Raw genomic sequence first — 129,330 nt, 5'->3', positions numbered from 1 at the left:
GTGTAGATCCTCAGGAGCCCCGTGGTGTCACAGTCGTACTTTGCGAATTAACCTGAATAAACTTCTAAACCACTTCTTTAGATTCTGCTTTGCATTTCCTTTCTCTAGTACTTGTAACAGCAGTGACTGGGGGGTGTGGGATGTGTAAGTAGTGAGGGCACTTGCTGGGGATAACCACACAGTTGATAGGGAAGAAGAGACTTTTCAGATAACTTCAAGGTTAATTTAAGACTTAGCTGCAAAATCTAGACTTTGAATAATACATGAATTGCAACGATTCCACCAGGATATGGTGCCCGGGAAGTGATTTCCCCCCCCCCGCTCTGGTCCTATAATCTTATTTTCATCTCCAGAATAGAAGCCCCAGATTTGCTGGTAACCCCAACAAAGAAAGGTGTCATCACATGATGTGACACAGTCACTTGAAACAGCACGATCTGTACATACACACCGCTGCACGTGTTGGTCTCTGGTAACAGACCTGAGAGATAAGAAATTGAAACTCAGTCTATATGTCACAAACTCAGTGGTAGAAAACTCTCTTTGTTTTTGAAGGTGGTCAGTTCTTCTGGTAACTGCATGACAGTTCCCCCCTTGCAGAAATACGTTGGACTGATGGCAGCTGTCAGCTCCTCCTCTGTTGTTGAATAAAGGCTTCGTGCTTTGTCCATCTGTCAGTTCTGGGGTGACTGGGGCCATTGACAGAGTGCCAGCACAGCTTGCTGTCTTGGAGGCCAGGGACTGAGCTTGTCTCTTGTCTCTACAAAGGTAGCAATGAGGGAAAAATGTATCCAGTTCTTCTTGAGGAGAAGCAGCAACAATCCTTATGCACTCATGACATCAGTGACAGTGACATGGCACTGGAGATTGCTGAAGGCCATCACTTTGCATTTCAACAGGAGAAAAGTGAAGATATGATGCCAATTAAGATGGTCTTGAGAAGAGCTTTACTTTGGACAGCAAAGGTTCACCTGATAGACTTCTCAGAAACAGGTCTGCCAAGTATCAGGTATGTAGTAGTCAAAACCAGCTACTTGTAAGAAGCAGCAGGATGAGACCAAGATCTACAGTGAGCAACTAAGTCTCATGTGCTGTGTAACTCTTGAATTAGTTTGAGTGGAACAGAAGCAGGGTGTCCCTGCAGCAGCAGCAACACGCTTACCTCTCTGCAACAAGCGTCGTGTGAGGGACATCTGGGCAGTGACCCCTCTTCAGACAGGGCCAGTTTGCCGAAGCTCCACAGGCTCAATAGTCAAACAAAATCCTACAATCCATCAGTTCCACACCATTGTTTCAAAAGGCATTGATAAATTTCTAACAATTTCCCAGCATATTCTGCTTGTCATGTGTCAGGACTTCGGGTCTGTACTGTCATTACTACACCAAGATTAATGTTCTCAAAATCTTAACCCCCACTAAAACCAACTGGAAGAGCTACAGTTTGTCAGGGCAGGGATGGCACTAAGTAAGGCTTCTGTCATTTGAAGCTGCTATTATCTTGATTGAACTCACCACCACACAAGCTGGCTTTGTGCTGGACGAACAGACACAGATCCTGGCTCTTTGCACTGAAGGGACAGCTGCAAACATGCATGCGGAGAAACCTTTAAGAACCAAAGCGGCTCTATGGGAAAGGACAGATGAGTGACCAGATCATGGTACTGAACATACATTTACAAAACTGTTGCATTTAGCAGAGACCTGAAAGCCACAAATACAGCCCCAAGCATTCCAAGGGGATGCATCAGAGACAGATGTTTTCTCTTTCCCTATCACTTTGCTAAGGAAAACAAGGTGAAGGAAATAACAGATGACACTGATGATTCTCAGTTTGAGACACAGTCCTAGCCCATCCCTCACCATGTGGAGGATCAATGCTACCTTACTCCAGGGAGTTTGTCACCACTTGCTTGATCTTCTAGGAGACAGCAGTGGCTCCCTCCCCTTGGCATGAAGGCTGGAGATGAGCAGCTTCCAGGGACGCGCTGGAGACATGACTGCATGGGAATCAAGGGTAATGAGGAAGGCACAGAGATGATCAAATATCCACAGCTCTAGATGATGAAATATTTTACAAGTATCTGTTGATATCGCTCACCTTTATATCATGCACAATATAGATTCCACATAAATCGTATCCTTTCCCCCAATTCCTCCTAACTTCCTGGCCAGGCACTACCTCCAAGTAATTTTATTTCCTTTCTGTGAAAAAGGAGCAATGCAGCCCTGTCACTGTGAACTTCTCATGTTATACGCACCCAACTCATTACCCTGCATTGCTTCAATACAGTATGATCTGAATGTATACATTAAAATCCCTGATCTGGCTGGATCTTGTGTAGCTAGTGTAGGCTGTCACAGGAATACACGTTGGAGCTCTGGGTAGCATTGCCATACGCAGTGTAGGGAACCTTCCATATGTTTTCTGAAAAGTGGTTGCAGCACACGTGCACCAGGCGCTTTTCAAAGTAAACCAGATCTGTTCATTTTTATTTTCAAAATACCAAAGTAGTAAAATCATGTAATTGAGTAATCACTTGCCAAATTTCCTTTTTTTAATCTAATCTATTTTGAGTTACATCAGAGCCAAAATGCAAATTAAACTGGTAAGGTTCCAAGATTTTTTTCCCTTTCAGAAAACACAATTTAAGGTACTAATAGTAAGGAAATTTTAAAAACCATTTGTTTTGTATGCTGTAAACTTTAGAAAACAAGTTCCAGCCTGAAGTAAATTTTCATAGGTAATAGGTTAAAGAGAAGTCTTATGTAAATTTTGATCTCTTCTTAACAACTCCAATGTTCAGTTTATAACATTTGATTTGAAAATAATGCCCTTGTTTTAAGAGGCTCACAGGTCAGAAACTAGGCAAAAAACGTATCCACTCTAACAAGGCACTTGTACAGTCTTTTAGCTTTAACTACTGTATTGAAACAGGAGAGACTGCTGAGATTGCTCATTTGCAGTCTCCCTCAATAGATTTTTGGGGGTTGCAGCAGTATTAAAAGCCAAACTTACTTGCCAGCCTGGGCAATCTTGTCAGTGCTTGACCATGAGGCGAGACAGATCCTCACCATCCTACTACAACCTCACAAAGTCATGCATCTCAGCAAATTAAAAAACCCATAGATAAAAGTACTCTTCCAGGGTACCTGCTGCTGGAAACGTTTCCTTTTGGGTTGCAGTTGTTGCAATTAAGTCTCTCCCGACCCACAGGCAGACCTTGTGAAAAGCTGTGTGATCTTTTTGGTTGTCTTCTACCATGGTGCTGCCCATCTGTTGAAAAAACCTGGCACCCACACAAGTCACGGCTGTTTTCATGGTGCTTGGCTTTTCTCCCTTCGGAACTCCTTCCTCAAACTGGGGGCTGCTCATAAGGCCTCCCAGCCCCTTTTGTAAGGCTGCAAAGGCACAACTGACCCTGTTGATTTTAAAATACTTTAAAGCAGCTCAACAGTTTTCCTTTCACTGGAAAAACCTCCCTGACACTACTATTGAAAGAGAGCTATTAAGGGAAGGGACAAGCCAATACTTAGCATGCAAAATGCAGCCGAAGACATACAGGAGAGAGAGATGGAGGAGTTACACAGCTGATCATTTGCAAAAGACCGATTGACCTTGCAGCTGCTCTTTTAAAGGAGATCTTGTCCAGCATGTCTTTTCTATCCCATCCCCAGCAGTGCTGCTGCTACTCATCAAATCCTGACGACCTGGTTTGGTGAGATAAAAACACTGAGAACTATTTTTTTTTTGTTCTTCTGCTGCTAAAGGCTGAGTTTTCTACCAGTTTAACTCCTTAATTCTGCTAGGTGACAGCCAGCGTCAGTTCAAGGGAAGCCACAGCAGTGTGCAGCCAGGGGAACAGGGACACTCAGTTTTGGCAGCTAACAGCCCAAATTAGCTGCTATGTCAAACCACACCCTCAGGTCTCTAATGGCTAGGGAGACTAAAGACATGGCAGAGAGGGCAAAGGAAAGACAGGAAAAGCGTGAAATCAAAACAGACCGAGGATAAAGAGAATACGCATACTAGATGCAAAGTAGGGGCTGGACTGTGAGTGTTGATTGTGGGAACAGATGGAGAGATAGAGAAATGACACCCATTACATTTGGAATCATGTGTGAGCGAGGAGGAGGCGGGAGGGCAGAGACAGAAAGCAGCGGGAGAGCTGGAATTTGCAAGACAGGAAAAAAAAATTGCAGAAAATAATGGTTTAAGAAAAACTGGAATCAGAACTTACTGCTCGTTGGAAAAAATCAGTCTAGTCTTATCAGTGTGGTTAGAAAACAACAGTCCATAGAAAAAGAGCTTAATACTTTCTCTTTTCATGTTTGACATTTACAAGGACCGCCTGCCCTTTGTATATTGCATGGTCACAGAAAGATAGTTAAAAGGTAGAGCATAACATCAGCTTTGGCCAGCCCAATAAACATTTACTGTTATTCCCTAAAAAGTACCAAATAGAGGCTTAAATCACACAGAATTAACTAGAGCCAAATCAAATATTCTTTCAGTTTTGTAGAGGATTGAGATGCAAACAAAAAGATTTTGATACTTCCATGAATCTCCATTTGGCACAGGAACCAGAAAGGAATATTCATTAGATCTGACTATAAATGTTTGTCTTGTGTGGGAGGTCTTAGTATAGTAATATGTATTAGAAACTTGATGTTTTTCCAATCAAGCCTTTCCACTTCCATTTACATACATTTAATTGTAAATACTCTTTTTCCTACCTGAAGCACTTTAAATGAATGTACAATAAACACACCCTACACAGAAGGGGAGCGAATAGTTTAGGGGACTTGTGATGAGCCCTATAACTGCTCCAGCCTCCACATTGCTGGTCAGGGGCAAAACAAGATAATCTCTCCTCACAGTTTGGGGGGGTGTGGGGGGGCAGTTCTCGTAGACTGTTGCTGATCTCACCTTCATTTCTCCTGAACTGGGATCATTCCTGCCAACTGATAAATCATAACTGATGCAAACTGGTATCTGTGCCAGTAGGAAAGGCAATGGCAGGCAAGGAGATGCCCTCTCACACACAGAAGTGGATTTCTTCAGAGTACAACCAACTTCAGTTTGCAGTTGTGTCAATATACACTTACCTTAGCCGAGCACCAAAACATGCAGGCAAGAGAATTAGTATATTCTGTAACCGCAACTTTACTAAAACCATAAAAGCACAATGCACAGAAAGTCTCGAGTGAGATGTCATCATTGGACCTTGACTAAGCAGTGCTGCCCACAGGGGTCAGCAGCAGCAGTGCTGCCTTGGGCAGATGCGCTGCAGCGCCTGGCAGCAGGGAGTGGGGAGTCCAGGGCTGCCAGAGCCTCCCTGGGTACACGGTAGCTTTCAGCAGGCCCAAACCCACACCATTCACACACCGGGGCTACCAAAGGAGTGCTTCTGTCCACTGCTGTCACCTAATGCATTGCTGATGTAGGGTGAGATGCTCAGATATATGCAAGAGTCCTACATTGTGATAGATTTTTTTTTTTGGTGACGGAAAGCATGTTTTAGAAAAAGAGAAAGTTTTCCAGCCAGGGAGCACTGATCAAAGACAACTGAAAGAAGGCTGGAAGCTATTCTTTCAAAATGAGGTTATGAAACCAAATTGATAAAATGGGTAACTGTGAGTTAGCATGAAAGAAGCAAGGTCTTATCAGCTGGTCTCACAGAAGATATAAGTTGGGAAGAAGAGATAGGTTTTCACGTACACAAACTGCTCTCCAGGCATGATGCAGAGGCAGGAAGCCTCAAGCTAGAGGACAGGTAGGTTTGAAGCTTTGTAAATTAGTCATACTTGAAGACTCCCCCCAGAGATATCCTGTACTGCATTAACTGACATCTTGAATATTACTGCGATCATACTGACCTACTGCTATGCTATGCATTAATGATTTAATAACATAAAATTGGTGAATATTGGTTATGAAAGAATACTAACAGAGCCAGGCAGAAATGCATGTCCTTTGTATTGCTTACCATGAGAAAGTGACAATTGCTACAGTTACACTAATAGCAAAAATGAAGTTTTATTTTCAAATTGTTGTATTCAATGCCAAACTAAGAGAGGATAACGTTACCTGTTGATTTATGGGGCAATCTGGAAAAGATGACGAGCCAACACCTTATGCTTCCTATTTACACTCAGATTAACTATGAATTCATTTTATGAATTGTTGTAGGGCATATTCATAAAGTGAAATTAAGATACCATTTACCTTAATACTGACCGATTGAAGTCAGAGGGACTATAGGAAGTAAGAAAGTACTTCCGGAAAATAAAACAAATGGAGTGCCTCTTCTGAAAGCCACATACAGTTTTTTCTGCATAGATTAAAACTTTTATCATGATGGATCATAAACTGTAAAGTAGTTCTTGTGTCTATCAGAAAATTCTACTTTACGCCTGAATTTCATGTCTTATACATGAAGACAATAGGACTCTTCTACTGCATTATTGGAGACTTCTCAAAAACAGGATGCCTTTTTTTTTCTCCTCGAGAAGATGAAAAGCACAGAGATAAGCAGGGAAATAAAGACCAAAGTTTTAACCAATAATATTTTTGTGTGGTTATCAGAGGAATGTAATAATTAATCTTTTAATCATTCTGAAGATTGTGTGAAATCATAATATCTCATCTTTTCCAGCCTCAACCTGCCATTCTTGATCTGAATTACAAACAATAAGAAAGGAGATGATTTAATGAGCAACTTTGTCATGTTGCCATTTTGCCTTAGTCAAAGGCAAATGTCTCATTTTGCCTCTAAAGTGGAATGGAATAACTTATGCTTCAACTGTGCTCACAACTGAGGCAAACGTGAATGGAAAAGCTAGGACTATTTTAAAGCTAGAACCCCGGTGCCTTTACATTTTCATAGAGTCGTAATTTACACACTGTTAAGAAGAAACAACCATTTGTTTACTAGAAAATAAAATCTATGTTGTGAAGAAACACACATTTATGAAAAGAAGTCTAAAATTTGACAAATACTAAACTAAACCCAAAAAGAAAGATTTCACAATGGCAATAGGTATGTTCGTATTCTGATGGAAAAAAAATGTCAGCATGATTTAATAATACTCAATAAACAGGCACTTCAATAAAGTATATATTTACACTGGCTTTCTGAATGCTGGGGCATCACAAAGTAGTATGGCTTTATTACAATGGATGGAAGATGGCAACTACTTAGAACCCAGTGCCAACATGGATTATAACAAATCCAGTGAGTATTTTGTTTTTCAATTATTCATAGAAAATTTAATCCTGATTAAGTATCCTTGGGCAGGAATTCATGGGTAGTTGATGACTGAAACCAACATTTATTTGAAATGCTTCTGTTAATTTAATCTGTGTATATGGCTTAATTATGATTGAATCCTCAATGTAACAGAAATGAATTATATCAGGATTAAAATTCTAGTACCACATCACCCATTCCATTTTCTTTGCCTTGTTTTTTTTTTTTTTTTTCCTTTAAAAGATGTGAGCCTGCTGTTTTAATTACCTTTATGTTGCTATGTCTTCTAAACCTCAAAAACTGTTCAGACCTTCATTACCCGATGAAATTTTTAGTTATTATTTTTTTTTAAAGCAGATATGAACCCCATTTTCATTCCTATTAAAATTTGAACGAGTATGAACATTAGTTGCAAAAAAGGCTTTTATTTTACACTAATAACAGATGAGAGTTTCTTGAAGTCAGTTGTGTTTTCTAGAGGACTGTCCCTCTTTTGTCTCCCCTTCTTTTATACTTACACATAAAATGCATTTTCTTTAAAGCATGAAAATAAAAGGACTTGTACGCGTTGTTATGCATCGCACCAATTCCACAACTGGCCTATTTCAGACTTGTTTGAACTTGTAGATGTTTTAAGAACTGCATTTTATAAGACCTTCGAACCTAGTATTGATATAAAGTAAGGACATTTTTTGTGGCTGTGAATGGGAGAGAAAAGATTCATCATACTTTTCTGTGATACAGCTCAGCACCACATGCTACACATAAACAGTACTTACAAAATTATTCAGATTATGGATTTTTCCACTCCACAGTACTTTTAACATATTAATCTAGGTAGCTTGTCAGACCAAAGGTCTGTGAAGTGCTCTGATATTATCACTCAGTTTTCCAGTGAAACCAATATATCACACATCTGTGACAAAAATACCTATATATTTAGGTCATTATTGCACATTTATTACATAATGAGTTCTTCCTAAACATCTCAGAAGTGATGTCGATTTTTATGTCCAGAGGACACTGTTAGTGGCAATGTCACTGATGACAGTGAAGATACTTCCCAATATAAGCTATGAGATAGAAAAAGTCTGTAGAGGATAACCATAGAGATGCACTGACACAGGATAACACCTATGGTAATAATCTAGAGAGAAAGAAGAGAGAAAAAGAAAAATAAGTGAAAAAAATCCACACCACCAAACAATCCATAATAAATTTCTATCAGCATACTGTGTGCTTGAGGTTTAACTTTAAACCTTTGAATATTGCTGCAGTTACCAAAGATTTTAACATAAATCTCAAGTCCAGGATTCAGATTCTCACACCTGGGTGTTTTTAAATCAGTAGATAGCCCTGGGCAAGTCACATAACCCTTCTGGCGGTCTCTGTTCTGGGGAATTTCAGACTTGCAATTCACCACCCATGCAGTTTCACAAGCAGAGGTGATGTTTAGATATTCTATTCTTACAACAAACAGAGTGGGGGAAAAAAAAAAGTCTGGAAACACTTTGCAATAGCACAATCATGGAGTTGTGTGGATAGTGATCTATCAGTCTCACTTAGCCAGACCTCTTTGCAGTGCAAGTCTCTTCATCTGTAAAAGATCTGTAAGGCAGTATTTATTACACACGTAAAGGTAACTACTGTTTCTGAGAAAGCAGAAGTCTAAGCTTATGTACCAAGAATGTTTTTAAACACCTGCTTTTTCTTAAGCAAACAGGTATTTATTGATCGTGCATTTCAAAAAGGAAACATAGATACATTTTTATAATGTAGAAACTGCAGCTGCACACAATTGTTAAATTTCCTCAAATGCAAGAGCAAAGCAACTGTAATCTCCCTTCTGTAAAATAAAGATCTCAAAATATTGCAAAAGTTTCCTTTACTGATCCTACATCTAGAGATGCTATCCTGTCCTGACACAGTCACTTCATTAGTAGGTCTAGAGAAGCCTTTTTTTCCTCCCTAGATTTTTTTTTGTAATGAAACGTGGCATTTCATTTACTGTATACTTTTAGTGGAACCTTTTTCTTTCCCTTACATAATCTCTACACAAATAAAAGCTCAATTTCTGAAAATATTTGCACATAAGTACACAGATGGTTATAACCGTAAAGAAGCAAACTCTGCCCTGGAATGAGGTAGTCAATCACCTGAGAATAGCAGTGCACTTCATCCAAACACTACATTTTTGGATGGATTTCCTAATCTAAGTAATACAGTTTAGCTACAGGTTCCCTGACCTATTTAGCTGCATAAAGCTTTTAAAGTATGAGGTTTAAAAAGCAAACAACAACAACAAAATCCACTGATTTATCTTTCTACTAGCTTTGTTAAAAGAATCCCCATGGTGTTTTTAATTAAAAAAAACCAAGCAAACAATAAAACAAAACACCCCCTCCACATTTTCCTTTGACTTAACAATCCCACTCCCCTGGCCCAAAAGTAGAGATGATTACCCTCAGATGATTCAAACCTTCTATGCCTTTGTAAAATATGACTCACATTAGCATCAATGAGAGCTGTGTGACTAAGACTTTTCAAGTTGCTTTGGGGTCATAAGATTAACAGCCTAAGAGCATGAGTTTGCTAACAAACACTGAACATGAAGAACAACTACTATTCAAATTCCATCTCTTTTATCTTGCCTGTACATACCTTTTCTCTTTGATATTCTCTGAATATTACAGAAATGGTTGCAAGACATGGGTGGCACAAAAACCAGAGAATGCAGGCCTGAAAGAAAAGATGAGTATAAGTTACAAAATGATTACATGCCAGCTCAGAAGAAAGAAATGACAGTTAGAGGAACTGCATTTACATTTCTGTCTATTTTATGAACCCATTGTTTAATTTTCGATCAACAGAATGAAAACCACACAATGAAAGGTGGGATTTCGGTTTAAAAAAAGGTCTATACGCCTTGTCAAATTAAAACAACTACTTAAAAATATGATGACAGGGTGCAATTTAATGAAATCAGACACTTAAACATTAACTTTCTTATGGAGGAAGAGAGTTTAATGCTTCAGTCAACTGCGTGCCACAATTACATATACAGCAGAAGGGGTCAGTTTCCCTGATGAAACCCGTACTTTGGCAAACGTGATATAGAACTCCCTTTTCAGCGTGCTTCTCTCCACTGTGATGATCTGGTAAAGACCAGCAGCCAGTGACAAAGCGAGGCAAACTCTGAGGCCGATAAGCAGTCCGCTTGCTAAGCCATGGTGGGAATGGTAGCTGTGGTGACTCCTGTCTTCAAACTGCTCCCAAATTAATAAAAAGCTCTGGAAAAGAACAACAGTAGCAAAGTACATTTAGAGTTAACAAGGTTACATTAAACTTTGCTTAATCTTACCATTGTAGATTAAATTATCTGCACAAGTAGTCATACTCTGCTCTGCTTGTTGGAGAGCACCATGTTACACAAAAAAACACCCTAGACTGAACTGCTTTTTGGCACTATTTATCAGGTCAAATGCAACTGGCAAGGAAGAAAGTCTCGCTTCTTGCGCTTCGTAACTTCTAGAAAGTTTGACAAGTTAAAGTTTCCTCTGATTTGGACAGAAGGAATGTGGCACCTTAGCATAAGATCCAAAATAATCACCTAGTTAAACAGTTGGTCTACTCAGCAGGAAGCCCACTGAAATGATTCCACAGAGTTACAGGGAGGTGTCTCCTTCCACTCAGGATCCACAACCTGTAAAGCTTGTTTCAAAGGCAGGCGACTACGCCTTTTCTTTCAAAATCCTAACAGGATTCACTTTTCTTTTTAAAGATGGGGAAGTAAGAGGGTGGTGCTGCTGCCCCTTTTATGCAATAGCCTAAAGGCTCAAGCGTTCACCCAGGTTGAACTTGGATCTCCCACAATTCCCTTCTTTGCCTAAAGGATATCCAACTCGCATCTCCCACCTCCTTGGAGAGTGCCCCAACTGCCAGGCTACAAGCTGTTCTTGGGTGGGCCACTCTCCACCCCTTCTATTGAAGCTGTGCCATTGTGGGGAAAAGAATTCAACATCAGCTAGGTCAGAAACTGCGAGTGAGCCTGACTCTGCAAACAACCAGCTTGGAAATCTCCTAGGGTCTAGGGAAGGGAGTGTCACGGGTTCCAAACGCCGTTTCAACATCTGGACAAATGTTCTAGCCAACAGATAACTACATGAAAGACAGTAATCTTCCTGAACTCGGAGCAGTGTATCCATTTGCTGCAGAATCCAATTTTGTAGGAGTATTATGAGATTATTGATAGGTTCTCTAAGGAAAAACAGACTAAGAAGTGCCTCGTTTCTGAATCTTAGTTGGGTAGAAGCCAGGTGCCTACTTGTTGCATTAAAATTGGGTCTTGCTGAAGAATATCTTTTTAAGACTTTGGGAATGTTAACGTTATAAATCAGAATACTCATAAAGTTTAGACTCTCCCAGCATCATGTAGCAGCTGAATGGCATTTTAAGATTTGAATATGCACTGGAATCTAGTCCACCTACTGCATACATCTAAGTTGCACTTAGGTTTCAGGTGTCTAATGAAGCAGGTTTTCTAAAGAAAGGTAGGCAAATTTGATTTATATGAGTGAGGTAGGTGTGAAGGCCTTCAGAAGCAGACAATGTACGCCTCAATTTAGAAATATAAATTAGTCAGATTCCTTTCTGAACACATTCAAAGGCTCTCTCACTACATTAACTACATAAAGACAATAGCGTTACTGACAGTAAACTTCATTTTTTTAAAATGTGTAATTCACATGTGCCTTCCAAAGGTGTTGTTGAGTCTCATCAGTTGAGAGACAAGTATTTTTGCTTAGAATATCCTTAGACAGTCCTCTCTCACTTTTCCCCTCCCTCACTGAAGCCATGACACAGCAAGCATGACTGCTGTAATTTCAGTCACTCCTCAGCTACCTGGATGGAAAATGGAAGGATGGGAGAGGGACAGACATGAAGCATGCACATCTTGGACATCACTGATTACTAGTAAACAATCTGACCAACATGCTTCAAATATTCCCACCATAACGCTCAATTTCTGGGCAACTCCAAGCAAACATCTTCAAACGACCAAATTATTCAACTGAGAATTCTGTCAGGGAGTAAGATTAAAATATGACAGTGTTTGGTAAAGTTGTGTCTACAGCACTAGTTTTGTCACAAAATTGATGAATTCCTATCACAGAAGTTATTTTAGTCCAGACAGAACATGCCCAGGCAACAAATAAGGGTTCTACCTGTTACAAAATCACTGCAGTCTTGTACAGAGCACTTTCCTTTTCGACATTTACACTTGCAAACAGCCAAAGTGTTAACTACCCTGGACTGGACATACACTGTTTGAGAAAATTTAAAAAAGCCTCCACCTCTGTATAGAATCTTCCTTAGAAAAGCATGCATCTGGGGGGAAGAAATATAGGCTTATGGAGATAGAACTGTGATACTGCTTTAAGAAGAAACTTCAGGTAGATCCCAGGGATAGCTAACCTCAAAGAACAGAGCTCATGAGGGTCTCAGTTTTTGTTAACTTACACCAATAGTAACAGTAATGAAGGAAGCCACTTTCATGAGAAGATGACAAAGAGCTGCAGTAAAGGAATCATGAGAACAAAGTTCCAATCCACATGAGAAAATAGTGTCTAACAGCAGCATATGCTCTGGACCAGCCCTTTATAGAGTGTAAACAACACAGGAATTGGTTGATCAAAGACCGTGTGTAGCGACAGCAATGTGTAAGATCACAGAAGTCCAGCTTCCTTCGGTTTCACTAGATTATTCCAAAACAAACAGAAGGCATAGGCATTAGAGGCACAGATGGAACCATCAGTGCAACACACTGGAAGCTCAGACAAGGTGAAGATGTGTCATTACTCTTACTATGAGCTGGGACTGTTCTCACTCACCAGAAAAAAAGCAGGATCCTACAAAGGAGAAACCTATGCTATGGAGTGTGTCTAGGTTACAATGGATTAGGCAGTCTGTTCTCAATGAAGGAAGAGCTTTCATACACAAGCATGATCTTGAAGTTGAAAACTCTTTGGGGGGCTATACCAGAGAAATTAAGATAAATAAGCCCTGAAGTCCTTTACCTTGACCACAGAAAGACATATATCAGCTCACTTAGCTGCAATATCAGGAACAAGCTGAAAAAACACCTAGACACCAAGCTGCTGAAGTGGATATCAGCGACATTATTTTGTTGGCAGTGAGTAGAACTATGAGCTCTGAGAAGAAATTAGGGGGGAAATCCTAATTTTTATCCAAAAAACCAACTCTGCTTAGGCTATAGACAGAAGAACTGGATGAGCTAGGCAGCTGAAGAGCTGACGCACACTAGTTATATCCACCCTTTAAGTCACAACTTCTTCATAAAGGAGAATGACCATCTCCTTGTTTACATAATACACTGTTCAAAATGCCTGACTTCATCTGCACAAACTTCTGACCTGTCTTGGTTCACAGTGGGCACCAAATGGTCTTCTCCTTCAAATGCTACAAGAATGTTTGCCATGGACATCATCCTGATGTTCTAGACATACAAGTTGAACCTCTACATCCATACAATGAAGAACCAGACATTCTCTTGTCATGAGGAAACAATTACAGCAAAACCCCTCCTCCCCTTCACTGTACCAACACTGACTTTATGGCAAGCCAAGATAACATATCAATCTCCAGTAAAGGCAGTTTCTCATGGGACAGATCATCCCTGAGAGGCAGGGGAAGTGGGAAGCAAAAGGGAAATTAAGGGTAGCAGCAAGGCAAAGTGGATTAACTAGCTGCCTCTAATCATATCTAGTTCTTGGTATCTGATGTCATGCAATGCCAGTACAGTAAAAAATGGTTTAGATCTAATGTCAGAGGCAGAGCTCATTCTGAGCACACCTTTGGGGTCTACCTAAGAACCCCTGAAAAGTGTGATGTCTAATGCAGTAAGATTCAACGACATTTTGGTTAGGTTTAAAGGGATCAGCTGTCTTTCTAGAATCACTGCGCGCACTCCAATTAGCCCTGAAAGCTGAAACTGCTCAGGTCTACGTGATGGGAAAGGCCTGCCACCAATAAAGTTTTGAATAAGGTTTGTGTTTCAGCAGCAGAAAGAGGAATCTTTAATGAATACAGAGCTGCCTGGGAATCGTTTGTTCTGAAATAAAGAACAAGTTAAGGCAAATGGAGATGCTGAATGGCAGACTTGTCACTCCTTTGAGATGCTACCTCTTTGCAGCCGCAAAGACCACAAGACATTTGCTGACTAGGAGCCTGTGTCCATCCTAAACTGATGGTAACGTGTAAATACAGCCTGGAAAATTGCTGGTGTTTCTGAAAGAACAAAAAGAAAAATATCCATAACATTCGTACAAAGAGGAAAAAAAATGCTGAAAATTTGCTGAGTAATTTGAACTAGAAGCAGGCAAACAGGGTCAGATAGTTTGCCAGTCAAAACTCCAGTTAGGTTGAAGAATAACATGTTTTCCCAGGCTGTCCACTTGCTTGACTTCCCTGAAGATGAGATGAGGACAGGTAGTGTAGAATGTCAATAAAACTAACATGGTTGAATCTCTGTCTACTGTGTTAGGGTAACACATGTGGTTTCCAGCACCTTCCGCAGCAAGTCCTCAGAACATCTCTGATTATCCATGCAAGTTGGTCCAATGTCTGGCATAGGAGGAAGATGGCCCTCCCATAAGAATCTCTGGGAAAGAGCAGGACAGAAAGGAAGTTATTCTACAATCATTAAAAGTGCTCATTGATTGCCCTGTTACGGCAGGTCCAAAACACATGTCAATCTAGACAGACTGTGTAACAACAGACTAATCCAGAGCATGAAGTCTTGAGCTCACCATCTTTGATAGAGGAGATATGGTCTGGATCCTGCTGCTCTGAGCTCAACAGCTACACTCTGTATTAAGGAGAAGAAATCTGGCAGAAGGTAAATTTTATATGTACTGAACCATGAGATGGAAAACATCCTTGCCAAAGGGGCAAGGATACTCTTGGTGTCAGGGAACTTCTGCTGGAGACAGTAGACACTGAAATGGGGGTGCAACACCACTCAGGCAATAACATACTCTGATATCCATATACTGTTTGTCCAAGACTCCTGCTAAACCTGACATTCACACTGGTACCAGAAGGAGAGATGTAGCAGAGCTGTGCCTTTGTGGTGAAAAGTGAGATAGTCAACTTTGTGCCAGTTCTCCAGTGGTGCTCAAAGAGCCAACACAAATGTCCAGTGGACCAGTATTGGAGGAAGCAGCACATATGTATGACACCTGCCCCTATTTTTACCACCACCAAAAAAAAAAAAAAAAAAAAAAAAAAAATCAAGCTGATGATACTGAGAGTACTTTCCATGTATAATAAATAGGAAACAACAACAAAAAACTTTCCATTCTCAAGTGACAGAGTACTAACACACTCATATGTATGTACAAGTGGGAAGGCATGAATAAAATTAAACATGTTAGAAGCCTTATTTACTACCAGCATGTAAAATTTCTGATGCTAGATAGGTGCCAAAGTAAGGTGGAATTAACCTATCTTTGAATTTCAACAGTCCCATTGACCTTAATAGTCCTTGGTTTATATTCTTAATTAGCAAGAAATGTCATCTCCCAGCTACTCTTAATGTTTTAGCAGTCTACTTATTTAGTTTGGAAGCAGCACTAATTGCAGATGCTACTCAAATGACACAAAATCTTCAGTATAATCTCTTCCTCATTACTGTCTCCAGTTTCTCCCTGCTCTTCTCTTTCTCAATGGCTTTAATATTCTCTTGTCTTTATGCTGTGATTTAAAAAAATTTGTTTACAAAAGGCATCACCAGGGTTGGATGATCTCCATTACAATTTACTTTTAAGTTACTGGTTTACTCAACTTTCTAATTTACTTTAATGGAAAATATTTGAAGGAAATTATGTGTCAGACCATTTTTATATTTGCAACACCAATCCTGCACATGAACCTTTCAAGAATTCACTTATATTGATTGAAAAGACCATCAGACATCCTACTTGAGTGGGTCTAGGAGGAGGACACTGAGGATTTCAATTTTTTTTTGTGACAGAAAGAATTTCTTAGAGCAGCTTTTCTCATCTTTCCTCTAATGCTGCTTGTTGTCACTCCACACAATATAGTTCACAACCCCTCAGTTGTACTGATTACAACTATTTATAGGACCACATTGTAAATCAGATTAGTAAAATGACTGTGCTGAAATCTCTCTTTTTAAATTTATTTCCAATCTAGATAATTCTACTGATCTGGTTTATAGTATAACGCTACAAACAATTGGCACAAACAGAAGTTTGGAAAACTGTGGGAACTTCTTAAGTGGTTTTACAGCTGAACAAAAACATACTGTGGAGCTACACCTTAAATTGTCAAAGTAAAGAGAAGGTGTTGTTACCTATTAGACATATTGGGTGAACATTATGCTGTGGGTTCTTCTTCTAGTCTTGATACTCCCTCCCTCATAAAATATTGAAATTAGTTGGTTCATGGTTCTGTCATACTTAATAGCAGTTGTATATTTCAGTATAAGAATGAATATAAAATACAAACCTGTGTAACAACAACTACTACAGCAATGCCAGTAGATGTTGGAGTGGAATCCCACTGAAGAGGTCTGCCATGAGATTTCTTCATTCTGCCTATTGTCCAGCCCATACACAGACTCAACAATAAATACAGCATTTGTATCTGTGAGACTATGTCACACACTATTGAAAACAAAAGAAAAATAAAGGAAGTCACAATATTTTTTTTTTTTTTCTGAAATGTTCTAAATGCCCACAAATGAAAGATGGACATTTATGCCTCTGTCTCATCTTTAGCCATAATTTTGATTACAGCTCAACTAGCTGAGGTTGCTTTGCCACAAAATGTGGATATTTTGAGTAGTTTCCCATGACCAAACAGACCACTATCAGCTTTCCTCTAGTTATGCTGCAGTTCTGCAAGAACACAGGCACAGCGCCTTCCTTCCAAATGTCACCCTTGTGCCAAAAAACTCTGGGCTCAGGAGTCCATCTGCATGAATAGACATATAAAAGCTAAAGATCTAAAATCATATATATGTTAATCACACTGCAAATATGAAACATGAAGAAATGAACTCTTTTCTTTGCTCTGGAATACTTTTGTTCAGAAATCAAATAGTTGCATTGTACTTTAAATTAATTGCACTTTGTCTTAAGGATGCAGTACCTTGCAATAGAAAGCACATATATTTAGGACAAATTCCACTCTCAGATACTTAAAGGGGAAAACATAATGAATAATCCTAACACAAACTTCATTTGAAGCATCAACTTACCTGTATTTCATTTCATTAAATGCAAACTACCTTTGCCTCATTTTACTGTCTATTTTTTTGTTCTGTTTAGGAACAAGTAACACATACTCCATAAAGTTACATTCTTAATCAGCGTCTCAAACCTTTGTTTGAAGCTGTATCTGAATAAAGAAAACTTCAAGCTAGAATATATTAAAGCCTTTACTTCTTAGCCTTGCTGAAGTACTACTGATAGTAAAAAGAACTGAGGATTTCTTTCTGGGTGACTGCTAGCTTTAGATTCAACAAGGTTTTGACTGAAACTTTTCTAACAATTTCTAAGTTGGTGTTTGGAATTGAGAGCAAACTGTCTCATTGTACTGGCATTGCAGAGATGTACAAGGAAAATTGATTCTTATATTATGTAAATTTCAAATTTGGTTCAGAAACTAGAGACTGGACACTACACACAACAACAGTTTCTTTTTCACTTGACTTATATTTTAGTTCAATTAAATTTGTTCCTTATTTGTAATTTCCACTCACACTATCAGGTACAAGAAAAATATTTCTATGTCACAAAAGGAAACTTCTATTTTTATACAGCTGGACAGTATTATAAAAGATAAATGTACTTCCACATTTAGTAAAAATATTGGCACAGAAAATATTGCCACTGTACAGAGATTAACGAGTACACAAAAGAAGTGTGTCAAATGAAGATCAGCTACAGTATTTCCCTAACACTCAGCAATACCAGCAAAATATGGATATAAACCAGACTTCAACATGTTATTCCTGGGACATATTTTGTATTCTCACAGTTTATAAGATTAAACACTTCTTAATGTATTCTGACACCTTTAAAAAATGTCAAGAACTTTTACTAAATACAAACTTGCCCATTTGTTAATAGAATGAGCTGGCACTGATATGGGACAAAATGACCTTGGAATTATTTTAGAACGCTAGCACTTGCTAGAAAAAATTGTTTTGTGAACTCAAGGCATGCCAAACCAGTGTCACAAATCCAAACTAGAGGAATGACTGAAAAAAACTGGATGTTCTAGAGAGTATTTTATTTTCTGTCACTCCTTAAGATAACTTGCCCTATATAGCCAGACATCATCTCTCAATCACATCCTGGATACAGGATGCTTCAGTGTGGCAACAATTCAAATGGGTTCCCAGACAAAATGGTATAAGACAAAAATTCAGCACCAGCTTTAATGCGTAATATCTCATATACCTTGCCAGAAAGTAAGAAGGTTGAGAGAAATTCCTAAAATTACAATAATCCCACAATATCCAGGGTCAGTGTAAAGTCACATGCTACTGAGCTGATAACACATTTGTCTGATTTCATCATTACTAATCTTTTTCAGCTGTTCAGACATAATATTCTTTCACTTTTTGCATTTCAATCTTATCAAAAGTTAAAAGATCGCTATTTGCAATGGTTTGGAGGGCCAGCATTATTTGTGTAATTTGTCCAACCAACCTAGGTTATAACTTAGACCAAGGGTCAGGTCTTCACACAGGGTAAAGACTGAGTGATGGCAGTAAAAGAATAATTGCTTGGGATAGTATCTGAATAGGTTTCTAAAAAGAAATTCTGGCCCCATTGAAGTCAAAAGAAATTCTACAATTAACTTTTAACTCGGATTTCTGTTCTGATATAGGAAAAATGGCAGCACCTTCCTTTTTCAAACTATATTATTTGCTGTCAGCCATTCTTCAGCACTGTAACTGACATTGAAGCTTTCCACATTTCTGTTACTTCTGCTCTTTTACTGCTTCAGGAACCATCAATCTTAAAACCAGTAGGAAAACTCCCTTAGCTGAATTTATTAAGTTCAGTTATTGATTTTAAAAAAAATAATTCTTAATAACCTTTGCTCTAAGCAAATAAAAGCAGGCTCTTCACTATAATGCATACACACACATAAAATCTAACATGCAGCTCTGAAGTTCTGGCTGTGTAGTTAATGCTAGGTTTCTCGCTGTGGAGGAGCAATGACTACCTCCAGATTTTCTGTTTCATTTCATTTCAGGAGATGAGAGAGTTTAATAACACAGTTGCTGGAGATGCTGCAAGGAGCTGCTAACTCAAATGGTTAAAACAAGAAAGAGGCAACTACTGTGGTGCCAAGTGCCATCAAGAGGCTGTTAATTCCAACTGCAGGCTCCTAAATGAAATCTAGGAAGGGAAATACCTTTCTACATAGGCTGTTACTCTCCAATGCTATCTCACTGCTACAGTACTACTTTCTTGGGGTGTTCCAAGCCAATCAAAGGCAATGTATTTACTTAGAAAAGAACACTGCAATGCTTCAAATGTTAACTACAGAAAGAAAACCCATCAACAACAATGTTTAGCACTGAAGAAGCCAGCAGTAGTAAATGTAGTGCATTTTGGGAAGGGATGTTATAGGAATTTAGTTCCAGTGAGAACTCAGAATATCTATACAGAGTGGAGAAAAGTGCCTCATTAATATCAGTTCCTTACATAAGCATTTTTGCATCGCTCATAGCACTCGTGCTGTAAAACACGTACTTTTTCACTATAATCAATGTTAAATTTGCTAGTGAAATGACACACTTGGTTGAATGTGACTGAGTTTCCTAAAAAGCTTTGCTACTCTAGATCATGTGAACTTTGCAAAACCCTTCAATGTATTGAAACATTTAGTCACGTGATAGGCACATATCACCTTAAAAAATCCTGAACAATATCACAACTGTATAACTTTAAATACAGTTATTATAAACATAAGGAATAAAACCTGTTTTTCAGAAAAGCAACTTTAGGTAATTTATATTAAAAAAACAGTGATACGGTCCAAGATCATAATACAGTCTAACAACAGATTTGCTAACGTATTATACATATTGATGTGTAGGAATATGTAAGAAAGTAGACAGGCATACTCACGTTCTGCCAGAGCTCCCATAAAAGGTGCTCCTATTCCATCTTTAGAATAACTGAAAAAAGAATAAAAAGTTGTTATTTTAAAGTAATTGAGCCTTACATTTGTGTTCTCTCTTAAAAGCACATTTAGGCAATGATGTAGTTCTAAAAAGTCAGTCCTATGTTTTGTCACAATCGTCACAGGAAATATCATGTACTGATCTTTACAATACACTGTTCTTCAAGTCTTCAGACTCAAAGCAAAAATAAGCAAAGATACCTTGAGAAATGCAGGTAGTTGGCAAAAGCTGAACCAGCCTGCAAGAGTAACGCAATTGTCAACACCTTTAACACAGTATGCATAGGTCCACGCTTCTTGATTGTTTGCCATAGGGACTGTGCATATATGCAAGCAGTTACGAAGTATGCTAGGACAAGCAGGAAAAAGAATTCATGTAATCCTGTGAAAAAAAGAAATACAGCTTAGTTTTTATAAAGAAACATTGCTACTAGCAGTAAATAACCAAAACAAAATATGTTTTTTCTATAATCATTGGAAATTACGTAGCAACTCTTACCCAAAAGTGGTAGTACAGATAAAATGAGTAAACCCTAGCCTATTTTGCCCAAGAAAGTCAGTGTTTTTTTTCAGAGAGGTGATTCTTACTTGATCTCACAAAGTATTTTTCATTCAACAGTACCTCTTCTGAGTGTAGGAGAGATTCTATTCAAACGCAAATAGCTTTGTAGCAATTACCGAAACAGTATAAAGTGGCATACAGTTTCTTGATATACAGAAAATAATTGTAGCCTATTTGATGAGTCAGAAACATATTTATTAAAGGATTCGTTTTTATATATTTCTTTTCCTTCAGTTTTTAAAGGCACAATCTGAGATGAGAGAAAGCCAGAACAGACATCTGTTGTACGTACTTAACCACTGGGTGTCACTCTTCCTCCACATAAAGTAGCCAAAGCAAGGCAATTGACCAAGACAAAACTTTCAGAAAAATAGAAAGGAAAATAGCAGAGAGAACAATAACAAGTTCACAGAGTGGATTCTTTCTTCACCAATCTGAAAAAATGCCCCAATTTTTTGATATTATTTACAAAAGAGAAGTCCTCTATTTTTCCGTCTGGCACTAGTCTGGAAAACGCCTCACGGAATCACGATCCTAGAAATTTTTTCTATTGTCTGGAAGCCTTGGAAAACGAGCTCCCAAAAGGTCAAAGCCAGTGACATATAAGCAAAAATGGGTAAACAGAAATTTCTCACAGAAAACTTAGGTTTTTCTTCTCCAGCCTTCCTTGAAACTAAGTAGTGCCCAAAGAATCAGATTCTAAACAATCTTTTTTCTTCTAGCAACAAACCAAGTCTGCTAAAAAACTCAGTCAGCTTGACCCAGAGATTAGAAACAGAGCAATTATACACATTTCAATATCTAAGTTAAAAACATTAGAACTTCATGAATTCCAAAGATTTGCTAGTACTATAACTTCTATGACTAAAACTGGACATACAATGAAATGAGAGGACAAGAGCATAACGTAATAAAGACTCATAAAACAAAAATTTCAGGGCCGCTCTGCTTCTCTCGTATACCTATAAAAAAGCATGATTCGTGACTTACAAAAATATGCATTTTAGATCAAATCTCTTCTTCTTTCTTTCACTCTTCATTTTTCTGCTTCAAAAGAAACCCACTGAAGTTGGCAAGGATTCTGTAGATAAATTATTTCTCACTGTGACGAGTGGGTACACATGGAAAACTCTTTAGGAAAATTAACTAGCTTTAATAAACACTAACCATTTAGGGTAGAAAGCTGCTTCCAACCAAAGACAGACTGTGGATGATTGTCATGAGACCAAATGGATTTAAGAGAAAGTTGCATTGAAATACAACTATAAAAAACCAGAAGGGTAATTTTCAACCTGCCTTTTTTAAGTTTCCTGACCTTCAAGTAACCTAGAGTTAACAGAGGAGATAAAATATATGTACCTAGGTTGAAATACCTAACTTCAAAGATCTTCAAAATGCTGTCTACCTGGTCAGCTGCCCTTAGAAATCCTACCTTTTACTGGTACCATGTCTTCAATTAAAAAAAACCCCTACCATATAAAATGACAAAAGATTACTTGCTAAGGATCAGAAAAAAGGTCTCCTCCTCTCTCAAGGCAAACACCTTAATTATAAGGTTACACCCTCAAGTTCTCTCCTATACTTTCCTTATAATCCATTTCGAGATCCTGTGTCAGGCCACAACTTCAGCAACTAACGTGAAGGGTGATCTAACTAGAAGCATCTGGAACTACGTAGTTTTTAGTTGCCCTAGTGAGAGAACCAAGAAATGAAGTTGGATCTTTTACTTGACACCCTAATGTTCCATGCTGCACATCTTCATGGAAAACGACCAAAATTATTCCCCAAAGATGTATTTAAAAAAATAATAGAGACAGAAAAGAAATCCTCATCAGTTCTTTGAAAGCAGACATAGGCATGTAACTTCAGGATTTATGGCAGTATTTCAGGTTTTAATTCTGAATAAACAGAGGTGTTCCTCTGCAACCATGGAAGACATGGCATGTAAAGCTCATCCAATTTCATACTTGTTAGCTTTAAATATGTGCATCCAATACATTTATACACCCCCTTGCTCAGCACAGAAGTTGTGCAGGGTTCTGCTTCCAAGTGCTCAGAGTCTTCCTACAAAATTAATACAGAGCTGAGATGCCTCTCTAGGAAGTCTGTACACAACTTTTAAGGGCCACATGATTTGGGTTGCTTTCCCTCATAATTTAGCAAAAGAATGCTACTACTTCTTTTTGAAAATAAGTAAATTAACCTAGCTTTCACTTCTGGATACAAAATTCACCAAATAAAAACTGCCAACTAAGTTTGGAGCATAATTAAGAAGTTAAAGAGACAGGCAGGTGAACTTACAAGCCTTGAGAAACAGATGATTAACAGCGCTACTTTGTTACAGATTCTGCTAAATGTTTCAGGGAGTATTCCCTTCCCTTCAAAAAGGGACCTGCTTTTGTCCCCTCTTTATCTCCTTGAGACCAAGAATGACAGCAGGGCACACGATTCCGAGCATAGCAATTAGGCTTATTCTGGGTATATGTAGGTTAAACCTGTAGATGAGGGCAGACTAAACCTGTTAGGCTCTTTCCTTACAACAGATCAAAGTTAGTGACATGTTGATGAGGCCTCCCAGAGCTGTGAAGCTAAGCACTGCAAGGTTGGTTTGGATTGCCCAAAGCATACAATTTTATGTAGATATTTATTCAGCTGCTGTCTTGAGTCACTTCTGAAAGTTTTTCTTTGCAGGTTTAAAGACTTAAAATTGCATTTCTTAAATAAAATCAGGACTGACAAATATCTCATCTAATCTGTGGTCTATGTCTAAAATACTTAGAAACACCTAAACATTGAACCAAATTTGTATTGGTGAAATGTTATATACTGCATGTACTCGTGTTGCAAGAAATCAAATTTTATACAGCTTAGGAATTTCATGAATTAAATAAGCAAATTCATTAAAATCAGGGATTAAATTCACATTCAAGCAGAAGCTTATAATTTCAACAGGGAAAAAACACCTATTAACAAAGATATCAACACTTTTTTTTCCTTGTGCATCTATGCTTCCAGTTAGGCAAGTTTTGGAAAGTCAGTCTAGAGAAAGGGTTTTCTTGTAATGCCAGAAAATGAATTACAATTTACTCTCTATGAGAAAGTAGAATCTGATATATAAGAGACTCTGATATCTATTTCCCAGTGCCACACTTTTCCAAGCATAGTAAGTACTGATTTGTTTGGGTGATCAGATCCTTAACTTACAAATCTAATTTAAAAAAAAAAAATCTTACCAGATTCCCCTGCGCTAAAGTGATCTAATGGATTCCCTTCTGCATCTGGGTTTAGTAAGACCATTTCAAACTGAATATCCTCGGATTCAGAATAATTCTCCTCGCAGGTAAACTTGTCTACATAAAACACATACCATGTTTCCGGATAAGGAATCTGGGACACTGTCAGATTTTGTTCTGTGTGGTTCACAGTCACTTTGGAAGAAAAACAAACAAACGAGTAAATACTCAATTAGTTTGTTATCAGAAAATTCATCTCTGGCTGAAGATAAAACTTAAATCCACAACACAATATACAGGTTATAAGCTACATACAGTACAAAACAGCCTTTGTTTTGAAAGCTGCCCATAACCCCAGAGGCCAGACACTTCCCATCCTTGCCTTCTGTTTCAAATAGGTGAAGGCAAGGGAAGGTGAAGAGATGTGCCGCATTCCCGCTCTCAGCTTTTGAGTTTGCTGGGAGGGCTACCTTCTGCCAGAAGCCAGTACCTTTAAACTGTCTTCTATGCTTAGTACATTGCCATCCTTTAGTACTGTATTGACAATAATAGATGTTTTGTATTAGCCAACAGATACTTCTGCAGTATGAAAATACCTTTTGAAATTTATTCTGCTCTGTTTTCAAAGACATTTAGAGCCCTGAACAGGAACAGCCACATGCAAGATGGATAAAAAAATAGAGTGCATGCTTTCAAAGTGCAACTTAGCATATTTTACAGCATCTTCCTCAGACTGTAATAGACTGAATTTCATTGATAGCTAAGGGCGGAGACCATTGTCTAATAAAATTGCAAATTTCAAATCAGTTTACCTTTAAAACTGACTGTGTAAGAGACTGAAGGTTCATTTACTCACTGATCTTACCACTATTTTTCCTAAAAGCAACTGCTAACCAAGCACAACCTCTCCAAAATAAACATTTGCTGCAAATGCAATCTGTGGCTCTGTATGTTTGGGTGAAGCTGCAAGAACAGTAAATACTGTTACACTGATCACTGAAGTTGAGTGCTAATTAGCTCAACTATAAATGAAAGCCACATCTGCAGAAGAAATAACAATATAATGACTGGACTGTAGATTAATTTACCCTGATAGTTTAAGACGACAATGTCTAAGAATGAGGAAAGAGAAAAAAATATTTAAAATTCTACATAACAAACTATTTCTGTTTTTTTAATGCAAAGACATTTCTAAATTAAAAAGCTGCAAACATACATACAAAACAAACTTTTAAAATGTCTTTATCCTTAGATATTTTGTAAACAAAATTTGGAACCAACTTCTAACTTGAAGCCTACCTGTGAAAAACATTTATGTAATTTAAATAAACTTGTTTCAATTTCAATAAGTTATTTTCTCTGTTCTGAAGGCATGAACACCAGGATCCAGGAAGAAACATATGGTACATTTCTCTGCAGCATTTGTCATGAAGTACAAATTCAGGCAACGCACAAATCAGAAAAAGCAAGTGTTCTAACACAGGCAATGTGTCTGGTATAGCTAATGGTAAGTGTGCATTCCACTCTGGAGCTACATATCTTATCAAATAAACACAAAGTGAAACAGCTCCTTTCAAAAAAAAAACCCTGTGATCTTTTAAAAACATAGTTTTAGGATTTCATATGATGCTTCATCCAAACAAAAGGCAAACTCCAGCTGATAGAGGTGGAGTTACTCTCCATCTGTACTTTCAGCTGAGTTCTGGCACAGCGTTATTTGCATCAAGACTATGGATCACACAAGCGCATTTAATCAGTTTTCCATCAAATCTGCAAGTTAACTCACAGGAAATGAAGAAAGATAAATAAAAAGGTAATTGATTTTGCCCAAGATCAGCAAACAGATCCAACTCACCCTAAACACCATAGAAAACACCAAGTACACTGCTGGGGCACACAGGACTGACAGACCAACTGCTAGACATGTCATGTTCAGCCCAGATCAAACGTAAGGGAACTACATCCTTACAAGTGACATCTGTATAAGATTTCAGTATGACAATGTTCTAGGAGATCAATTTGTTACTCTAGGGATTCTGACTGCATATAGGAAGTGATTTAAAAAAAGCTGTGTTCTCTTGAGATATATTTCAATGAAGTTTTTAATATAAATCTAAATTCTTAAAAGAAAATCTATGCTTTATGTAGGTTCTGTAATATTATGATCAATAAATGGTGCAAAAAAGATTATTTCAGTATGTTTGCCTTCCAATTACATGATTGAATGCTTTAATGTTTTACTGTTCTTTCAAATTTAGATGGATACTCATGCTTTATCCTGTTGATACTGTATTAAAATTTTTCTAGCACATTTTGTACATCAAAGTGTGACAGGTTTGTGCTATCATGAAAATTACAATATCCTTTTAATTTTGATTTTTTTTAATCTTTAAAAAATGCCATTTTCCTGGAATTGGAGAACAAGAGCCTCCTGACAAATAAGAAGTGTTCCTCCATAAACAAAAGACAAAAAGATAACCTGTATATTCTGTACTAATATAGTTATAAGCTCAAATATTAAAAACATTTGACTTGGAGATTCAGTGATAAATATCAAATTACAAAATTAAAAGGTGAAAGAACATTAAAGGATAATGCAAACAAGTTATAAAGTAAGGCACCATAATTAAGATTAATTTTTGCAGATGACCTTACAGACATGAGGGAAAAAACAAACCAACAGAAAAACAAACCAAAACTCCCCACAACAAAACAAAATGAACAAAAAACAATCCCAAAAGAAGCTAATGATTATGAGGTGATGAAAGAAAAATAAAACCACCACAGCAGAGGAAAAAGGTTTTCAGATACAAAATTACCCTTTTACTGTGTACTTGGGCTACACACTCTCACCTTACAAGCATTCACTTCAGAAGTTTAGAGGTAACTGCAGCAGACTGCATGAGTTTGCATCTAATTTTTTTCATTGCACTGCAATAAAAGTCACAATTCAAACTGTATATTTGACTGTTTCAAAGGTTTACATTCTATAAGTTCTTCAGTTTCATCTTACAATGGTATTATTTGTAAATTCTTTCATATACTCAGCATAAGCTTTTTAATGGAAAAGTTTAGATTAAAACAAAAAAAAAAAAGAAAAAGTAGACTTTTACTCGAAGCTTACTTCAAGAAAATCTCTGTACTGAATGAGTAAATGAATACTTCACCCAAAAGTGTATCATTTCTGAGTTGTGCACAAGTGAGTGCATGAGACTAGAACTGGTCACAAAGTTTGGCTGTTTGCATTAAAATCATCATTTGTCAAGGATTGTTTGTTTTCCAGCAGTGTACTGAACCATAACTTGCAAACAAAGTCTTGTAAAGTGATGCAAACAAAGCAATTACACTTCCTTGTAATAATTTTTAATTACAAAAGGCCAAAGTTCTGCTTTTACTTAAGTTGATGCAAAGTCCAAATTCACTGAAATAAATATTCTAACCACACAGATAACAGAGGTCTAAATACACAGCTAACAATTTGTAAAGGAAAAAAAGTAGTAACTCACTTGTCAGCTGAGCTTTAGAGAACTTCTCTGTACAGCTGTGATCTTGGATACTGTATTGCAGCTTCTGCCATTCCTGTGCTTGAAACAGGTGAAGTCTAGCTTCTTTTGCCAGAGCCACAGCTGTGTTCTTGATTCTGACACACAGAACAGCATGGTCACCTTGATATTTAAAAAATAAAATCAACTATTCTGCCTTGATGTCAGTTACAAACAAAAAGCTAGCATGGCATAGACTTTTTAATAAATAGCAGTGCTACAGCTTCGCTTTATTTCTTCAACTTTTACCACTACTTTACATAGAAGTCTTTACGCTCTTTCAGAAACAATTTTCTATGCAACTAATTAACACAATACTGCATGATAGCACCTAAACAAACCTCCATCCTAACCCAAATGTCATTAACCTTCTTTACTACAAACAGCCTTGCCTTGCCTCCCCCCTCCTTTTTTTTTTTTTTTTTTTAAATAGACTTCCAGATAGTCTTTTTTTCCTTCCTCCCACACAAAATTTTATTTTTTCAACTTCAGGTAAAGACAGTGCCTCAATCAGTCACGATAGCTAGTTAAAAGTCTAGTATTTTGTGACCTTTGTAGCATGATTATGAGCATCATAGCGTAGCTCTTGAGTCTAATAACAGAAAAACTTATGTAAATGGACATTCATGTTATGGACTGATTAGAGCCAAAATACTTAATTATAGAAGACACAATTCAAATTGATACAATGAAAATCCAACTTCAAAAGTGTTCTCCAATGTGTCAGTCTACCTATAGGCTGCATCTTGACATAGAGAAATATTTTAGCCATTCTATAACCAGTTCATTTGACACAATTTATCTTGTGTGAGTAATTCTACAGCCCTCAAACTTATTTTGATAAATTATTTCATTACATATTGCCATAGACTTCTTTAATGTAACAGTATCCTATACTAAAAGGCAGGATTTAATGGAGAAGAAAAATCAATCAGTACTGCAAGAGTACAAATTCATTCAAATTTAAGCAAGCTTTGTACGTTTTTTAAACTGTCAGAGTAATCTTCTTTCCCACCTAACCTGGGCACCAGCTGGATGTGAGTCAATAGACTACTACCAGCTTTGAATAAGGCTTTGCCAGGAAGGTTTTCCTGTTCAGCGCCAGCTGCAAGAGAGCGTTCCCGCAACAAAACCTCAAAAAAGGTGATCTCCTGGGATCTGTAAAATGTTATATGGACTACCATTTACCTAAGCTGCTAACAAAAGATTTTGAAAAATTAACTGAAGGTTCTAAAAAAAAAGACTACATGGCTTCACTAAGACCCAAAATACATATAGCTGTGGGTATTAATGCAGAAAGAGGAATATTTTTAAAGAAATATGCAACATCAACTTGCAGAATAAATTATATCTGAACACCTAAACCACTAATCTTAAATCTTAACAGTCTTTCCTCAGATTTAACTAGTTCGTTTTTTTTCCTTTACATCTATTTAAAGCACTTCTACAATTATTTTCTAGGACAGCGATAATTAACTGCTATCAAGTCACTCCACAAGCTATCTTCACTCTGTCAATCACTGAAAGGTCACATTCCAGCTCTTCTTGGCTTACACCACATTGTCCTTCATCCCATAAGTTGTTCTTTTTTTTCTTGCAAACATTTTTGTTTTCTTCTCACACTACTCCTCCAGCCTGTGTGTTATCTTCATGGTTGTTTATTGAAGCATTACGCAGAACTCTTCTGCTATTAAACTAACTAAGAAAAAATAACAGTCTCAGCTACCAAAACGCTGAACACATAGGGAAAGCATGCTGACCAGCACAGCCTAGTTGTATAATAGCGCTCACTACGCCTGCATATATACCTTTTTGAAAAGTAAAACTTCTGTAGCAAGGAAAGTAATTTCCAACGTGTATTTCTGCAGAGGCCATTCTAACAGGATTCTTGGCACTGCAAGGCCTCTTAGTTAACAGTTATTAATAAGGAATTAGTAAGACAGAAAAGAAAAGCCGTTGGGAATAATCAGGTGAAAAATTGCATTTTGATGCCCGGTGACACTAACAATACCCGTATGAAGCGCCGTTCTCATCCCGAGGAGTTCCAGGAGGGAGGAAGAGGCGCAAGTGAAAGTTAAAACGGCCCGGCTCGCCTAGATCCTCCCGCCACGCCAGGCCGCGGGACGCGGAGGACAGCAGAACTCTGAGCACCCACAAGAGCGCTGTGGCATTCTGCGGCGAATACTGTTTATGTAGCACGACAGTCTGCTGCCAACACCTCTCCCCACTGCCTTGCCGCAGCCCCGCTTCTGGCCGAGTTTCTCACCGCACCGCCCAGCGCTGTTCCAGGCTACCCGCCGCCCGCCAGAGCGGACCAGCCCTGTCGCAAGTCCCGGTGGAGGGCGGGCAGCCGGGCTGACCCCGCCGTCAACGCCGCCGCTCCCCTCAGGCCGCCGCCCTAACGGCTCCCCGCCGCGCGCCGCCCTGAGGTGCCCCAACGGCTCGTCGCTCCCCCGCCCCGTTTCAGGACGGCGGACAGGGACGACGCGGCCGCTCGCTCCCCACCACTTCCCTTCTCCTCCCCTCCCTCGGGCACTCACCGTGGAACTGGAACCGCGCCACGGGCCGCCACGGCTCCAGCCGGGCGGCGGCGCTGGCGAAGCCGCCCCGCAGCGTCTTGCCCCCGGCGCCCCACCAGCCGGCGGCGCACAGCAGCCACAGCAGCCGCCACCACATTCCCAGGCACCGCCGGCGGCAGCGGCCGCCGTTACCCGACCCACCCCCCCGCCTCCGCCGGCTCGCGCCGCCGCGTCACGTGATCCCCCCCGCCACCCCTCCGGGTTACAACCGGGCGCGGGACAGGGGGGAAGGAGAACCAATGGGAGCCGCGCGCGAAGGAGCGTGCCCCACCCTGGGGGCGGTGCCGACGCGGCTGGCCCCTCCCCTGCCATCGTGAGCCGCCGGTCTGCGCCTCCACAGCTACGACGTGTCCGTTGCTGGGTTCGGCCGTAAATTGAGACACACCCCCTCCCCCAGCGTCGTAAAAGGCGACGAGTCACCATTGTAGGCGGAAACTTGGCTCGTCCGCACGACGTAGCTGGAGTTGCTGCTGCTCGCCTCGGGGGCGGCGAGCTCTATTGTTCGGGAACGCGGAGAAGGCTTTTTATTTATTATTTTTTTTTCCCCTCTTCTCTTCTTGTTCCACACCAGCTCTTGCAGTGGCTGCCGCCCTGCCTGAGAAGACTGCCGGGGAACTACAGCTTCCGCGCCCTGTTGCGCATGCGGTTTCGTGAGGTCGCGGCGCACGGCAGCTGAGGCGTGAGGGCCGTCGCCGTAAAGTGCGGGCGATGTCGGAGGCGGCGGGTGCGGCGGGGTTGCCCGTGTTCGAGAAGCGGCTGCTGGTGACGGGCGGCGCGGGGTTTATGTGAGTGGCGGCCGCTGGGTCAGGTTGTAGGCCTCCTCCCTAGGGACGCGGGGGGCGTCAGGCCGGGGCGGGAGGGGTGCCGCAAATCTGGGTCCTGTCCCGGGGCGGTTCAGGGGCGCCGCTGGCTCGGGACGCCTTCGTGGAGGCCGCGGTGGGCACAGCCGTTTTTAGGCTCGTGTTCTCTTTGGAGGCTGCTTGAGGCTCTTCCGTGTGTTGGAGTTTGCGGCGGTAAGCGCTGGGGAGCGAGCTGGGCCGCTGGCTGGCTGCCCTTTGCTCGCGGCTGGCGAGATGGTGTTGGGTGTGGGGACCTCCCAGCGCTGATGGCGGGAGTCGGTGCTGGGCCTCAACCGGGGTGGAGGGGTGGGGGTGGCTGTGCTTTGAGCCGACAACTATTTGTTACCTCTACTCCCCACAGCTGTGGGCTCTTAAAAAAGTTCAGGTCTATCTTAAGCTTGTCAGTGTGCTTGGGGGTTGAAGCTGTGAGAGGACTGGATTTCTGTGTGTACCCTCAGCTTGGAGAGCTGGAGACGTGAATAAGCCCTGCAAAACCTGAACTCTCAGAGTGAGCTTCTTTTACTCAAAACTGTAGCAAAGAGAAATGCCACCTGGCACTCGGACTGTCAGTCTCTTTTTACACCTAGCAGCAGTGTTGGAGAGTTGAATGTTTGAGAGCCAGTATTGTGAGTTAGGAGAGTAGACTGTTTATTTCTCCCTAATACCTAATGTATAAACTTAAAAATATAAAAGTAATTTAGAATAGCAACTGGATGTATCATATGACAGTTTGGGATGTGTTTAGAGTTTTGGTGTGTGGTGGTGTTTGTTTTTTTTTTTTTTTTTTGGAGTGGCTGTGAACAGTGCTGCTTTCTTTTATTATGGCATGAACTTTTAATCTGATTTTTGAGGTTTTTAACAGTATGCAGTTATGGGCATTATCAACAGAGTAATGGTGATGTGTTTTAAAATATATCTGTGAATTTTTCTTCTGTCTTGAGTACAGTCTCCTCTTCCTACAAAGCCTTTTGATATTGCTCAACTTAGTTGTAATTTGTCATCTCTTTGCTACCTTAAAGCTAACTATGTGATTGTAAAGTATGTTTTTCTTTTGTCCTGTAGTGCTTCACATGTAGTTGTCTCTCTTGTGAAAAAATACCCAAACTATTTGATTATAAACCTGGATAAGGTAAGTAGCTTGCTTTCTTTCTTCATATGGAAAACTATTTTAAATGATTTTTAATGCATTTTGTAGCATGTTGAAATTTATATGGATTATTGTTGTCTATTAAATTTTTGCTTGACTATCCATTTGTTCCTATGCAAAAAAAAAGTCAACTACTGTTAATGCTTATAGTCTTGTGCACACCACAAATAACTTTTCTTTTTTAAAAAAAAAAAAAGGAAGCTTTCGAAGTTCTAAACTTCCATTTAAGATTTTTTGCAGTTAGGATATATTAGTTTTGTGTTTTTAAAGCTTTATCATGTATTCTTGCAAAATAGTTTTTATTTTGAAATAAGTTATTACTTTGTTCTCAAACTTTCCAGTTCTTAGATTGGATCTGAGTTAGCTTATTTATGTACTGTCTCGGTGTTTCTCTTTAGCTCGACTACTGTGCAAGCTTGAAGAATCTTGAAATTGTCTCTGAGAAGGAAAACTACAAGTTTATCCAGGTGATAAAGCTTTCTCTTTTAAGAAACTTGAGTTTTTACTGATTTCTATGCCTTCATATCGAGGTAATGTGGTCTTCAGAGTTCCCCAAACTAGAAGCCACTGCTTTCATTTACCATAAAGTTGAAATTACTTCTATTAATTCATTGTCAAGAATGAGTCACTGTATGTAATATGCGTGTGACAATCAGATGGATATAACAACATTTATTTTGTCTGCTTACCTTATTAGTAGTTTTCATAGTTCACTCATAGAAGACTGTGACAGTAGGCAGTATATTTTGTCACTTATATGAAGTAGTCTTTTGAAAGTTGATATATTTTATTGTATAATAAAGGTAGGTAATTGTTAAAAACCTAGTTATAGAGATGAGTGGTCTTAGGGATGATTGATTCACTTTTTGATAGGTGGTATGGGCAAGACAGGCTCAGATTTGGCTCCTCTGTGCTTCTCTGATGCTATCTTAGATTTTGCACTTTCAAACACTTTCACTTGTCATATTCTGTGGTGCACAACACACTTTCCTGTTCTGTTAGCACTAGATATCAGGCTACATTTTTGCTGTTCGTGCTGTGTAATTCATAGTTGTTTTGGAACAGGGTCTTGTTGGAACATTCAATATATAACTTTTCTTTTTTAAAATTTTGCCAATTAAATCAGTTTACTGTTTCCACAGTTTTATCTTAAGACAGGAGGTGGATTTAGATTTATTGTTCAGATAAACATTCCGACTGCAGGATTTGTATGCTGAGGTTCCTTCCCTCAATGAAAGTCAGTACTGATGCTGGACTTTGTGTAGCTGGGCTGCTTGAGGTTGCAGGACATCAGAGAAATGCATATAGTTTAATTTTCTGAAATAGGAACTTTGGGGCAACTTAGTCACATGGATGTAAGTTAAACATATCTCATGGATTCAGGCAAGGTTGGAATTGGACTGGTCCTCACCTGTTTGATGACCCCCATGGCTGTTCACATTTTTGTGAACCTGGCTCTTTATTTCAGTAAGTGATTGTCTCTGAGCTGTTGGGCTGAAAGTTGCATGAGGGGAAACGGGATGTCTACTAAGCACATGTGTGCAACTTCAGCATGCCCAAACTGTCTTTTTAATTGTTTTTCCTAATGTTTTTGATGGTTTCCAGTATGTGATATGAAGTGTATGAATGCTGTAGAAAAGCCTCATTATCTGGTTACGTATTAACACTTAATTACTGGGGATAACACAGAGTTCTAAAAGGCACCCTGTAAATAGCTAGATTCCTATCTGAAGCAGGGGATAGTGACAAGCAATGTAGCTATACTGCATCTGGAATAAAGCTGGCGTATGTTCCCCACAAAATTTATACCCGTGTAATGCATTCCAACTGTTCAGGGTTTGTGTGTATTTTAAGAGATGTTTATCAGAGCCTATATGTAGCTTGTATGCAGCCAAGCAGTTGACACTGATAGGAAAAAATACACTGGGAAAAATGATCAAGCCCAGTAATTAGAATTGTAACACTATTACTGGCATTAGGAGAGAGCAGGAGGGGTAAACACTGTAGTGATGCTGTAGAAAAGAAGCAGTTTTGGAAGGTAGAGAAGTAAAGGTTTAGAAAATTTGTGTAAGGGACTGGAGGAAAGATACAGTTTTATCACAGTTTCTCTTGTTGTTCAGCATAGATGTATAGAGTTTGAGTTTCAGTTAAAAAAAGTCAATAATTGTAACCAATTAGTTCAAAATAATGTATGAGTGAAGTATTTACTGGAGTGTTTCAGTTCTGTTCAGGAATGAGAAACAGGAAAATCGGTCCATCTTCCATTTCTGACATACAGTACTACTTCGAGGCTGTTGTCAAGAATTGTTGAGAACTTCTTAAAGCGTAGGTGCATTTGAACTATTTTTAGTTAGTTGCCTTGTTATTGAAAATACAGCAGTCTTCTTCCCCAAGGCACCGCTTCTTCTCTGGTACTATCTTAAGTTGAGCCAACAGATAAATATGAAAAGCTGCTTCTCAGCTTGCATTTACCTTTAAAAGCTGCAGTTGCTTCTGGAAGAATGTGTTGTGTGTCGATGCCTGTCTCTTTTCTAAATATATCAATTTAAAAAAAGAAAACTATCAGAACAAACAACAAAACCCCAAATCCCTGCAAGACATCCAACAGTCCGTTTTGACGGAAGTGGAAAATCCACCGTTTGTGATGCCACTAGGTGTCACTGTCTGTTTGCCAGACTCCAGCAACTTTCTTAGTTGCTGTGGGAACTCCTTATTTCAACCTCAGCATTTAAGCTACACACTCTACTTCTGCTGTGTATATTTTGAGGGCGATGCTGTTTCTAATGCTAAATAGTCATAATAAATCCTGAAATAAGTTTTGTTGAGGCTGTTGCTCAAAATATGTGAACTATATCTGGTGTTGTTTTAGACATGGCATTAATAAATTGCCCAAAACTCAGTTGGTAGTGCTTTTTCTATCCTGTGTTTCCTTTGTAATGGTTTGTTCTGTGATGCTTTGTACAAATGAAAGCTTATGATTTTCTGTAAAAAAAAATAATTTGTTAATGATTTTTCTTTTCCTGTGTAGGGAGATATTTGTGACCCTGATTTTATAAAACAGCTCTTCGAAACTGAGAAAATAGATATAGTCCTTCATTTTGCAGCCCAAACACATGTAGGTGAGCACTGCTACATGTTTTGATATTATTTGCCATTACTATATTTGTTGAAAATATAGTCTTTTTCCCTTCATATAAAACAAGGAGACAGTTTGTCTCTACAAACTACATGATTGAAGATCTGGTGGCCTTTTTAACTTAAAAGGGTTCACAGCCTTAGTTTAAAAAGTGCTTTGTCTGACTGTTGTCTGCTTTGATTGTACATAAATAGTAATGCCCCCCCCCCTTTTTTTCTGTACGTTACATTTTTAAATTCCATCTAGACACACGTATAACTGACAGTGTACTGGTGAAGTAGTGAAGACAATGGAAAGAGGATTGGCACATAGTCTTAAGTTTTTACTTTGTTGGCACAAACCTTGCAGGAAAAAACATAGTGTGGAAGTTGAAGGATTCGGCATATCTCCTTTCAGAATCCTGCCTGGATTCTAGGAAGAGACAGTTACACTTAAGTGCTGATTTCAGGCTACTGCTCTTCACTGTTAGTGAAAACTATCCCTACTGTACTCCTTTCATCGTGAGAAGAAATCCTCAAAGAATTCTCCAGGAAAAAACTTCCCAAAACTGTCAGATTTGATATGTACAAAGTCCTTAGGCTAGTGGGACAATTCTAAGAATTAAAGCAGGTGCTAGTTAATGAACAGTAATAGGCATATATTTCTGCATCTTAAAACTGTCTTCAAATGATACTTTTCTTACTGAGCATGGCCCTTCCTAGTGGAGAGGGGAAGTGGTTATGCTGCCACTTAGTTAGGTAATGCCATTTCAAATGGGACTATTCATAGCCAACGAACTTTTACTCTTATTTCACCCTCTTGTTGGGTGCAAGGATTTTTATTTTCAAGTGTAGAAAGTATCCTCATTTATAGTGACTTTGATATCTGACAATTAAAGAACTAGCCATGAAGTCCCAGCCTGTATTGCAGCCTCTGGTATTATAGTTGAATAGGAAGCCACATCTTGCATAAATTTAATCAGAATTGTTTGGATTTTTTAATGTAGATCTCTCATTTTGGCGTGCCCTGGAATTTACCTATGTGAATGTTTATGGCACTAATGTACTAGTTGCTGCTGCACATGAAGCCAACGTGGAGAAGTTTGTCTATGTCAGTACAGATGAAGTATATGGAGGCAGCACTGATGGGGTGAGTTTGAAAGTCCACGAGGGTTTTTCTAGCTTTACGTGCTTTCAGTAATGAGAAGAAAATGAACCTAATTTTCCTTGGCCTTCGTAAATATATGACTTTGAGCTATTTCTGACAATACTGGAACTTGTAAACAAGCACTGGTTGTTTCTGGAGAGATAAATATCAAAATTGTCCTGAACTTTTTAGCATGTTTTATATGGAATGTATGTTGCCTCCAGCAGTGAGATTTGGGTCATTCATGACATGTGGATATTCCTCAGAGATAATATCAAAGAATATATTATACAAATTTTGACTTATAGCATTCATGAGACTCCAGTAATGCACGCAGTATGTTGTGGTTTTTTTTTTTCTTTGTGTGTTTTATTTTTTCCTGCTCTGCCTTGGCTCTGAAGTTGGCCAACAGGGAACTGGTTTTATACTTTAGCGAAAATACTAACAGAACTGTAGGTACTGAGAATTCCAACAGGAAATAGTTTCTGTATTACTGGAAGAAACATGCAGATGTTTCTTGTTCTATGGAAATCTTTTTGGTTCTTGCCGATTTATGTCTGACCTGAATTGAGGAAGTGTAATTTAGCTCAGTGCCATAATCCATGAAAATATTATCGTATTTTAGAAAAGTTGTGTATTTTCTTATTGTTGCAATGTCTTGCATGAGGCAAATTCAAGTGAACTTTTTCTGTCTCTGGCCTTGAAAAGAGCACTTGCATTTTATCTGTATTTTCTTCTCTTTGTGAAGCATAGTAAAAGTTCTTGAACAGAGTTTTTTGGGGGGAGAGGAAGGTCAGAAAGTAAGTCTGTGTCAATTAATTTCAGAAGCAAAGGTCAGACAAGAACAATGAGTCTTCTAATCATGTGTTAAGGCGATTGTTATGAAGTGCAACTCAGGCAGTACAGAATCCCTTCTTTCTTTGACACATTATTTTGTTGTGTGTGTGATGTTTTTTTGTTGTTGTTTTTGTTTTTTTTTTTTCAAGCAAGCAGTAGATAAAAGTGGCAGGATAGCCATGGAGCTGCCTGTTCTAGAGTAGGTCAGAAGTGCTGAAGCCTTGCTTTGGAGGACTTTGGGTTGAAATTCTAATTTTCTTGTAGAAATAACATTTATGGAAAAGGGAGAAAGGACTCCTTTTATTTAGGACTGAAAGGTCATTTTGCTAGCTGTGGTGCAATGGCAATATGAACCTGAACAGAATTAAAACTCCCTGTGGCAACACTGATTATTTTACAAGATAAAAATCTAAGTACCTGGTACTGTTAGGTACTTTGCTAGAAGTATTAAAAATATTACTGCTGGTATTCTGTCTCCTGTGTTTGATAAACAGACTTTTGCAGACTGGTGTGCTTGAATATTTAGGGATTTTTGTTTTGGTTGCAACTGCAGCTTTTGTAACTCTTACGACTTATCTGGGCAATAGAAATTGAGTCATGCAATTTTTTTTTTTCATTTTAGGAATTTGATGAATCCTCACCAAAACGTCCAACAAATCCCTATGCCTCCTCTAAAGCAGCTGCAGAATGCTTTGTTCAGTCTTACTGGGAAAGGTACCAAGTAAGTTGATGCAAGCTTCAAAAACCTTTGAAGCCCCTACTTAAATATCTGTATTAAGAGTATTAAAAAAAAAAAAGAAATCAGCACTAGTCCACACGGTGCCACTTCTTTTGTGATTGCTAGTCTTGTAGTTTGGTTGTGTCAGAGATGTCCACGACTTATTGGTGAAGATATACTGCAAGATAGTGAGGAGGAGTCAAATGTTTTGGGTTTTTTTTGAAAATCTGAACCATAATGTCTGAAAGTGTTCTTTTTGGTATAATAGTCAAAAGCTACATTAGCAAATTAAAAAAAAAAAACCAAAAAACAAAACACTTAAGCTTGAAGGAAGTCTAACATGCAAAATTCAAATTGTATTAAGACTAGATTTATAGTAAAATCAAAAGAAAAAAAACTATTCTGATTTGTTTAAGCAAAATATATAAAATTTTGAATACTTTAGTCCTTGTTTTTGGCATGTCCTTTTGCGAAGTTCTTTTTGACAGAAAGTTGATTTGACTAAGATGTTAATTACTGTGAAACATCTTGGAATAAAGAATAGTAAGGCAGCCTTCAGTCAACCAGATAGGTGTATGTAATGTCCTGTGGTGGTTCCATAGCAATACTGAGAGATGACAAATATTTGTCACTTGTGCTACTATCAGACTGAGAAGGCTGGAGGCCCTTGCCTATTTTACAGAAGTATGGCTAGCTTAATTAATGTTTCTAAGATTTTTGCATAAGCACTGTGTGTGTCAGTTTATTACTTACTGATCAGCAGGAAGCCTACACATTTTTACTGGTATATATTTTCTTCTGTAATCACATGCTTGTTTAATGTTCTTAAGTTCCCAGTTGTTATCACACGGAGCAGTAATGTTTACGGGCCACACCAGTATCCAGAAAAAGTAAGTAAAACCTATGCTTTACTCTGACCTTTAGCATACCATAATTCAGGGTTGCAGTGATGTTACTTTCTTTTAAGAATGGACTGACTTTTGAAAAAAGCACTGTCTTGCAAGTATATTTTGTACCTGCTTACCTGTTGTTATATATTTTGATTTCATGCTAACATGGCTTACCATCAATACAAGAAACACAGGTTTTTCGATTATTAGTGAAGCATCAATTAGAGCTTATTTATGGGAATTTTACTACAACAACTTCAGTTTGTAATTTTTCTATTTTTCAAAGGATATTTAACTGCCTTATGTATGGCAGGGTTCACCTATGTTAACTCGCATGTCTTCTGCTGTAATTAGGAATGTTTAATAACTATGGTAAACATTTCAAAAAAGTAAATTGCGGGAGAGCAGTGTGTCTGATATAGAAATAGATGTTCCAACCTAGTAGTAAGTTAACAAAATTAAAATAATTGGAATAGCCTTCTAGAGGTTTCAGCTTAAAAACTTGGGGCCAACTAGGACATTATGGGTGGATCTAAGCTTGTAACTGAAGATAATATTGTAAACCTTTATGCTGCAAGCTAGTGGCTGTCACTTGATCCTTGTTTACTTATCTTGAAATTATCTTTTGGTTCTCTTCCAAATTTAACTATTCCAATGACTCCTTAGCTATAGATTTACTGCAGCTTGCTGGATGTTTAAACCATGTTCTAAACTGTTTGCAATAGGCATCCATAATTAGACTCCAGTGTACCTCTGTGTGTGAAAAGTAACAGAACCATTTTCTTTTATTGAAAAAAAAAAAAAATTACCTTTGTAACCACTGATTTGTAATGATTGACAAGAAAGATAAACTTCACAACACAAGAGGCATCTACTTTAAAAAAAAATCCCACCCAGATCCTTGCAGCTTCTAGGTTTGATGCATTCTTTGATTAAACTGAAGAAAACTTAGAAGTATTTAAAGGGTCTTATTAAAATACTTTAATACTTACTGGTGAATCCCCATGTTCTTTGCAGAACAACAGCTTCTAAAATAATGGAGTAATCTCTCTTTTTTTTTTTTTTTGGTTCATTTATTTAGGTTATTCCAAAGTTTATATCTTTGTTGCAACAGAACAGAAAATGGTATGTCATTTGAATTTTTTCTGTGGTATTTGTGCTATAAAACTGCAATTACAGTTATAAATACATGTTATGACTTGTAAAATGATAATTTCATAACTAAGTTATGAGTTGCTTATTTTAACAATAGTATTTCCTTAAAAAAGGTGAAAGATTGTTTGCTTGTCAGCTACTCAAGATACCTTCAGGTAATGGCTAACAGCAAAACTACTTAAAACACAGTCTAATAAATTGAATGCTTCTATTTAAGGTTTAATAAAAATTTGTCTTTTCCTGTTTTTAAGCTGCATTCATGGTTCTGGACTTCAAAGAAGGAATTTCCTTTATGCAACCGATGTGGTAGAAGCATTCCTTACTGTCCTGAAGGAGGGGAAGCCAGGTGAAATTTATAACATTGGAACTAACTTTGAGATGTCCATTGTCCAGCTTGCTAAGGAGTTAATCCATTTAGTGAGTAGACAGTTACAATGCTTTTCTTTACCAGTCATTGCATGTATGAACAATTCTACTATAAATCTTTTGTAGCTTTGAGAGAGCCAATCTTAGCAGGTAGTTGGAGCAGAAGGATGTGCTGCCCTTTCTGTGGCAGCTGTAGTGTGTCAGTGTGCATTACAGGCTGTCTTGTGTTGCACTGTTGCATCAGTTATCCTGACTGGGATGTAACTGGCATAATGATTAAATGCCATTTGGTAGGTTTTTTGTTTCTTTTTCATGCTGACTGCTTCAGTTTTGGTCTGAGTATGTGGTACTATTAATATCTAACAATTATGACTGGTTAGGCAATGAACAGATGAAAGAGACGTATTGAAATTGTTCTAGATAGTTTTGATAATTTCAGTAGTTTGAAAACTCAGTTTAGATGAAAGACCATTTCTATTTGTGGTTTGTGTGTTGTTTTTGTGTGTTGTTTTTTTAACTGACTTAAATATTGTTAAAAATTCTATTTTATAAATGTATGTAAAGACAGTGCAAGATGTGTGGGTGTGAATTTTGTTTTGTCTTGACAGATAAAGAAGACCAGTTCGGAATCTGAAATGGAACATTGGATGGATTATGTCAAAGACAGGTAGGAGAATAGCCAAACACATGCCGGACAGCTTTATTCTGAAGGTTTATGCGTCTCTTGCCAAATATTTTTTGTTAAAGTGTTTCTGCTCTGCAGGAGGAAAAACTTTTGATGGAGGAAAAGCTGTTCTGCTGTCTTAAGTTTTTCATTTGTTTGTTTCACTAGTGGGTTTGATATCTATGATTCCTATAGAATTTCCATTTATTACTTGGATCATTAGGTCAGAGTATGTCTTGAAGGGGAATGTGTAATGCTAATCTGGCTGTCTCCAAACTTTGTTCAAACTTCTCACTGCTGTAGTCTGCTCTGGGAATAGGGCAGGTTTTACACAGTGGCTGAATATTTTCTTAAGGTTAGTTTGGATATTCAGCACCACTTAGGTGAGATGAACCCTGTTGTCTCTCATTTAGTTGGAGTATTTTGACATTAATATGACTAGTTCAGACTTAGACATGCTTTATTCCACAGGCAGAAATACACATCTGAGGAGTGTAGTTAATTTTAGGTTCCTATCTTAAGCTGAAACTGCTTTGCCAAAAGGAAATGTAAAACTCCGAGTTGCCGGAGTTAGGGAAGTGGCAAAAATGGGTAGATTTTATAAATATGCCTTTCCTGTGTGTTTCTGTCCTTAATTTCAGGCTTGGTTTGGCTCTGTTCTTTTATCTCCATTTATTTCCTGCAGCAACAGTCTCTGCTTACTTTAGATATCACTCTTTCTCTAGAGTGATTAGAAATGACGTATCTGCTGATAGCAGTTAAGTATTATTATGGCCTTTAGAATCTCACTTTCTTTTCGCATTTGGATTGTTATCATGGCAACTGAAGTGTCTTTATACTAATTTTTGTTTTTAAAAGGAAGTGTTCTTCATAGTCCTATCTGAGTGTATTACAGGACTTTGAACAAATTGCCTTTGGCTCACATAATGTGAAGTGTTCAGTATGTCTCAGTGTAATTCAGAGATGTTTCTTCTTGTGTTTTGGGCCCTCTCTGCTTATGTTTAAACATAAATGAGCTTGGGAAAACTAATCACTTACGAATACATGTTTCAAAGAATGTTGAAGACTTATAAAAGATTCTTAAGATACATAACTAATGAATATTTAATTCTGTAATGAGTGATTTAAAGGTCATGGGGGTTACTTACCGTGGAAAAATTAGTTCTGCTTCTGCTTGACATTAGCATGTTTTAATAATGGTGGAGAGTAGCTGGTTTGTGTCTGCACATGTAGCTTAACTACAGAGTGTGCTAGTGCCGGTAATGCAGGAAGGCTAGACTCTGCTACCTAACTGCCAGATTGTGGAACTGAATATTTGTGCCATCCTTCAATGTAGGAAATCTCTTTCTCTGTTGAAACTTGCAGCCTTGGATTCTACATTCTCAGCATTACTAAGTTTGTGTAGCTAATGAAACAGTGTAATGACAGTGCTTTGGAAGTCTGTATTTCAGATTTGAAGTATATTAAAGTTTGTGGGCTTTCAGGATGAAAAATATGAATGCTGATATTGAAAAACACTGGCTTGCATAGGGATTGTCTAAAGAGTTGCAAATCCACTGATTTGAACAATTGCTTTGGCAGTGATTTGAGTTTTGCATTCGTTTTTGTGCCAATAACAGATTAATTCGTATTTATTCTAGTCACTTCCATGTAGCTAACTGTACAAACTGAATTCTATTGTTGTAGCTGCGCTCAACTGCTGTGTATTTTTTGAAGGCAATAGAATCTGTTTGACAGGAGTTTTCAAAATCTAAAGCATACCTGATGTTGTTTTGAAGGCAATATGAGGTACTGCATCTCTAATTCATGAAAAGGTCTAATAAAACTGTTTTCCCATGTACATTTTATATTTCATCAGACCTACAAATGACCTGAGATACCCAATGAGTTCAGAAAAAATGCACAACTTAGGATGGAGACCTAAAGTGCCTTGGAAAGAAGGAATAAAGAAAACAAGTAGGATTGATGCCTTTTACACTAATTTAGAAGTGATGGGGGGAGGGAAAAGAGGGAAAATGGGTATATAAGTTAGTTAATGAGAAGCTCAAGAGAATTAATTTAACACTTCAATTTTACTTAAAATTGTATGCTACTGAAGTAGTGAATTTACATGATAAAAGAAAACGGTTCATTATGATAAAGTGGCGTTAGGTACTAGAATCAGTTACTTTTTAATGCTAGAAATTCTTCATGCAAGACTTATTCTAAAATCTAAACTAGGTTTTTCTTAATATTATACATTAAAATTTTGCGTAATGATCTATCAGCATGTTGTTAGTCTTCTTATATCTATGGAATGTTTGAATTACCCTGTTATCTCTGGTCGACTTGACTCATCAATGTTCTCTTCATATTAGTTGAATGGTACAAAGAAAACTTTCACAACTGGAAAAACTCGGAGAAAGCTTTGGAGCCCTTCCCTGTGATGGAGCCATGCACACAGCTCAGCAGCCCATAGCGTGGTGGAGAACTTGAAGGAATTTATTCTACCTCATACGGTCTTTTTCTTCAAAGCCTTCAAGTGGCCACATGGAACTCTTGATGTGTTCAAGATACATGAGCTATGATGAATATGGAACTACAGCATGGCACAACTTTGGAGGGGTTTCAGCACTTTATAAGTTCAACCTGCTAATTTCAGCTTTTGGTGCAATACTATATTCTCACTACGTATTGATTTTTAAAGAGCTGTACAGGATGAAGAATATTTATAATGCCATGAATTAGTGTAACTGTCAAATCTGCCTTAGTAATTTAGAATAATTAATTGCAATTACAGCCTTTTGGACTTTCAGTTACATTTGTTTTAGTTCTGATCACGTTTATCTGTATTAATCTGTTTTTACAGTCTAATACATTATTTTTGTCACTATAAAGAGTTGCATTTTATTTTTAATCAAGTGGAAAACTGCTATATTTTCTGGAGAGTATAAATCAGTTGATAAAAGCTAGGTACAGCACCCATATGGCTCATTCCTTTTCTCCATTGGTGCACTATTACCTTCTGTAGATGACTGATTAAACTGTTATCTGTTCTGTAATTTTAAATACCATCTTTTAAAGGTGGTAGGGGAGAAAAGTGCCAAGAAGTAGCAGTTGAGATTTCAAGAAGTATTTTCTTAAACTTTGCTCTGTTTTAGATGTCATCTTTTTACTGTATTACTGTTTCTTACATATTAACTTCCTTTTCTTAACTAATAGTAGCAAACTTGAAATACTGTAACACATTCCACTGATGTTATTTCCTGTGGTATAAAGGAAATTTCTGGACAAAAAGTTTTAACACTTCTGTGAATTGTGGGTTAGCACACCATATTCAGTGCAGTGTTTCACAGTTTTGTTGTTATTTTTTGTGATAAACATTTTAAAGATGAAACAGTATTTGAATTTTAATGTGAAGTTTGGAAGGAAACTTCAAGTTGCTAAGCGTCAATGAACCTTTTTGGAAGTGGATTTAATAATAAAGTTACAGTGTAACTGGTTTCTGTTGGGTAAACATGTTAAAGTAGATGGTGTGGTGTGTTTTTTTTTTTTATTGTTAATTTTTTGGGGATACAGGAAGGACTGTCTTCACTTTTTTGACTTTGAGATGGCAGACGTAGAAGGGAAAGCTCTTCTGGGTTTTATCACTTGAGCTTCTGTACCTGGTGCAGTCCCAGACCCTTCTGTTTCCCCTGGGTAGAGCTGCAACAGCACAGGGCTTGGATGCTACAGTGGACTCATATTGCTGCAGCTTCTCAAGTCTCTCAGAAGTGGGGGGTTAACTCTTGAAAACACAAGTAGGTGCAGAAGTCCTTTCCTCCTCACCCAAAGTGCAGGAAGGATGAAGCTTGGGGTGTTCACCTTAGCTTTGGCCCTGCTAGAGTTTTGGTAGTAACACAGACAGCCTATAGATAGTGGTGCCTTTGGGCACATGATGCTCACAGCTTCATTACACCTCTTGTGTCTGCCACAATGCCATTGGTAAGATGCCACTCTTTGTTGGAAATGGTCTTCTTGAAGGCTGAAAAGTGAGCTTCTAGACTTACCTTAGTAAAAAGTGTGTGCTCTAATGTTCAGGAATGTGTTGTTGAAGGTGAGCTTTCTATGACAAAGTGGGATAATGCTACTATAGTAGAGTTGCATTGCACTTGCATTTTTTTGGGTTTCTGATACTTGGTTTGGTAGCCAAAACCTCCATTTGGGAAGGTCAGGAGTGATAGCTGAACTACTGCAAAGATGTGTTTGAGCTTTATTTATGCTTACTGTGGCAGCTGCTCCATGTGAGCTGCATGACAGTGTGTCTTTTTCACATCTGTTTATGCTGGAGTACTGGTAATGTGATGTGCCTTTAATTTTAGGAATAGAGATTATAGAATATTACTTACTAAATTATTTTTAATCTTACAAAATAGGTACAGTGTTTTTGAAACATTAGAAATTAATTGCGATAGTGTTATCAGATCGGAAACAGAACAAAGCGGTAGTGTGTGATTGGTTTATTGAATAGCTCTTTTGAAATTGATTTTGAATGTTTAGCTGCTCAAGATGCAAGCTCTGACATTTATGTGACTGTCCAAATGATATTACTTGGAGTGGATTTTTCAAAAGGATCCAATTTTAGTGGAAGCTGTTCTAGTTTAAATGATTTTTTAAAATTTAATCCTTCAAAACATTTGAGGTTTTTGGCTCAGTGCTCCTGCTTTTATTTATATATATGAATACATATATTCATTTAAAAAAATGTATATTTTTAATTTAATCTAGGAGGCTTCTGCTTTGAGCTACTTTGATGCTCTAGATCAGGTTGCCTTAGCAGGTGAGTACTCTGGTAGGAGCATTCCTTTTGCAGGGAAAAGTCTTTTTACTGTTAAAGGAAACAACTCATTTTGCCACTAACCTTCTGGCTTCTGTAGGAAGAAAAGGACAAAGGATCAACTAGTGAACTGTTAGTGTGGAGAAGTGTAATGCTTCTAGGTTTTATATCTCACTGTTTTCATGTGGAAGGCATGAAGACATTTCTGCAGAAGGCAAAGGTAGTGATGTAAAATACTGTGAACACAGTGATCTTTCAGTCCTATGTTCTCAAGGTTTGTGTCACAGAACAAATTGAGGTTGGACCAATAAGAAAATAAATGGAGTAAATGTGGAGATCACTTAAATAAGCCAGGTTCCATCACTGATGAGAAGCTCCTACTTGGGAAATGGTTTGGGGACAGCTGTCTGTTTTGGGGGGTTACTGTTGTGGGTTGAATCAGATCTTCAGGAAGCAGCTCCTGAAATCCCTTGTGCATTGGGGAAAACCAACAATGCTGCCCTGTTACCTTGGCGTGCCAAGCTCACAGCCCTTGCCGGGAGCACGTGAATGAATTTGGGAGATGGTGAAGTGGGCAGCTGAGGCCAGGCTGCCCGCAGTCTACCTGCCCTGCGAGTTGTGGCCAGTGGAACCTTTGTCTGCACTGATTCCAGTTGGTGTGGTGGTGATCGTTCTCGCTTTCTCTGGCCTGACCTGGGCAACTTCTTGCTTAGATTAGCATGCTGCTTGGTGATAAGGGGTGGCAGCTGTTGTTGAGGCTGGTTTACATTATTGTAAAATAAAACATATGCCTAGAACATATGCCTATAAACCAGCTTTTCTTTTTCCATCCTGTCCTTTGCTAGATACAGGAGGCGGTTATGGGACAAAAAGAGAGTGTGTTTTGTGGTGTTTTGTTTTTTGTTTTTGTTTTTTTTTTTTTTCTGTATGTGGGGGTTTGTTTGTTTGCTTGTTTTGTTTTGATTCCCCCCCTGCTGCTCTGTCCAATCCCTATTCTGAAGGGGTAGAAAATAGCACAAATTTGGTTTCCAATTTGGAGACAGTTGTGGATAGCTTTGGTTGGACTTGAAATGCTCCCTTTCGCTAAAACTGTATTTTCACATTTTTTAAACAGCCACGACATGCTAATGTGTTTCTATTTTTCGTAAGAGGATCTTTCATACAAAAAAAATTATTAGAGAGAAGAAAAAGGGTGTTTTATTAAATATACTGTATCTGAGACTGAATTGTCCTTTTGTTTTTGTTTAATTTTCCTTTGCACTACCTTTAGTTTTTATTTCTGTCACCATTTCCATTTCACCTGGCAAAACAAAGATTTCTAAAAGTAATAAAAATTAGAATAACCTGTCAGTGGCTCTAATTTTTGTGGTAATGTAAGAAAACTCTAAAGTCATTAGTGTTTTGACTTCTATGCATGTCATTGCACATTTGGAGTTTATCAGCACCAAAGATCATGAGATGATGTTAGCTGCTTCAGTAGGAGACATACTCATTAAGTGATTACATTCATCATTTCTCAGCAAAACAGTCATTGGCAGTGGAAAGTCACGAGAATGTGAGGTTTTGTACCAGTATGTTTACAGCACGCTTCTTTAGTATGATGGAGTTTTTTGTTAATGAGTTTTTGGTTTCAGTCACTAAGTAACTGCTGGCCTGGTCCTCAGCATTTCAGCTTCTGGAAATATATCTCATGCCTGGTCAGCAATTTGCAGCTCCTTAAGAAGTGGTTCCTCACAGAAGTGGGACAACTTGAGGAAAAATATACTCTGTTTGAAAATAAAAGGAAATACAGGATCTGTGTCACCAGATATTCATAGGGCTAGTTTGGTAAAAGGCTGCTTCTTCCACACTCAAAAAAGGAGGGATTTGTTACATTTCTCTATTACTGTGAAAGACAGGTTGGTTTGACTTTTTTTGGCTAACAGGAGGGAACAGCTGGGGACAATTGTGTAAAGCACTATTTCTCCCTACACAGTGTGCAGGGAGCATGAATAGGGGATGCTCTCAGAGGTGGCTTTTTTTAGAGCCATGGGATGTGCAAATAAACACAATCTTGAGACATCAGTGTCTGGCAGCAGTGCCACATGTGCTAGTGTGTGCACTTGTGTGCATCCTCTACCTGTGACCTGTAGCCACAGGAGTGTGGTAATAGTTGACTGTTGAAATAAATGTCTAGCCAACAATGTGAAAATAAAATATTCTTTCTTATAATGGTGCTTAGCCAGGCTATGTGATTTATATAGACACAACATTGCCCTGCGAAATGTGCATCTCTGAGCAAGTCCGTAGGAAAATGAGGATGTAGGTGCCCATTCTCTTGACGTTTGTGGTACGTCAGCCCCGTATGGAATTTGTCAGACTTCAAAATAAACTGGAACAAAAATATTGCCAATTTAATGGTCTTCAATCCCATAGAATATTGTGGTTCCTGTTACCCCTCCCCAAATAATCCAGGGAGCCACAACCAAAACGCTTTCATTCTGACACTAAATGCATGTAGGTTATGTGTTGTTCATGCATGTGTATGTATGGTTTGTGTTATTACTGTATTTGTCTTTACCTTGAGGCATAATTTTATTTGTAAAGGTCCGTCATGAATTCGTTTGTGGTCATAGTATCTGGCAATGTTAACAACATCTATGTAAAATACCACAAAAAGAGCGGCCAGTTAACGGGTGGGAAGGAGGCAGTAGTACTATCACTCGAACGGCTGAAACGCAGCCGCCGAAATAGCTCAGTTGGGAGAGCGTTAGACTGAAGATCTAAAGGTCCCTGGTTCGATCCCGGGTTTCGGCAGGGCGCTTTCCTTTTTTTCTTACCACAGGTGGCGCAGGGGCTGGAGCCGCTACCGTCCCGGGGCCTCCGGCCGGAGCCAAACCCCCGTCCCGGCGCCGCTGCAGAGGCCGCTGCCGGGGAGCTGCTGGGTGGAGCTGACAGGGACCGTGGCGCTCACGTGGCGCTCACGACACGTCATTTCTCAGCGCTCGTGGCACGTCGTACGTGTCAGTCATGACCGTTACTGCCGTGCTGGTGGCAGCAGTGGCGGCCCAACCCGAATCGTTGGGCGGTTGGGCGTGAAATTTCCTGTTCTCTTCCTCACCCTGTATTTTGTGTGCGTGGCGTGCACATGAAGAAAACATGCAGAGGTGGTTGTGAAGGAGGTGAAGGTGAATGAGCTCTCGAGCCTCCCTCTACTCTTGTCCAGTGCTTCGTGCTGCGGAAGAGAGGAGGACACGCTGAAAAGGCAACCACAAAATCATGGAAATGCTGTGCAGCTCACAGCGCCCCAACGCTGCGTGTGCCCACCGTCCTCCCCGGCAGCTGGAAGTGCAGCATCTGGGAAGGTTCGCCTTCCAGTCTCACTTTTTAGCTTTTCTAAGCTCAAACTTTATAATGGAAGAACTGAAAGCAAAAAGCTTCATTCCCAGTCCCTTCTCTGCCCTTCACCTGCCACTGGCTGTAGATGGAAGGACGCTAGAAAAGAAAGGGAAACTGCGGAGAGGGGTGGGATGGCATGGGAGGGTAGGAGAGAGGCTCTCAGGAGCATGGGACAGAGGCGGAGACAAAAGAATTAGAGATTGCTTCTTGCCAAATCTGGAGCAGACATCAAAATTGCTGGACCTCATTATTCCTCTGCTGTCAACAGCTGAAACTACTTCTGGTTCACAGAAAGGCTAAAGAAATAGCTTAAAGGCCAGAAACTGTGCTAATTAGTGTAATCTAGTCTTTACCATTTATATCTTTCCCCCTGATCCTTTCTTTACTTTTAAGTTGGGAAAAATCACTTGGATTTTTCCAAAGCACAATTTTAGGGAGGGCTCCTGCTTTCAGTTACTTTTTTGTAACCTTTTTCATATACTCACACCAGAACAACACACAGAAAAGGTCTTTCAGTGTTGGTGTCACCAGTGCAAAGCCCAGCAGTAAATCAGCTCCTTACCTCTCTTCAGCATCTTTCATCTATTCATGAAAAGATATTACTGGTTCTTTTTCTTAATCACACCAGGGATTGCTGTTGAAATGCTTGTCCGATACAAGGAGCACTCAATACTGATGCATATCCTATTAGTACAAACAGAACTTAGACCCCTACTAAGAGAGCAGGTGAGGGAGTAGTATAACTGCTTACATTACTATTTTTCCCAAAGAATTTTTAAGCTTTTGAAAAAATGTTGCAACGGCATACTTGAGTACTCAGGGACAGAAGGAAATGTTAAAGTAGAGAATTCTTGTCTGTACTTTTGTGCATGTGATATTAGAAATACTTTCATTGCCAAAAAACTTTTAATTCTTCATCAAAGACTTTAATGGTGCTTTGGGAATGAATTAGGTGCAGTGGTTTGCATGATGTCAGGATGGACTGTACCCTGCAGATCAGACGGTGTTGGGCATGAGAAAATTAGCTACTGTGGGGTCCACTTGTTCTGGGGTGTCTCCAAGCTGTGCATGGGGCTGCCTACCTGGAGCCACGGCAGCAGTTGCCCTTCTGAAGAGAGGAGGCAGCCAGGAAGCTCTGAACAGCAAAGCTGGCGTGGGCCTGGAAGGCTGCAGTGGGCTGGGAAACACAGCGTACCTTCCCTGTCACCTACATCAGGACGTCCAGGGCCAGCGTGTCCTCCTTGGGTGGGCTGAGGAGGTTTGGCCCCACACAGATGGCCAGACTGCTGGCTGTCATCTTGCTGATGGTGGCATTCCTGCTGATGTTCTGGAGCAGGCTGAGCAAGGTCTTGAGGAGGAGGAGGTTGGGCTCGGGTAACTTGCTGGCCACTCTGCGGGAACAGGAACTCAACATTAATAGATGAAGTAGGTGTTGTCAAGACAGGGGTCCCATGCTGATGTAAGCCAAGCCCATCCCAGGGAAGGCTCCTTGGCCAAGCCGGCTCTAGAGCACAGGGACTACCTTGGCTGAGATATGGCCACCTCCCTCCCTGCCTGACCTTCTGGCCAGAGTCCCTTTGTGGAGCCACCCCCAATGCCTGCAGGCAGTGCTCCAAGGAGAGAAGTGCTTTTCTGTGCCATTTTTACCCCCAAAATGCTGAGCCCACAGCAGCAGCAAGAGCTGGGTGGCCGAAAACACAGCGTGTTCAGGAAGGCTGTGGCTTTGCAGGCAAACGGCGGGCTGTGGCCAGTCCTTGCGCAGCAGCCACGCTGCTGGCCACACTTACTCTTTAAGCTCTGCCAGCCTCTCCTGCCTGCTGATCTTTTGCAGGGCATACATCCACTGCTGGTAGAGCTCTGCATGGAGGAACTTGGAGGGGATCTTGCAGAGGAAATCCTGCAGTGGCAAGGGCTGCATGTGAGGCTGTGAGCAGTGCCACCAGGAGCAGAGGCAGAATCCCCAGTATGCTGGGTGCCGAGCAGCTCCAGGAGCCCATCAGCAGTGCCAGAGCCGAGAGCTGCCGGACTCCAGGTCAGCAGGGCTCACCTTCAGGATGATGGCCAGGAGGTGCACTGGCTGGCTGGTGAGGTGGACCTGTGCTCCACTGTCCAGGGCCTCCCTGATCTCATGGGAGGTGTGCTTGCTGGCCACCAGCCAGAAGATCCCCTCTGTGAATGGGCCCTGCTCATGCAGCAGAGCCAGCAGGTCCTGCAGGGGAGAGAGGAGGACATAGCTGGGCTGGAAACAGACCCTGGGACAGGCCAACCTTCCTCAGGGGCAGGAGTGAGCATGGATGGGTCTGCAGGTCTCCCTGGGGCAGGACAGAGGGGTGGCTGGAGCTGGGTGATGTGGAGAGGAGCGCGCTTTGTTCTCAAGACTCATCTGGGATGTCTCTGATGGGGACACAGAGGAGCCAGTAGGAAAGGGGACCCCGTGGCCAGGCTTGCTTACCTGGACGGGCTAGGTCAGAGCACTGTCCTGGCTGCAGAGAACTGCCAGGGGCCGGCCAAAGAGAAGCCCCGTGTGGGCAGAGCCCGACAGCCCCGGTGCCTTTGCAGCAGTTGAGGTCCCTGGCCGCACAAAGTGCCAGGGCAGCCACTTGCCCCTCCTGCGGGTTCCACCTTCTGCCAAGGAGAAGAGAGCGAAGACACATGGAGCAGAAGCACTAGGCCAGTGCTCCTGGAGCCTCTCATCACTGTCCCCCACCCTTGGGTACACGCGACAAGCGTTATTTGGGAACAAGGGACCCTGGGGGCTCAGGTCTCTCCTACTGCAGAATAATGGGGACAGACGTGCCCCGCAGGAAGGGCAGCAGCAGCCCCAGTGCGGCATGAGTGCCTGTCTGCAAGAGGAGTTGGGAAGGGCTATCCTGTGCCCGTCTACTCCAAACTCACCAGCCAACCGGCCACTTCCAGTTTTGCTGCCAGAGGGGCTGATAGGTGAGGGCTGCTGCTCTGCATCAGCCCATAAGAAATGTGCTGCACTCCCCCAAGAGCCCTGCAGCAGAAAGGGCCCCTGGCAAGCTGCATCATGCCCTGGCCATGTGTGAGAGGTGGAGATGGCTGAGATTTCTCTCTGAGTTATCCTGATCTTTGCCTGGCCCTCAAGCAGCCTCTCCAGGCTTCCAGCATGCAGTGTCATCACCTGGGCAAGGGGAGAAGAGAAGAAGTTGAGAAGTGATGTACCTGCTGCTGGGCTGGAACAGCCTCTGGGGACAGAGCAGAAACAGGAGGGACACTCACAGCATTGCGGGCCTTCCGCTCCTTCAGCAGCGCCTTGAAGGAGGGCAGCTAGGTGACCTGGGCTCCCTCCACTACTTCTGGTGGTCTGTGCATGGGGAAGGTGCAAAGAGTGAGCTGTGTAGTACCAAGCAGCCTTTTCCCTCCCCTGCCAGCCCGGGGAGCACTTCCAAGCTTCCCTAAAGCAGCCGGGTACTACTCAGAATCCGAATGAAGAGCTGCAGCAGTGGTGAGGGCAGGGCTGGGCAGGTGAAGATGCTGGGCACTGAAGGTGCTCCAGCAGCTTTGCCCACTCAAGAGCAGCCAACAGCCATCGGGGCAGCTCTCTTCAGCTGGGCAGTGGTGTTTCCCCATGGTAGGGCTACAATGCCTTAGAGCATCACAGCACCTGTGCTGTGAGCATGAGTCACCCAGGCTGTGCTGCCAGGCAGGGCTCACCCAAGGAGAACACTGAGCCAGAGCTCCTTCACTGTCTGGCAGCTGCAGAAAGAGAGGAGAAACAGCTTGAGTGCTGCTGCTCCCCTGCCTGTGAGCAGAGCTGGGTGCCAGCACAGCCCTGCTGTCCCCATGGGGATGGCCACAGGGGCAGGACAAAGCCCCGTGGGCAGGACAGAGGCGCTGCCCAGCCCTGCTGTGGGATGTGGCTGCGAGACTCACCGGGAAGTGATGACACATGAGCCGTATGGCCAGATAGGGACGAGTGAGGTGATGTGTTTTCCTTCCTCCTCCTCAGCAGCATCGCCACCTGCACCCTTGGCGCTGCCCAGCCACTTGTGTCTGGCCCAGGGCCAGGCAGAGCTGTGGGCATGGGGCACTGCCACATCTACAGAGAGGAGCGGCAGGGAGGTGGCTGAGCCCTCTGGCTCACGTCCCGAATTCCCCTGCCACGGGCATGGCCATGGGTGTATCCAGCAGCAGGTTGCGAACAGCCTGGGGCTGCTCCTGGGGTGTCCCTGCCCTCAGGGCCTGAGAGGAAAGGCAGCTGGGCTCTGCAAATCTTACTGGTGCTTGGTGATGACCAAGGTGTCCCTGAAGAGGAGGAGGTCCCTCTTCCTCATTGCACAACCCAGGATCACCCGCACGCGCTGCCGGAGCGGTGTCTCGCGTGATTCCGGGATGGACATGCACTGGTGCATGGGCTTAGGCTCGTCCCTGCAGATCAGACAGTGTCGGGCATGGGAAAATTGGCTGCTGTGGGGTCCGTTTGGTCTGGTGTGTCTCCGAGCTGTGCATGGGGATGCCTACTCGTAGCCACAGCAGCAGTTCACCTGGCCCATCCCGATGAGGCCAGGAGAATCCTCCCATAGGACACGCTTGTCAGATGCAAGGTTGTGGCCAGACAGCTGGAGAAAGTCTGCCAAAGGATGTCCCAGTGCCAAGTTCTGCTGCTGGTCAAGAGCTTGGCTCTCACCCGTGAGACTTGGTATTGGCACAGAACTGTTGCCAGGAGAGTGCCAGGTGAACACAGCACCCTACTGAAACTGCAGTGGTCTCTGTTGATCTGGAAGCCCAGACCTGGGCACAGCACTTCAGGCCTGGCCTCAGCAGCGCTGAGCAGAGGGGAGGGGTCACCTCCCTCCAGCTGCTGGCAATGCTTTGCCTTGTGCAGCCTAGAGTACCACTCGCTGCCGCCTTGGGCCAAGGCCAACTTGCTGGCTCCTCATCATCTTGGTGTCCACCAGGAGCCCAGGACCTTTTGTGCCATGCTCGTTTCCAGCAGCTTTGCCAAGCTGCTTTGGGTCAGAAGTCTGTGTGGATGTGTCCCGGAATGTTTCATGCACATAGCATTGCCAGAGATTTCTTCTGATTTCCTATGGAATAACTCACTAGTGCTCTTTTCCATGGCACATGCCAGCTGACTCATGGAAATCTAGTCTGGGAACTCTCCTAGTCACCTTTGACATATAACAGAGTAGTAAATGCTTGTCTTCAAGAGCTAGCCAGAGATACTGAGGCCACCCACTCAAACAAACATGAGACACCATATTTGGTATTCAGCTCCTCCAAATTTACATAGCTCTATTGCAGCTTTTCATGTTAAAAAATTGCTGTGATCCCATTATGGTTCGTGTAAGAGTAAGAAGCTATTCCTGCTGTTGTGAAGCAGACATCTTTAGCACACCTTTACACTTAATGGAGTGTATTGATTAGGGCCTCAGTTTGATTTCCTACGCACAACTTGCTGGATCACCAGCCACTTGATCTGCAGCTCAAAAGTGAGACGTGGCTCCAAAGTATTTGTCATGTCAAATGAGCAAGAACTCTTCAAAGACAGTCAGAATGTAAACCGACTTGTTTTGAAAGGATGTTAGGAAAAGGTTCTTCACCCAGAGGGTGGTAGAGCACTGTAACAGGCTCCCCAGGGAGGTGTCACGGCCCCAAGCCTGACAGTGTTCAAGAAGAGACTGGGCAATGCCCTCAGACACATGGTGTGAACTGTGGGGCTGTCACATGCTGGGTCAGGAGTTGTACTCGATGATTCTAGTGGGTCCCTTTCAATGCAGGACATTCTATGATTTTATGAATTAATTCAAGGAGATCACGGCTGCAAAGTCCCAGTGATGTCATGAACATTTAGATTATCCTTCAACCAGTTGATGTGTGACAGCACAATATGACATCCTGTTGACCTCCTCTATGAAGTACACAGCTACCTACAGTAGAAACTAACTAACTAACTAACCCTCTCCTGTTAGAATCAGAGCCAAATTGAGTGGGGCTTTACAGTGAATGCTGAGCAGCTCCCTAGGTCTTCTGTATGGAAAGACACCTGGTCAGCTGAAGATTACACCAGCGCAGATGCTGGGTGGCGGCAGGTACACTGGCCAAGGAGCAAGTATGACATGGTCATGGTAGGTGACTTCTGCAGGCAGCAGCAGTGAGGGACAGACACAGCTTGGCAATATGCTGGCATGAATGCACGTTGTTGTGCAGCATTAACATGGTTCCCTGCCTCTCCAAGTTTGGGAATCTGTTTGTGCCAGGTCTTCTTGAAACAAGGGTGAGAATCACTTTCCCATCTCCTGAACAGATCTTGTGCATCAGAGACAACAGAAGTTCTAGCTTTAGATGTATGGAGATAGTTCAGATGGATGTTCTGTCTACTAAGAGATTAATGCTTTTTCTTGATTAAGAAGGCTTAACCAACATGCATATCTTGTAGTGCTTTTAAGTTCTAATAAACACAATGTCATTAATGCCATTTTGATGGCCAGTCATCTCTGAGATAACTCTCAGAGAAAGCTCTGTCCCTGCTCACCCTTTTGGCGAGAATCCCTTTGTGGAGCCACCCCAAATGCCTGCAGGCAGTGCTTCATTATGATTTCCTATGTTCAGGCGGACCTCTGTGCAGGTACCCAGCTTGAGCCAGCCCTCATGCTATTCCACTTCATTAATTTATTTCTTTTTTCCTGAGTATTTTGTCTCCTGAAAGTCTGCTTTGCATATGGTTATCAGGCCTTGCCTGAAAGTTTGCCTCTGGAGTTTTAAACTACAGACTCCAGAGCGAAGGGTTATCAGGGAGGGAATGCCTGAAAGTTTGCTTTCACAAATGGATACAGGCCTACCCTGAAAGTTTGCCTTCGGAACTCTAAAATAAAACTTCTGGAGTGAACAGTTATCAGGGAAGGAAGAATCCTGAAAGTTTACAGTGCGACGGATACAGGCCTTGCCTGAGAGTTTGCCTCTGGAGCTGCAGAACACAGACTCTGGAACAACTGGTTATCAGGGAGAGAAGACACCTGAAAGTTTGCTTCGTGAATGGGTACAGGCACCAGCACTGTGCCCTTGTGGCCAGGAAGGCCAATGGCATCCTGGGGTGTATTAGAAGGGGGCTGGTTAGTAGGTCGAGAGAGGTTCTCCTTCCCCTCTACTCTGCCCTAGTGAGACCACACCTGGAATATTGTGTCCAGTTCTGGGCCCCTCAGTTCAAGAAGGACAGGGAACTACTGGAGAGAGTCCAGTGCAGGGCAACAAAGATGATTAAGGGAGTGGAGCATCTCCCTTATGAGGAAAGGCTGAGGGAGCTGGGTCTCTTTAGCTTGGAGGAGGCTGAGGGGTGACCTTATTAATGTTTATAAATACGTAAAAGGTGAGTCTCATGAGGATGGAACCAGGCTCTTCTCGGTGACAACCAATGATAGGACAAGGGACAATAGGTACAAACTGGAACATAGGAGGTTCCATTTAAATTTGAGAAGAAACTTCTTCTCAGTGAGGGTACCAGAGCACTGGAACAGGCTGCCCAGAGGGGTTGTGGAGTCTCCTTCTCTGGAGACATTCAAAACCCGCCTGGACACCTTCCTGTGTAACCTCATCTAAGTGCTCCTGCTCCAGCAGGGGGATTGGACTGGATGATCTTTTGAGGTCCTTTCCAATCCCTAACATTCTGTGATTCTGTGATTCTGTGACCTGGAAAGACGGTAAGCAGCATTCGGCTTGGCATATTTCCCCCATGCAGAAAATAATAGAGTGAACCTGCCACCAAACTCTTTTAAGTCGCACTTCTCTTTAAGACATCTAAACATTGTTCTGCTGTAAGCAAAATCCTAAATTACACCCCTGTGACATATGTCCATTTCCACATAAATTTATATGTAGAATGCTGTGTTTGACCAGAATTCTTTCAAAAATTCCAAAGGCTAAATACTTTTCTGGCTTGATGCTAATCTGTGCTAGAGTACAGTAGAAGGAGCCTGAGAAACAATACTGTCATTGAGAAAAAAAAGTGAATCCACTGCTTACTTACTGTTCAGGAATTCTGTATTACTCATGTGTGTTGTGTTTAATGATTTCTTTGCCTGTACCTTAGAGTGTTCTCTTCCTTTATTTCCTTTATTTCCTTTCTTGCGTTGGCATCCGTATTGGTATATTTGTTTGCTGCCCTTTAATGACAGGCTGGGAAATATGCTATTAGGGGCGAACCTAGGCACAAATCCAGACGACAAGGTAGCTGAAATACTGTTTTTCTCTACTTCCACCATAAAACCTGAATATTATAACTAATAAATTTAACACAGTTTCAGGTGTGGTAGCCTGACCCAGTAGCTCAGAAGTGTGGACAAGGCAACGCAGTGAAAGTTTGGATCAAGGGAGCTTTGGCCGCTGCTCACATGCTCAAATTTACTCCCTGAAAATTCCTTAGATAGCTGCAGATGAGCAGTTCTGGGCAGGGGTGCCAGCACATAGCGCTACTAATTTTCCAGAGACAGTAATATCACATGGTAAATAATAAATGATTCTAAATGCTGTTTTGTAAATCAGTATAATGCTGATATTGTGTGGCCCTGACAAGAGCTCCTTTAAGCACAATAGCTGAGGGGAAGCTGCAGGAACTTCTGAACAGGGAGGCACTAAGGAACAGATAGTGTCTGCCATTTTCCTGATGACTAATTGGAAGACAACCGTATTTTTTTAAGTTTGCTCGATGGCTTCCACATGGGGTATCACGCAGACCTACAATGAGCACCAACATGGTGATGCCAGGATGCGGGATCTGTCTGTCCTTTTTTCTGTCCATCCAGGTTCTCCTCCCCTGGCCAGAAAAGGCACTTGTAAAACTTTGATGCATTACTGAGGAGCAGAGGCTAGCAGGACATCAATTCTAGTACTGCATGCTGCAGCATGCTCCCAGTTGTGTAAGATTCAGTAGTTTTGATGGAGGGAAGTACTCATACGAAAAACTGCATTACATGCCACTCTCCTACTCACGGTTTTATTTTTTCTGTTGCTCACTAAGTAATCTCCGTATTATCATTTATCCACTATTCCTTTTCTGCACACTGTAATTTCTCTGAAGATTACCCATTTCTCCTTCCTCGTGTACTCCATTAGAAGCACTTTTCCCTGCCTTACCTGCCTCGGTACCTCACCTTCCTCTGAGCTCACTCCTGTCTTCTATAGGCTCTCAAATGGCAATAGACACCTTTCTATGGGTGTCTGAACTGAGCCAGGTTTGATGGCAATGTTTGCATAGACACATATGTTATGTATAGATACCTCGGTTTAGGGTTTAGTCAGCTAGCTGAATCTTGTCCATGTTTTTTGGTGTTTTCGTTGGTGATGCTGATGAATGTGTGTTCATTTGAATTGCTCTCAGATGGTATGTTGGTGACTTTGGTTCAAGGTATTGTCTAACCTGGGTGTGTTCAGGTGCTGAGTAGTACAGGGAGGTGCATTGTTCAGAGTTTTTATGAGTTAGAATCTCCATTTATAACTCCTGAGCTGCTTCAACATATTTTTTACTAGCAACTAGTCTTACTTTCTGTCTTTTTCATGTGTTGTGTTGAAAGCAGCAGGCAAAACCAAGTTCCAGGTAAACTGAATCCTAAGGGAGAAGAGTTGAAACCCGTTTCAGACTATGTGGCATTGCTAATTGACTCTGTACTTCCAAAAATGAGGTAGAATCATATTCTAGTTTATCTGGCAAGTAACAGATTTTTTTTTTTATATAAAGACTGGAGAACCTGAAAGTGCTGATGACAGTGTCTGCAGTCTGGATGAACTTCTTAGCTGCATGACGACAATAAGTTTGCCGCATAGATAATATACTTCTGCTAGAATGGTATGGTTGAACATCCATGGAAATACTGAGTAGTACAGACACACCCACAGCTGTTTTCATTATACATACTTACAAATGTGTCTAAACAGTTTGGTGTGGAGAGGGGAGGCAGTGAAAGCTTTTAGTGAAGCGGGGGAGTTGCCAGCTTTTATTCAGTGTGGTGGAGCTGAACTAATATTAATGGCTATTGCTTCAGACTCCTCTCATGACTTATCACTACTTTATTTTGATTTATTAGTTTTACTCCTCTAGCACATAGGCGTTGCATTGTGGACAAGAACTGCTGCATTCTAGCAGCTTTTTAAATAATTTTTGTCGATGTCATGAACAAAACCACTTGCTTGCATGTCTGGTGTGTGTATTGATCTTACAGACTGTCTCCTACCAGGTGGGTAATAAATGCTCAGCTGTGACAGTTCTGAAAGTCTAGCAGCCAGACCAGCCCCAAAACAAGCTCTGGTGTAATGATGGAGGAAGGATTGGAGAGCAAACAAGGACCACTCACACTTTGAAAACAATTAAATAATTTATTTTGCATGCAAAAAGGCTATTAAGAAGAGAATCCTTCTCCGCTTGCCACTCAGATATTTAGAGTACAAGCACTGGAGCTCTGCAGTCAGCAGGTGGAGTCTCCATCCCAAGATGTTACTGCCAGGCTTATTAATTTTTGTTAACGATGAACCTATATCCTCTGTAATGCCAGTTCATTTTCTATTGCTACAGCTTCAGTGGAAAGTATTATCCTGCATTGAATGAACTGAAAAGTGAAGGGGTTTCCTCATCTATTTATCATCTGTTTACAGGGTTGTAATTAAAAGAATAAGACTTTTTCTCCAGCCACCTCAGCTAAAACAATACCATCAATTTCTCAAAGCTCATGAAAGTCCTGCAGAATTAAATCTGAGGCATTCACCCTCCTGACAAGCTTCAGAGCCCACAGAACTTGCGTTCATGCTGGAGCCTTTTCTGCCCTTGATGTCATGTGCAAAACACGAGGATTTGTGCTGTGCTAATCCCTCTAATGAGGGTTTCTCCCAACCTCTATATAAACCTTGCTCAAAGCCGTGGCTGCTGGGCAGGCACCGCAGAGCCAAAGCTCCTGTCTTTCAAACCGCATTCAAGGCAATTAGAGACCGAGACTAAATAAACACCCGATACCAGCATCCTCAGTGGTGAGAGAGATTATCCCCCTTGGCTGGGGCACGGAGCTGTGGTGCAGCTGGGTTGTCTCACGGCAAGGATCTCCCTGCTCCCCTCACTCAGGCCAGCTGTCATGGGCACCCTGAGGTGGCTCTTCTGGGCTGGACTGGGCTATCTGAGCTGCTGCTGTCCCCCCTGGGCGCAGGCCCAGTTCCCCCGTGCCTGCATGACGGTGGATGCCCTTCGCTTGAAGCGCTGCTGCCCAACCTTGGGGACGGAGCCCGGCAACATCTGCGGATCCCTGCAGGGCAGGGGACAGTGTCAGGGGGTGCAGGTGGACACTCAGCCCTGGAGTGGCCCCTATACCCTTCGAAATGTGGATGACCGGGAACGATGGCCCCTCAAATTCTTCAACCAGAGCTGTCGGTGCACAGGTGAGAGGGGTGCTGGGAGGAGGGGATGGGGGTGGATGGGTCTGCTGACCTTGCTCCAAAGGCCAGAAGCATTCCTGGTGATGTCAGGCATTCAAATATTATCAGTTTCCTAAGTATACTGCCACATTCATGATACTAGCAGCAATTTTTCAGAGCGACAGAGCTGAACAAGTGTTTTTTCTCATGCAAACTTTTGGGTTTTCCTCTCTCCCCCTGTAGCTGTCCCCATAGCCACCCATCACCTTTCTCTGCAGAGGTTTGGATGTTTCACTGCTGCGTTCAAAGCTCTGTCACTGCTGATCATGCCTCAGTGAACCTGGATCAGTGTGCATTGATCATAGGACCATAGACTCAGTTTCCTGAGTTGGAAGGGACCCACAAGAATCATCGAGTCCAACTCCTGCCCCTGCACAGGACAACCCCACAGTTCACACCATGTGTCTGAGGGCGTTGTCCAGTCTCTTCTTGAATACTGTCAGACTTGGGGCCCTGACTGCCACCCTGGGGAGGGAGGTAGATTTCTTCCTCTTGGAGCAATACTTTGTAATACAATGTACCCCCGTGCACTGAAAAGGGGTGTATGACTGGCTGCGGTCTTTCCCAGGGTCATTACTGAAGTCTACAACTCACTTTGGTCTGAAATGGGTCTGTACAACCACCAAAGAGACCGTCCTGTCCTTTTCCTCCCCACCTCTGCCCACTTCTTCCCACTTGTGCTTCACACGGGCTTCCACATTCACATGCTGGAGGTAAAACGGATCAGGGTACCAATGTGCTTGAAGGATAACCCGGCCAAAAGGACCAAGTTTTAATAAGAGTAGTTCACTAGTGCTGGCAGGAGGGAGGGGATAGGAAGGTGAGGTCAGGGCAGGATAAGACAATGGACCTTTTTTCAGCAGCAGCCCTGGTTGGAGGGTTAAGATGAGCAAGAACTGCAGCATCAGCCTGGGCTGCTTTGCGGGGCTGGCAGGAGATGGTGCCAGCAGTCAGGAAAAAGGTATGTCTCAAGCACTGAAGTCACCTGCTAGGCAGGTTTCAAATGCAGCCTGGGATTCCTTGTTGGAAACATAAAGTTGCTTTAATTTTCTAACATGAGAAGAATAGCCTGCTTTCCTTCAATCTGATTTTTAGAACTAGCTGAACTATTTCGTTTAAAATATACCTCAGCTTTCACTATCAAAAAAGCCCAGATCAATCTGAGAGAGAAGTGTTGCAGAAAATTTCAGCCCAGAAGGTTATGTTTTGCAATGCTGTTATCAATTGAAAACAGAGATGTAGTGCCAGATAACTTAAATGGATAGATTGTGTTACTGAAGCTCCTCAAAATAACAATGAACTTTAGAGTGTAAATCTATTTTTATCTCTTCCTTTGACTAGATTTCAAATGCTTGTGTGGATGTGCTTTTCCAAACACTTTACAAAAAAAGAAATTATGTAGTTTCTTTTCCATTTTAAAGGTTCTTATATACTTCCAAAACTAAAGTCAAGTATCACAAACAGGCACGGACCCTAAGTCAGTAGAGCATTGAAGCACATGGGCATACACCAATATTTACGTGGTCTGAGTAATTAGAGCATTAAAACCTGGGAATAAATTGAAAAGTAATGTAGACAGATGTGGTCTGCATGGGTAGACATTAGTTTGCTTGTCCAAGCAGAGGTAAGCACCAGTATTTGATATTTGCAGGACTGGATCTCAGTTACATGTTCAGAATGTAGTGTCGTTTCATTCAGCCTTCGTCTGGTGAGCTGTCCTCTCTTGTTGGCTTTTTAAATCTGGTTTCTCTTCATTTCTACTCTGTTGTTTTTATTTCATGTGTTGTATTCCTCTTTCTCCATGCAGTCTTTGTCATCTAAATATACCAGTGATAAAACAGTAATGTGGCAGGCATCCTTAAAGGAGATTTTTCAGAAAGATTTCCTGGGCTCTACTCTGCTGTGATCAGTTTGATACTGCATGCAAAAACATTTCTAAGAGAACACTAAGAAGTTGTGGTCAGTGGGGCAGAGTCTAGTTGGAGGCCTGTATCTAGTGGAGTGCCTTAAGGGTTGGTACTGGGACCAGTACTATTCAATATATTCATCAATGACTTGGATGAGGCAATTGAGTGTACTATCAGCAAGTTTGCTGATGACACCAAGCTGGGAGGAGTGACTGACACGCCAGAAGGCTGTGCTGTCATCCAGCGGGACCTGGGCAGGCTGGAGAGTTGGGTGGGGAAAAATTTAATGAAATATAACAAGGGCAAGTGTAGAGTATTGCATCTGGGTAGGAACAGCCAGTGTAGAGGAAAGAGACCTGGGAGTCCTGGTGGACAGCAGGGATGACCATGAGCCAGCACTGTGCCCTTGTGGCTAGGGGGGCCAATGGCATCCTGGGGTGTATTAGAAGTGGGGGTGGTGAGTAGGTCAAGAGAGGTTCTCCCCCCCCTCTACTCTGCCCTGGTGAGACCCCATCTGGAATACTGTGTCCAGTTCTGGGCCCCTCAGTTCAAGAAGGACAGGGAACTACTGGAGAGAGTCCAGCGCAGAGCAACAAAGATAATGAAGGGAGTGGAGCATCTCCCTTACAAGGAAAGGCTGAAGGAGCTGTGTCTCTTTAGCTTGGAGAAGAGGAGACTGAGGGGTGACCTCATTAATGTTTATAAATATATAAAGGATGAGTGTCACGAGGATGGAGCCAGGCTCTTCTCGGTGACAACCAATGGTGGGATGAAGGGTAATGGGTGCAAACTGGAACACAAGTTTGAGAAGAATTTTCTTCTCAGTGAGGGTGCCAGAGCACTGGAACAGGCTGCCCAGGGAAGTTATGTACAGACGTTAGGTACAGACTACCTATTTAAAACGGTTCCTTTCTTGTGCAAATTGCAACCTGTGTGCAAAGGCTCTTTCTAGAGTTTTAAGATTATAAATGTTTGGTCGTGTATGTGCTTGTCTTGGCACTGTTTAATTTATAGTTTAGATATGGTGTAAACGACAAGCTATGGGAACTCCAGCTGCCATGTAGCTGATTATATCTGGTTAGACAATGCCATTAAAGCGTGTGACATAGCTGATGGCTGTATGGTAGGAAACCTGGAGGAGCCATGAGGAACAAGGATCAGCATTTTCCAAAGTGGGGGATTCTGGAGTTCTCACATTTGAGCTTTCTGCTAGAAACCTAATAGCTATGCATAAAGGACCTTTGAACATTTGGCTGTCTGTTGTAGCTGTTCACTGCGGAAAAAATGTCTTAAAATCATATCCATCCAGGTCTGGGTGCAGAACATGTCCGAAAAAAGATCCAGTTTTACTTCCTACTTTTTGTACAGAGAGCCTTGGTCAAAAAGACATAAGTCTACTGCTTGCTGCATGTTTCACTCAGTGTGTTGGTGGCAGCAAAAATAGAATATCTAGAAAAAAGATGTGACATGAATGTAGTTGTGAGGTTGCAAAAAATTTTTAGTTCCTGTCTGATTTTAGTTTTGAATCCATTGCATATATTCTACAATTGGTTTGGATGTACCTAATATTAATTCAATTTATATAAATTCTTAAACTGAAATGACCTGATGACAGTTCCTGACAGTGTGCAGTACTATATCAAGGGGAATATGGTCATTTGTATTTCAATAAGCTGTATGTGTTGCCACCGAAAAAATGTTGGATGCAGCAGTTTAGATGAATCTGAAAATTGATATTTGTAACTAATTACACAACAAAGTTGTATTTCAGTGATGTAATTAAATTTAGTGTAGAAGAATCCTGGTTTAGAAGACTTAAGAACTAAATGTTAGTTTGACATCCAAAGGATAAAATTGTACTAATAGTATACAGATCTGATATAGCATTTAAAAAACTTAGTACAGAAGATTATTTTGTAAAAACCACTTCAATCAGTCGTACTTTTGGTAGTACAGATTGTGACAGTGATTAAACAATGACGTAGTTTGACTTTACTGAGGAGTTAGAAATAATTCATCATTTTTCCTGACACTTTCTGATTTTGACGTGTGGACATGTGTTGGACATTATTTTTTTTTGTTGTTGCAGTAGTTTTATAAGAAAAAAAAAAATCAAATCTTTTTGATTCCTGTGCAATATATAGTCATTCTGGGGAGAGAAATTTTAAACTCTACTGTTTAGCTGCAAGCAAATTGCCAGTTAAGCCATGTAGCTGATATGATGGCCCTCCCATTAAGTGAAAGTGAGCTTTTGAAGTAGTTCTAAAATACACTTCATTTACTTATTGTAGGGCAAGGTGGCTGTAGGATAATACTAAATTATAGCCATACGTTGATGACCCTGTTAGAGCCTGTGCTAGGTACAGATCTCCCACATCCTGCAGCCTAACAATATGTCCAAATGAAGAGCTGGAAGAGACAGAAGATCTAACTATTTGTCTCATGTGGTAGCAATCCTGATCCTACTCTTGGGATACTGCAGTACGATGGTGTTTCAAATCTAATATCACTCCTGTTCTAATGAAATAGCTAAAGAAGTCTGAAAAGGAGCCCTTTCTCCCCATCCAAAAAATGGTGAGTATTCAGCTGGTCTCAGTAGAAAGAAGAGATGCTTAGGCAGCTGCCCAGATTTCATCTTGGTACAATAAAACAAGGCAGGGAATGGTGAGTGTTGGATGAATTCCTTTTTTACTAAATAAAAGACACTGACTTGATAGAATTACTAATTTATGTTATGCTCAGTGTCTGAAAGCCAACCACATGCTATGACTTTGTTCAGAGGTAGAGAAATCCCTGTCTGTGAGCTCAGGCAATCAGTGGGGTTGAGAATGAGCTACAGTGGTACGTAGTAACTGCTGTTAGCATATACCAGTGATGTGTATGAGCACATACCAAGTGTCATGCCCTAGAAAGTGTTATTTTCTCAGTGTCATCCCCATGGCATGGCCCAGTGGGAGAAGTACATGGACATAGTGCCTATAGAAACAGACAGATTGACCTAACTTGACCAGGAAAGAGCACCATTAATGATTATGAGATTAGACGTGGAAGAAAACAGCTCTTGAGGCATATGAACCCATCTCCAGACAAAAGGGTTAGTGGGGAAGACACCTCAGATGATTTCTTTTTTTGCCCAGCAGCAGTACGATGGTCATTCCTGGAATCACTGGAACAAGGAGGGAACATCTGGGCCCCAACTGTGACATAATTTCCTGGCTGTGAACCAGAACAAACATCCACACTACATTATCTAGGAACCACAAGGCATGAGAATAACCTCGGTTGTCCCTGGCATAGCCTCAGAGAGTTAGTACACTGAGTTGCTCTGTATTAGTCACTGAAGGCAAAAAATGCTAAGGCATGAATACTTGCATGTTCTTATGGTCCCTTTGTTCAAAAGAATCTTGAAAGGCTTTCTCTGTCTTGCTGACAATGTCTACTGTGTGCTATATCCTGATACTACAGTGGAATCATAGAATAGTTCGGGTTGGAAGGGACCTCTAAAGGTCATCCAGTCCAACCCCCCTGTAATTAGCAGAGACATCTTCAACTAGATCAGGTTGCTCAGAGCCCCGTCCAGCCTGGCCTGGAATGTCTCCAGGCATCTACCACCTCTCTGGGCAACCTGAGCCAGTGTTTCACCACCTTCATTGTAAAAAAATTCTTTCTCATGTCTAGCCTGAATCTCCCCTCCTTTAGTTTAAAACCATTACCTGTTGTCCTGTTGCAACAGATCCTGCTACAAAGTCTGTCCACACCTTTCATATCAGCCCCTTTTAAGTACTGAAAGGCCACAAAAAGGTCTTCCCAGAGCCTTTTCCAGGTTGAGCAATCCCAACTCTCTCAGCTTGTCCTTGTAGAAGAGGTATTCCAGCCCTCTGATCATCTTGGTGGCCTCCTCTGGCCCCTCTCCAACAGGTCGATGTCTTTCCTGTAGAGGGGGCTCCAGAGCTGGACGCAGAACTCCAGGTAGAGCCTCACCAGAGCAGAGCAGAAGGGCAGAATCATGTCCCTTGACCTGCTGACTGCATTCCTTTTGATGCAGCCCAAGATATGATTGACCTTCTGAACTGTGAGAGCACATTGCTGGCTCATGTCCACCTTTTCATTCACCAGTACCACCAAGTCCTTCTCCTCAGGGCTGCTCTCAATCCCTTTGTCCCCCAGCCTCTATTGATACCACGGGTTGCCCTGACCCAGGTGCAGGACTTTGCACTTGGCCTTGTTGAACCTCATGAGGTTCGCATCAGCCCACTTCTTGAGCTGGTCCAAGTCCTTCTGGATGGCATCCCATCCCTCAGGCATGTCAACTGCACCACTCAGTTTGGTGTCTTCTGCAAACTTTCTGGGGGTGCACTCAATCCCATTGTCTGTCATTGACGAAGATATTAAACAGTACTGGACCCAGTACAGACCCCAGTACAACACTTGTCACTGATTTCCATCTGGACATTGAGTCATTGACCACTACTGTCTGGATATTACCATTGGATTAATTCCTCATCTACCGAACAGTCCATCCATCAAATCCATATCTCTCCAATTTAGAGAGAAGGATGTTGTGGGGGACCATGCAAAGGGCCTTACAGAAGTCCAGACAGACAACATCTGTGGCTCTTCCCTTGTCCACTGATGTAGTCATTCCATCATAGAAGGCCACTAGGTCATTCAGACAAGACTTGCCCTTGGGGAAGCCATGCTGGCTGTTTCAGATCACCTCCCTGTCCTCCATATGCCTTAGCATCTTTTCCTTGGTCTTTTCACACAGTAAAAGCTCATTTCCTATGGAAGAATGTCTGGTGAAGTGGTGGAAAGAATGGACCCTGTGGGTGACTTCGTAGATTAGGTGGTTAAGGGAAGAAATCCTGTAGAGCGTCAATTAGATATAATTAGCACCTGCCCAAGGGAAACAGCTGAGGAGCCATTGGTCTACCTGGCTCCAGATGCCGTACAGGTGGAGGAAAGCTTTTTTCCTATTAAGATAACTCATTGTTTCAAGCTTTTGCTAAATGGGCGTCTTGGGCATCAAGAGCTACATAGTTTCAAAGGGCCTTCACTGAGGGTGGAGTAGGCACTATCAGAGTCGCAACAAGTGACTGGTGGAGTTTTCTTCTGGTACCAAGACCAGATGGGACAAACCTGGTTCTACACTAACTTTGGTTCTGTTAGTGCTATATTTCTATGTGATGCTTATTCAGTGTTGTGAGTAGATGGGTTGTTTGATTTATGGAAGCGTGACCACCAATCTCAATAAAGTTTGTTGATAGATCTTTTCAATGGTTAATTCCTGCTTTGCTCCCCTTCTCTCAAAACGGGTTGAATTGTGCCTTTGGGCATGAGGGGCCAACAGCTACTTTCCAGAAGTTAATGATCCATGTACTGAAATTTGTGCAGTATACATGGCCTAATTATTCCTGATATTTATCATCAGGTCAGAACGGTCTGGAGTATGTGATGAGCCCTAATAGCTAGGCTGAGTTGTCAAGAACAAGCAAATATACAGGTAATGGAGTACACCAAATTCACAACAGCAATTGTGGTCTTCTGATGGGACTCTCAGGATACTGTGACAAAATCAGCCTTCCACGTTGCTTAACCTAGGGCTAACCATAAGCTACACAGCCATCTTGGTAAGGGCTCTTGTAACCTTGAGGGTCTTTGAAATTGGTAATAAGCCCCATATCCCTGACAATATGAAATCTTACTTTAATGTTAACTGTTGTTTTGTTTATAGATTCAACCCTACAGCCTAAGGATGTCTGCCATCCAGCCACTTACCCTTCTCCATGTTAGCCTGAAGCCTGTCCTGGGTCTGACAGCACTGATATGTGTGGGGAGCAGTGAGATTTTGTGGCATTTTGGAAGACAATTGGCATGGATATTGTGGAGTGGGTGCATGTGTGAAGTTGGAAGGAGAATGGGCTTAGGGAGTCTCAGTGCAGATTTTGGAGAACTGAGTGGAGATCCCAGAGGAGCTCTGGTTGCCTCTCCTCTCCCTTCTTCCCCTGACAGCAATGCCCACCGTCCAACACCGGTGCTATGCCAGCATCTTCCCTGTGTGAGGGCAGGAGGCAGATATCTTCTGCAGGAATGGTCCTTCCCCGCCTCCTCCGGCACCAAAAAAAGATGAAGTGGGGCCTTTCTGTTGCTGCTGGCAGTCTGCCATGCTGGGCAAGAGGCCATGCTGAAAGCAAGCTCTGCTTTCCTGGGCTCTTGCACCACACTAGAGGGTCTGAGCTAATAAACCGAAGTGCACTCAACTAGTTGCCTTAGAAGCAACGCCAGTGGGGAATGGTGGTACCACAGTGTTTCTCAGGCTCTTATTGCAGCACCATTTATTTAATAATGCTTAAAGTGTGACTGGCAGAACCCCTGGTGCTTGTCCTGGGTTGTGTTTGGTCCCAGGTACACTGTTAGCAGGCGTTAGTTTTTCCTAGGTTTTATCCCTAAGAGAACTGTTTTGTTTGTGGATTTTTTTTTCTGTGCTTAAGGATCCACACGAGCTGACCTTTTTTTTGGGTTCAATCCTAGAAGTCTGGGAGTATTTGTGAGCCGATTAAGCAACACACTTCACGATGTGCTTAACCTGAAATGCTCAGCCTTCTGTTTAGTGAGGCTCCTCATGTGCCCAAGGGCTTCATGGAGCTCTTAGCACCCTGAGGTGTCAAGCCTCTTATCCAGCACCTCACCTCCGCAACTGGCTGAGTGTTATTCTTGGCCCTGCTGTGGGTCTGGGAAGCAAGCCATCCTCCTAGTTAGGCAATTGGCAAAGCTGCCGGTCTGCTCAGCTGTCATTCCTTCCAGGAACTAGCTTCTCCAGGCAAAAAGAACACTAATTCTTAATTCTTCTGCATTTCAGTGTTAGTTTTCTCTGATTCATAATGTCATGACCGCTCTTTCCCTCTTGATTCAGGAAACTTTGCTGGCTATAACTGTGGTGACTGCAAGTTTGGCTGGACTGGCCCCAACTGCAATGTGAGGAAGCCACCAGTTGTCAGGAAGGATGTCCACTCCCTGACAGCAGAGGAGAGAGAGCAGTTCTTCGATGCTCTAGACCGTGCAAAGACAACCATGCACCCAAACTATGTAATTGCAACTCAGCACTGGTTAAGTCTGCTTGGCCCCACCGGAGAGGAACCACAAATTGCCAACTGTAGTATCTATAACTACTTCGTTTGGCTTCATTACTACTCAGTCAGAGACACGCTATTAGGTTAGTGCTTTTCTTATCCAAGGTGCTCTGCAGGTAAAGGAAAGGGTGAAAAGTATGTTGGCAGGTTATGGAAAATGCTAAGGTCATCGTGATAGATACATGGTGTAAGTCCAGCAGCTGAGCAAGAGAACGAGATAACGTGGCACATATTAGCAAGGAGCTGAGATTTTAGACAATAAGACCACTTCTTAAGCCCAAAATCCACTAAGGTAATAAGAAATCTTTGGAATATCCAACTTTTGGGGCAATGTGAAGTTTTGAGAGACACTGAAGTGAATATCCACAGAGGAGTTTATTTCACTTGTCCCATCTAAGTGATGTAGCTTCTGATGTGCACACTCGTTCCAAAGCTGCAGAGCTGAAGGTTTTTGTTTAACTCCACTCCAGGCAATAGAAGAAAGTGCTGTCTTTCTGTCGAGCCTCATCTGGTGCCTAAGTGCTTATTTTATCTTCCCTTTGTAGGACCTGGCCGCCCCTTCACAGGTATTGATTTCTCCCATCAAGGACCAGCCTTTGTTACTTGGCACAGGTATCACTTGCTGTTGCTGGAGAGAGACCTGCAGGTTAGCTGAACAGCCTTGCACTTTCCTCATGCAGCTTCTCTCTTTTTCTGTGTGACTTTGTCGAACCAGCCAAGGGTAAGCTATTTCCTAGGACAGATTCCTACCCAAACTCCCAGGAGTGGTTGCTCATTGATCTTTTTTCGTTTAAAGTAAAATTAGTACTTTCAAGACACTGAGGACTAAACAGTTTCTCACTGTGAACAATGATGTGTGGAGATTTTTTTTCTTCATCTTCACAAAAGAGGACAGAAGATGTGAATCAACAGTGTTTATTAATAAAATCAAAGCCACACCTGCACATAAAACTTGTTAACAGATATTGTCTGCTGATGTTGAAGATACACTTATGAAGGCAGCTCTAATTATTACCCCTTTAAATGTGCCATGCCATACGTTGGATACATGCATATATTTAGCAATAAATCTTTTAAATAAATATATATTAATGTACCTGGCAGTCAGTTGCCAAAACATTGACTCATTTTTAATTACACTACTTTTACATTGACCATGTTACTGTATTTTAGCCTTGGAGATCTCTAATGAAAATGTTTGGTATCAAATTAGCTGCAGGATCTCACTAGCGTGAAATTGTTTCTAACAAGCAAACACGAGCAAATTCACTGTGTTCCTCTGTTAATAAAAGTTCAGAGTTTCCCTAGGGGTAACCTTTCTAGAGCAAAAGCAAACCGCGTGCACAATTTTACCCATTGTCCATTATCACTCAAAAAGCCTCTTAGTTGCTTAAGACTCGGTTGATCTCTGCTCCTACTCTCCTGCTCAGTCTCTGAGTTGGTAGAAAGCCTGACATGGCCAAAAGAAGTTCAGCCCAACAGTAGAGAAACTACTGACAAGGTCTTTTCTTGGACTGATTTAATGCCCCAATCTTTTGAAAGGAGTTGGAACAGCACTTGGAAGTGTTGAAATGGAAATTGAAAAGCAGAATACCCAGTGAAAACCTGCAGGAGTCCCTTTCTTTTTCTTTCCTTTGAAGGTGATTCCCTGCTAATGCTTTCCTGTCCATTGCAGCAGCTGATCGGCAATGACTCCTTCGCGCTGCCCTACTGGAACTTCGCCACAGGTAAAAATGAGTGTGACGTCTGCACAGATCAGCTCTTCGGAGCATCGCGACCGGATGACCCAGAGCTGATCAGCCTGAGCTCCAGGTTCTCCCGCTGGCAAATAGTTTGTAACAGGTATGAGAATACCTAGAGTAAGCTTGCACACTGACCAAACCTTGCTTTCGTTTAGTATTGACAGCATGGGCTGCTCTTCCAGTGTGAGTGAGCATCAGGAAAAGAGCCAAGACATCATTTTGAAACTGGAAGTCACCATTGCTTTGTGTGTAGATGATGCTGTGTATATTGGAAGTATATTTTTCTAGGATGATTCTTTTGGTATGGGGTTTTAGTAAATTCAGTCAAATTGAAGCAGCCAAGAGTCTGAAGAGTTTGCACGTTGGCAAGTATCTTTTTAAGGAAGAAATGCCTATGTGTTGGTTCTATGTAACAAACACCCAACTGATTTTGGCAACAGAAACAGAAAACTATTTTGGTATATAGGAAGCTAGAGATAGGCAGAAAAATTGTATTGGGTGAGATCTTAACCCTTATATATTTAGTGCAGTTTGGGAATTTACTTCAACGTGACTGAGATTTCACATGAAAAGCAACACAGAAACAGCCAGGAGCTTGCTGCCAGCTCTCTGTAGGCATATACTGATTCGGGTGAGGGCAGGGCTTCGACATGAAGGATCGGGCCGCTACAACATAAGATGCTGCTGGTTACAATACTCATAAAATGTTATACTCTTAGCTCCAGGGCAGCTTGCAGTCAGTCAGATGGAGGTACCAAGAGCTCAGGGCTTTTCAAAGGAGTGTCTTTTTCTGAGTACCTAAAGAACTACTTGAAATTGTATCTTTAGGCACCAGTTGGCTTTAAATCTTGCCCCTGCTTTTTCTCTAAGATAATATTTTTTTTTTCCTTGAAAACTGAAGTGAATAAACTTTTGCCTTGCCAAGGGTAAACAAAAAAGGGTTTTTGTTTACTCCAAGAGTTTCTGAAAATGCTGTCTTTTTTTATACTGAATAGCACAGAATTTTTTTCACAAGTGTTACACTATTTTTTTCCTCTTCCTTCCCTCTTTTTCTCCCTGGTATAAACTACTTGCTCCCCATTAGCTAGTAGGCAAACCTGCAACAGCAGGTTATTCTCCAGGCCCTGAACAAGAGGATGTAATGCACTGCAGTTGCTTTTCTTCCAAAGGGGATGAGGGATGGAAAGTGAAATCTTGTTTTCTGTCATTCCTTGCATTTTCTTAGCCCACCCCACAGGGGGACTTTCCTGTTTATTTTCCTCTAGTCGTTACCCAGGACTGAAAGGTTTTCAATTCAAAAGACTCTTTGAGATTCTCTGGCAAAAACTGTTCTTCCAAAGACCCTTGGGAGGGAATTGGGCGCGAAGGGAGTTGTGCTTGCCTTTACTAAAGCATCCTCTCTCTGTCGAGAGTGAGCCTGGTGAGTCTTGGTCCAAATGACTGATGACCAGAGAGGTCACAGAGCCCCAAGAAGACATAGTACAGTGGCAGTCTTGCGATAACTTCATGTCCCAGACAACGAGAGGTGAACCCAGATGCCTCAGGAGGTGCTGATCCCTAACCCCTGCTCTCCTCTGACACGCACAGCCGAGACCTCTTTTGTACTACAGGAGAAAATGCCAACAAACCAAGCATCATCACCCTCTTTTAACCTGTTCATCTTTCTGTTTCACATGCAGTTTGGATGACTACAACCGCCTGGTCACGCTGTGCAATGGGAGCGACGAAGGGCTGCTGCGGCGGTGGCCGGCTGGGGCATCCAGCAAGCAGCTGCCCACCGTAGAGGATGTCAGGAGGTGCCTTTCCCTGCAGGAGTTCGACAGCCCCCCTTTTTTCCGCAATTCCAGTTTCAGTTTCAGGTTTGTCCTATGGCTCCTTCAGAGCTGACTGAGTCATGAGTTTTTCTTTATGTGTGCGTTTGTCAGCAAATTATGGTTACTTCGTGCTGCTTTTACCCATCCACAGGAATGCGCTGGAGGGCTTTGATAAACCAGGTGGAGCCCTTAACTCGCCGATGATAAGCCTTCATAATTTGGTTCACTCTTTCCTGAATGGGACCAGTGTTCTACCCCATGCAGCTGCCAATGATCCCATCTTTGTGGTATGTCTTTTTCCTCCAGAGCGCGTGGCAGTGTCTGTGGCTCAAAGGCAGCTGTCTCACCAGAGATTCGCAAAACATCAGTAAAATAAATTCTTTAAATAGAAAATAAGTTTTTTCTCTTTTCTTGGATATTGCCATGCCTACCTAATGGTCAAATGAAAGCAGAAAGAAACCTCAGGGTGATTTGTAAAATATAAAATAAGTTTATAGGCAAAAGAGCTGCTATTCCAAGTCATGTTGTCCTAAATCCTTTGATTAGGTGGTATCTAAATTTAATAGCTTATATCTGACAGTTTTGCAGCAACAAGATAAACTGAAAGTGGGGTTAGTTATTTTTAGAGTAGTAGACTGAGTAGTTTGTTTCTTTGTTTAAAACTCCACTGGTTAAAAGGAAGCACATCTAATTTCAGGGTCTCTTGGGGAATAGAAATAATGTGATTTCACTGACGCTTTGGTACATTGCTGCACGGCAATGAGCAGCACAAACAGCAATGTGCAAATAAAAAGCCAACAGTTGACTCTGCTCACACATCTTTCCTAATAAATTACTGCCAATTTCTTTTCCTCTTTGTTAAATTAAACCACAGAGATTATATAGAGAAATTCTAATACAATTATTTTCTTTCTTACTTTTATTTTAGGTTTGCTTTCTTTTGTTGGAAAAAAATAGCCCAAATACTTATGTACTGGTTCTCCAGCTTATTTCCTTAAAAATTCTTGAGTTTCTTCATTAATTCCTCTCTTGCACAATGAAATCTTCATTTCACTATGCTATAATTTTACATGCAAGATTATTTATTTTCCATGAAATATTTTCAAGGTTTTTTCCAGGGTCATAATTAAAAAACATAAGTGCATAAAAAATTAATTTGAACTGCCCCAGACATTTGTAATAGTTGTCTGAACTCAACTTGGAAACAACTTCCCTGTATTAGTACTCTGTAGACCTCTAGACTCATTGGGCAAGATCTAATTAAATTTGCGGGTAACTGGAGCTGTGGAACTGGTGGCACACTATCAAATGAGCCTGCAGGTATCGAATTTCTTGCAATTTTGCATACCTCTTCAAACATGAGAGAGAGTAAAATATGTTTTAGAGGCACATTCACCTGAATGAGCTCAGTGGGCCCTCACCCAAGAGGACAGACCTGCTCATTCACAGTGAGCTGATATTAAACTGTCTGGAGAAAGAGTTTATTATGAACAAGCAGCAACAGGGATCTATACCGCAAAATGTCCCATGCAGGAGATCGTTTTACTTCATTCTCATGAGCTTTCCTGGTTTCCTGTTCTGTAGAACCTACTGAAATTATATTACCCTCTTCTCTCCCAAGAGCTGCTGCCACCTTAGGCGATAGCATTTTAAATACTGTTGAGTCTGCTTATCCATGCCTGTATTTGCAGGTTCTTCACGCCTTTACTGATGCCATCTTTGATGAGTGGATGAAGAGGTTTAACCCCCCTGACAATGCCTGGCCTGAGGAGCTGGCCCCCATTGGTCACAACAGATTGTATAACATGGTCCCTTTTTTCCCTCCTGTCACCAATGATGAGCTCTTCCAAACTGCGGAGCAGCTCGGCTACACCTATGCCATTGACCTGCTAGGTATGTCTCAGAGGTGTGGAGGCTGTTCCAGGCCAAGAGATGAGAGCTCATGTTTTCAATTACATGGGCATATGGAAAATTAGGCACCTTTCGCAAAACACTTGGGTGTATTCACCTGCTCACTAGCAATCACATGTAGCACAGCTAGTTACAACTCACCAGATAAACTGTGGTAACTACAAATATGCAAACCCTTAGTTTGCTCTGCTGCAAAACACATCAACAAACTGCTCTGGCATTGGTGGTGGTGCTCCTTTTGGGCTTGAGGAGTCTTTGATTTCGGCTCTTGCTCCCAGCACTCTTTATGCCTGTTACAGGATCCTTGAGCCTGTAAGAGTTCAGGTGCTCTGCCAGGGAGATTGTCTGGCTAATGCCAGTTATTAGAAAATACTTGTTTTGCACAGGACCCTGAATGATACTGTACCATGAATCTCATTAGAGAAGAATTCAATTAATCTTTGAATACCCAGGAAACATGTACCTGGATGTTTTGTGTTATAAACCCCCAGTTTTAAAGATTTTCCATGCCCATAGTTGTGATATGCCTTAGGGTTTGCCTATTTGTTGAAATTACCTTTGATACAAATCAGATAAAGACAAAAGAAGCAAGAAAACAAAGTATTTATGGACAAAATCCAAAATTTGCAACATGATTTATAAGTATTTGTAGAAGGCGCAAGTGTAAGAAATACATGAAAACCATGCTTAAGCTGCTTTACCCAAGATCAAATATGAACAGTTTCTTTCTCCACTATGGTATTCCTTTGAGAGGCAGTAGGTGCTTATCTAGCTTGTGTGGCCAGGAATTTTTTCTAAATGCTTACCATGTATCTGTGCTTTTAAACTCTGGAGGCTGTTTAAAGTTCTATAGACTGCAAAAGACTGTCCTCGTCCTCACGGTGCCCTCATGCAGGGCAGCCCTGACTTGTGGCAACATGCTAACTGCTTCTGCAGTGCTTTTCTCAGGGGTGTCCCCAGAATTTCCCCTGAGAATTTAAACTTCTCCTTTAATGGAGTTTAAGTTTTCCTCCCCCTGGACCCCTGTGCCACTGCTGCTTTGGAAATGCTGCTGCCCCTTGCGTGTGAGGTACCCAGGGAGGGGCAAAAGCAGCTTGTGATTCTACTGCCTCTCAACTCCCATTGAAATAAATTGTGATCTCACTGTGAAGCAGCCTATTTATCACTGTCTTCATGATCAGTGTTCAGAGAATAAAGTTTTTACATTAAAACCTTTCTCTTTTAGCTGAATATATAACTTATTAAAAAAATTAATTTTTGGATCCTAGTGAATCTGTGCATGATTGCTCTCCACTCTTTTGTTGACAGAGACTACAGATTGGGGTGTTCAACATCTAGTTGCTTTTGTAGTCAGTGTGACATCTCCTTGAGCCATTTGGATTTAAGCTTGTATGTCCAAGCACCTTTTAAATTCCTGAAATAATTTGATAGTTTTTTTGTGAATACCTAGTCAAACATAATTATTGCCATATTGATACATGCAGCTTATTTCAGAACAGGAGAGCAGGCAGTTATTGCTTCTAAAAGCATAAATGACAACACAAAATAAAATTATTCAACCAAGTGGAGTGGGGTTATTATAAGAACAGGCAATCTTATCTTAGAAGACAATGGTTCCCTAGAAGTGGTTCATAATCAGCGGATGCGATCTGGAGCTGATCAGCAGAACCACACTAAGTAATGTTTTCAGTTAAAAGTTTGTGGTCTGTAGGAATGTTTGAGGGTTTTCTGTTGATGAGATTAACTTGGAAACAGCTACGCTGAAATGTCATTATAGAAAGAATTGCTTAAATAATTCATAATTTTGGCCAAATTAGATAAGAAAATGGCCTTTTTGTTTTGTTACTGTTAATCTTTCCTGTTCTCAACACTTTAATTTGTATGAAAGGCTGAAATTTAAATTCAGCTGTAGACTTCTCTGGCAGGAAACATCTCTGAGTCTGGCATGCTTGTCGGTTACACGGTGCATTACCAGCTTCCCCTGTGGGCACTGGGTCTCTAAGCCACACAAGCAATCATAATTACCAGGCTGTGGCATATTTTCTTTCTTCCATGTGACTGGAGAAATGAAATTCATGAGCTATCCTCACTTCAGACATCTTGTGTTTCCAGGTTCACTTGAAGAAACCCAAGCCTGGGCTGTCATGGTTGGAACCACAACTGGAGGAGCATTTATAGCTCTGGCTGTGTTTGTTCTGCTGCTTGTACTTTTCCTGCACCGAAGGCAGAGAAGAGGCTTTGAACCACTGATGAACGTGAGCTTCAGCCCCAAAAAGTACACAGAAGAGGCCTAATGCCCTTGCTTTGTTTCTTTGCTCATTCTTGTAGGAAGTGACCTTGATTGCCTTATTGAGATCTTAGCTGAGTATTTATCGCACGCTCCTTTGGCAGCTGACTACATTGTTCTCACTCAGGTTTTCCTGTTATCTAGTGAATTGTTAATATATGAAGTCTCTGGGTACATATGTGCAAGGCCCAAGACAGGCTAAACTTTTCTCATTGCTAAACATTATCTGGAGTGTGTGACACTTGTAAATCATCCTCTATAGATTTAGATTGAGACAGCTATGAATCTAAATAGAAGAAAACCAACTTGAATAGCCAAGATTATTTTCACCTCAACGTATTTTTAATTTCATTTAGCAGCTCAGAGATGTGCTGGAAGTTATTAACTCTACATACATATTTGAATAACACATTATTTTTACAGTTATCAATAAATATTCTGAATAACATAGTCTTTTTTAAGGTTCAAAATGTTTCATGCTGTTTCACAAAACACTATAGGAACTCCCTGGTTATAGTTTATTTTAGAATCATGATCAGTTCTATGTCATTTACAGTCAAGCTGATGTTAGCAGTAGGTAAACCTCTAAACTCAAATTCCCCCAAAATTTAAGAGCAGGATTTCCCTGACAGCTAAATATAGACTTGTGTTTTACCTCTATGTTAGGGACCTGTGACAGAAGTTGAAAATGGTGCTTGTCCTTCTCTATTCTGACTCTGCTGCACTGTTTCATGAATTTAGAACTAAATTTACCAGGACTGAAGACTGAGCTAGCTCTCATTACCCAGGTCTGCAGGTAGGGGATCAGGTTTGGATGTGGCATTCCCTAGACCACATCTTAAACATTCCTTTATATATTCCCTATGTATTTCTTTATTTAGACATATATTTGGACCATATTTTGTTTGCTTTCCCATGTTATCTTAAGAGAGGTTTTTTACAGAGCAAATGAAGTCCTGAACAGATCATGTCAGATTTGTTGCATAATATGTTACATTAATGGAGTGCACAGATTTTGTGTTTTGTAAGGTCCTGACTCTTAGGAAAACTCTGCTTTTGTAGCCTTGAATAAAAAATTCCAGTAAGCAATGCTTTCTGATATTTCTTCTAGGCCTGTTCAATACTAGCCATGTGGACTGGAAAGATCTCAGTAGATCTTTACATATACTTAATTTGAATATGAGGAACTCACAAAACTTACCTCTAAAATGTGGACTTTTTAGGACAAAGAGAAGTTACGATTTGCTCACCACACACTCAGGTAGTCCTTACTGCAGCAGGTGGACAATGATGTCCTGCTGTTTCTGCTATTCTATGGTGCCTTTGGGGGTTCCCAGCACATTTGTTCCTGGCTTATGCCCAAGATGTCAGTGATTGAAGCTCTTTTTGTGCAGCTGCTCAGCCCAGTACCCTAGCTTCCAATTCAGGTTGCCTTTTGGGGGTTTTTACCATGTAGGGACCAGCATTAATTGGTGCTGAGAACATCAGCTGAGGTCTCCAGAGACCTGGATTGGGCATGTGTCATATCACTTGGACCCTGATGAGTGTCAGTCTGAAGCTGGGTCTGAAGTCTCCACATGTCATTCTCAAGGAGGAGATGTCAACCACTTTCCAGCACAAGACAATGAATCTTCACATGCACCAGGTCCCGCTAAATGGTGATTTAGAGATGATGTTGGATGGAGATTGACACCTTTTTGTCCTTCAAGTGATGTGAATGCCAAAGTTTAGGAGACAGACTAGGCTGCTACTTCCAAGGGTGAATCAGATTTTTCCTTGGGGTCACAGGACATAGTGTGTGCCCAACTAGCTTCACCAGCTTGGAGGTTTGGATACTGCTTCCCCAAGTGTTTGCTGCCCTGGTTATGGGCAAGTGACAGTGGCAGTGAAGTGGAGGAAGGAGAGAGACAGGGGAGAAATGTAAAAAGAGTGGCATAGCAGCTAACTTGTTAGAACTAATTTTGCTAAGAGCGGGAGGGTTAAACATGGGAGAGTTTCTCAGTTCTCACTTGTAGATTGAGTGGAAAGATGTTTTGCTTTCCAGAAGAAAAGCAATGAGGGCATTAGATTGATACTATGCATTTAAAAAATGTTAAGGTCGAAGATCCATGCGTTACTCTTTCTGCTTGCTGGGCCTTAGTTTAATAATTACGACTTTAAAACTGTGACTGGTCCTAACAGTTGCTTGTAAAATCTGACTGAAGCAAGCTCTATAGCAAACACAACCTGCCCTCTCGCGGCTTACTGGAAAATTACCTGGTGCCACTAAAAAGCTGTTTTCTCCCTTTTTAAAAAGTGCAACCAAGGAAAGGTATGTCCTTGGTGAAAGGAAGAAGCACAGGTAAACTTTATACAAAATGCTTAAAAAGGAAGAAAGTTGAGCATAGGCACATTATAAAACTGCTGGAGGAAATCCTGTAGCAAGTCTGATTGTAGAGGTTGCTTTTACGTGTTTTAATGTTCCACTCCTCCTAAACTACAGAAAAAGCATTTTTTTTATTGCTGGTTTATGCAAGTGTTAGTAAATACCTGCAATCTATTGGTGCATAAATTGTACTGAACCTGATCTTGCCAGGGTGAGATGAAACGGGACTCTTCTGTCCCATAACTGCAGGAAAAGACTCTCACTGACTCCTAAACCGAGGGAAACAAGGCTGAAAACACACCACCCCCAGTCTCCACAGAGCCCAGCACACCCTGGGATTTTGGTCCTACAAATCAGTGCAAAGCATGACCACTGCTGCTGGAGTCAGTGTGGGGTGGGGGGACAGAGCAGTGCCCGCTGGGGTGCCCTGCCCTCACACTACTGGCAGCGCTGCGCTTAGCATGGGCACCCAAATGGGGACAGGGAGGGCAGTGCCCACCTGGGAGGGGGGACACTGGTGCCCAGGAACCACCTCTGCCCATCGCTTTTGCCTCTCGCATTCATAACTGAGCAGTCATCCAGCCCAGGCCAGGAGGGAAGGATGAGGGACCAGCACATCCATCCCCATGGTCACTTTTTACTCAAAACATTTTGCTGGCAGATGGGAGGTGCACTCCTGAATGACTTCAAGCTGAGGTGGGTGTAATCATTCACCGTCACCCCCCTTTAAAACAACTCCTGCTGAATTAAAATTCTTCTGACAAAAGGGTCTGAATCACACGGGAGCATGTAACATGCAAATGAGATGTTTAAGCTCTGGAGAGAGAGAAGTGCTCAAAACCATCTCTTTCTCAGTCTTTTTGTTAGCTAGCTTCCAGCTAGCTTCCAGCTCTGTGTGTCGAGCTTTTGTGTGGATTGTCTTTCTGAGGAGTTTAATTCTCTCTAGTCACTAGTTAATTGCTCTCCCAACTGGCTGTACTGGATCTGTGGGCAGCTAATGCCTCTTTCTGAGTCATCCCGTGGGTCGGGTGCCTAATTTTTTGACTCTGTAGTAAGCTGGTGGCAGCCACATCATCTCTGTCAGTCAAGGCCTGTGCCTTTGTGCAAATGATTATCATGCAAATTCTCTGAAGGAATCAGTGAGAACCTGTTTTCTGAATTAAATAAAACCTCATTGCTAGCTACTTAGCTAAATGCTTGAAAATGAATCTGTTCTGATTCCGCTCCTGATTTAGGAAAGAAGCGGTGTAAGGTGACCATATCTTATGGCTATTATTATAAAATTGGAAGCTGCAATGCCATTACTGACCCTCTACTTCTACTAACTGCTTACTTTACACTGCTTTTGGGAGAAATATTGTGTGCCTGTGCTTGTGAGGGGAGGAAAAGAGAAAGCAACTGATTCAAAGACTGTCAGCTAAATTCAGTGGTGAAGACATACACTTACAGAACAAGGCATGCAGGCTGATGGCAACTGGGAGGGAAACCTGGTTTCCTAAGCTACCCACTTTGGCCCTTTATGCTTTCTATATGCAGCCAGTTAAGTGACCTGCACACAGCTGCCTGGAGAAAATCAAGTTACAAGCAAGGCTGCATCTATGATCCTGCTCTACTTCAGTGCTCCTGAAGCTGAGGCACAGCAGATATTTGTTAATCAGAGCTCTTTGCTAAAACTAGGCTTTCCAAGACCTAGGAGGCCAGAAGAAATGGTACCAGTGCTGGCCATCTTTTTACATACCAGCTCTCTCTTCTTGTGAGGGGGCATCCATTTCCTCTCCTAAAGGATGAAAAACCATGGACATAGAAAGTTACCTGGGTTTCAGATTAAGCAAATGTATAAGCCATTGCATTGTACAGGTCCAAAATCATGCACTGATACTAGCAGGTTGCCCTCCAAGGATGAAATATGAGAAGCAAGTTCCAGGTATGCACCTAACTGTAGAGTCTGCAGGTCTGATTCACTTTGCCTGTCCTGATCTTCACTGATCCAGTCTGCACCCATGTGTTTCCCCGTCAAAGGGCCCTGAGGCCACCCTTGTGCAATGACAGATGAGATTTGTAGACAGCAAGTCAGCTACTAAATGTCGTGGTGAGACTGAGAGACCTGGATTTGGGAGTCAGCTTGAAGAACAGATTAGAGTGAACTATCAAGCTATTCAGTAAAGAGGGAATAAGTAGTCTGGGCTTTTCCATAGCAGATGATCCCTCCCTGTATGTCTCTCCTCCCTTCACTGCTTTGCTGTCTCTTGCCTGTTGACAAACCCATGAGCCCTGCGCAAGTTTAACAGGCAGAATGGAAAGTAAGTATGGGCTGACTCCAACCATTGCCCTTGGCAGCAAGTGTCTGAATAAAGGAAGTAGTCACTTGATCTCCAGCTCAAATGGAGTCTTTTCAGCCCACATCTTTGCCCTCCAGCTTTCTCACAGATTAGATGAAAAAGCTCCTTTTTCAGCTTTGTGGTTTTACCTGTGGTGATTCTCCTTCTGTGCTTTCTGATTTTCTGCGGTCATGTAGCAGGGGTTTCAGCTGTCTGTTTTGGATACAGTGAATTGTATTATGTGGATTGATACCTTGGAGACATGTCCTTAAATGTTCAGTGGTGTGACCACAATGTCCCTTCTTGTGGTTTCCTTCACTTGGTGATTTCATTGCTGCATTCCAGGCTGCTTCCCGGCCTATTTCTCTGCTATCCATCCCTGAGGGTTTGCTCTCATGGCACCAGTTTCTCATTTCTGCCTTAGAAGAAGGTCTCCCAAGGCTTTTTTGGGTGCCTTTTGCTTGAAAACATCTTTCAGTAGCTTCTTTTTTAATGTGGAGGTGTTATTGTTCAAATATCTGTGACAGTTTCACAGCTGCTTCCTCTGCTTGAGTTAACTGAAAAGCTACTAAACACAACAAATGCTTGGAAGCTATTATTGTCAGGAATAAACCTGATGACTGACTTCTTCTGAGCCGGTTGCCACCCATTTCAGCTAGAGCCTGAAGTGCGTATTAAGCCTTCTTTGTTGGGTTTCTCTTTCATTCTAATTGGAGACTTTCAAATTCCAACCTGGCTTTTATCAACAAATTCTCCCACTTTCTTTCATGCTGCTGTATCCCACCATTCCATGGTCCGTAGTTGCTCAAGGTGGGAAGACCTTGCCAAAGAGCTGCTTCGTTTTGTGTTGCTCCAGTTGGCTGTGCATGGTGAGAGCATCAGGAGAGCAAGTGTGCTCAGCCCTTGCAGATGCACATCAAATTTACTTACAGTCTTTAGGACCAACGTCAACAACTGGCTTTGTGGTTAGCAGGTGCACTCTTGCTTGACACGCTACTCTCTTGCTGTTCCCCTTGGCATAGCTGTCCGGCAGACATGGGAACAAATGGCTTAATTTAGAGCAGCTCTAAGACTGTTCAGATTTGTGTCACATCTCAGGGCAGCTGCATCTCCTCCCTGAGCCTGGAGACGGGAGCATCAACGAGATGTAGAAAGCCTGCTTCCTCTGCAGATGTGTTCACCCACTCGGTGTGCCAAGCCCCTTGGATTTAGAATTCAGCTCAGAGCTTTGAAAAATACCACTTGTGAAGACAAAGCACAATCCTTCCTGAGAGAAGAAAAAACTGGATTTTTAACAGAAGAAAAATCCGTCCTTTTATTCAGGCCAAGTGCACTCTTTCCTACCTCCTTTTCTTTTCCTTCCAACTCTTTCCATGTGTAGTGTTAGGATAAGACTTATGGTTTTGAAAAAGCAACGAATGCGTATGTTTTTAATGTAGAATTTGTTGTTGTTAGATACAACCTTCCAGCTAAAAAAAATTCTGATCAGGGACATGACATATGGAGAGAGAGATGACAGAGCTCAGTGCTCATTTAGACTATATCTGTCTGCTGGTAAGAAAGAAGTATACCCTGGTGGCTGTGCTGGGACAGATGAACAGAAAGATAAAAGGTATATTTCTACTTGAAACTGAAAAAGGAGGAAAAAAGTGGTACTTTTCATTTCAGTCTTCCCTGTATCTAAATGTTTCAGCTTGGTCTGGGGATTGCCATGTCATGTTTTTCTGATGTATACTTAACTGCGTTATTCGGACAGATGAATTTGTGTCTGCTTGTCACAACCACCTGTCTCATGCTCATTTTTGCCTTAGTCACTGCCAGTCATTCAATATCAGTATGGTTTTCATCTGGAAAGCACATCTCTAGTAGCACTGCACAAAATTGCTCCCTTTAGTCTTCTCTAATATTCCACAATTTATTTCATTTGGAAGCAAGGTTTTACAGAGCAACGGGAATGGGAATGGGAATTTATTGAACAACAAAAAGACTACTTGGAATATTGCCTTTGCCTAACAAGTTCCAGTAAACTCATTTTGCAGCCAGGGAACGTCAGATTTTTTTCCTCCCACATTTCATGGAGTGTGTGGCGAAGCAGCTTGCTCTAGAATAGAAAACCCTTAGTTTTCAGTTGTGGCTGTGGCATGGTTAAAGAACTTTGAAATTGTTTTAGGGAGGGGTTCCCCAAATATTTCAACATTTTGTGGTACTATAACTACCCTACTCAGGCAGTGAGTATTACACAGCAGTTCACAGCAGTTGAGACAAGAAAAATAAGGCTCTCAAAATTTCTAGTGTGCTTCCATTGCAGTGCAGGATTGTCCCAGGTCTATGTTTTCTGCTGGGAGATGCCCAGAGGTTTCACCTTTGCTGGTTCCTCTGGACACTTCTCCGGTCTCCCTCCTCTCCTCCACATTGCTTGCGTTGTCCTTTCAGCTCTTTCTTCCTTGCTTTGCAAATGTATCTATTTCACCCTCCTCTAACTTATCTATCAGTATTCATAAGAGTGGGAAACAACAGAATGAAGCTTAAACCTAGCTGTATTTTTAAAAAGCACTATAAAATGTGTAGCACAAGTGTTCTCCCATATATTAACCATGGTAGTTTTTAACGTCTAATGAAGAGTTTGTGAAGAATTTCTGTATTTATATTAATTTTATTGATTGTTTTGTATTAATGAATGTCTGTGCCAAAACTGAATATACAATTGAAGAAAAGCAGTAAAAAAAAAGCCAAGAAAGAAAAACTTCATCCCAAAAAATAAAATCAGAAGCCATACTTGGCATCTTTATCTTTAAAAGTATTTTTACTGATACTCAGCTCGAAGCTTTCCTCTTAATTCTATTACTTGGTGGCTCTTGGACTTCTCCCATTTTCTTCTCCCATCTCATACTCGCCATCTTCACAATAATCACAAGCATCAAAGCTGGCTTGTTGCAGTAGGTTAGTCCCTTCTCCGAATCCTTCATATTTTTAATGCTCTCTCATTGTCCCCTCCCCAGAGCGCCCATCTGCATGGGCTGCCCAGCCCTGCACTCCCTCCTGTGGGTCGGGCTTGGTCAGGTGAAGCTGATCTCAGCAATGAGCACCATCCATTACGTGGAGCTGCACAAAAATGAGCCATTATCTCTCTGCTATAGGACAATACATTTCCTCATGCAGGTCCAAATTCTAGGAGAGTTTTTTCTTGTGTTTACATCATATTTCAGATACTTGATACCTGCACATTTTTTTATATTAGCTTGATATCTGTATTTGATGTTATACCTGCTATGTCTGAGCTTAACAACATTTTCTTAGGCCACAGTTTTTCCTGGATTAGTGGCAACAGTTACTTTGATATATTAATGTTTACCACCTATACTACCCAAACATTCAAATGAATCAATATGCATTTCATAGATACAAATATGATATTATGTTCGATAGTGTATTAAAACAAGAGTGTGCTAATGAATTTAATAAAGGTCCATAATTTAGTATATCAATATCATTTCCATGTGAAAGGCTGGTTTTCAAATATAATCTCTAATAGGTGAAAGAACAGACAAGAACCTTTACTTGCCATTCAAATAAAAACATCTGTTGTTTTCAAACAGTTAGCTAGTTATATTTTCGCTTTTTAAAATACTTCTCACATTTCATTCTCCTTGAATTTTATTTGCATTCTGATGAGACAAAAAAATCATAATACACTCACAATGTTTCATACAGTCATGAAACAAATATCAGAAATCTGGCAGAGAAAATATTCGTTATAGTATTTCTAGACTAAAGGGATTCAGTGGTGTTTGAATAGGCAGCTAGTTTTTGGACACTTAGCTGGATGAAATCTCTAGCAATTCACATTTTCATTCTGTTCCAGCAGGATTTAAAGCAAGGCACCATTAATTAATAGAACCTTGTGGTAGGTGCCTAAGAAAAGATTAATAATTAAAAGGAGTTGTCAAATTTTCCATGACTCACAGAAGACTCTACGCACCATTGCAGGTAAGGTCTCTTCAGGCACGTAGCAGAATTTTAGCCACTAAGCTCTTCTATGATAGGCAATTGTTTTTTCGTCCTTGTAGGGCATGAAACATGCACAGCAAATTTTGCCTTGCATTAAGAAAATAAAGAATACTGAAAAAATATTACAACCTGGAAATCTTTCTTCAGATGTGTAGAACTACAAAATATTTTTTGTTTGACAACTCAGTGTTCTGGTCTAGAATGGGGAACACAGCAGTCTGCTCTGAACAAATGAGCGCATTCGCAAACCTGCCCAATGATTTGTTGATGAATACTGTTGTGAAATGAGCTGCTCTCTCTCAATTCAGCAATAGACACCTCTAAAAGGTAGCAGCCTTCATCTGTCTTAGACACCTAGCTTGGGAACTCAGAGGTAGGTAATAGAGTGCCATTGCAGATGCACAGCGGTGTCATGCGTTGGCTCCAGCCCCTACCCCAGAAAGGGGTTTCTTGCTGCTCTGTATATCTGCCAGCTACACACAAAAATATTGGATGCAATACAAGCTGTGACTCAATGAGATCCACAAGAGTGTTCAGTGCCATTTGAGATATCCTAGAAAATCCAGTGTGTAAGGAGTAGGACTACAAGGTGTAGACACAGGATTTACGACAGATTCAGTGGGCAACTGCAGTACCCAGAATGGCAATGAGGCTTTTATTTATATTACAAAACCCCATCCCAGGGTGAGATTCAGTTAATTCAAATCTAGGTTTGTACCAGGTTAGGGTGAGAGATTTGGCTCACACAAATTCAGGTAATTGATTCTGTTGCCTAAACTTAGACATTGAGTTTAACTTGAGGTTCCCAAGACCATCCCACCTGGGCATCCAGCTGCCAATATGGAAGGGTACAGCACCTCTGCAGGTCCTACACCACATCTGCTGGCTCTGGACAGGTATCTCAGCTAGCCTAAGCTGTTTCAAGTGACACCAGAGAGCAATGCGTAGGCAGCTAAACCAAATCCTTAAACTAGAACTGAATCAACAGAAGGATTTTAAGGAGGCTGTATTGACAGTTTAAACACCTGGTATGAAATCTTAGACTCCACGGCAGGAATTAGAATAAGTCAAATTAAAATGAAGAAGCAGATCCCTCTCGTTCACCAGATCCCACATTTCTTAAAGAACAACACTGATTTACATTTTAAGACTCTAATATCATGGGTAGTTTTATGTTAAAAAATGGTGTTCAGTTGCAACAAAACGCTACTATCATATTAGCTCTCAATCTGATTAACTCAGAACCAATAAGTAAGTCAAAATAACAATTAAATATAATTTTTTAAACTGTCTTACATATAGTCACAGAAAGCTGCCACATTTTACAAGAGAATAAGTAAATAACTACTGCCTGAAATTTCATCCTTAGATATCATGACTTTTGACACTTCTACAATGTTCTTCACTTCTCTGACGGATTCTAGGGGAACATCGCTGGTACACAAGTATAGCTGGAAAAAGAATTATGTAGGATGAACTTCTCATAAATTATTTTAAAGATTGATTTTACCTCATGATTCTCCAGTAGCTGAACAATCATGGGATTAACGTCGCTGGCCTGCAGAGAGCACTTTTCATTTTACAACCAAGAAACCACAAGACACGAGGCAGGTACTTACTTCAGATATTTATTGTAGTCCATCAGAGAATATCAAATCCCTGTTTTCAAACCACCAATATACATTGCCTTCATGGTGTGAGTGAAGGATGATGAGAATGAGAAGAACTGATGAACATGACTTAGATTTGTTTAACACATCTTGGATAAAAATGAATTGGACAATTTGAAGTCAGAGCAGTTATAGTTTTATTCTTTATATGGTAAAGCAATCTAACAAAACCAATACCATAAAAACAACTAGAATGAATAAGGCATGTCAAAGTCTTCACTGAGGTGTCAAGTATATATATATACATACAGTACTGAATATTAAGCAACAGTGTAAAAGATCGCCCCACACTTTATTACTGTTGTAATTATGATCTAATAAAGTAAGTGTCATCAGTGTTGTTTGACTGATAGACACCGAGGATATAAACGCAAATTTAAATGGTTATGTCAAATTGTTAGATATGCTTCTCCTGATGCTGGAGCTGATGGCAAACTCTCACTAGCTTCAGTGGAGGGAGGACCAGAGAGTCTGGGGAAGGCGTTTCTGATCCTCCATTGCATAGTCCTCACACAGCGTAAATTTCATTGTCTGGATTGCGATAGCACTCTTAAACTTTGGATTGACAGGAGAAGTTACATCAGGGAGTTCTTATCCATACAGCTTGGGAATGGTTACCTCACTAAAAATGACTACTTCTGATCACTTGGATTAATGGACTGCATGCAAACCACCTCCTATGGCACCGTGCTTGTCTGTAGTGGGTTATAATCTGAAGACAGTCATGAATCATTCACATGGCTTATTATACCATGATGCCCGGCCAAGGATCCTTTGTACTGTCAAAGAGAGAAGTAGGGGCAACATATCATATATGCACCTACAGGAGGTAGAGAGAATATGTTTCCCTATTTCTGTCTGTTGATAGTATAGACAGTCCAGATCTTGTGGCGCTGGGCGGCAGATAGTTTGGCCCCCTCATTGCTTTCTTGATGTTGCATGCCACAGCAGCTGCTGCAGCTGGATACCTATAGTAGATGGTCTGCATACTACTTTGCATTTTGTATCAGTAAGACTTTCCTGACAAACAATCTGATCTTTTCCAGCTGAACTATTGCTCTCTCCGTGTGGAGAGCTGATTAATTTTAGATTGTATGTTCTAATGCTTTACCAGACCAGTTATGGCAAGATTAAAATAAAGGTCAATATACCTTCTTGTTTAGCTGAGAAAAGTCTCTTTATTTCTCATTACAAAGACAACTGGAAAAACTGTGTTTTCTAACATTTTTAACACAGTGTTTTTGTGGAGATTCACTGGTAAAGAGTTTGCTGTGATTTTGAAAAGAATATCCTTAAAATCTAACACTCAGAATTAAACTTTCATGTAATGATCAGAATTGTATGCAATGGTGCCTTAACAGAAGCAAAATTTTGGCTAGTAATCAGTGACAATCAATTAGACTTTCCAACAAACTGTTGCAAATTTAAAATATGCACATGAATAAACAGTAGAATAACATTATGAGAGAAATAACTTGCCTTACACTGTCATCAGTGAAAATACGTATTCATTAATATATGTATACTATGAAGCAGGGAAACTAATAAGGTACAATCTGTCTGAAAAGCATTATGTGGATAACATTTGCAGGCAAAAGGCAGGGCAAATAAAATTAATCTTTAAGAATGCTAGTTATTGTCTCAGTCTGTTACTGAAAATTACAATCCTATCCTAACTCTCAAGTGTGTTGTAAGCACTAAAAAAGGATTTTTCAGTAGGCAGCAAAAGAAAGTATTGATTTATAAAATAAAATGTATCGCCTTTTTCAAATGCCTTTGTCTACTAGCATAATATTGCACCAGGCAAAATTGCCTTGGTTGAGCAGCAAGGTCTTCTAATACCTTTATTTCAGGAAGATGCATTACAAAAAATGAGTTTAATAGGGGGTCATTCATTATCTAATAGTAGTTTTAAGGTACATGGAAGAAGCAGGCACAGCACTACAAATATATATATATGTAAATGACTGTTAATACAACCCTTCCAACAAAATATCCCTGCAGTCACACTTCCCTTAGTAATGGACAGAAACACAGTAGTTTATGGTTTAACTGTTCTGTGATTTCCAAATATCATCTTTAACATCTTTGACATGACAAATCGTGAAAGAAACAATCTCAAGAAACACAAAATTGCATTATAAGTCTTGAGGGAAGAAATGGTATTTACATTACTGATCACTGCTTTGTGAAAACCACATTAACTGTTGTGCACTGGACTTGGTAAAGACTCACAGGGAAATGGAAAAGCAATGGGCCAAACAGTACCATCTGAGATTGTCTTGAAAATGCCAAACACTTCCCTCCAGTTTATCCACGGGGAAATCTGAATGCATTTTAGTAATCAAAACTTTCTGGAGGAAAGTGTGTGGAAACAAAAGATGTGATGAAAAGACTCCGTGGCTGTGGGGGTAATCCATTGGGTATTGTTGTGCCTTGTCATGCTTGGGTGATGGACAGAGGCAGTATGATTGTAAATCTGTAATTCAGTTAAAGGGGGTCAGATGATACCATTAGAAGTAAGCGTTACTTTTTGTGGGTTATGAATTCCATTAAAAAAAAAAACCCAAAGCACCAAATAGGATGACGATTTTGATCATCAGTATTTTACAGTATTTTACCCAATTCATTATTGAAGAAAATATTTTCATAAATATAGAAAAGTCATCATTTAACAGTTATTGTAGTCTGAAAGGAAGGAGGTAGGGCTTCTTAAAAGTTCCATGAGCTTTTACAAGCTTTTTTTGTGTTCAAATAAAAAACAAGAAATAATGAAATTTGTATCAGTAAAGCCCCCAAATACTGTAAGTGAGACACCATCTGGGTTTCTGTTTTTATCTGGATAGTTAAGTTTTTTTACATGTTCCTTAACAGTACCAGTAGATGTTGCCAAATAATTTCTGCAGAGTTACGGTTTCCCACAGTTATTTCAGAAAATTACAACAACACTTATAGAAACACAAGCTATAATCATCTCTAAAGCATAAGTCCCTGTCTGGGACTCTCCTTGTTAGGTCTCTGTCAAGTATTGTGATAAATGGAGTCCCCTCCATTACTTTTTATAGCCTATGCACTTGAAATTACTAACTTGTGGTTGTATTTATAGATGTATATGTGTTTATATATCTAAATAAATGTGTGTACAAGCAGAGAGATGCATGCTCTCATATACTTTGTGAGAGTGCCACTCTCAGAAATGCAAAAAAGAAAACAAAGAGGAAAAGCAGAAGACCTAGAAAACTGGGCACTGAATGGGTGCTTTACAGCTTGGGCTTTTGGTTTCTGCCACATTTCAAGTACCAGCCCCCCAAAAGTAGGTTGGGGAAAGAAAAAGGATTTCCTCATGGAGTCCCAAGAGATGGCAGGGGATACAGACAAAGCTGCACTTAATTATTTTCAGCTTTTAAAAAGTTATTTGCTGTCATAACAATCAGCTATTTTGCAAGAGGTGTGTTAGCGGTTTGTCAGTATAAACTGCTGTATATTAACCTTGCTTTCTCTACTGACCTCTTAGAAGATGTGTATTTTCCTTTCATTGGTGCAGTAAGGGCTGAGACTGACAAATGACTGAGTGCATGAATGATTACACCTGAAGGGCAGCTTTATCACGGTTCTCACTCTTGAGGTATTAATCTGCTTTCTGCCCTTCAGTGATGTGCACCTTTCTCCTCGCTAACTCTCTGAGCTGTCTTGAGCCATGTGCAGTGCTTTCACCAGCCTTGGAAAGGCATTTGAGATTTCAGGAGAGATTTGTTTGAGTTCCATGTCTTGGTGCACATGTGCATGGAAGGCAGTTGCCTTGTGTGTTTGTAGGGTAGCTGACAGGTTTAAATGTCTTATAAGGAAGAGTATAAACTTAACAGCACTGTGCAGCATTCAGAACAACGAATGCATGTTGGTTTTATGTCTTGTTACATCAGGGTTGGTTTGGCTCAGAAACAAAGTCATCACAGCATGACTTCCCCAGATGGGATCCCTCTCCATGCTCCTCACTCCAGAACTGGCATGAAGAAGAGGCACCATTGTGCCAACAAGGAGCAGGACAGGACAGAGTCTGGGCAAAGCCTGGATCCCCCATCTCACAGGTGGCATTTATCTCCAGGCACTTGAGTGAGGTGCCTACATGACAGGCATCCCAGGCTGCCTGTTTAGAGAAGACAGATAAGTCCCTTCCCACATATGGAGGTACCCATCTCTTTTGGCTAACTGTGGAGATCTAGAAAGACAACTGTGCTGAGCAACATGCTCTCTGAAGCTCCTAGTGCTAGATAGGGTGATGTAAGACCCTAAGACACAGCCAATTTTCATGAAGACAGATGGGGTTAGAGGAAAAGGAGTTGGTAGGAAAGGATTTCAAGCCTGAGAGAACATAGAGATTGCCCATCAGGAAAGTCTCGGTGCTCTTGGCACTGTCACCTCTTCTTGCTTCCAAGCTCTAAGTCTACAAGTGGACTGAAAGTGCATTTACAGCTAATAAAGCAGAGCTATCATAGTCTGTCTATTGTAGTTAATAATTGTAAGGCTGTATATGATTGTAGTGGAAAGAAAAGTCTAGTGTTGCATCCGAAGTAATTATTATAAAAGACTATATACAGAAATAAATTCATTGCATTAGCCCTACCGAAAGTGATTTAAGGCATTTTGCACAAAAAATATTGGGCTCTGTGAAGTATATTTCACAAATGTATCAAAATGATTGTTTATGTTTTTCTATTTTTGTCCATGGTACATTACTTCTCTGAAGTTACAAAGCCATAAAGAATCTTTTCCTTAGAACTTCATACTCTGCCTTGCAACGCTGCTATATATATACATATACACACTGCCATATGGTGCTAAATACTGTATCATTTTAAGTAGTGCTTGGCGATGAGGGAACTTGGGATTTTTCTCCCTCTTTCATTTTAATTGGAACTCTCCCCAAATGGAAATGATACCATTTAGTTTCAGGTATGATCTATAAACAGAATCTGTAGTTTTTTTTCATGTCAGATTAGGTTGAAATGTTAAAATCAGATCAGAAGAAAAGCTGGTTTAACATTTAATGAGATTTTTTTCAACTCAATCCTATTTCTGTCTAAAATCAATTTTATTCTAAACTTGACTTCCATTCAAATATTGGCCCTATCAATTCACATTGAACTATTTTAAATACTACTCTAGAAATATAGTATCAAAACCGGAGCTAACAATTTGCATGCTTTCAAGCAATGTTCATACGCCTGGAGTCATAAAAGTTTAACAAGCAAGTATAAATGTCAATTGATACTGAAATCAAGACATCTGACCTACTTAAACAACATCCTTTCTTTGAATTTAATAAATGTAACAAAATTGCTAGTGGAAATTAAGTTATATTGCTCACCAACAAAATAAAGTAACCTGGGAGGAGTCAGTGTGTAAATGCCCATCAATTTATGTAGTCTGACATCCCTGAACATCTGAATGCCAATTCTTCATTTGTAAATTTGTGTTCAGATTAGGTAAAAGTTGAAAAGAAGCTTCAGAATATTTTGGAGATGCAAGTGCTCCTTTCTCTCCCTTCAAGTATATGCACATATTCACAAGTTATTTACAAAATATTCTTGCAGCCTCAAACTCAACTAATATCACAAAGCTGAAATCTGAACTCCTCTGACTTCTCTTTAGGCAGATTTTTAAAAGTGATCATCACTCTGTAGCACTTACAAGCAGACTACAGTTGACCAACTATTTAAAATTTGTTATCTAAAGACTGAAGCAGTTAATCTGTAGTTACATTACATGTGTATAACATAATATACACATAGCCAGTGTGAATATAAATCAAATGAAGCCCAGAATGCCGAAATTAAAGGAAAAAAAATCCAACACCAAACCTCAAACCAATCAGTTACAGAACTGACATGAATTATTTTGTGATGTTGTTACCTGTTCAGTTAATCTTGCTATAGAATATCCACAAATTCTTTGCCATTGGCCTTGGTGACTCATCAGCACAGCAGACAAAAACGAAACAGAAACTATGCTACAGTTACAAGGAAGAAATAGAAATTTACCATAACTGAGTGAATGAACCAAAATGTCATCTATAAACTCAGATTATACAGTCAATTAAAAATAGTCATCAGGATTCATGTCAGATGATCAAGAACATACACCCAGTAGAACATATTTAGAACAGAGAATAAAAGCTAAAGGTGGGGTCTGATAAAGTCTGAAAAAAACCCCACAACAAATAAGTGAACCAAATCTCTTTGTTGCTACATCCTCTGTCTGAAAGGAGAAGAATTAAGTGCTACCAAAGGCACAGAGACCCATGGAAGTGAGATAGAAAATCCAGTGAGCTAAAAATGACTGGAAATAGAGTGCAGCCTCGAGCAGAAAATGGTCATAGAGACACTAGTCACTCAAAGATAGATGGTGATATACAATTGAGTAGAAAATCTACTGTGTAGACAGCAATGTATTGTGTAACTCCATAGCAGTTAAGGATGTATACAATGGGGTCAGCTTAACTAACAGAGATAACAGGAGCTTGCATCCTTGGTGAATTAGATAACAGGAACCCCCAGCACACAAGGAGAAGAACCTGCTTGGATTCAACCAGGTCTGCCATGGCACAGTGCATTAGTTTTGATGAAACATATATTTTGAAAGATTTTTCAGGCCCAGGATGGTACTTCAAGGTGAGGAATTAGGAGAGGAGGGAGGAGAAGAGCATAGTTGACCGGTAACCTGGTGTTTGGGGTATTTAGTGGAATGTGGGAGACCTCTACTAAACCTTGCCTGAATGACTGGAGTTTAGGCTTGAGAAGAAAACTCACTAGATGCTTAGTGGAATCGAGTTATTTTTGTGAGACACGGGAAGGACTTTCATGCCTACATAATGTATATTTTTAGGAAAAAAGGACTACTGACACACAGCATTCTGTTTTAGGTAGTAAGCTCTTCCTCACACACTGAAAGATACAGAATTAGCCAGAGTACCTAAGAACTAAGAAGAAAGAGAGAAACCTTGCAGCAGACTACAGAAACACCACTGACTTGTGAAGCACTGTTTTGGTTTTTGCTACATCTGCGAGTAGATGATTACAATTAGAGTACACAGAAGATCATAGACAGGAGGTTGAAAGGACGTGCTGGACAGTTGTGACGAGCACCAGCTGCCCATCATGGAATTCTATTGTTATTTCCCCATGCTCATATATTTGCTGAGTCTCACTGTGAAGTCACTGCTCCTGTCATTCAGAATCACAGAATCACAGAATGTTAGGGATTGGAAGGGATTCCTCAGTTGTCTTTCTAACCATCTTGGAAGGGCAAATTCCACTATTGGCAGAGACAATTTGTGTGCCCAGGAGGCTCCTTGCTTCAGGTGACTGGTGTGGGTGCTCAGCAGAGCTCTGGAGAGGTATAAAAGCAGCTCCAGGAGCTGAGGGCAGCAGAACTGGTGAAATGGCTACCCTTTCACTTTGAAGAAGGGAAATTTCTTTCCAGCTTCCCCAACACTGGGAATCGAAAACCGTATACTTTGTATTTTTTTTCAAGGAAGAAAATCCTACCGATTTCTATTTTAGAGGAAGTAGATTTGTCTTCCCTGCAAATTTGGTTTTAAAGGGTCTTCGGAGATACTGACGGAAGGTACCTCACTATATGTAAATAGTTGCCATTCTGTACCTCTTTTTCACTAATGGTGAATCTAATCTGCCTCAAGGAAAAAAAGACAACTTCTTTTGGTAATGCAGCTGTTCTTAGTTTGATAAACAAGCTACACCACTAGATGCTGCCTTGTGCTTAAAGTATGAAGCATCACAGATTTCCTCGCACCAGAATAAAGGAGGAAAAGCAAAAAGAAATGTGTTGGTCTTTTTTTTTTTTTTTTCCCCCAGTATTCCATGAGACAAAAGCCTTTCATGTATGTTACCCTGCTAAGTGTCAACCTACATGATTAAAAATAAAGTCGAAATGAGACTTGACTGAAATACTGACCCATTTTCTTGAAACTATTCAACTGTATAGACTTTAAGCTATGGATAAACTCATGTGACTTTCTTGAACCTCCAGATAGTTCAGAGACCTTGGCTGTGGAGAAGCTGGGCAGAATTACTGGGATGGGTTTGGAGTAAAGTTAGGAAACTTACAGGTGAGGATCCTAATGTCTCCTCTTTTATGTTGCTGTTTTATTGAGAATCAGAAAGAAATAAAATTAAAACAGCTTCCAGAAAAGAAGGACTTGCCTTTTTCTCTGTGATTACAGTCAAAATCCTTGTTAATGACAAAGTTTTCATTTGCTTTGTCGTGGGGATGGATGCACAAGTTTGTTGTATGAACACTTGGGATGCACAATCAGAATTGCAAACTATGTAATCAGTTTAGTAGAAAAAGCAGTGAATACTGTAAGCGAACCCTTCACGTTACATGGGCAAATTATTCTGAAGTGAATGTATTGGTCAGAAGATTTGAATAGGATAGACTGTTGAAAAATGTTCTGACCGAATCAATCTGAGACCATCTCTCTTGCACGGTGCTAGAAGTTTATTTTAAAAATCTAAGTTCTTGGTTCTCTATTAGGTCTGCTATGCTTTTAAACAGATGAGAAAATGGTTAATTTCGTATTGTTAATCTTTCATGTCCAGTGTTACCATGGTACTCTGATCTTTATCATTGTTTTATCAAAAACGGTCATAATTACCCATGTTAGTATGATCCTCACAGTCCATGTGCGTAGCTGCAGTGGAAATATTGCCCCATTCAGTGCATCACTTGCCCTAATTTTCTCAGAAGTATGCATTGCTGTGTCCATTGTGTTTTGACAATGTATTCTCAGCCCCACAGCTAAGTTTTAGCCTTTGAGGGCTGAATTTCACTTTGAAATCAGGGGTTTTGAAGTTCTATGGGATGGTCCACTGTTGTTAACTCTATTCATTCTCATCCTGCAGGTTTGAAAATTTGTGGGTTAATATAGTAGACATAGTAAATACAACTTTGTAGTCTTTGCAATGTGGATTTCTTCTTAATATCTGAAGTTCATTCAGACATTTGTTCCTCGGATGAAACCTGCAGAAACCTGATTTTCCCAGCAGAATAATTAAAAAATTTCCTGTATTCAGTTTTAATGAATTTTCTTCAGAAGTAAATTAAAACCAAAAAGCACAACTTGTATCTGTGCTGTAATTTATTTTTCATGTTGAAGTAATAAAAAAGTCTCAGTGAACAAGTATAGTTACATTTGATAATGATTCAGGGTTGGTTAGCTAACTGAGAGCAACTGCTGCATGCTGAGACACTGCACACACAGCCCACCTCCCGAGAACAGCTCTAGCTCACAGACGTTTTGCACAGAAGCGGCTCAAACTGGTTCACACAGCTTTGGGAATTGTCCTTCCTAAAAATCCTGCAGACCTGGGATAATTCATATGAGTGAGACTCAGATTTTGGGAGCGGGAGCTTTCCACAGACAGAGCTCTGTGTTGCCTCTTAGAGAATTGGGATAGATCAGCCGTTAGCAGAACCCTGAAGCACACATTCCTCTACTCTTCCTCTTTATCAGGAAATCTCTACCCTCTCTTTTCAATTCATTCTGACTGTCTTTTTTGTAATGCCTGAGTTTAGCCAGAGTTCAGGTAAAATGCTCTGCAGTTACACTAATGTGAACCCAGACATCAGGAGAAAAATCTGCAGTAGTGTGAATGCTAATAATTTGGGGACAATGTAAGATCGATGTAATTAATATTGAAATGGAAAACCCCACAGGGGTCGACAGCACTGGTTATGTTACTCATTGCATTGATTTTGTTAAGATCCTCCACTGTAAAAGGACATAAAATGGCAAGAACTTTTGGTTTGCAGAGCACAAAGGGTTTATAAAATCAAAGGATTTTTTCCTTAGGACTTAGGTCTCCTTTCTTGAATAGGTAATTGTCTTTTTTATAATTTCTTACTTTAAATATTTCTCTTCCGTTAGCAGTCGGTAAATTGTGGCACATCAAAAATTACCTTAGAAGAAGAGTTAATGGATGTAAAGGATGTGCAAATAGAAGCACTGGAACTGATGTAGGTTCTTGCATTTATGAACACAAATGCTATTTCTTTTCTTTCCTTCATTTCCAATTTCATTTGCTCTGTAGGTTTAATAGCTCTCTTAATCTCAGAAAAATGCGATGTATGAAGAGTGTATTCAACCTTTAGGGACTATTAAAAGAATGTATGCCTAATACCTCATGCAAAGGCATCTCCATCTCCTGACAAGATATTGCCATGCATAGTAGGAAAATAAGAGGAGAAATATTATGGAAGACATAAATTTCTGACAGAACTTGCACAAGGCAATCACATTTTGGCAAAGATTAGTCTGGTTTATTGTTTCACTAGCAGTTTGTAAGATCAGGTCCAAGTAGAGGGAGAGCCCCTCTTGGCAAGCTCCCCAAGTGAGAAGAGCCTTCAGCAAACACCCTACTTCTTAGGGATCCCTCTTACTCCTTGCCCACGAGTCCATGGAGGTCTACAAATAGCTGAGAGCACCCTGGACAATCAGTTTGGCTGCATCAGCTGAAAACAGTCACCAGACCACCTGAATGTGGGCCAAGGCTAACACAAAGACCCTAGGAGTACACTGGCTCCTTAAGCAGCAGTGTGGAGCAGGTTACAACAGAGGACTTGCCTCAGAAGGCTTGGACTTCATTACCTCTCAAAAAGCTTCTAGACCCAGAATAATCAGATGGAAAGAGTGTCAGTTACCACTGAATAAACACACTACGGGATAACTAAAAATGACAGACAGCTTGTCCTGAAACAGAGTTGCTGAGGAGGAGTAACATGGAAAGGATATGTGTATGGGTAGAAAGAGATCAGGGAGAGTTTTAAAGGGCTCTCCTTGTGGACAGATGCATGTACAAGTTCAGGAAAAAAAATGAAAATAAAAGGTCCCCTGCTTGCTACCTGCTGTAGCAGGGCAAGTGAAAAAGCCTGTGAGAATTGGTTTGAACTCTGCTGTTTAACTTTGTGAAGGCATTAAATGCTGAATCACGAGATCTGCTCTAGAGAGAACCATCAGAGCAGCAGGAAGCACTGCTATAGCTGGGGTGAGGCATGCGTGGTCTGAACACCCAGCCAGCAACTCCTGCACACTAGGCTGGGCCCAGAAGAATAGATTGTTATACTTTGAAGTAAACAAATGGGAAAAAAAGAGAATGGAATACATGTGGCTCAAACCCTATGCTTTTGTTTTTACATATACTATATAGATGGGTTGTAAATACTTTTTGGTAAAAGTGCTTAAGTATACTTTATCCTAACGTACTGTGTGTTTTCTAATTTAATTTCATGCCTAAATCAATAGCTAATTATAATTTGACAAGCAAAAGAGATTGCAATGGATATGATCTACCTGCTCTGCTGCTAAATTGTAATGTGGTTGCCTGGCTTTACAGTGTTTCCACAGTTTGTCTATACCATTTCTAGAGTCACCGTAAGAATCAGGAAATAAATTTCCGATGAATAATTTCAACACCATGCAGAGTTGTCCCATGAGCCCTTTGTTTGTGGCTGATGGAAGAGGGAAGGTTTTGATGTCTAGTTGCTGGCACTCATATATCCAGGATTTAAACACCTTCCATCTTGGGTCTTAACGACCAGATGCAAATTAGGGAAACTCTATCCAGGATCATGGTCATTTAGGCAATGAATATTAAAGCAATGTATCCTTGAGGAATCTGAGAGTACAATTGTGATCACAATTAACATCCGTGTCCTTCTCTAGGCCTATCACACAAACTCTCATGCCCCCCCAAATTCACACATATGAGAGAGGTTTTCTCTCCCACCCTGCAAACCTGTTAAGAAACGGACAACTGGATATGTAAAAAATTCTCTTCTTTGATTTTCGTGCTCACCAGTCATTAAAGGGTTACTTTTCAGAGCAGCACAAAAAAAGAAGAGTTGGTTGACCAAACATTTTTTTCTTACAAAGAGGTGTCAACCCTGAGCTTGTAATTAAGAAGTTAAAATCTGTGATTTATATATATTTATATATATAAAAATAGATGATCATACTAAGACTAAAAAAGTGAAAGAAATCTCCATGTCACTACTATATATTTGTTTGTTCTGAAATTTTGCAGAAGAAATCCTTGTGACACTGAAATTAACTGATATGAAAGATGTAGTTAGCTGTGAAACACACTACTGATCAGGTCGCTGTTAGTCCAATAGAGAATTGCTGTCTTGGTAGGATAATGAACATAGTAGCAGACAGTCCTAACTGATGTCAGAACTGTGACAAAAGGAAAGAGAATATATCACAAGAGATTATTTTCTGTCCGAACCCTTGAGGGGAGATTTGTCAGGAGCATTGTTTAGCACTACCACCACGGCTGATGGTGAGCTAAGTGGAAATCTGTGCCAATTGTATAACATGGATAAATACTAAAAGAAGCTAGGTGAAATCATGCTACTACTCAATTTTTTTACTGGGCATTAAGATTTAAATCCTAAACAACTGTAACATGATATTCTGAAGCTAGTGGAGTTACTATCATACTAAAAGATAAACTTATTTTTTCAGCTTATCTACCTTCATGCCAATATGATGTGGCTGGCAGAAGGAGTGCAAGACATTTGCCATTGAAATATACTTTTGTGTTGAAAAAAAATCCAGACTTCCTCCCTATAGCAATGATCGTTCTGATGACCTGAATCATCCTACAGAAGTTCCTAAAGGAAACCTGGCTGTCAGTGAAGAACGGTTGCATTTTTTTTTTCCCTTTCTTGTCTCCTTTTTTTGTTTGTTTGTTTTGTTTTGTTGATATCTGTTGTAATGCAGCAGCCTTGAGTCAGGCCTGATTCAGAAAGAAAACTGTTTTCTTGGTTTCTTTCCCCCTCTTTTTTCTCGTTAGGGGAAAACAGACACTGTAAGATCCTTTTTTACTTTTGCAGCATAAAAGGAAATGAAGCTCAGAAAGTCTCCTGTAATAAAGATTTGAGAAAGAATTCTCTCAAGGATGAATATCGTCTTCAGAGATATCTGAAAAAAACAGAAAGCAGTTCAGTCTGGTACCTGGTACTCTTTGGGAAAACAAAAAATGGAAGCAGGTTGCAGTACTGCTCTCGTCTCATAGAAAACTGCAAGTGTTTGTGGCATGGTCTGTCGTCCAAGAGTATAAGAAAAGAAGAAAGTTGCCTGTTTCTGTAGCTAAAACACAGTTTTTCTGATCAGATCCAGGATTATCTCCACTGTCTCTGCAGTACGAGACTGATGAAGGCGACAAGCAACGTCTGCAGCGACCAGCCAGGCTGCGTGGCTGAAGCCTCCACCTCCCTCCTGTCGGAGTCAACCAGTGGTGCTTCGGTGGTGACGAAATCGAACTCGGTGGGACAGATGTCATCTGTACAGCCACTTCCACTGCCTGAGCCGCTGGTTTCATCACCTGGCACAAGGAAGTGAGGGAAACAGCATGAGGTCCATGCGTTACAGTGTTTGTCCCTTTCCTCCATTCCCATTCCACCCACCACCCTGGTGGGGATGAACATGGCAGGAACGGGAAAGTGTCAGTGGTGTGAACTTTTATGCAGTAAAGGATCCAAATGAAAGCCTCTGTGATTTGGTTAGGTGTTTGAATGTCCTTCTGAAAAAGGAATGGATTGCTGGCATTATGGAAAGCCCTCGGTGTCTTTATGCATTTGACATGAAGATAAGCAAAAGAAGCAAAGGAAACAAACGTACAGCTGGAATTTCATGGGACAGAAAAATACTTTTTTTTTTTTTTACCGTTGTCAGCAGCACAGACCATAAAGACCAAAGAAAGGCATTCCAATGTGATCAATTTATAAATATCTTCCAAAAATATACTTATAATGGTTTATAATGGTTAATGATTTCTTACTTGTATCCTGGAAGTTGACATCATTTCCATTATATGCATTCTTCAGTTTGTTAGTCATGACACGTAAGGCCATGATTTGCTGTCGAATGAAGGTGTCTGGCCTTGTGATGTCCACATCTACTTCTGGATTGTTGATCTGGTTGGTCAAGCCATCATTCATAATCTCAGGCAAGTATCTATATAGCAGGATGAATGATTAGTTTAAGATGCAATAAGTTTCAGAAATAAAAGACTGTACAGTAAATGCTGTGCCAAGCAATTTGACACTGATAACAATTACGCAGTTCTTAAACAGCTCCAGTGAAACTACTTTAAAATATGTTTTTTAATTTTACAGAATGTAAAGGCTCTTTTTTAGTAGCTCAGCTGCATGGAGAGCAGAACAGATTTAAGTTATCCAACCTCCTAACTCTCCACATACTCCCCAGCAAGTGCACTGACTCTGTAAACTATAGAAGAGGTTCACCAGCCAGCAGTAAGTCACTGCATGTTCAGATCTTCTGCTGATACGAATGGTTGCACACTAAATTAAGCATCTAGCAGTGCATCCTTCTGTTTTTATTTCTTCCTGCTTAAAAACTATGAACTCTTTGTAATATATGGCATATTTGTTGTTCTGAGATAGTTAAGAAGGCTATCTTCAGGCATTATGGCTCTGCTTGTTCAAATGAAGCACTTAATAATTTTCCTCTCCATTTCTTCCTTGCATTCCCTTTTGACCACTGTGAACAACCTCTCCAGCCTATCTGACATCCAGGCCCATGAACAGTGTTGTGGATTTACCAAACTCCAGTATTGTCTTTAATTTGGACCTTATTCCTTACAAACAGGCTAGACTTACATCTCCCATGTGTGCGTAACATATTTAAGGTATGGCATTTCATATCCATCCACAGACCTGAATTTTTTATTCAGGCTCTTAGCTTATCATTTCTTGATTACTGCAGCATTTCTTTCTTTGACCTTGGCAAATGCAGTCTTAGGCTGCTCACAGGCAGCAAGTGTGCTTTTGCAGGTATCTCTTCCCTACAAAAATCAGCCCATGCTTTCAATCATCCTACTGTAAAAGTCTTCATCATCTTTTGTTATATATGCGCACTTTTTCCCCTGCTGCTATTTGTCCTCAGGAAACTCTCCTTACAGGCATCTGCAAAGCTACTTTTTTTTTTCCTACTTTGAATCTCTGTTAAAAATTACCCGTGCATTTTACAGGTGCTAGGCTGATAAAGGGCTGACATTATTTGTATGTGCTGGCATGGTATCCTGAGAAAATAGTGTCTATTCTCTCTCATCTGTCTTTATTTACCTACTATCTTTGTCTCATATTTACACTGCAAGGGCTTTGGGGCAGATCTACCCTTTGTTTGTGCTCTTTATCAGGATATGATCTATTTTGTAATTAGTTTGCATTCCAGGCTATCTTACTGATGTTTGTGGGACTCCTGTGGGTATGTTCTCAGCCTGTACTGATAGCACAGTCTAGCTTACTAACGGCAAACTTTCATGTTGCCTGGTACCAAATATAGTTTAAGAGTTTTTTACTTCACTCTCACTTGTGCCAGCCCAATTCTCTATCAATATTCAAATTTGGCTCTGGTGTCAGTGTTAGGTTCATACTGGTCTAGAAAACAAGTATATCCCTTAAAAAAAAAGTGAGAGTAACACAGAAGAAAGGACTTTCTCTGCTGAAGTCATGGTAAAGGAAGACAAGTTTTGTATTGCTTCTGAAGGTTCACAAAATGATGACTGCTTTGCTGCACCAGGGAAGGGTTTAGTCTCAGCATAATAGGTACTCACTTCACAAGATGAGACTCATTTGTCATCAGTGGCCTTTGAAAGCTTACATGAGAATAATCCTGGGGGAGCATGAACATGTTAAGAACAAGACATGACTGCCAAAAATACCCAGCCTCAAACTGTGTGTCCTGTTGTTTCATTAGTACCATAATGAGAAATAACAGTGCTGTAGGGATCCCACCCAGACTCCTATAGTACAAGCTTAACTACGGCGAGAACACAGAGTCATCTCCCCTAGTACAGAGGACTGCAGACTGCAGTGTTATGAATCACCAAATATAGAAATTGGAAATAATTCTGCAGAGCTGCTTGGTGGCAGCAGGATGGAGACCTTGGCAGGCAAGGAAGCTCTGGGCTGCAAAAGAACAGCACCTCTATCTGTCACATGTCTCTACAAATGAAACAGCTACTGTAGATAAATTACTCAGCCTAGAAGTATATCAGCGATTTCAAGGTGCAGTTGATTAAAAAAAATAAGAATCTAAGAATTGCCCTGCTGGATCAGAGAGGATGTCCATCTTGCCTGGTACCTTGTCCATGACAAGGGCCATAGCTGTTAGCAGCTAGAAGTGATTTGAAATCACCAAATGTTCATGTGGATTGCTCTCCTTGTTTATGAAGAGTTAGATGCTCTTTATTGCAAGCCATCCAGGAGAAGCTATGGCTAGCTCTGAATGGCAGTTCACAGGCTTTTTTTGACTGATTTATGTTTGATTTCATCTTGTCTTATATTCAATAATAGAAGAAGAATGTACTGACTTTTCAGTAAGCTTTTCATATGGAGACAATATGTGTGAGTTTGGAGATTTAAAGCCGTTAAAGTGCTCTTTTTATTGAGGTTCATATTCTGCACTGTGATCAGTGTGGGTCTGGTGCCCTTCTGAAGACCATCTAATTTTACATGAGCCAGCCTATTCAGTCGTAGGAAGTGATTCAGTCAATCTGTCACGCACGTCCTAGTATCTGCTTCAGGATTTGGTGATCCCCAAAACATTCCTGGCATGGAGGCATTAACCCCTCAGGAGAACAGTCCAGTGCATCTCACCTAGATGTGTAAGGCAGCCATACTGGATGTGAGTTGCAAGAAATCCATTACCGTATGATTGTCTAAAAGTTAGGTAGATACTTAAATTCCAAGGGGAATGAGCCACTTAGCATTTAGAGCGTAAGGGCATAAGAGCATAAGAATTAAAGAGGCTGAGGTTTCCTCTTTAGGTTTATACAGGTACCATAACTTGTACCTGTACAGATACCAAAATATGCAACTGCCAGTGTATGAGCAGACTCCCACTCTTGTCAGACCTAGTCGACACAAGTTCTAGTCAAAACTAGTCAGGAGTTTATTTGTCAGTGGAGCAGGGACAGCTGTTAGATTCCCACGTGCTTTTGGCCAGACGACTAGCTCATTAGATTTCATCTGCTGGGATTCAGTTGGACAAACACAGACATCTGGTGCCATTTAAATGCTCTTGGTCATTCCTCCTCTTCTCGTTATTAGCCCTGAAGTGTGTGGCTTTCCCATAGGTCCTGCACCATACCTACAGGTGTGAGGGGGAGATAATGTAAATCTGGGGTATCTAAAATTATATTAGCTGTCTTTCTTTCAGCAGCTGAATTGAGTCTTAGGTGTCAATTCAGCCACCAGAGTGTATGCTGTTTGGTGTCCTGCTGCCAGTAGGGTTTGAATATCCCATAGGCCCAGTGTCTCACTTGCCAGCTCCATGAAGGTGTCTTGACTATTTAGACAGTCTCACATAGCAGTAGATAAGTGTGTTTAAACTGTTGAAAACTGCCTCATTGACCACATTGTCCGGATATTGAGGCTCTGTTCAGGCAATTTTTAAAATGTTCTAGCAGTTCTTGCCCAGGTTCTGGTCAGGATGGGAGGTAGTGTCCTGCATCATACTCGTCTCAGACATGCCATACAGTCTCAAATGACACTGCTCTTGCTTGGACAACACAAATGATTCCTTATTGTCTCCCCCACAAGCATCTATATTTAAATGCATGAGTTTACATGCCTGCATGTGAAGCTGAATTCTGCCCTCATTATTGAACTAGTTCATCTCCTTCCTCAGGGGGGAAAAAAAGGCGTAAAAGCCTATATTGAATGTAAATATCTTTGAATTGTTTTCCTTTCTTGAAAGGACTGGTACAGATAGAGGAACACGAGGCCCAAGGTGTTTTGTGAGTGACGGTCTCTGAGAGGCAGCCCGGCACATGTTCTGACAAAAGCATTTTGAGATGTGTAGGGTAGGGTTAAGTCACACGGAATTGGAAGCCATGTCTTGGGACCACTTTTTGACAGAAGATTTGTTGCTGGCTGGGCAAAGTTGTTGAGCACAGCTGCTTTTGCTGTAGTTTCGTAAATGGAGACACCCCTGTGAATTTTAAGCTTTGCTGCTGCTTCTGCTCTCGTTAATGATCTCTTTGTATGCCTGGCCATTACAAGAACTATATGCCCATTATAAACAAAAAGAAGAGAAGTGCCAACTTGAATCAGTGTTTGTTCTTTGTGTCCTCCTGGCAAAATAAAAAAATAATAAATAAAAAAAAATCAGCTTTCTTAGCCCTCTGAGAATAAAGAAACTGAACAATATTGTTTGTTTTCTGTTGTCTGCTCCTTGCTCAGCTATGTCAGGATTTTAGTGTAATTTACATTGTTTTCTAAAATATTAATGCTTTCTGTTCCTCTTAGCCTTTCCATAGTTCTTGTCTCAGCAGGCACAACAGAGATGTCTTTTGGCACACCATAGCCAAGCACTACAAAGCCTATGTTTTTTTTTAAATATCTATGAAAAAGAGACAACACAAAGTGGAGGAATCTTACCTTTTTTTTTTTTTTTTTAAAGACATCTGCCTTAAAGGGCACCACTCTCCATATTTTGCTGCTGCTTAGAGTACGACTGGAGCAACCCATCTAGGCAGTACTGGAGTATTTCCAGGTGCACAGAATTGTAGGTAATAGAGTACAGAATGCAGCACAGGCTCACTCAGGCTGGACTGGGGGTAGGCAGTCACATCTGGTCCAGAAAGATAAGTGCAGTGGAAAATTGGCTTGTTTGGCTAACTAGATCGCCTCATCTGATTCTGTTTGCTCAGGAGGTAATCCCCACAGGATTTTTTCATTTTTTTCCTCCAGCTTGGAGAAAAGCTTGAGGAGACAGAAGGAGAGGGAGAAAAATGGCTCATCTGCCAGTTTTTTGGAAGGAAGAAGCTGAAAAATAAACTAGAGCCATCAATTAAGAATAAGCAGTTTTCCCACTTACTGAGAAGTGGTTTATTCACACTCTTACCAGTGGCGCTAAATGATTATCTTTGCCTGCCTCCAGGTAAAGGACATTGAACTGATTCTCATTACAAACCTTGCTGGTCAGCAATGAGCAGCTTTCCCAGGGCAGTCACTGATCTGGTGAGTCTTTCTTTCCACCTCAATTTCACCATAAATGAAAGGCTCTCTGCCCAGGAAGTAGGGACTCACCTATCTATGGCAGGAGAAGAAGAAAATGTCAGGCCAGCTGTGACTTTATGCTATGTACATTTGGGTGGAATAGCTTGTAGCTTTGAGCTAGATGTTGAAAATTACAGTGTTAATTTTTCCTTTTATTTCTTACATTTCTCTATACTTGACTCAAGCACTGGAACAGGTTGCCCAGGGAAGTGGTTGAGTCACCATCCCTGGAGATGTACGTAAAAGATGTATAGATGTGGTGCTTAGGGACATAGATTAGTAGTGGGCTTGGTAGTGCTAGGTTAATGGTTGGATCTTAAAGGTCTTTTCCAAACTAAACAATTCTATGATTCTACAGGTTTTTTTTTTTTTTTTTTAATGCTTGTAATTACCGTCTGTCTTATATATAATTTTATTTCTTCTTCATTGTACTTGGAAGAGTGATAACATTCCTCATGGAAAGGAGGACAAGTCTCATCTCTTCCATAGATTACAGCCTTCCAGAGCTAAAACAGATTAGTAGGTCTATAGTCCTGGTGAGCAAGAGCACCAAGATGATAGTGCATGAGCATGTCTCACATGGGTTTGTTGAAACGAGTTGGCTGAGTTGGTTGGAGCAACTCAAGGTTCTTCTGGCCACCAGAGTGGTTGCAGATTTGGTTACTGTTCTCATTTCAGTAAAAGTCAATCATTCAAAAGCTAATAGCTTGGATTCAGTTTAACTCCTAAAGCCTAAATTCCATCATGCCTGGGAAAATTCCTTAATTTCTGGACAACAGTGAAGAGGTTATCAACTGTTAAGAATTTATCTGCATTTAAGGAAGAAGGAAAACTTTGAAGTTTGGTCTTAATGATAATTTTTAGGTCCTAAATATATTTTAAAAACATCTCTGTGTATCTGGCATAAGACATTAATTCTTTAAACATAAGAATATGTTCTTTTGTGAGTACAGATACAATGGGAAGACCTGTTAGGGATCTCTTTAAGTGGCACTTAATTTAAAGTAGCTATTATTATTATTTCTAATATAGATTTTTCTTTTTTTTTTAATAAATGATTTCCCATTTCCACAGCACTTGGTTTCTATCTGAAATGTCCTGATTAAAACCATTCTTTGTACAGAATCAGTAAGGAGCCAAGTGCACTCTTCCAGAACGCCAAATGGATGACTCTGTTACCTCATGATTATTTGCGAATTGGTGACCTTCATTTGGCAACTTGGTGTCACTGCGAATTAATCATGGTAGCAAAGTGATATCTGGGGAGTGTAATAACCACAAGTGACCTTGGTGTAATGCCTCTCTCAGGAGAAAGCCTAGCTTTCATTTTCTGTAGTCTCAGATTTGTAACTCTTTTTCCCTGTAAAAGCAGCATCGAAAGGTGATGTGTAGTATGAAACATGAGGAATAGTGTCTATCTGGCAGTTCAAAGTTTCTAATTCTTTATACCACCATGGGCTCTGATCAAAACCTAAAACCAGTCTTCTTTCCCAACAGCAGACAACACCATGTTGTCTTCTGATTTGTAGTATTATATTAAAGCCTCGGAAAACAGCAGATAGTTAAATTTCATTTTTTTCCCCCATCATTAGCTGTTGTCATATTCTTTGGAATTCAAAATGCAGCTCCTTTTATAGCACAGGGGTGCTTAGGATGGGTGACATGGTGAACACAAGTAGATTTATGCATATTGGCCAAATTTTGCCATGCTTGTTGTTCTGAACTAGTGTTTGATATCAGATGCTAATCAGTAGGATCCAAGAAACATTATTTTTTTTTTCTTTATGCTGCAGTAAATGTCCTTGTTCACCACCCAAGAGGTGATTTTGCATCTAAAGCTAGTTATTTACAAGCATATTATTTAATATACAGACCATGGTGTTCTATGGTATCTCTCTGATTTATTTCTGTTCTCTCCACCTGAAGTATTTGTTGAATTCTGTTAATAAGACTATGACTATATGTTTCCTGGACAGAGGAACAGTGGCTGAGCCTACTGAGATCATATTTTCAGGAGATACTTCAAAGCTGTAATTCCACATCCAGTGAAACATGTGTGAGATTATCAGCAGAGGATAGCTTTTCTCAATGGTTCCAGAACATTAATCTCAGAAGGCATCGTGAAAATATCCAGAATTATCATAAGACAAATATTGTAAAAGGATGGTGAAAAACTATGTGGATAAAATGCACCTCCATAATTCCCAACAAATGTAGAAGTTCTTCCAGAACCTTTAGTGCAGGAGCAGAAGACAGCTGAAAAGTATTGGCCAGACATGGTACAAGCACTAGCATTGGTCATGGAAGCCAGGAGGGATCATAGAAGGTTTATTTGACTGCTCTTTTGTAGAAAGAGTAGCATATATCTTATTAATGCATATATCCTGATGTCATGCATGGCATCCAGCTGGGAGGCCTGGAAATGCTGTATAACTGCTGCAGCACATCGGCTTGGGGCTGTACCTTACAAAGCCCATTGACTAGAAAAGATATTATAGGGGAAGATAAAACCACATTTCTCATTCTCTCTTCATGCCATTCCTGTGTGATGAGTCCTGTAAGAGCCTGATGTTCCTTCTCACTGTCTTTCTCAGAGTCTCTGGGGGATTTCTCTGGATCTGGGACTCAGGGTCTGAGCAGTGAGCTGTGCTTTTGGACAGATTTGTTGTGTGTGTCGCAAAGTGGGTTCAGTGGGCTAGCAACATCCCAAACAGCCCTCTCCTTTCATCTGTAATATGAATCCTGTTAAGCCTTGCGTAGTCAGGCTAGGAGAGAGGGTGTGTGTTCAGTGCAAAACTTCCTCCTGTGAAGTGTGTGCCTGATAAAAATGGTTATATGATGGGATTGGTGTAATCTATCTGTGTATTCATCAATCCATGCAAAATGACATTTAACATGTCAGTGAGTTTCTTCCCATGTAGTCTTATTTTCATCAAGCTTTTATATTTGATGTGCTTGTCTCACTTTTTTTTTTTTTTTTAAATTTATTTTGGTTTTGGTTGTTGTTTGCTCATTTTTTAATTCTGACTTTGTCTGTACCATCAGGTAAAAGGAAGATAAGGATTCCAGTGTCCGAGTGCCAGAAAGCATAACTGCTCTCCAGATTCAGCACTCACCAGACATCAAAGCTCTCAACTCGTTCCATCTCCCCAAAAGCACAAGCTACCACTGCAGACCTGAAACCTGACTGCCTCCAGTGTGGTCCTTGACCCAACTCCTCTCTTGGTCTTTCTGAGCAGGGATAATCTGATCCTCTCCTCTGTCAGCTGATGAATCCATGCTGGGACCTTTGGAGACACCTGCTCATCTGCCAGCTCCAGCCCTGCCACAGCCAGTGTCAAGCAAACTTCAAAATTAAAACTCACAGAAAACTCATCACAAACAAGGGCAGATGACCACAGTATCTTATGAAATAACATAAGGTCAAGCCTTCTACACAAGTTAAGTAGGAGTGTCACATTTATTCTCTGCTGGCTATTTTTTTTCCCCAGCAAATAGCCCTAAGCTTTGCCAGCCAATAGCAAATAGAGCTGAAATTCCAATTTCTGTTTCATCCCAGTATGATATCCTGAGAGTGCAATTGCTTCACAAGCTGTCAGTCCCAACACAGGGATGCTAAATGGAGCTAAAGAGCTCTTTGAAATCTCGATATAAATTATCCTTCTGGAGCTGAACCAATGAACATTTTCTGTGTTCCCATGCTGACACGCTGTGCACATTTACCCTGACTCACACTCCGGCTTTAATGGCACCTTGACAATAAGTAATCTCGGCTACAAGCTGCGTGTGGACGATTACTTGCTCTCCCCATTTCTGTTTTGCCCTTATAAATGGTTTTCTGAAATGCCCTTAGTTTTGTGATTGCTTCAGGCTGGATGGGGATTTGGATCGAGTGCGGTGGAGAGGGGTCCACCTCACCTCGCCTTGGTGTGGCCATTCCAGCAGTCCTCCTCGACTGACGGACCGGCTGTCACTCGCTCATCCTTGCAGACTGTGTAGGGTAAAGTTGACCAGAACTTTTTAGAGAGCTTTAGTTTTTCTTTAATGTCTGTTACCTGATTAAGAGACAATGAGAGGGAAAACAGGTTAAAAACATCAGCCATGCTCACTATCATATTAAATAAAGTTTAATTCCATAATGGTGATGATGGTGAAGGTTAAGAGGGCTGAAGGTGCTAAAACTTCAATTTCTGTATTTGTGAGCAAGGCACTCAGCTTTTGGATTCAGAGAGCACAAATAATCAAAATTATGTTTTTCCACAAGCAAGACATTAATAAAAGCATGTTACACCTTGCTCTTTCTCATCTCCATTTCTCTAAGATTTTCTAAATACACATATTTCTAAGAATTAATATGCCTCGCAGTCTGCTGAACGTAAATTCAGTTAAACAGTGTACATCAGATAAAATGTCTCACCCACCAACTTGGTCATGTTTTAGATAAATATTATATTTAGAGCTACATAAACAGGTTCTAAAAATTGGTGCAGTGCTGAGTTGATGTTGAACTGGCTTAAGATACACAGGCTGAACACATTGCAGTACATTTCAGTTTCAGTAACAGCAAGAAGTTTGTGTATATACATGCATGCAGAGACTAACTTCATCTTTGCTGTTGGGTGTAGATAAATATCTGCAGCTGGATACAGACTTCAGGTTCAAGAAATGTTGGGACAATAGTGAAACAGTTTCTTTACTCCTTGAACAAGGAGTTTGTAATTTGGCATGATGCAGCAGCAAAAGGGAACAAACTGAATTTCCAACATCAATTTAACAAATAAAAGCTCTGGCTAAAATGTTACCAGTTCTTGTTTTATGTTTTGTACATTGGAGTGGAAGAATCGACAAGAATAGATACAAAACACAACAAAGGACAGACTACAAAGGATGAATGGTGTCACTGTTGTTCTTATGGAAACAGATGCATTTCACATTAAGTTGTAATAGGATTTAGGGGAGCTTTTTGAATAGCTTTCAAAGGAAATCGCTGAGCTTTATTCTTCAAAAAAACCCAAGAAATAAAATCTCTCCATTCTTCCATTCAGTTTTGAGATTGGCTTTTAGGTTGTTGAGGTACAGTATTGTACTTGGCTATTTATCTCTTTTATCTTTTGTTCTGAAGACATGATAGCTCTCTGAGCAAATGGCTCACGCTGCTTTGCCTTGCTTAAACTCGGTGGAATGTCACTTTATTAACTAGGAGATAGAAACAGCCAAGGATGTTATTTCAGAAGCACCATCCACATTTTCTTCCGTAAGAAATAAGTCAGGCAGTATTTGGCTGCATGAGCTGTTGACAGTGTTTCTGGCCATGACAGACACCTTATAAATCTCCACACTTCTTGCCAAGGCCTAGTGGCTTTGTTTTCATATGAGACACTAGGAGCATTTGAAAGCCTTAAAAATCTCAACAGGGGAGCCCTGTCAAGCCAAAATTTAAATTCCAGTTTACAGATCATGGGCAAACCTTCAGAAGTAGTGGGAATGTTCTCAGGACGCCTGCCCTTTCTGATGGCTTTGGCTGATGGGACCAGGGTCTTAGGGCAGACAGTAGCCTCTCCTTCTGCTCATGCTGAAGGTAAAAACTCCAGGATCCCTCCCAGTACAGCTAACCAGCACAAGCAACTTAGTTAAGCTGCCCAGTGTTCACAGAGAGGTGTGTAAAATCCTGTTAGGCCACAGTGCGGTACATCAGACAGAGGAATCCTATAGAATACATAGGGAAGAGGGTCCATTAATATAAACTTCGGGAACAGGAGAGCCAAGGGGACAGATTTTCTTATTTATTGCCTATGCCTGGATAACTACACAAGCATTTTGATTGATAGCAGTGGTGAGCAATTAGTTTTCAAAGCAGTAACTTCTCCACTATCTGGAAGTTATTTTAAGCTATTCAAAACTCAGATGTTTAGAGTTACATTTAGATTTCTACTTAATCAAATGAGAGCTGGTTCTCCCAGACTGAAGACTTCTGTTTTTGTACTGCAAGTGAGACAACACCCATTTAAAAGTGATTTCCTCTCCTGGCCCTTGTAAGGACTGTAATACGGAGTACACAGAAGTCAGCAAAAGAGTGGAGAGTGGTTCTTACAGCTCACATGCTGCACAGGCTGTCCAGATACTCCCTGAAAATCAAAATGAAGACTCCCATTCCCTAGTCACCTCTAAAGATATTAAAGATATTAAATGATGTTTACATACTCTATATGTGTGCTGCATATAGACAACAAATCATTAAATTTCCTAGCAATAAAGATTTTTTTTTTTTCCAGAAGTGCACCTAGCAAAGTAAGATGGTCTTGCTTTACCCAGGATTGTTGGCAAATCACAGGTTTAATCTCACAGATATCCCCCTGAGATGCCATTCCCATTTTAGAGCCTGGGGGGAAGGGAGACACTTACATGACTAACAAAAAGCAGCAACCGCAAAAATGACTACAGCTTAGGAAAAGGTTACCATTTCCAGCCCCCTCTAGGCTCCTCCAATTCAGGTGCATTTTAACACTTTTTATTCCCCTCAGGTATTCCCCCTCAAAGCTGTCCCCAGCTCCCCCTTGTGTTACTTCACCAGCGAGTTTTAAACAACTAGTGGACTCAGCCTGCAAAGTGTTGCACTTTCCTGCTGTGTGACCGGATCTCTCTTAACCCTCTCAGCTTTTGACAGTGGAGTTCACACATCTACCTGAACAGTCCCTCGAACCTCACTCTGAAACTGGTTTTCTGGAAATGGAGGGCGGTTTCTGATGGCCTTGAAAGAAGAATTATAAGCACAGATTGATTAATTTCCTTTTTCAAGGGAGTAGCCTGACGGCCACATTCACTTCTGCTTGATGAACGCTTGGGCAGGCAACAAATTTGGAGTACTTTTAATGTAACTTTAAATGCAAAATAGAATTAGGTGATGTAATGCCTGTGATAATATGTAAAACTTTTGCCTGTGGGTTTTGGTGGCTTCAGTTCTGGGATCTCCTCAAGCATGGCCACAGAAAGTCTCTCATTAGTCCCCATGGTTATGCATATCCCACCATACATCATTCTGATCACCATCAGCATTTAAAAAATGTGTTACAGATGTGCAGTCCCTTGAAAACAAGGCAAAAGCCGCTAAGGATTCAGTTAACATTGCTTGCTTGTGATTTACCAAGTCGGACCTTAGTGACCTGTACCCTTGTAAATGATTCTTTGCTATTTCCTATTCTTTGAATTAAAGATTGACTTTCAAGCTCGGTTAGCTTCTGTGGAAACATTTAAACATGAGATGTATGCAATTTGGATATTTTACATATTTCCTTTCCACTTTCTCTAGCAGAGATTTATTCGGATTAGGACAGCTGGATCTCTTTGGCTGTAGTTAGCCTGACTTTCCCTAGCTATCTTCCTGACATAGCACTGATATTATACTGAACTACTTTTTTTTTTTTCAGCTACTTTCGAGGTACTAAATTTGTTTTAAATTGCAATACCTCGTCTCTCATAGGAAAAAGGATATAGCAAGAGCCATGCAAAGAGTCAAATTTTTAATTTAATGGGAGATATATAGAAATGGATATTAAAATAGCCTGGCCTTCATCTATAATTGCTAACAGAAGGGAAGCATTACTGTGTAGGTGAGAAAAGTTAAATATTTGCATCATTTCCAAAGAGAAATTCATATCCGGAGTTATGGAAATGGTGTAGTTACATGCCCTACATTGAGAAATACAGTTCATTTCTTATTTCTGACTTCTCATGTGACTGAGGCAGTCATGTATGTCATGCAATTCTTCAGCAGAATTTGGAACAGCAGCTCTGAGTTCAGTTCCAGTCCTACCAGCACAGGTTCAGTTATAAGCAGGCAAATAAAGATGAGCAGTGTTTCTAGCTTCTTTACTCACCTTGCATTCTAACATAATGAAATGAGCTAAAAAGCAAGCCCATCATTTTAGCTGCAATCAGACCTTAGCATTCCTTGTTTTAATTCAAGACATGTGGATAAATTGAAGGACTTGCCAGGATAATTAAAAAAAGCCGTGAAAATACCATGCAAAATTAAAAGTGAGATGACTACATTTTATAAGGTTTGAGATACCCCAGGAAGACATTTGCTTGTGAAATGAGCAGCCAATTCTAACGGAATCCACTTTCATTTCCAATAGAAATGCCGGGGCCAAAAGCAAATTTTAAAAAGTAAATTCCCTTTTTTCCTCCTCTTTCCCTGCTAAGTTCTCCCCTGGCAAGTCCATCTCATCCCCTCCAATATAATCCCTACTTTCACAGATAGAGGAATATTAGAAAACACTATAATAGTGTTCAAAGCTAGTAGAATGCATCCAAAACTGACCCAAATTCAACGCAATAAATGATACGGAGTCTTTCTTGTGTTAAGACGAAACAGTTCTCTTTAACCTTCTTTTTTTCTTCCTGATGTTTTTGCGTTGCGTGTTTTTTTCTTGTTTATCCTGCAATTTGGGAAGATTTTATTTTTGATATGCAAACAGAATATTGAGCTTGCCTTTCTGTCAATACCTTCTCCCTGGGGGTGATGCTCAGAAACACCTCCATATAAAGTCCCATTGAGAGTTAAGCCTTTATACCCCAGGAAAATGTACAAACATTTCTGGCTGATCACTGGACATCACTTCTCTGGTGCAGCAGGGTGCCACTCTGGATGACGCACTGTGGGTGGGCATGTGGTGGTGTAGCCACTTGGAAGATGTTTGCAGTGGATGTCTGTGATGGGGCACTGTATTAATAATTTCAGGGACTTCAGGCTGGGTTTGTAAACTGTATCCTACTGGTGTGTGACACTAACAGAACAGTTACAGACAGTGAGCAGAAAGAGGCCTGGGGTTATGCCTTAGAGAAAAGACATGAAAGTAGCTATCACAAGCCACGTTTGTGTCTGTGTAGTTTCTTTAGTCACATACTCCTTTGCCCTCCAATCCACAAGCAACATTTAACTAATGCCGCTTCTCCATGCTACATTATTTCCAGATGAAAAAACAGACTGTTTTCTACTGCCTGCTGCTTGCTTTCCCCTAGACGTGTCTAACATACCCAGCTACACACCTGGTACCCTTGCAGTCTCTATCTAAAATGATGTAGAGCTTGTATTAATACAATAATGGGCAGCTTGATAACAGATTTACGGATATGGTGCTTGACCACCTGAGCTGCGTGTGGGATCATGAGGAGCACGTCCTTTGCCATGGGCATGGCCAGGTAAGAACAAACAGATCATCGCGATCTGATTTGTGTTATGCCATACTAGCAGAAAGCTGCACCAGACTTTCATACATCGATCAGTATTTATGTCCATTAGGGATTTAATTTGAAAGCATTCTAAGACTAATGGCCAAGAACTTGTTTAAAAGGACTAGGTCAGCAAGCACATATTATACACTCTCTAACTGGTTGTTGTGTTTGTGTCTGCTGCATGTGGTGTCACAGTGAGGGCAAGAATCATACGTCACAAGCAAGTTAATACAGAACAGATGAGTGTTCTAATTGACACACAGTTTGCCTTGCAAACTGGGCTTAATGAAAAGTAGTTCACTCAGACCCCTCTTTTAGGAACTCCCTCTCAAGAAAGATGTCTCCTCTATGTACTTTGCTACAAATGTCAGCTTTATTTAGATGTCTGAGGCACTAGGCAATTGTGTATAAGCAACTGAATGGAGCTCCCTCTATCTCACCCAGGTGTTTGAGCTTAGCTAAAGAGGATATCTCTTGCAGAGGTTTTTTTTTAAGGCACCTTCATTTATCCACTGATTAGATATGGGGAGTGTAAGTGCATATTTTTTGTTTAGCTCATTAGGTGCCCAAAATTTCAATGTGCCTCAGTGAGGACGGCCTGCTTTGATTTAAAACAAGTGAAGCAGCTATATATGGAGATTACTTTTCCATACATTATACATTTCCACACTTTCTCACAAAAGAAATTTAAATGCCAAGCACTTGCCGAACCACCACGTACTTGATCGCGGATTATTTTTTTTCAACCTTTTAAAAACCAGTGAAGTGCGTAGGGCACGGATTCAGCGGGATTCGAGCATGATGTGGGCTCCGGCTGCTGGGGAGCACCCTGGATATGGGGGTTCCTGGAGATGGCAGTGTTGCTCAGCCTTTGTGCTGCTGCCAGCCCCCCGACGTGCGCCTGCTGCGTTTCCCAGAGAATAACTCCGTAGATTGTTCCGCTGAATATAAAACTGACAACCCTGTTATTTTAAACTCAAAAGTGACAGGCTGTTATTTTAATGAGGTCTGCCAGTGCCAAGGTTAACCAAAGCTTTATTTCCCCTACAAAAGTTTAAGGCTGCAGTTCTAAAAAGGGGGCTGTGAAATTTTATGGTTATTGATACTTTCTCAGCGCAGATAAGTTCTGAGGATTTCACTCAGACCTTCTTGTGCAACAAATGTTTTTGTTTTTCTGCCTCTTTTGAAAAAAAAAAAAAAGATGACTTTGTGACTTTAAATGGTCCGGAGCTCTACCGATGACTGCCTGCTTGTGATTCATGTTTCTGCACAGAAAAGCAGATGACAGCTCTTCTCATCAAGAACTAACACTGAGTCCCAGTTATAAAGCACAAATGGGTGCTTGGGCAATTTGTGAAATAAAACAAATGAGCTAGGTGACTTTCCAAAGCAGCAAGACTTTTCTCACCAGAGTATTTTAAAGTGAAATGAAAGGGTTTTTTTTCTCTCCTTGTCTCTAAGGGCTACCCACATCTTTGACAAGCAAAAGTTAAGGCCTTTAATAACCTTATGGCACTGCTATCTTTTTGTGTCTTAAACCTCACCTGGAGACCCCACCTCCAGCAGTCTCTGCAGCTCTGCAGAGAGCTTAACACTGCCTCACATCACCAAATGGAGGCTTCTTTTTAATAAAAGCACTGACGTGATTGCTTACAGACAGGTAAAGTCTGACACCAAACTCATCCCGCAGTCAACATTCATTTTGACTGGGGAGAGAGGAAAGGGAGCAGTCTGTCAAATGGTGGAGCAACCTGGGCTAGACTTCAATTCCTTTCCAAAAATGTGTCCGTTCACTTTTGCCCTTGCTCATGGCTTGATTTGCACAATCAGTCTGCCTCGTTAAGTAGGTATGTCAGGACCAAGTTCACTGCTTGTGGCTCCCCAGTAAATAAAAACTTGGCTTTTTGAAAGTGGAACTCACTGGAAACATCTGTGCTTTGAAACGGAAATCTGTAGGGACTTGAAGCAGCTTTTCCCTTTCCTGTATTACCTGGGAGCAGTTCTAAAGAGCTGGTCTGTACATTTGGCTCAAACAAATCCAAAGCACTTGGAACAATCAGCTCTTTATTGCAGATAAGTGAGTACACCAGAAGTATGCTGGAATCTTAAAGATAAAATGCCAGAGGGTTTTCTGTGGCAAGGCTCAGACATTAAGCACCGATTCTTTGTGAACAGTCCTTCACCTTTCCAAGCACAAATGATAATATCTAATGTAAACAATTACTGATAGAATATTTCAAACTTATACAAACTTTCGTTTGTCCAGGAAATGTACATCTGCTACCAGTAGTGAAGTGGCTGTTTCTTCTCTTAAAACTCGAGGGTTTACAGGCAACTGCACGTGTTATAACAGACAAGGAGTTCAAACAACCAAACAGCTCTGAGGAGCGCAAGATTTCTAAGAGCAGCAAAAGCTGGGATCCATCCTTTCGTAACAAAGCAAGAAGGATAATTGTACTTCATACTTGAAGTGGCCTTACATTTAACTTCATTTCTTCTAGTGGTTACTTCTTGACATAGCTCCATTGCCTTCCAAACTGAAGAAGCTCTCAGTGGACTCCCAATGCCTTGAAATAACTCAAGATTCAGCAATAAGATGACGGCTACCTTGGCAGCAACTTCTGGGCTTCTGACCTTCCTCCCTCTCAACCAAAAGTGGCACATCCAGTTGTTTACCCAGAGTAGACAGAGCCACAGAGAAAAAACTGCGCTAAGGTGGGCAAAAATACAGAAAGCAAAGAAAAATGTAAAGCCAGAGTATGCAAGTAGGAGTTTTGATAAAGGATCCACCTTAAGATTTTGAAATTACTGTATGCTCTCATAAAATATTTGAGATGTCTTCCATACAGTGTAAAAACCAGTATGGTTTTCCCTATGGACTTCAGGGACCTTTTGTCATTGTTCACAAAGGCCAACTATACTACCTCTTTCTTCAGGAAGTTTGGGTCTAAAAGCATCTGCTCTTCTATGACTGGTGTTCTCATGCTGCAAAGTGATTCATTAATCAGTTAATCAGACTACAGCACCTTTCTCAGTCTATTTTAAGGCTATTGGAAATTTGTTCTCTCTTTTGCCATGTGCCTTCCTACAAGAGAAAGGTATAAAAAAAATCTCCTTGCCTCCAAGTATATCTTGTGCAGCTCAGGGTGTAACCCCTGCCTGCCCTGAGCTGGGAGGGGAGAATGTCAGGCCCTGCAGGCTCAGGCCAAGGGAGGGTGGTCACGAGGAGTAAGAAATTAGAGCTGGAAAAATGCATTTATCTGCATCATAACTTGTAATAATGTTATACTGGAACAAACCAAACTTGCATGCACAGCGTGCAAAATCCTGCTTCCCCCAATATTATGCTTTCTTTTAACACAGAATTAATGCTTGGTAGGTTTCCCTCCCCTAGTCCTTCTGGTTGCCAGTCATTCAGCTTAACTGAAACAAGAGCTTGATTTCAAATGCCTGGATATTTACATTCTGGATTATTTTAATCCACATACACAAATCTGCATTATTACAAGTGCTGAATATATACTGTTAATAATTAAAAGTCAGTGCAGAGACTTTGTGACATTGCATGTGCTGATTGTGGTGATGTGGAGTTCTGTATCTATTTTTTTGCCAAATTTTCTATCTAGGCTCTTTGAGGAAGATCTACAATTTCATTTTCAGAGCTATTTCAGAGACAAGAGGGGATTCAACAAATTGGTGTTATATCACATGCAAATACAACTTGTTAAAACATCTAAGTCAAAAATGAAAAGTCATGGAAGATTTAGAATGAAAATAGTAATATTTTCAGAGATAGAAGGGTTTAACAAAGGACATTTCTGCCAAGGCAAGTAGGCTCAGCAGGAAAAGTGCTTATCAGGAAAACAATCAGAGTCAGAGAGAGCCTTGTAGTGTAAATCCACTATGTCAATAGTCTAATGACTTTCATTGCCTTCCTACTGAGGAGAAGGTGGGTTGTCCTCTGCTGATGTGGAGTTGCGCTCTCTTGTCCTTTCATGATAGGGTTAAGTACTCCAATTACTGGATCCCAACAGAACAACTGCACACAGCTTCCTCAGGGCTGCCAGGGACAGACACAGGCAGAAGACATAGAGGCTGCATGTAGGTTCAGCTACTGCTAGTGCTTAAGGTTCCTTCTAAAAGAGGGAGAAAATTTAAGTGCAGTTTGAAGTACAGCAAAGTAATGAGGCATTCTCATAAGATTTTGTCTAAAAGCAGCAAAAATCTAATGAGACTAATCGATTCCCTGTTCTATGCCACGGCTGAGTGGAAAGCTATGAATTTAGATATTGCAAGATTGGTGTTCAATCTAACCCTGTATCAGGAAATGGACCACTTCTAGTTTTTTGTTCACTATGAAGCTAAAAGAGCTTGAACACACTTATATCTGGACTCTGGAGTCTGAGCCTCGTGACTCAGTGAGCAGTATGAATTCAAGGTGCACTGCCCACGTCAGCCGTAAATTCAATGCACTCTGCAAGACCATTCATGGAATCTAATTTGGACAATTTAAAGAGCAAATGCCAACAGAGATATTTTGTATGGATAAGAGTGGGCATAATAGCAAGCACTTGAGGTACACTGTGTGAATCTGAATGAGAAGGTGTCTGTCCCAAAGAGTTTTCATTCCAAATACAAAAAGTGAGAGGAGAAAGTAATACTCCTATTACATATATATATATGTATGAAAAAATACCTATATATTTGATAAAATAATTATATACAAAGAAAATTATTTGAAATCAAACAGGGAGTTACTGGATAAGCAAAGCATTACTCCTACATCTCTTGCACCTTTTTAATGAAAAGTCTGTTTTGCCCCCTTGAGTATTGCTTTAAGTAATAAGCCTCTCCACTCTTCCAAGGATATGTCCACCTAACAGTCATGACAATACAGCATAGTTCAAGCTATGTTCAAATCAATCAGGTAAATATAGCGTGCAACTAGACTTAGTGTTACTGCTCGAGTATTTATTGTGGCTCTTGGGCAGGTTTTGTAGGTTGCCATCCATCTCGCTGCCAGAAGTGTGATGCTGGTGTCTGGGCACTGAATGTCACCACAGTGCTGAGAGGGAAACATCATGTTCTGGTGAAGAGGCCGAGTGAAGAGGCCTGAGTCAAGTAACTGCACGTGTAAAGTTGATTTTTGTCTCCCAAGAAGGAAGGGCAAGCACCAACCCAGGGCTTGACGGGAAGGCGAGTGAGACAGAGCTGGGAAGAGCTTGAGAAGGTGAAGCTGTGGCCACTGCTCCTGACAGCCTGGGAAAGAGGAGGCTGCTTGGGCTGCTGCCCTGCATGTGCTAAGCAGTGAAAACAGTCATGTCAAGCCTGTCTTCTGCTACAGGCACCAGCAGCAACAGGCACCCACCATCTTGCTGTGCCTCCCCGTTCCCCTTACCTTTAGTGCTAATGCAAGAGACTCCCACATCACAGAGACCATAGAGGTTGTCCAAGAGGCCCAGATGTGTCCCAGGGTGAATCAAGCACATCACTACCAGCCAGGTGAGGGAGGTGATTGTGCTGCTCTGCTCTGCACTGGTGCAGCTTCACCTGAAGCACTGTGTGCAGTTCTGGATGCCACAGGATGAAAAGGGTATAAAGCTACTGGAGAATGTCCAGAAGAGGGCTATGAAGTTGGTGAAGGGTTTGGAGGGGAAGTCATATGAGGAGCAGCTAAACTTATTTGGTTTGTTCAGCCTGGAGAAGAGGAGACTGAGGGGAGACCTCATCATGGTCTACAGCTCTCTCACAAGGGGAGGAGGAGGGACAGACGCTGATCAAGAGATCTGACAACCAATGATATCACCCAAGGGAATGGCAGGAAGATATGCCAGGGGAAGTTTATGTTGGACATCAGGAAAAGGTTCTTCCCCCACAGGGTAGTGCAGCACTGGAACAGGCTCCCCAGGGAGGTGTCACGGCCCCAAGCCTGACAGCGTTCAAGAAGAGACTGGACAAGGCCTCAGACACATGGTGTGAACTGTGGGGTTGTCCTGTGCAGGGACAGGAGTTGGACTCGATGATCCTTGTGGGTCCCTTCCAACTCAGGACATTCTATGATACTGTGATTCAGACACATGGTCCTGGCAGGCTGTGTGGCTCTGTAGTGACAAGGATGCTGTCTCTGGGACATATGAGGCACAAATGAGATGCAGCAAGAAGGTGCTGTGCATGTTCGTCTGTGCACTGGTGAGGGCAGGGTTGGTGGTGAAAGCAAAACTACAAGACCTGAAGCAATCGAGCTGCAGTGGACAGCTGGGGATTCACTTCACAAAGAACAGGAAAATATTCTTGCTTCATTCTTCCCACAGAGACCAGACAAACCCTTGCCTGCTCTTCACAGCAGCCTGTGAGCACAAACAGGTATAAATGAGCATTACCTGCTGCAGAGCTGCCTAGAGCTGGCAGGTAGCATCCTGCTGGCTGCCCCTCTTGATGGAAGTGAGTAGCTGGACACAAGATTGATGCTGGCTCCTTGTACATACGCAGCTTAAAAGCAGCCCAGCCTCTGTGCCAGCACCCTCAGGATGGAGGCAGCTGAACACTGGTTATTTATTTGTCTCTTTTTTCCAAGTACCTTCTCCACCTTAGCCTGCTGCTGCATTTCAGCAAGGATTCACGCAAGGCCAGGCATTTGGTGATCACAAACTGTGTTCCCACAGTCATGAGTATATCATGAAAATAATGACATTACAAAAAGTAGCAAGTGCTGCAATTTATTTGCCTCTGAAATCTAGAAGTTTTAGAATTCATGTTTTGGAGGGTTTAGTAATAGTCACAAAGGCTGGAAAATTGAATTTTTTTTTTTGCCATAATAGTGAAGACTGCAGATTTAAAGAAAAGCAGTTTCACAAGACATGGGGTGAAAAATGTAGAAAATTTGCAGTTCTGTGTGTAAAAACTAAACCCAAACTTCTTTACAGGGTAGAAAAAGCTCAAAATAGAAAAAAACACATCCTCACAAAGGGTAGTATCACAAATGAGATAAAGATAAAAATAGAAACATTCACATTTTCTCTCTATTTTAGGTATAAAACCGGGGATATTTTCCAGTCAGGAGCTCATCACCAGAGAGAAGAGATTACTCTCACTGAGCCAAAACTGCTGCTGATATTGAATGCATAAAATATAGGCCACTGCCTGAAGTATATTTTCAGGAGCATCCCATAAGCATCCTGAGCTCCACAAACTCTTTCATTTCTTATCCTCTTAATTAGAGCATTTCAAGAATGTTGTGTGAAAAACCTGGGTTTTGGCAAAATGGAGTAGAAAAGGACCAGGAAACTACTGGCACAGGGTGGAAGGGTCCTAGCTACCCCCCATCAGAGTTTGTATGGGTATCTGAGGAAAGATCAAAACCTGCCATCTCTGGATTACTTGTGAGAGGAAAGACATGATGTTGACAGGAAAGAAATATGATTTTTGGCAAGATAGTGGGAAAATTCCTCTTCTAAAATATTTTCCTCCAAAGATCTCAGAGTAGTTTGAGAAGTCAAACTATAAGGAAAAATTACGATGACTCACCTAAAATATAAACTCAGTTAATTGTTTTACCCATCAAATTGTTCAGTAGCAGTGATTATGCTATAAATTATAACTCCTTTTTCAGTCAGTGCAAATTTACTTCAGTACTTCCCTGAAAATTCCCTGACAGTAATTTATGCAGGCCAAAGCCATATTCTGTCAAATGTGTCTCAGGCTATCATACTTCATCAGTCCATCAAAGCCAATAACAGTAGACACTGAGGTTTTTTTTTTGGGAAAAAAAAAATTAAAAAAGAAAATAAAAAAAAAAGTAGATGAACAGGAGTCCTTTATAATGAGTGAGATAATGCTTGGGATTCAAAAAAAAGAATGGGTTTCAGACAGATTGTTCTACTTCTATCCGCTGCTCTTAAATCTTCTTATACAAGAACAGCAGGCTCCTAGGGCGGACCTGATGTTTGAGGAGGAAAGGGAGCAAATGTACCTACCATGGTTCTCAAATGTATAAATGCTCAGAGAGGGGTGGCTTGAAAAAATTTCAAAGCCTGTGGAACGAAACAGCCCAGCACCATTTTTCTTTATTTAATTCCTACATACAGTGGAAGAAAGAACATGAAACAAATATGGTGTTCAAGGAAAAAAAAAAAGTTAAATTATACTCATTAACTTGCCTTTTATTCTGCACTGTTAACATCTTGCTGTTGTGTAAAAAGATTGCCACAAGGAAGAACAAGAAGCAGAGAAGTATAGAATCCTAATTGAGATTTCCATCCTAAGCAAAACATTGTGATGATTGCTCATTCATTTGGCATTCCTCCTCTCCCTTAGTCAGCACTCAGAGTGGCAACGTCATCCTGTGATATTTCTGAATAACAGCCTGACCTACTGGTCATTTGCCAGAAGAACTAACAGTTGTTGACTGCTCTGCCCTTAATGTCACACAATTAGTTACATTCACTCCAGCTCAGACCTTCAGCCACAAATGGGCACATAGGAGGAGGAATGGTCATGCAGCATTGATCGTATGAATTCAGCAGCTATAGGGAGGGGTGATGAGGTTCAACTTTTTTTTCTCATAGCAGTAATAACTTGCCATGAAATACAATGAAAAATTAATTCTTTCTCATTTCATTGGGTTATTTTTTTAAATTATTTTTCTTTTTCTGTTTTTTCTCCCTCCCCTTCTTCCTTTGTGCAGAACAGAATCTCCCTCTTCAGCTATCTCAAAGTTGACTCTGTCTGTCCTGCATGGTTGGGCTGTGCTGAGGTTGTGGTTCAGCTTGCTAATCATCTCCCAGAGTTATGGTATCTCCAGCTTTGGTCTGTAAACACTTGCCCCACCAGGTGAGACTTGACAGCCTCCTGTGCTCTCTGAGTCTGGAGGATGGTCCACCACAGTATGGCTGGCCATGAGAGATGTGGAACAGGAACAGATTGCAACAGTTAAACTTCATCTGGTGGGTGCTACCTCCTACTTGTACCCAGCTGCCTGTGTTTCCTCCCTGTGTCCTTGCAAGATGTTAGGAACAGGTTGACTCAATCCATGGCTGACAGTGAGCAGGATAGCAGTGCTCATGCAGTCACACGGAAATAGGGGATGGTTTAAGAGACTCTTCCTTGGCACCTCCAAGCTCTGAACCTGCCAGCAGGAGCACAGCTATGGGATAAGAGATTTGGTGGGTGAAAGCACTGATTATATATAGGGCTAAGCCAAGTGTGTAGTATAGACATTGGCTTTTGTTGGGCTATTCTTTTAACATATCTGTTTCTCAGGACCAGCAGGTCATTCAATATATGTACATAGACATGTACCCCCCTACACATAACTGCTGCTGAATGCCATGGTGTGTCCTGCAACCCCATACCATCTAAATCAGATACTACTAGAGACTTATGATTCTCATCCAGTCTTTATACCTGGATTTATTTTCCCAGAAACCAAGAATTACATAGGCTTTGCATGATATGTACTTGAGTCTTGACAATCTGGAGTTGGGACTCAAGCCAGAGGAGTTACTCCAGCCTGAGCATCCAGAACAGATGGAAACTCTCATCCTAGGATACTGAGGGAGGTGATGGAGGTGCCTACCAAGCCACTTTCAATTATTCATCAGCAGTCCTGGCTAAGCAGGGAGGTCCCCATTGACTGGAAGTTGGCAAATGTGATGCCCATCTCCAAGAAGGGCCAGAAGGAGGATCCAGGGAATTAGAGGCCTGTCAGTCTGACCTTGGTGCCAAGGAAGGTCATGGGGCAGATCATCCTGAGTGCCATCACATGGCACATACAAGACAACCAAGTGATCAGGTCCGGTCAGCATGGGTTTATGAAAGGCAGGTCCTGCTTGACCAACCTGATCTCCTTCCATGACAAAGTGACCCACTTAGTGGATGAGGGAAAGGCTGTGGACGTTGTGTACTCAGACTTCAGCGAAGCCTTTGACACCGCATCCCACAGCATTTTCCTGGAGAAGCTGCAGCTCATGGCCTGGATGGGTGTACTCTGCAATGGATAAAGAACTGGCTGGAGGACCGGGGCCAAAGAATTGTGGTGAGTGGAGCCAAATTCAGTTGGTGGCCTGTCATGAGTGGTGTTCACCAGGGCTCAGTATTGGGGCCAGTTCTCTTTGATAGCTCTATGATCTGGATGAAGGGATTGAGTGCATCCTTAGTAAGTTTGGAGATGACACCAAGTTGGGTGGGAGTGTTGATCTGCCGGAGGGTAGGATGGCAATACAGAGGGATCTGGACTAGCTGGATCACTGGGCTGAGGCCAATTGTATGAGGTCTAACAAGGCCAACTGCCTTTCACTTGGGTCACAACAACCCCAGGCAGCGCTACAGGCTCAGGGAAGACTGGCTGGAAAGCTGCCTGGCAGTAAAAGGATCTGGGGGTGTTGGTCGACAGCTGGCTGAATGTGAGCCGTCAGTGTGCCCAGGTGGCCAAAAAGGCTAACAGCATCCTGGCTTGTATCAGGAATAGTGTGGCCAGCAGGACTAGAGAAGTGATTGTCCCTTTGTAGTTGGCACTGGTGAGGCTGCACCTTGAATATTGTGTTCAGTTTTGGGCCCCTCACTACAAGAAAGACATTGAGGTGCTGGAGGGAGTTCTGAGAATGGCAATGATGCTGGTGAAGGGTCTGGAGCACAAGTCTGATGAGGAGCAGCTGAGGGAACTGGGGCTGTTTAGCCTGGAGAAAAGGAGGCTGAGGGGAGACCTTATAGCTGTCTACAACTATCTGAAAGAAGGTTGTAGCATGGAGGTTGTTGGTCTTTTCTCCCAAGTAACAAGTGATAGGACAAGAGGAAATGGCCTCAAACTGCACTAGGGGAGGTTCAGATTGGATATTAGGAAAAAATTCTTCACAGAAAGGGTTGTCAGGCATGGGAAAAGGCTGCCCAGGGAAGTGGTGGAGTCACCATCCTTGGAGGTGTTTAAAAGATGCATAGATGAGGTTTTTAGGGACATGGTTTAATGCCAGAGTTAGGTTAATGGTTGGAGTCCATGATCTTGAGGGTCTCTTCCAACCAAAATGATTCTATGACTCTATGATTCTATCTAGCCTTCGACAATGAGGACTAAGTGGAGCAACTCACTTTTAGATATATCAAGTCAGCATGCAAGTGGTTAAAGCATATTAAAAAAAGTTTCAAGAAACTTTCCCTGGAAACTAATGTTGCCTGTAGTCATAGAGCAGATGTACTTCTTTGGAGCAGCTATAAATCCTGTGAGTACCTTAATAAATACACTACACATCCATTGGAACAATTTGCCCCACGGATTTAAACTGCATCTTATCACTTTTTCCTGAAAATAATTATCACACCTATTAGAGGCTGTATTTGGGATTTTTAGACCTATACATACATCTGCTTTCCTCTCTCTAGACAGATATTCTGCCATGAAGGACGTGTGCATTGGCAGCCTGATTTTCTCCCCGAAGAACAGAAATAATGCTGTGACTATACACTGGGGCACTGCTTACAGTTTAAATCAAGGTGCCCTTGAAAACACAGACACTGAAAATCCTACTTTTAAATTGTTCTAGGAGCAGCACAAACCTTTGTGCACAAAATACATTTTTAAAGTTTTTCTACTCATATCAGGCCATTGGAAGATCATGCTGTATTAATAAAAAAAGCACTGGAACAAAAATTTCAGAGCAATGTAATCTTGGTGATATTTCTGTTAACTAGTTTTCCAAAATACCATGGTTGTCACAGTTGCTGCATTGGAACACCTTCATAGCAAAACAAAGCCAAATGAAACCTCTATAATTTAATCTTTTTAAAAAAGACCTGACAAGTTAGATTCAGTGATGCTACCTATGCTGGATTCAGATTCAAGTGACAGTTTATACATGATTTTATTTTTCCTTCAAAATCAGACAACAGGCAGGTATCAGTGCTGGGATCTCATTTTTCTCTGAAAATCAAAAGGAATTCAGTAAGTAGAAATCATCCAAAAATACGAGAAAAATAAACTGAACAAAACCCCCTAAAGATGGTACGGATTTATTAAAAATCTACTGAGTATTTTTAGCAGAAAGAAAAACGAGGCTATCATAAGGAGGAGGGGGCAAACAATGCACAGGGACAAGTCAAGGGAGCCCAAAAGGCAAATTGAAAATAAATTAAATTGTAGAAAGACATGCCTGATAACTCTAGGAATAGAACTAAAATTTCCTTTTGACAAATGTACAAAGGATACATGTAGTCCTATGCAATTAATAACTTAATTAATTTGTGCAGACTAAGTTCACAGCGTGCTGAAATGACTCCCTCTCACACTAATTTGACTCCAAACACCAGCAGCTGGTCTTGCTTGGAGACAGTGAGCGGTGCCCTGCACTGGAGCTCTGACTAACCTTGTTTTCATCACAAACAGAATTTTGCCAATACAGTACCGGGAGTGGATAGCTCTGATTGTCATCCTTAGGGACAGATAGCAAGACAACCTACTTTGTCTCAGCAGATGGATGACTTCTGTGTTTAGCTCAGCAAAGTACTACTAAAAAAAAATAATAATTCATATTGGAACCGAAGCATCCTAGAAAATCCAGGAGATATTTCCTCATAACGTGTGCAAAATACAATGCAGGCCGAAGTCCTGCAGACATTTGTGGATGAGATGCTTCACATGCAGAAGTAATGATATTGTAAAAGCCACAAATACTCATGTTTGCTGCTGGGAGCTTGCAGTACAATAGTCCCAAAATGATCTATGTGTCCACTTATAAAAAGACAACTTATTTATGAACAGCAAAGGCATATGAGAGTATGGCTCCTCTATCAGCAGCAATATTCATGAAGTGTATTTGAGCTGATATGGAACTACATAATAAATTACCTACGATTTTCAATATTTAAAATTTTAAAAATAACCACAAATGTAAAGCATATTCCCTCCTCATCCCACCCCAAGAAGTCAAAAAATAGTGCTAATGTCCTAATGAACTGTTGTTTTGTT

At 40.9% G+C, this 129,330-nt stretch overlaps 4 protein-coding genes and 1 non-coding gene across 8 annotated transcripts in view; 3 read left to right on the top strand and 2 right to left on the bottom strand.

Annotated features, from left to right (window-relative positions):
• Nucleotides 1–7,655: 7,655 nt before the first annotated feature.
• GPR180 (G protein-coupled receptor 180) lies at nt 7,656–30,549 on the bottom strand. Of its 2 annotated transcripts, XM_065845564.2 has the most exons (9): nt 30,382–30,549; nt 27,806–27,964; nt 24,300–24,494; nt 20,706–20,886; nt 20,450–20,499; nt 16,803–16,960; nt 10,349–10,540; nt 9,912–9,989; nt 7,656–8,397 (listed from the first exon to the last, which is right to left on the bottom strand). In XM_065845564.2, the coding sequence occupies exons 1-9, from the start codon at nt 30,515–30,517 to the stop codon at nt 8,239–8,241; spliced, it is 1,308 nt and encodes a 435-aa protein (XP_065701636.2). In that variant the 5' UTR covers nt 30,518–30,549; the 3' UTR covers nt 7,656–8,238. The 2 variants fall into 2 exon arrangements, with proteins under 2 accessions (XP_065701636.2, XP_065701644.2); XM_065845572.2 differs by lacking the exon at nt 24,300–24,494.
• A 275-nt stretch (nt 30,550–30,824) lies between these two features.
• TGDS (TDP-glucose 4,6-dehydratase) lies at nt 30,825–44,802 on the top strand. Its single transcript, XM_065833737.2, has 12 exons — nt 30,825–31,205; nt 32,322–32,388; nt 32,805–32,873; nt 35,435–35,525; nt 36,528–36,670; nt 38,127–38,225; nt 39,053–39,112; nt 40,194–40,237; nt 40,519–40,684; nt 41,242–41,300; nt 43,156–43,253; nt 43,655–44,802. Exons 1-12 carry the CDS (start codon nt 31,129–31,131, stop codon nt 43,753–43,755), a joined length of 1,074 nt encoding a protein of 357 aa, XP_065689809.1. The 5' UTR covers nt 30,825–31,128; the 3' UTR covers nt 43,756–44,802.
• Nucleotides 44,803–48,815: 4,013 nt separating this feature from the next.
• On the top strand, nt 48,816–48,888 carry TRNAF-GAA (transfer RNA phenylalanine (anticodon GAA)). Its single transcript has one exon. It is a non-coding gene; the product is annotated as a tRNA-Phe (tRNA).
• An 11,458-nt stretch (nt 48,889–60,346) lies between these two features.
• On the top strand, nt 60,347–78,758 carry DCT (dopachrome tautomerase). Of its 2 annotated transcripts, none has more exons than XM_071806671.1 (8): nt 60,347–60,846; nt 69,703–70,002; nt 70,465–70,565; nt 71,598–71,761; nt 73,341–73,520; nt 73,627–73,762; nt 75,167–75,368; nt 77,499–78,758. In XM_071806671.1, the coding sequence occupies exons 1-8, from the start codon at nt 60,546–60,548 to the stop codon at nt 77,678–77,680; spliced, it is 1,566 nt and encodes a 521-aa protein (XP_071662772.1). In that variant the 5' UTR covers nt 60,347–60,545; the 3' UTR covers nt 77,681–78,758. The 2 variants fall into 2 exon arrangements, with proteins under 2 accessions (XP_071662772.1, XP_071662767.1); XM_071806666.1 differs by having other exon boundaries at nt 71,595–71,761.
• Nucleotides 78,759–87,976: 9,218 nt separating this feature from the next.
• Nucleotides 87,977–129,330, bottom strand: part of GPC6 (glypican 6) — a 786,144-nt gene continuing 744,790 nt past the window's right edge. For both annotated transcript variants that reach the window (XM_071806659.1, XM_065851136.2), the window contains 3 exons: nt 111,063–111,199; nt 101,897–102,072; nt 87,977–101,440 (listed from right to left, as the gene is read on the bottom strand). In XM_071806659.1, the coding sequence (XP_071662760.1) occupies nt 101,238–101,440; nt 101,897–102,072; nt 111,063–111,199 (516 nt within the window). In that variant the 3' untranslated portion in view covers nt 87,977–101,237. The remainder of the gene's footprint in view (nt 101,441–101,896; nt 102,073–111,062; nt 111,200–129,330) is intronic.

Source organism: Patagioenas fasciata, chromosome 1 (assembly GCF_037038585.1).
Source record: "Patagioenas fasciata isolate bPatFas1 chromosome 1, bPatFas1.hap1, whole genome shotgun sequence".
Classification (NCBI taxonomy): domain Eukaryota; kingdom Metazoa; phylum Chordata; class Aves; order Columbiformes; family Columbidae; genus Patagioenas; species Patagioenas fasciata.
The sequence above is the reverse complement of the archived record's forward strand: the minus strand, read 5'-3'. Positions and strand labels throughout refer to the sequence as shown.

Coding starts and splice junctions, on each gene's coding strand:
- GPR180 (XM_065845564.2), bottom strand. CDS start 30,517: ATGTGGTGGCGGCTGCTGTGGCTGCTGTGCGCCGCCGGCTGGTGGGGC. Junction 20,887..24,299: donor CTTTAGCGCAGGGGAATCTG/GTAAGATTTTTT, acceptor TTTTTTTCACAG/GATTACATGAATTCTTTTTC. Junction 10,541..16,802: donor TAGTAGTTGTTGTTACACAG/GTTTGTATTTTA, acceptor GTTCTTTTCCAG/AGCTTTTTATTAATTTGGGA.
- TGDS (XM_065833737.2), top strand. CDS start 31,129: ATGTCGGAGGCGGCGGGTGCGGCGGGGTTGCCCGTGTTCGAGAAGCGG. Junction 31,206..32,321: donor ACGGGCGGCGCGGGGTTTAT/GTGAGTGGCGGC, acceptor TTTGTCCTGTAG/TGCTTCACATGTAGTTGTCT. Junction 43,254..43,654: donor AGAAGGAATAAAGAAAACAA/GTAGGATTGATG, acceptor TCTTCATATTAG/TTGAATGGTACAAAGAAAAC.
- DCT (XM_071806666.1), top strand. CDS start 60,546: ATGGGCACCCTGAGGTGGCTCTTCTGGGCTGGACTGGGCTATCTGAGC. Junction 70,566..71,594: donor TGCTGGAGAGAGACCTGCAG/GTTAGCTGAACA, acceptor TGTCCATTGCAG/CAGCTGATCGGCAATGACTC. Junction 73,763..75,166: donor CCAATGATCCCATCTTTGTG/GTATGTCTTTTT, acceptor CTGTATTTGCAG/GTTCTTCACGCCTTTACTGA.